This window comes from Dermacentor albipictus, chromosome 6 (assembly GCF_038994185.2).
Source record: "Dermacentor albipictus isolate Rhodes 1998 colony chromosome 6, USDA_Dalb.pri_finalv2, whole genome shotgun sequence".
In the NCBI taxonomy this organism is placed as follows: domain Eukaryota; kingdom Metazoa; phylum Arthropoda; class Arachnida; order Ixodida; family Ixodidae; genus Dermacentor; species Dermacentor albipictus.
Genome location: NC_091826.1, coordinates 87,702,318 through 87,826,051, shown reverse-complemented (window position 1 = coordinate 87,826,051; position 123,734 = coordinate 87,702,318). Strand labels below are relative to the sequence as shown.

The following is a 123,734-nucleotide window of genomic DNA, read 5'->3' as shown; positions in this document are numbered from 1 at the left end:
CAGTCTGGGAACGGCGCAACTTTCATCCGGTAAGAGTCATGCTCGTCTTCGAGCTGCGGCGAGGCGTAATTTTCCTGGTCACCGCTAGGCCCTGGACGGCAATCGCAACACTCTTCCTCGCCCACTCTACGGCGCTTGGAGGGTCCAGGTTCGCCGTCATCAAAATTAGCCAAGACGCCTTCTTGATACCCAGAGTTCTGCTTCGATGAATCTTTGTCCTCACCGTCGCAATCATCTCGCCCATGCTTCGCGCCTGAGGCAGGGACGACCGGTACAGGAGGCCCGCCGTCGCCATCATCGCTGTCTTCGTCGTCGCTAGAGCTGCTGCTGTCAGAGTCATCAAGCCAGGCCCATTTGTTCAGCAATTGCTCCAGCAACACGCGACGGTGCAGGCTTACCGACTTCTCGCCATTCTCGATTTCCCGGATCTTCTCCGTCGCCTGCGAGAGAAGAGCAGTGACGTTAAGCCATTTGTCGAAACTCATACTGCAACTTACAGCGGTACCTAGACGGTGTGGTCGCGGGCAGCGTGCTCGCCAGCGTCCGATCGGTAGCGACGTCAGCAGCCAACTGACCGCCTGCCTCATCTGAGAGAGGCGAGGGCTACCCTTCCAAACTTTCCCTCTCCACTCCCCTTTCTGCCTCGCCTCCGTCGAGGCGAAGGTGACGCGCTCAGGTCACTGACCTTGAAAGCGACATGCAATTCCACTGATTTGGGAAAAAAAGCCAGATATTTATATTCAATGGGATTATGTCAATAAGCCGGCATATTTCTTGTCAAATAGGCTCCCATTACTTTTATTCGACGGCAGCTAATACATTGCTTTAGTATACCACCACCTGTGGCGGCTCCTATCTCAAGTCTTCAACTGTGGATCGTCTGTACGGTGCAACGCTAACTCCAATTCCGTACTCTATAAAGTTCTACCAAATTTTATATTCAAGAAAAAAATTTCTAGACATCAATATATAAGGCTTTCTTTCATTCGCGTCCATTTTTTTTGTTCCTTCGGAATTTAAACAAAATATTACTTAAATCGTTTTTCCTTGTTCAGAGCTAAAAACCTATGCTCATCTTATCTCTCTCTCATTTATGTTCCTATGTTTAAGAGTATCCTTTATCAAAAGGCGTTCAAATGTTGTGAAGCCATCCTGCCTTTCATATTTTGTAGTGTCATGGCGATTGCCTTGAATATTCAGCCGTGAGTGCGATTTCTGCGCAGCGTTTCCTTTATGACTCGAGTCGCAACACAACAGATTTGCGCGTGGCCGTCGAAAAGATTATAGCCGCAGCCAACATTTTATAGAAAGCAGCCTAACAATGGCGTGAATGCCCACTATCGTGCAGAAGACTTGTCTAGAAACATCGCGCTGAACGAGGTACTTTCAGGTAAAAAGTGTTAAAATCGGGGGTGATAATTGCTGCGCGGAGATGGCGAACGCTCTACATGGAAACCCAAGTACGAACATGTGTGTGCCCTTCAGGGAAGACGGTAAAAATTGACCGTGCCTACACATTCTTTACAATGCAGCCTCACCGTCGCACGCTAACGACGTTAATTGATTTCTCTGCGATATTTAAAGTATTTACGCCTGCACTTCGCGGCGGTACCAATACGTGTCGCAGTTGGTCTGGAATCAAGCCTTGAATGCACGCCTTCCTAGGTAAAAGGCTTCGTCGGTTGCAATACCCTCTCACAACTTTCGCAAAGCCTATCGCATAAACGTAATCAACGTTCTACGCGCGATAGGTTTTCACCTAATTGTTTTTTAAAGCTGTGCTTTCCTTTCCTCTTCTTTTAAACTTCGCAGTCCTGTGGCTGCTGCTCCGTGGCACACCCTATTGGGAGGTGGTTCAAAGCGTGCCAATATGACAAGAGCCTGCCATACAATAAAGGCGACGCGAGAAACTCGTTTGCACCCAACGCATCGAATGTGCTCAATATCTTCAGGAGCTCCCTGGCCTCGTCAAATTGACCTTGTGACAGATGTAATTATCCGTGACCCCCCGCCCCCGCCGCAAATGTAAGCATTGCAGAACCTGCACCGCTTCCCTTGGCGCTAAGCTGCGAGACCAGAGGGGACGTCGATAGAACTGCCTAGAGGATGGCGGAGAAGAGGGACTTTACATGCGAGGAGGGGGGGTGACGTTTGAAGGCAAGGCTAACCTTACTAATATACCACAGCGGTTTCGGGGACACAGAATAAGCATAGGTACAAGGCACGGCTAAACACGGTATTGCTATTTACAAAAAATAAACAATACGCAGATATGTAAAGATGGCAAATTACGCAGGTCGTGCAGAAGCAGCCCTGCAATAAATGAAGCACACCGCAGACTACAAGGGACACTACTGAAGCGGTGGACCGCCAAATGAACGTTTCTCTGCCCACTGCGGTAGCATGGTGACTGTCGCCCTGTTAGAGGTCGCCGACTTCATCCCGAGCGCGGCAGCCGCATTACGACGGGGCGGAATCGAAAACGCACGTGCACCTATGTTTTGGGACACGTTTTAGAACATCATGGTGTCAAACATGAAACAGCATACGCTACTACAACCTGCTTCGTAATCCGACGGAGGTTTTTTTTTGGCACGCACAGCCACCTAATCGTATTTGCTTTTAATACTCCTGCCACGATACGATGTGCCATGTGAAGCAGTTGCAATACTGAAACTTCTCAAGTTGTGAAGTGCGGCGCAACAAAATGGATCGTACAAACACCCCTCCTTGTCTGTTCTCTGTATTACGCAGACACTAAGCAGTGGTGCACGCAAGGTAACATTTAACATCTCACCACGCTTTTGTTACATTAAACGTGCAAGCAAGCAGACTTTCGGTGTCAACACCACCGATCATCATCAGCCTCGTTAGGCCCAATGCAGGGCAAAGGCCTTTCCCATACTTCTCCAACTACGCTGGTCATGTACTAATTGTGGCCACCGATAACTATCATAGGAAAGCAACCAGCACAGAAGCTTCACCTAATATAGATCCTCACATTGCAACGGATCTCCAAAATTGTTTTGTTTCCCTATCATAATTTGCTGATTATGGGGCGCAACCTTTTTTTTTTGTACTAAATCTTCGGCATATAAAGCAACACCTTCAGATTTTAAGAAGTATTAAATGACCGCTTTATGTGTGATAGTAGCAGTTGTGGCTCCGACAAACATTAGATACACCTAATGGCAGCGTATCTTTCGTGCCTTTATTTTTTTTAGCTTTTTTGTGTGTCTGATCAACCGATTAGGTCAGGTGATTAACCCTAAGGAGGCCCTCAACTTTCGCCAAATATTTTGTTTTAGGTTCTTTGTAGTTCTTTGTGTAGCACTTTTGCTAGCTAATAAATAGAGAGCTTTAGTATAGGGGACGCCAGCGGCTTGCGTACGCAAGAACTAGGGGCGACGGCACTGCGCATGCGCAGATTGCTACGTCTACTTGCGTCCTTGGGTTGTTTGGCCGGCCGAAAACATCGCTGCCCCTAAGTGGTAACGTTACCCACGTGATCTTGCGGTGTAGGAGAACTTACGAGTAGCTAGCTGGTAGATAATCTAATAAATCTTTCGCCAAGTGTCGACAGGCGTCGTTTTTATAAGTATTAGTTAGGTTTAGCGTGTCTGGTATTTGGAGAAACGCAGTTGGGGCGGAGCCATAAACGGGGGCGGTCTGCATGGTGCATCTACCTGGCGGCGCAAAGCTCAAGTTGACAAAAGCAGCTAATATTGCTGTAACCAAGTCTATTCTACTTCGCTGCTGGTGTAAATTTTCGGCACTGGCGTAACTGTGTTACTGCCAAAAATTTATACCCGCAGCAAAGTAAAATACACTTGCTTACTGCAATATTAGCTGTTTTTGTCTGTTTCAGCTTTGCGCCACCAGGTGGCAACACCATGCAGGCCACTCTAGTTCATGGCTCCGCCCCAACCTGCTTTTACCCGATTACCGGACACTGTAAGCCTCTCTATTAACTGCTTTTAATAAGAATAGTTTTATGTGCTCTACTTCATATGCTTGATTTCATGTTTCAAAATATGGAAACGCAGCAAAGATCCGACGTTGATGGCGCTGCGAGCGCATGCGACCTCACTGCGGCGTGAGTTTGGGGCCGCTAACCTATAACGTGTTTCTGCTTGCGTATGCAAACGCACCCAAACACTAGGGGACCCAACACCTTGCGACCCCTACACTACAACTCTCTAATGTTATTTCGTGTTTTTGTTGCAATTCTGCGTTGAAATATATGATTTGTTTAGTGGAGTGTCGCCATCCGTCTGATTCGATTTTTATATACAGGCAGTTGTGAACACTTTCATGCAACATATTGTACGAAGAAAGAGAAATCTATACAGAGAACAAGATACACCAAAAGCGCTCTCACTATCAAAAAAGGACACCTACGATATTACCGACAATTCACTCACATTATTGTACACATACACGAAACATTTGCTGCTGGCAACGGTAAAATGTGTAACGCAGCGCTGTTTATTGATACACTATAAGCATGACAAGGGTGAATAATGCATAAGCAACACACTAAATATCAAGAAATGACAGATCCGGTTCCTGCACCGGCTCCTCACACACCCCGCCTTCACTGTCCAGCCAGTCTGGGAACGGGGCAACTTTCATCCGGTAAGAGTCATTCTCGTCTTCGAGCTGCGGCGAGGTGTAATTTTCCTGGTCACCGCTAGGCCCTGGACGGCAATCCCAACACTCTTCCTCGTCCACTCTCCGGCGCTTGGAGGGTCCAGGTTCTCCGTCATCAAAATTAGCCAAGACACCTTCTTGATCCCCAGAGTTCTGCTTCGATGAATCTTTGTTCTCACCGTCGCAATCATCTCGCCCATGCTTCACGCCTGAGGCAGGGACGACCGGTACAGGAGGCCCGCCGTCGCCATCATCGCTGTCTTCGTCGTCGCTAGAGCTGCTGCTGTCAGAGTCATCAAGCCAGGCCCATTTGTTCAGCAATTGCTCCAGCAACACGCGACGGTGCAGGCTTACCGACTTCTCGATTTCCCGGATCTTCTCCGTCGCCTGCGAGAGAAGAGCAGTGACGTTAAGGCATTTGCCGAAACTCATACTGCAACTTACAGCGGTACCTAGACGGTGTGGTCGCGGGAAGCGTGCTCGGCAGCGTCCGATCGGTAGCGACGTCAGCAGCCAACTGACCGCCTGCCTCATCTGAGAGAGGCGAGGGCTACCCTTCAAAATTTTCCCTCTCCACTCCCCTTTCTGCCTCGCCTCCGTCGAGGCGAAGGTGACGCGCTCAGGTCACTGACCTTGAAAGCGACATGCAATTCCACTGATTTGGGAAAAAAAGCCAGATATTTATATTCAAAGGGATTATGTCAATAAGCCGGCATATTTCTTGTCAAATAGGCTCCCATTACTTTTATTCGACGGCAGCTAATACATTGCTTTAGTATACCACCACCTGTGGCGGCTCCTATCTCAAGTCTTCAACTGTGGACCGTCTGTACGGTGCAACGCTAACTCCAATTCCGTACTCTATAAAGTTCTACCAAATTTTATATTCAAGAAAATAATGTCTAGAGATCAATATATAAGGCTTTCTTTCATTCGCGTCCATTTTTTTTGTTCCTTCGGAATTTAAACAACATATTACTTAAATCGTTTTTCCTTGTTCAGAGCTAAAAACCTATGCTCCTCTTATCTCGCTCTCATTTATGTTCATATCTTTAAGAGTATCCTTTATCAAAAGGCGTTAAAATGTTGTGAAGCCATCCTGCCTTTCATATTTTGTAGTGTCATGGCGATTGCCTTGAATATTCAGCCGCGAGTGCGATTTCTGCGCAGCGTTTCCATTATGACTCGAGTCGCAACACAACAGATTTGCACGTGGCCGTCGAAAAGATTATAGCCGCAGCCAACATTTTATAGAAAGCAGCTTAACAATGGCGTGAATGCCCACTATCGTGCAGAAGACTTGTCGAGAAACATCGCGCTGAACGAGGTAATTTCAGGTAAAATGTGTTAAAATCGGGGGTGATAATGGCTGCGCGGAGATGGCGAACGCTCTACATGGAAACCCAAGTACGAACACGTGTGTGCCCTTCAGGGAAGACGGTAAAAATTAACCGTGCCTTCACATTCTTTACAATGCAGCCTCACCGTCGTACGCTAACGACGTTAATTGATTTCTCTGCGATATTTAAAGTATTTACGCCTGCACTTCGCGGCGGTACCAATACGTGTCGCAGTTGGTCTGGAATCAAGCCTTGAATGCACGCCTTCCTAGGTAAAAGGCTTCGTCGGTTGCAGTACCCTCTCACAACTTTCGCAAAGCATATCACATAAACGTAATCAACGTTCTACGCGCGATAGGTTTTCACCTAATTGTTTTTAAAAGCTGTGCTTTCCTTTCCTCTTCTTTTAAACTTCGCCGTCCTGTGGCTGCTGCTCCCTGGCACACCGTATTGGGAGGTGGTTCAAAGCGTGCCAATATGACAAGAGCCTGCCATACAATAAAGGCGACGCGAGAAACTCGTTTGGACCCAACGCATCGAATGTGCTCAATATCTTCAGGAGCTCCCTGGCCTCGTCAAATTGACCTTGTGACAGATGTAATTATCCGTGACCCCCCCCCCCCCCCCCGCCGCAAATGTAAGCATTGCAGAACCTGCACCGCTTCCCTTGGCGCTAAGCTGCGAGGCCAGAGGGGACGTCGATAGAACTGCCTAGAGGATGGCGGAGAAGAGGGACTTTACATGCGAGGAGGGGGGGTGACGTTTGAAGGCAAGGCTAACCTTACTAATATACCACAGCGGTTTCGGGGACACAGAATAAGCATAGGTACAAGGCACGGCTAAAAACGCTATTGCTATTTACAAAAAATAAACAATACGCAGATATGTAAAGATGGCAAATTACGCAGGTCGTGCAGAAGCAGCCCTGCAATAATTAAAGCACACCGCAGACTACAGGGGACACTACTGAAGCGGTGGACCGCCAAATGAACGTTTCTCTGCCCACTGCGGTAGCATGGTGACTGTCGCCCTGTTAGAGGTCGCCGACTTCATCCCGAGCGCGGCATCCGCATTACGACGGGGCGGAATCGAAAACGCACGTACACTTATGTTTTGGGACACGTTTTAGAACATCATGGTGTCAAACATGAAACAGCATACGCTACTACAACCTGCTTCGTAATCCGACGGAGGTTTTTTTTTGGCACGCACAGCCACCTAATCATATTTGCTTTTAATACTCCTGCCACGATACGATGTGCCATGTGAAGCAGTTGCAATACTGAAACTTCTCAAGTTGTGAAATGTGGCGCAACAAAATGCATCGTACAAACACCCCTCCTTGTCTGTTCTCTGTATTACGCAGACACTAAGCAGTGGTGCACGCAAGGTAACATTTAACATCTCACCACGCTTTTGTTACATTAAACGTGCAAGCAAGCAGACTTTCGGTGTCAACACCACCGATCATCATCAGCCTCGTTACGCCCAATGCAGGGCAAAGGCCTTTCCCATACTCCTCCAACTACGCTGGTCATGTACTAATTGTGGCCACCGATAACTATCATAGGAAAGCAACCAGCACAGAAGCTTCACCTAATATAGATCCTCACATTGCAGCGGATCTCCAAAATTGTTTTGTTTCCCTATCATAATTTGCTGATTATGGGGCGCAACTTTTTTTTTCTGTACTAAATCTTCGGCATATAAAGCAACACCTTCAGATTTTAGGAAGTATTAAATGACCGCTTTATGTGTGATAGTAGCAGTTGTGGCTCCGACAAACATTAGATACACCTAATGGCAGCGTATCTTTCGTGCCTTTATTTTTTTAAGCTTTTTTGTGTGTCTGATCAACCGAATAAGTCAAGTGATTAACCCTAAGGAGGCCCTCAACTTTCGCCAAATATTTTGTTTTAGGTTGTTTGTAGTTCTTTGTGTAGCACTTTTGCTAGCTAATAAGTAGACAGCTTTAGTATAGGGGACGCCAGCGGCTTGCGTACGAGAGAACTAGGGGCGACGCCACTGCGCATGCGCAGACTGCTACGTCTACTTGTGCCCTTGGGTTGTTTGGCCGGCCGAAAACATCGCTGCCCCTAAGTGGTAACGTGACCCACGTGATCTTGCGGTGTAGGAGAACTTACGAGTAGCTAGCTGGTAGATAATCTAATAAATCTTTCGCCAAGTGTCGACAGGCGTCGTTTTTATAATTATTAGTTAGGTTTAGCGTGTCTGGTATTTCGAGAAACGCAGTTGGGGCGGAGCCATAAACGGGGGCGGTCTGCATGGTGCATCTACCTGGCGGCGCAAAGCTCAAGTTGACAAAAGCAGCTAATATTGCTGTAACCAAGTCTATTCTACTTCGCTGCTGGTGTATATTTTCGGCACTGGCGTAACTGTGTTACTGCCAAAAATTTATACCCGCAGCAAAGTAAAATACACTTGCTTACTGCAATATTAGCTGTTTTTGTCTGTTTCAGCTTTGCGCCACCAGGTGGCAACACCATGCAGGCCACTCTAGTTCATGGCTCCGCCCCAACCTGCTTTTACCCGATTACCGGACACTGTAAACCTCTCTATTAACTGCTTTTAATAAGAATAGTTTTATGTGCTTTACTTCATATGCTTGATTTCATGTTTCAAAATATGGAAACGCAGCAAAGATCCGACGTTGATGGCGCTGCGAGCGCATGCGACCTCACTGCGGCGTGAGTTTGGGGCCGATAACCTATAACGTGTTTCTGCTTGCGTATGCAAACGCACCCAAACACTAGGGGACCCAACACCTTGTGTCCCCTACACTAAAACTCTCTAATGTTATTTCGTGTTTTTGTTGCAATTCTGCGTTGAAATATATGATTTGTTTAGTGGAGTGTCGCCATCCGTCTGATTCGATTCTTATATACAGGCAGTTGTGAACACTTTCATGCAACATATTGTACGAAGAAAGAGAAATCTATACAGAGAACAAGATACACCAAAAGCGCTCTCACTATCAAAAAAGGACACCTACGATATTACCGACAATTCACTCACATTATTGTACACATACACGAAACATTTGCTGCTGGCAACGGTAAAATGTGTAACGCAGCGCTGTTTATTGATACACTATAAGCATGACAAGGGTGAATAATGCATAAGCAACACACTAAATATCAAGAAATGACAGATCCGGTTCCTGCACCGGCTCCTCACACACCCCGCCTTCACTGTCCAGCCAGTCTGGGAACGGGGCAACTTTCATCCGGTAAGAGTCATTCTCGTCTTCGAGCTGCGGCGAGGTGTAATTTTCCTGGTCACCGCTAGGCCCTGGACGGCAATCCCAACACTCTTCCTCGTCCACTCTCCGGCGCTTGGAGGGTCCAGGTTCTCCGTCATCAAAATTAGCCAAGACACCTTCTTGATCCCCAGAGTTCTGCTTCGATGAATCTTTGTTCTCACCGTCGCAATCATCTCGCCCATGCTTCACGCCTGAGGCAGGGACGACCGGTACAGGAGGCCCGCCGTCGCCATCATCGCTGTCTTCGTCGTCGCTAGAGCTGCTGCTGTCAGAGTCATCAAGCCAGGCCCATTTGTTCAGCAATTGCTCCAGCAACACGCGACGGTGCAGGCTTACCGACTTCTCGATTTCCCGGATCTTCTCCGTCGCCTGCGAGAGAAGAGCAGTGACGTTAAGGCATTTGTCGAAACTCATACTGCAACTTACAGCGGTACCTAGACGGTGTGGTCGCGGGAAGCGTGCTCGGCAGCGTCCGATCGGTAGCGACGTCAGCAGCCAACTGACCGCCTGCCTCATCTGAGAGAGGCGAGGGCTACCCTTCAAAATTTTCCCTCTCCACTCCCCTTTCTGCCTCGCCTCCGTCGAGGCGAAGGTGACGCGCTCAGGTCACTGACCTTGAAAGCGACATGCAATTCCACTGATTTGGGAAAAAAAGCCAGATATTTATATTCAAAGGGATTATGTCAATAAGCCGGCATATTTCTTGTCAAATAGGCTCCCATTACTTTTATTCGACGGCAGCTAATACATTGCTTTAGTATACCACCACCTGTGGCGGCTCCTATCTCAAGTCTTCAACTGTGGACCGTCTGTACGGTGCAACGCTAACTCCAATTCCGTACTCTATAAAGTTCTACCAAATTTTATATTCAAGAAAATAATTTCTAGAGATCAATATATAAGGCTTTCTTTCATTCGCGTCCATTTTTTTTGTTCCTTCGGAATTTAAACAACATATTACTTAAATCGTTTTTCCTTGTTCAGAGCTAAAAACCTATGCTCCTCTTATCTCGCTCTCATTTATGTTCATATCTTTAAGAGTATCCTTTATCAAAAGGCGTTAAAATGTTGTGAAGCCATCCTGCCTTTCATATTTTGTAGTGTCATGGCGATTGCCTTGAATATTCAGCCGCGAGTGCGATTTCTGCGCAGCGTTTCCATTATGACTCGAGTCGCAACACAACAGATTTGCACGTGGCCGTCGAAAAGATTATAGCCGCAGCCAACATTTTATAGAAAGCAGCTTAACAATGGCGTGAATGCCCACTATCGTGCAGAAGACTTGTCGAGAAACATCGCGCTGAACGAGGTAATTTCAGGTAAAATGTGTTAAAATCGGGGGTGATAATGGCTGCGCGGAGATGGCGAACGCTCTACATGGAAACCCAAGTACGAACACGTGTGTGCCCTTCAGGGAAGACGGTAAAAATTAACCGTGCCTTCACATTCTTTACAATGCAGCCTCACCGTCGTACGCTAACGACGTTAATTGATTTCTCTGCGATATTTAAAGTATTTACGCCTGCACTTCGCGGCGGTACCAATACGTGTCGCAGTTGGTCTGGAATCAAGCCTTGAATGCACGCCTTCCTAGGTAAAAGGCTTCGTCGGTTGCAGTACCCTCTCACAACTTTCGCAAAGCATATCACATAAACGTAATCAACGTTCTACGCGCGATAGGTTTTCACCTAATTGTTTTTTAAAGCTGTGCTTTCCTTTCCTCTTCTTTTAAACTTCGCCGTCCTGTGGCTGCTGCTCCCTGGCACACCGTATTGGGAGGTGGTTCAAAGCGTGCCAATATGACAAGAGCCTGCCATACAATAAAGGCGACGCGAGAAACTCGTTTGGACCCAACGCATCGAATGTGCTCAATATCTTCAGGAGCTCCCTGGCCTCGTCAAATTGACCTTGTGACAGATGTAATTATCCGTGACCCCCCCCCCCCCCCGCCGCAAATGTAAGCATTGCAGAACCTGCACCGCTTCCCTTGGCGCTAAGCTGCGAGGCCAGAGGGGACGTCGATAGAACTGCCTAGAGGATGGCGGAGAAGAGGGACTTTACATGCGAGGAGGGGGGGTGACGTTTGAAGGCAAGGCTAACCTTACTAATATACCACAGCGGTTTCGGGGACACAGAATAAGCATAGGTACAAGGCACGGCTAAAAACGCTATTGCTATTTACAAAAAATAAACAATACGCAGATATGTAAAGATGGCAAATTACGCAGGTCGTGCAGAAGCAGCCCTGCAATAATTAAAGCACACCGCAGACTACAGGGGACACTACTGAAGCGGTGGACCGCCAAATGAACGTTTCTCTGCCCACTGCGGTAGCATGGTGACTGTCGCCCTGTTAGAGGTCGCCGACTTCATCCCGAGCGCGGCATCCGCATTACGACGGGGCGGAATCGAAAACGCACGTACACTTAAGTTTTGGGACACGTTTTAGAACATCATGGTGTCAAACATGAAACAGCATACGCTACTACAACCTGCTTCGTAATCCGACGGAGGTTTTTTTTTGGCACGCACAGCCACCTAATGATATTTGCTTTTAATACTCCTGCCACGATACGATGTGCCATGTGAAGCAGTTGCAATACTGAAACTTCTCAAGTTGTGAAATGTGGCGCAACAAAATGCATCGTACAAACACCCCTCCTTGTCTGTTCTCTGTATTACGCAGACACTAAGCAGTGGTGCACGCAAGGTAACATTTAACATCTCACCACGCTTTTGTTACATTAAACGTGCAAGCAAGCAGACTTTCGGTGTCAACACCACCGATCATCATCAGCCTCGTTACGCCCAATGCAGGGCAAAGGCCTTTCCCATACTCCTCCAACTACGCTGGTCATGTACTAATTGTGGCCACCGATAACTATCATAGGAAAGCAACCAGCACAGAAGCTTCACCTAATATAGATCCTCACATTGCAGCGGATCTCCAAAATTGTTTTGTTTCCCTATCATAATTTGCTGATTATGGGGCGCAACTTTTTTTTTCTGTACTAAATCTTCGGCATATAAAGCAACACCTTCAGATTTTAGGAAGTATTAAATGACCGCTTTATGTGTGATAGTAGCAGTTGTGGCTCCGACAAACATTAGATACACCTAATGGCAGCGTATCTTTCGTGCCTTTATTTTTTTAAGCTTTTTTGTGTGTCTGATCAACCGATTAAGTCAGGTGATTAACCCTAAGGAGGCCCTCAACTTTCGCCAAATATTTTGTTTTAGGTTCTTTGTAGTTCTTTGTGTAGCACTTTTGCTAGCTAATAAATAGAGAGCTTTAGTATAGGGGACGCCAGCGGCATGCGTACGCAAGAACTAGGGGCGACGGCACTGCGCATGCGCAGATTGCTACGCCTACTTGCGTCCTTGGGTTGTTTGGCCGGCCGAAAACATCGCTGCCCCTAAGTGGTAACGTTACCCCCGTGATCTTGCGGTGTAGGAGAACTTACGAGTAGCTAGCTGGTAGATAATCTAATAAATCTTTCGCCAAGTGTTGACAGGCGTCGTTTTTATAAGTATTAGTTAGGTTTAGCGTGTCTGGTATTTGGAGAAACGCAGTTGGGGCGGAGCCATAAACGGGGGCGGTCTGCATGGTGCATCTACCTGGCGGCGCAAAGCTCAAGTTGACAAAAGCAGCTAATATTGCTGTAACCAAGTCTATTCTACTTCGCTGCTGGTGTAAATTTTCGGCACTGGCGTAACTGTGTTACTGCCAAAAATTTATACCCGCAGCAAAGTAAAATACACTTGCTTACTGCAATATTAGCTGTTTTTGTCTGTTTCAGCTTTGCGCCACCAGGTGGCAACACCATGCAGGCCACTCTAGTTCATGGCTCCGCCCCAACCTGCTTTTACCCGATTACCGGACACTGTAAACCTCTCTATTAACTGCTTTTAATAAGAATAGTTTTATGTGCTTTACTTCATACGCTTGATTTCATGTTTCAAAATATGGAAACGCAGCAAAGATCCGACGTTGATAGCGCTGCGAGCGCATGCGACCTCACTGCGGCGTGAGTTTGGGGCCGATAACCTATAACGTGTTTCTGCTTGCGTATGCAAACGCACCCAAACAATAGGGGACCCAACACCTTGCGACCCCTACACTACAACTCTCTAATGTTATTTCGTGTTTTTGTTGCAATTCTGCGTTGAAATATATGATTTGTTTAGTGGAGTGTCGCCATCCGTCTGATTCGATTTTTATATACAGGCAGTTGTGAACACTTTCATGCAACATATTGTACGAAGAAAGAGAAATCTATACAGACAACAAGATACACCAAAAGCGCTCTCACTATCAAAAAAGGACACCTACGATATTACCGACAATTCACTCACATTATTGTACACATACACGAAACATTTGCTGCTGGCAACGGTAAAATGTGTAACGCAGCGCTGTTTATTGATACACTATAAGCATGACAAGGGTGAATAATGCATAAGCAACACACTAAATATCAAGAAATGACAGATCCGGTTCCTGCACCGGCTCCTCACACACCCCGCCTTCACTGTCCAGCCAGTCTGGGAACGGGGCAACTTTCATCCGGTAAGAGTCATTCTCGTCTTCGAGCTGCGGCGAGGTGTAATTTTCCTGGTCACCGCTAGGCCCTGGACGGCAATCCCAACACTCTTCCTCGTCCACTCTCCGGCGCTTGGAGGGTCCAGGTTCTCCGTCATCAAAATTAGCCAAGACACCTTCTTGATACCCAGAGTTCTGCTTCGATGAATCTTTGTCCTCACCGTCGCAATCATCTCGCCCGTGCTTCACGCCTGAGGCAGGGCCGACAGGTACAGGAGGCCCACCGTCGCCATCATCGGTGTCTTCGTCTTCACTAGTGTTGCTGCTGTCAGAGTCATCAAGCCAGGCCCGTTTGTTCAGCAATTGCTCCAGCAACCCACGACGGTGCAGGCTTACTGACTTGTCACCGTTTTCGATTTCCTTGATCTTCTCTGTCGCCTGCGAGAGAAGAGCAGTGACGTTAAGGCATTTGTCGAAACTCATACTGCAACTTACAGCGTTACCAATACGGTGTCGTCGCGGACAACGTGCTCGGCAACGTGCGATCGGTAGCGACGTCAGCAGCCAACTGACTGCCTGCCTTATCTGAGAGAGGCGAGCACTACCCTTCCAAACACACCCTCTCCACTTCCCTTTATGCCTCCCCTCCGTCGAGGCCAGGACGACGCGCTCGGGTCACTGACCTTGAAACCGGCTTCCCATTCCATTGGTTCAGAAAAAAGACGGAGCCAGATATTTGTATTCAAAGTGATCATATTGACACGTGTACTTGTCTTTATCGGGCGACAAGTTTTGTCACCTAACAAATGTTATTGCACAGCGCGGGACGCGCCTGCATGTATCCGAAGTTTGTGGAAAGTTATCGATGCTTCTATCCGCTGTCTGTTGTCGCCGAACGTTGTGTTATCTGATTTCATCGCTTGACACGAATGGTGTAGAACATTTTAGAAGGCATGCGGGTCCCAACGTTTAATCTGGAACATTCAATGATTGCTGTATAAAAGCCGACGCGCTTGACCCGCTGATCAGATTTACGACGATCGCCGACTGTGTTCGCCGCTCTCGTTGTGCTTTAAGCGTAGCGTTTTTTCTGGGCACAGGTTCGCCCAATAAAAGCTAGTTTTTTCCTTTCACAGTATTTCTACTGTGTTCTGTGACGTCACGACCACGTGACAATATCCATGAGCCAGCAAATGTTTTTGTCAATTAGGCCTTCGTTACTTTAATTCCACGGCGCCTAATACATTGTATTACTTTAAAGCCACCTGTGGTGGTTCCTTATCTCAAGTATTCAACCGAGGTACTTCTGTAACCGTGCAACTCTATCCCCATTCCGTACTCTGGAAAGTTCTATCAAATTTTATGGGGGAGGAAATATATTTTTATGAGCAATATAATAGCTTTCTTTCATTCGCGTCTATTTTCTTTCGTTCCTTGGGAATTTAATCAAAATAATATTTAAAATTGTTTTCCTTCTTCAGAGATAAAAAGCTATGCTCCTCTTACGTCGCTCTCATTTATGTTGCTATTTTTAACACTCTAATTTACCAAAAGCCATTTAAATGTATTGAATTCATTGTGCCCTTTATATTTAGTAGTGTCGTGGTGATTGCCTTGAATATTCAACCATGAGTACGATTTCTTTGTAGCGTTTGCATTATCACTCGAGTCGCAACACAACATGTTTGCGATCGCCATCGCGAAGTTTATACCAGCAGCGAATATTTTATAGAAAGCAGGTAAACAATGACGTGAATTTCCACTACCGTGCTCAAGACTTGTCGAGTAGCATCGCGCAGAAGACAGTACTTTCTGTTGATAAGTGCTAAAATCGGGGGTGATAATTGCTGTGCGGAGATAGGGAACGACCTTCATGGAAATCCAAGTACGAACACGTGTTTGCAATGCGGGAAGACGAGAAAAATTGACCGTGCCTTCGCTTTCCGTGCAATGCAGCCTCACCATTAAACGCTAACGACGGTAATTGATTTGTGTGAATGATTTAAAAATATTTACGCCTCCATTTCGTGGCGGCGCCAATAGGTGTCACAGTGCTTCGAAAGGGAAGCCCGAATGCACGAATTCCGAGATGACAGGCTTCGCCGGTCGCAATGCCCCATCTCACAACTTTCGCAAAGCCTATCGCATAAACGTCAACGTTCTAGTTGAGATCGATTATCTCTGAATTTTTTAACGCGGAGCTTTCCTTGCCTCTTCCTTAGAACTTCACACCGTGGCGGCTGCTGTCTGGCACACCGTGCCGGCTGATGGTTCAAAGCGTGCATACATCAAAAGAGGGAGTCATACTGTCACGCGACGCGAGAAACTCGTTTGGACTCATCGAGCCTCCAGCCCCAAAAATAAGCATTACAAAAACTGCAGCCCTCCTCTTGGTGCTCAGGTGCAAGTCTAGAGGGCACGTCGATAGACCTGCACAGAGGAGGGCGGAGAAGAGGCACTTTTCATAGAATAGGGGGGGGGGGGGGGGGGGATGACGCTTCAAGGCAAGGATAACCTTACTACTATACCACAGTGGTGGCGGTCAAACTGAATAAGCTTAAGGGGGGAGGCTACCCTGGAGACCGAACTGTCTTATTTTCTAAGATATTCAGATGAAATTTTCAGGGTAGGTTCACACTACCGAACTATTAGGAACTGCAAAGTTTCATGAAGATATGTTTATTAGTTCCAGAGTTATTGAGGTCTAACTAGGTGATTCATGTATATGCCTGAGGAAAAGCCTGGAGAAACGCTAGGACATCGTAGGAAGCTGAAATTCACTGTGATGATCCCTTGATAGATATCCCAAGGGGCTAAAGGGCCCTTTTCTTTATTTTCGCCTCCAAAAAAATTTTAAGACAACTTTGATCTTGATGTAGCCATTAATGACCACATTCATCAATAATTAATTGCTTATTATAATTTAACTGCACCAGCTTTCAAAAAAGAAGCCTGTTACCCCCTGGCAAAGTCATCCAGGAACAGAATAAAAAAGAACTGGCTGTGGCTTAGCTAAGGTTAAGCCCAGGATGCGAAGCATACTAGCCTTTATTTTAACGCGGCAGCGTTAAGGAGCTCGTGTCGCAGAAAGGCCGGTGTCGTCGGCGTCGGCTCAGGCGTGCGGCTCTTGCTCAGGCGCACATTTCGTTGGCGCGCCGAACGCTGCGTTGATCGACGCTCACCGCGTCCGATGCGGGGCGCGTAGTCGCTGCGCCGTGGCAAAGCCACCTAGAAACAGTCTCTGTAGCACGCCGCAACCTTCGCTTCTCATTCCAACGAGCAGCTCCGTCTCTAGGAGGCATCTCACCTCGTGAGTGTCTAGCAGAAGCAAGCGCAGCTGCTTATATACCGCCGCGACGGCGCGAGTTGGAGCCGCGTTTCTGCTCTGTCGTGACGTCATGGTGTGACGTGGGCAGCCTTGAAAGGCCAAGATATAAGGGCAAGATATAGTCCGGCGTAACGCGCGCGCGCGGCCACGCGCGTCGCGGTTAAGCGACGTCGGTGAAAAACGCGCACTCTACAGTTCGGCGTCACGGCGTAGCCGGCGTGCCCAGGCGCGCTTGGCGAACTCAACGCCACCGGCGCGGAGATAGAGCGTGTTCTATTTCACGCGGCTGACGCTAGACCAGAATGCACTGCGCGCTGTAGCGGCAGCGAGCAGAGGGCAGAATGGCGGCCTGCGATGCGCGTACTGACAGTGCGCCTGTGGTTTTTTCAACATCTGTGTGTGATGACAGCGCGAGTGAGGACGCCTGCTTGAAGCGATTAGCAACCATCCATGTGTATACGATGTGAAACGCATGGACCACCGCGACACAGAGCGGAAGAACCACGCGTAGGAACTATACGAAAGCAGTGTGGTCTTGCCACAGGTATGCTGCATTTCGCAGCACCTGTACTAGCTGGTGGTAGTCGCCGAGTTGAGGGCGCTTGTCGAATAGCTTTCGCATGTACATACATGGTCCGCTTCCGTTTTTGACGTAGCCGAAGTACTAGCAATATGAGTGCGATGTTCTGGCTGTCAGGCATGGCGGCCGCATTTCGGTGGGGGCGAAATGCGAAAAACACCCGTTTGCTTAGTCTTAGGTACACGTTAAAGAACCCCAGGTCAGAAAGAAAGTGGTTTTCGCACGGAAAACCTTGTTTTTTTTTTCTGGCTGTCAGGACAAGTTAACGCCATCCCGCAAAAGTTTTCATTTTAGCGCACACACAGCGCGCGGAACGAGAAGCGCGCGCTACCCGAACGGGAAGGGTATATGCAAGACGCGCATGCGCCATGTACACAGCTGTTCGCCGCGGCGAAGTTGCGCTTCCGGACGCACAGATGGCGCCAGCCTCGAGCTGCGCGCGCGCGCCGAACTCTAGAGGAAGCAAATTTCTTGCACCCCTGGCGTCGCTAGCGCAGCGTATCCGACTTCGCCTGCCGCGGCCTGGCGCGCCGAGAACGCCGGACTATATCTTGGCCTATAGTCCGGCGTTCTCGGCGCGCCAGGCCGCGGCAGGCGATGTCGGATACGCTGCGCTAGCGACGCCAGGAGTGCAAGAAATTTGCTTCCTCTAGAGTTCGGCGTGCGCGCTCAGCTCGAGGCTGGCGCCATCTGTGCGTCCGGGAGCGCAACTTCACCGCCGCGGCGAACAGCTGTTTACATGGCGCATGCGCGTCTTGCATATACCCTCGCCGTTCGGGTACCGCGCGCGCTTCTCGTTCCGCGCTTTTTGTGCGCCTAAAACGAAAACTTTTGAAAAAAAGAACAAGGTTTTACGTGCGAAAACCACTTTCTGATTATGAGGCACACCGTAGAGGAGGACTCCGGAAATTTAGACCACCTGGGTTTCTTTACCGTGTACCTAAATCTAAGCACACGGGTGTTTTTCGCATTTCGCCCCCATCGAAATGCGGCCGCCGTGCCTGACAGCCAGAACATCGCACTCGTATTGCTTGTACTTCGGCTACGTCAAAAACGGAAGCGGACCATGTACATGCGAAAGCTATTCGACAAGCGCCCTCAACTCGGCGACCAGCACCAGCTAGTACAGGAGCTGCGAAATGCAGCTTACCTGTGGCGAGACCACACTGCTTTCGTATAGCTTCCCACGCGTTGTTCTTCCGCTCTGTGTCGCGGTAGTCCATGCGTTTCGCATCGTGTACACATGGATGGTTGCTAATCGCTTCAAACAGGCGTCTTCACTAGCGCTGTCATCACACACGGATGTTGAAAAAACCACAGCCGCACTGTCAGTACGCGCACCGCAGGCCGCCATTCTGCCTTCTGCTCACTGCCGCTACAGCGCGCATTGCATTCTGGTCTAGCGTCAGCCGCGTGTAATAGAACACGCTCTATCTCCGCGCCGGCGGCGTTGAGTTCGCCAAGCGCGCCTGGGCACGCCGGCTACGCCGTGACGCCGAACTGTAGAGTGCGCGTTTTTCACCGACGTCCCTTAACCGCCACGCGCGTGGCCGCGCGCGCGCGTTACGCCGGACTATATCTTGCCCTGAAGGCGACGCCGCGAGCGAGGGCGCGAGTTGGAGCCCCGTTTCTCCTCTGTCGTGACGTCATGGTGTCACGTGGTATTGAAGGCGACACCGCCGCGCCTGAGGAGCTGAGTTGAGCTCTAGTAATATGATTCGCATAAAAAACGGCATACAAATCTGAAGAGCGGTTCTTGAGATATCGCCTTCCCCAGCATCACAACTAGCGAAAAAATCCATTCCGACAAAACGGGCCTTAAAGTTGAACACGTGTTTTTTTTTTTATTAGAAAGCACTTGCGGAGCTTCTAATTAGTGCTTGCGGCTCCAGGCACACTCAGTGTGTCGGATTTTCGACTGGCGACAGCCGAAAGCACAGTTTCGCCGCTGAAAAGCGCCTCGCAGTCGGCACTCGCTGCGGAAGATCGAAGTTCGATGCTCGTACAAGACGCATATCACGCTCCCGTGTACCGAACATCTGCGGTGTCTTGGGCTTTGCCGGCATCGCGTGCAGCGAAGAACTAGCGAAAAAAAAAGAAAGCTGAGCAAATAATCTAAAAGATAGCGCATGGCGATGAGCAGCTCGCAAGCTCATGTTGAGGCGGACGGAGCAAGGGGCAAGAGCGAGAGCGCGTTATCAAAGGGAGCAGCCGCCGCCGCCCGCGCAGCAGCCAATGGCTGGCGCGCGTTAGCCCGCGGGATTTGAACACGCTGCTCCGGCCAATCAGCGCTCAGCATCACATCGCGGGAAAACGCCAATAGCGCCTCAACCACGCCGACGATGCCATTTTGCAGGCGGCAAAGTAGAGACAAAGAATTCACAGTCAAAACGACACCACTATGGCGCGGGCAGGCTGCAGGGGCCGGGAATGGCGCGCGCGCGAAGTTTGAATTTATTTCGGCATTTGCGCGTGATTTGTGGGCCGCGGTGGCCTCTAAAGTAGCGTCTTTTTTGGTACTTTACGGTGCTGAATTAGGTGCTGATAATTACAGAACTGGTAGTTTATGAGACATAACAACCAAAAATATGGTTTTTCAAAAATCGCCTTTTTCGCGATTTTTCGGTTTTCAAGGGCCGCGTCCCCCCTTAAGTTCAAGGTACGGATGAATACGCTATTACTGTTTCCAAAAAAGAAACACTACGCAGATATGTACAGAAGGCAAATTTTGCAAGTCATGCAAAGCAGACCTGCATTGTTTAATGTACACCGCAGAGTACAGGTGACACTACGGAAGCGGTCAATCGCCAAATGACCGTTTATGCTCCCACTGCGGTAACTTGGCGGCTGTGGCCTGGGTACAGGTAAGGGACGTCATCGCCAATGCGGCAGCAGCATTTCGACTGGGCAAAATATAAAACGCACGGGTACTTATGCTTTGGGACACGTTTCCGAACATCATTGTGTCAAAATTAATAGTGTCTGCCACTATGGCGCGCATTGTAATCCGATCGAGGTTTCGGCACGCCCAGCCACATAACCTAATGGACGTTTAATACTTCTGCCAGGATACGATGTCCCATCTGCGGCAGTAACATTACTGCACCTTCTCAGAAGTTATGAAGTGTGGTGAAACACAAGGCATCAAACACCTCTCCTTGTGTGTTCTATGTAATTCGCATACTCACAGCCGTGGTGCACGCAAGGCAACGTTTGACCTCAACTCGCCACTCTTGCGTTGCATTAAACGTTGAACCAAGTAGGCTTTCGGCATCAACACCAACGACAATTATCATCAAGGAAAGCAAGCAGCACGGCGTCTTCACTTATATTGATTCTCACATTTGAGGGGATCTCTAATTTTTTTCTTTCCCTGTAATTATTTGCAGAATATGGAGCGCATCTATATATTTTTTACTATCTCGGCATATAAATCTACGCCTTCGTATGTTAAGAAGTATTCAATGACAGCGTTACATGTGATATTAGTAGTGCTGGCAGTGACACACGTTAGATACACCTAATGGCTGCGTATCTTTCGTTTTTTTTCATTTTTGTGTGCGCGTCTGATCAACCCAATAGGTCAGGTGATTAACCTTAATTAGACCCTCCATTTTAGCCTAACAATTTTTTTTTAAGTTTCTTTGTCGTTCTTTGTCTAGCGCTTACGTTAACCAATAAATATGTGTTCGCGTGTTTTTGTTGCAATCATACGTTGAAATATAACATTTGTTTAGCGGAGTGTCGTCATCCGTTTTATTCGATTTTCCTATTCCTATGCACAGAGGAATGAACACTTTCATGCAACATTTGAAACGAAGAAAGAGGAATCTACACAGACAACCACCTGCACCTAAAGCAATATCACTATCAAGAAAAGACATCTACGGTATTGCCCAGAATTCACTCACCGTATTTACACGTACATGAAATATTTGTTGGTGGCGACGGTAAAATGTGTGACGCAGCTTTGTTTATTGATACACTAAAAGCATGAATAGGGGGGAAAATGCATAAACAACACACTAACTATCAAGAAAAGACAGATCCGGGTCCTGCACCGGCTCGTCACACACCCTGCCATCACTGTCCAGCCAGTCTGGGAATGGCGCCACTTTCAAAGGGTAGTCTCCATACTCGTCTTCGATCTGCGCGGTTTTGTAATTCTCCTCGTTACCGCTGGGGACTGGACGGCAATCCCAACACTCTTCCTCGTCCACTCTCCTGCGCTTGGAGGGTCCAGGTTTTCCGTCACCAAAATTAGGCAACACACCTTCTTGATCCCCAGAATTCTGCTTCGATGAATCTTTGTCCTCACCGTCGCAATCCTCTCGCCCACGCTTCACGCCTGAGGCAGGAACGACCGGTTCAGGAGGGCCGCCGTGGCCATCATCGCTGCTGCTGTCAGAGTCATCAAGCCAGGCCCATTCGTTCAGCAATTGCTCCAGCAACACGCGACGGTGCAGGCTTACCGACTGCTCGCCATTCTCGATTTCCTGGATCTTCTCCACCGCCTGCGAGAGAAGAGCAGCGATGTTAAGGCATTTGTCGAAACTCATGCTGCAACTTACAGTGTTACCAATACGGTGTCGTCGCGGGCAGCGTGCGATCGGCAGCGACGTCAGCGGCCAACTGACTGCCAGCCTTATCTGAGAGAGGCGAGCGCTACCCTTCCAAACACACCCTCTCCACTTCCCTTTATGCCTCCCCTCCGGCGAGGCCAGGGCGACGCGCTCAGGTCACTGACCTTGAAACCGGCTTCCCATTCCATTGGTTCAGAAAAAAGACGGAGCCAGATATTTATATTCAAAGTGATTATATCCATGAGCCAGCAAATGTTTTTGTCAATTAGGCCTTCATTACTTTAATTCCACGGCGCCTAATACATTGTATTACTTTGAAGGCCCCTCGCCTTCGCTCAGGGGTCCGCGAGCCGCGACCAGCACGACAAAGGACCAAAGGCGCAAGGAACAAAAACCGCTTTAATTTACGATAGGATGTAACACTCAAACTTACCGCAGCCTCGTGGTCAATAGCAGAAAAGAACAAGGCAAAGAAGCAAGCAGCAAAGAAACAAAGCAACAAAAAGCAAAGAAGCAAGCAGCAAAACAGCTAGGCAAAAAAATATACAAGCCAAAGAGAGCGACGAAAGAACGGCCGTTACAAACCAACAAACAACACCATCTTTCGGTCGATAACAGAATGCATAAAGCGCAGAAAGCAAGCAAGCACCGAACCAGGCGCGCAGACACCGTTCGAAAAGCGGACAAGAGCACTCTTTCATGCAGACACAACGCAAAGACGCCTTCCCCCCTGCTCTGCAGCACGCTCGGAAAGAAAACCCTGACGGGCCACGCCCCACCAGCGCCTCCCCAGGCCCGCGACCCGCCAAAAAAGCCCCGAGTGCCGTCTTCGCTGCCTTCTTATCGGGCAGCTCCCTTCCCGGCAGTCCCCGCGCGAGTTCTTACGATACGCGATCGGTGCGCATGCTCCATGCGACGAGTGCCGTTGTGGCGCGCGTTTCAAAGGCTTCCGCCGTGCGCGCTGCAGAGACGGCCCAAGGGCCCGACACTCCCCCCCGTACAAGACCGGACACCCGCCTGGGCGTGCGACAGCACTATGCAACGACACTATGCAACACTATGCAACAACACTATGTCCAACTGCACCATGCATCGTCCTAGTCGAGTATATCACGGCTGTTGCGAAGCAAAATGTTCGGGGTAGTTGGCACGCGATGGGCTGGAATGGTGCCTGGCGTCGTTCGGAGCTGCACGTGACGGCTCCAGTCGGCATGCGCTCAAGGCGTGCACTCTTTCAGAGACAATGCACTTTTCGCCCAACGCTAGCGCACATCGGTCGCCTGGGTGAGAGGCCGACGACGTAGGTGATGTTTGGATGGGCCGCCGTGGCAGCCAGGCTGGTCACGCCCGTTGGAATGGTAGCCTGGCATTCTGCGTAAGGCGAGGATATCCAAGGACAGCTTACGTAAAAACGTCGCGATTAACAGATACCGGATGTAGGCCACAACCGCGTTAACCGCTGAACTCGTATAATGACTGAAGCACGGTTAGCTGTCTGATGGGCGCTCGTAGTACGCTTTGAGGTCGTGCAAGCTTACGGGCCCTATTACTCTGCTGCCATGTTTTTCCCGCAGTAGGTACACCAAGCTAGAGATACGTTTCGTAATCACGTAAGGACCATCCCATCTAGGCGCGAGCGAAGCAGCAAACCCTTTTGCAGCATCGCTGAGTGGGTGCGTGCGCCGGAGCACTTCGTCGCCGACCGCGAACTCCAGCGGCCGCCTGCCTTTGTTGTATTGGTTCCTATGTTCCAGGAGGGCAAGGTCCAAGTTTTCCCTGGCCTTTTTCGGAGTGTGGGCCAGGCGGCTGGAAAGATTTTGCGTGAACGTGGAATAATTGCGAGTTGGTAATTCAGAGCCGTTGGTGAATGCATGCTCAATAGGAAAACGGAGGTCGCGACCGAGAACAATAGCCGCTGGCGTAAACCCTGTCGACCGGTTTACTGTGGTCCTTGTGGCGAAAGCCATCTCCTGGATACGAACGTCCCAGTCCTTGTGCCGCTCGGTGAAAGCCACCAGCATTGTCTTAAGGTTTCTGTTTACGCGCTCCGTGATGTTGGCTTGAGGGTGGTATGGTGTCATCCTTTTGTGCTGCACGCCAAGAGCTTTGCAAGTGTCAACGAATATCCTGCCGGTGAAATATGTGGCATTGTCTGTGATAAGCTGGGCTGGGAAACCGAAACGGGTGAATGCTTCCAACAGCCTATCCCAGATTATCTTGGAATCCAGCATGCGTAGCGTGTACAGCTCTACCCATTTGGAGAAATGGTCAGTGACCACTAACAAGTAACGATTCCCTTTAGCTGACCTGGGGTATAGGCCCATAACATCACATGCCACAATTTCCCATGGGTATCGGCTCTCAACTGGTTGCATGAAGCCTGGTGGCTTCCCTCCCCTCGGTTTCATGGTCTGGCAGGTAGGACATGTGCGAACGTATCTGAAGACATGCTTTCTCATGTGCGGCCATGTCCCGACGCGACACAACTTCTCAAATGTTTTCTTGCCGTCGCTATGACCGGCGAGCCGGGTGTCATGAAAGTACTCTAGAAAAGGCTTGCGCAGTTTGCTAGGCACAACGACACGGAATGGGGACTCACCGCAATCCGTATCGGCAGCAGGTATATACCGCAAGAGCAGGCCATCTTCTGCTTGCATGTAGCAGTCGTAGTTTCCGCTACCGGCAGGGCTGGCGCCGTCCAGTGCATTGCATATCAAGTTGCAGTGGTCGTCGTTTAGCTGGGCGTCGAGTAACTGCTGGCGGGAGATTAGTGTTCCCCAGGCATCCACAGGCACTGCCACAGCCAAGACTTCGGGTGCCGGCTCGCCATCTCCGGAGAGTGGTGCTCGGGACAGGGCGTCAGCTACCTTGTTGAAGGTGCCTTTCCTGTACTCTACTCTTCTGACGCGCGTAAGCTCACTGAAAGTTTTTATACTACCTCTCGCTCTCCGCGCCATCCTTCCTCCGCAGAACCCCTTGACCATTCCCTCGGACCGCTTTGCCCGTCCAGTTTGAACACCAAAGATGCACCGCCGGCATTTTAATGCGACTACGTTCACGTAAACTCAACAAGGGCGTGGTTGAAAATCGTACTCGCCAAACCACCAGTACGATGCCTGATAAAAAGGACCAGAGCGCGCCCGGACAAGATATGTCCAGCATTATTGCCCAGCTGACCGCGCTGCTCGAGCATCAGACAAACATAACTCCAGCAGCCAGCTTCCGTTTGCAGCTCGCTGTGCCTACATATGAAGGCCACACAGATAAGAAATTGGTGGCGGACTTCCTTCAGGCAATGAAAGATTACCGTGACGCGCAAGCCATTACGGATGACGTTCTTCTTCAGCGCGTTTTGCCCGTTGCCCTGACTGGGTCCGCCGCCCGCTGGCGTCGTCGCCAGTCATTCCAAAGTTGAACACACTTTGAGAAGCTACTGCGAGCAGAATTTCTCCCCCCAGACTACGTCGTCCGCATGAAAGACGAGCTTCGCGCCCGTAGTCAGGCGGAGGAGGAAAGCCTCCAAGAGTACATACGGTCTTTTCAGGAGCTTTACGAGCGCGCAGATCCTTCAGCACCTGAAACGGAAAGAGTCACACGGGCAATCCGGCAATCTCACCCACGCTTTCAGGCTTATCTAACGGGCCGTACCTTCTCTTCGCTTGACGATCTCGCTAAGGCGGCGTCCTATATTCAGGCGGCGATGTTAGCAGAGCTCACTTACCAGCCTCCACCCCCGCCTCAAGCCTCCCTCGAGCCGTCTTGCGTGTGGCACGGTTCTCAAATTGCAAGCCCGGGGAATATGGTACCGCCTCCAAGGGTGCTGCACCCATTCATTCACCGCACTTTGCCACCCAGGTACGGTTCCGGCCTCCTGTCCGGGAACCTGCAACAACGTTGCCAGGCACTCGGAGCCGCAGCAGGCCTGTAGCGGCTGCCGCCCAGTCAGGCGCAGAAGGTACACGCAGGAGCATTCCAGTCTGCTTCCAGTGCGGAGGACGAGGCCACTACAAGAGCCAGTGCCCGAGCCCCCCGGGCATCCTCCAGCAGGGAAACGACGAGGGCCGGCGTTGGTGAGCAGCTGCCAGTCGCCGGCCAATGACCTAGCGCGCCACGACGTCCCCTCGCAACAGGCAGGCTCCGGAACGACCTCTCCGGCAGCAGCCTACCCTCACGCGCTGTTGCTCGCAACATCGAAGCATCTTACAGCAGCTGCCGAGCACCGAGCGGGGGCAGGCGTTTCCAAGACTACGAAAAGCCGAGTGTTTTGGTCGTCTCACCATCCTGCTGTCACGGCGCTGAGCCGCGGACAACCTCGGCAGCGGAGAGGTGGAAAGAAACAGCTCCTCACACTCGAACCACCACCGGCATCAGCAGTAGTAGCTGTACCGGAAAGGTGTCAGCCCCCCCAGATCGAAGGCCCAGGATCTCGGATAAATGGTGAGGTCTTTGCCGTCCACGTTCAGTCTTCTTGACGACCACCTTGAGAAAACACCATTGGTAGCGGTCAGAATGGCCGGAATAGAAGTACCTGCTATTTTAGACACCGGCTCTGCTGTTTCCGTTTTCGGCGATCGTGTTAAAAGCGCCTGCGAGACGAAACGTCTACAGTTACGAAGTGTAAACACGACCCTTCGCATGGCATCCGCTCACGTTGCGTCCGCTACGTCAGCAGCCCGGTTAACGGTCACCATGAATGATAGAAAATTCCGGCAACGCTTCCTACACATTCCAGGACATTCTTGTCCTGTGATTTTGGGCCGTAACTTCATAGCCAAAGCAGGAATCGTTCTCGATCTCTCTAAAGGCACCTACCAGTACGGCATGCATGCACATCCACTCAAGTTCATGACTAAGCCAAGAGAACCACAGTCAAATCGGTTTACCGCTAATATCTCTGCGGTCTCCGAGACTGGTAGTGGTATTCTCACTGTTCTGAAGTCTTTCATAGGATCTCCGGCGGAGAAGACCAAAATCGAGACTGCGCTTAAACCATTTGCCGAAATGTTCACGGCAGCTCCTGGCAGCGTTAATGTGCTGACTCATAGGATAGACACCGGATGCGCCCGCCCAATTCGTTTCAACCCGCGGACCCCTGAGCCCGGCTAGCTCAGTCGGTAGAGCATGAGACTCTTAATCTCAGGGTCGTGGGTTCGAGCCCAACGTTGGGCGCCAGATGAAGGCCCCTCGCCTTCGCTCAGGGGTCCGCGAGCCGCGACCAGCACGACAAAGGACCAAAGGCGCAAGGAACAAAAACCGCTTTAATTTACGATAGAATGTAACACTCAAAATTACCGCAGCCTCGCGGCCAATAGCAGAAAAGAACAAGGCAAAGAAACCAGCAGCAAAGAAACAAAGCAACAAAAAGCAGCAAAAGCAAAGAAGCAAGCAGCAAAACAGCTAGGCAACAAAATATACAAGCCAAAGAGAGCGACGAAAGAACGGCCGTTACAAACCAACAAACAACACAATCTTTCGGTCGATAACAGAATGCATAAAGCGCAGAAAGCAAGCAAGCACCGAACCAGGCGCGCAGACACAGTTCGAAAAGCGGACAAGAGCACTCTTTCATGCAGACACAACGCAAAGACGCTTTCCCCCCTGCTCTGCAGCACGCTCGGAAAGAAAACCCTGACGGGCCACGCCCCACCAGCGCCTCCCCAGGCCCGCGCCCCGCCAAAAAAGCCCCGAGTGCCGTCTTCGCTGTCTTCGCTGCCTTCTTATCGGGCAGCTCCCTTCCCGGCAGTCCCCGCGCGAGTTCTTACGATACGCGATCGGTGCGCATGCTCCATGCGACGACTGCCGTTGTGGCGCGCGTTTCAAAGGCTTCCCCCGTGCGCGCTGCAGAGAGGGCCCAAGGGCCCGACAACTTTAAAGCCACCTGTGGTGGTTCCTTATCTGAAGTATTCAACCAAGGTACTTCTGTAACCGTGCAACCCTATCCCCATTCCGTACTCTGGAAAGTTCTATCAAATTTTATAGGGGAGAAAATTTATTTTTATGAGCAATATAATACCTTTCTTTCATTCGCGTCTATTTTCTTTCGTTCTTTGGGAATTTAATCAAAATAATATTTTAAACTTTTTCCTTCTTCAGAGCTAAAAAGCTATGCTCCTCTTACGTCGCTCTCATTTATGTTGCTATTTTTAACACTCTAATTTAGCAAAAGCCATTTAAATGTATTGAATTCATTGTGCCCTTTATATTTAGTAGTGTCATGGTGATTGCCTTGAATATTCAACCGTGAGTACAATTTCTTTGTAGCGTTTGCATTATCACTCGAGTCGCAACACAACATGTTTGCGATCGCCATCGCGAAATTTATACCAGCAGCGAATATTTTATATAAAGCAGGTAAACAATGGCGTGAATGTCCACTACCGTGCTCAAGACTTGTCGAGTAGCATCACGCAGAAGACAGTACTTTCTGTTGATAAGTGTTAAAATCGGGGGTGATAATTGCTGTGCTGAGATAGGGAACTACCTTCATGGAAATCCAAGTACGAACACGTGTTTGCACTGCGGGAAGACGGGAAACATTTAGCGTGCCTTCGCTTTCCGTGCAATGCAGCCTCACCATTAAACGCTAACGACGGTAATTGATTTGTGTGAATGACTTAAAAATATTTGCGCCTTCATTTCGTGGCAGCGCCAATAGGTGTCACAGTGCTTCGAAAGGGAAGCCCGAATGCACGAATTCCGAGATGACAGGCTCCGCCGGTGGCAATGCCCAGTGTCACAACTTTCGCTAAGTCTATCGCATAAACGTCAACGTTCTAGTTGAGAACGATTTTCTCTGAATTTTTTAACGCGGAGCTTTCGTTGCCTCTTCCTTTGAACTTCACACCGCGGCAGCTGCTGTTGCCTGGCACACCGTGCCGACTGATGGTTCAAAGCGTGCATATATCAAAAGAGGGAGTCATATTGACAGGCGACGCGAGAAACTCGTTCGGACTCATCGAGCCTCCAGCCCCAAATATGAGCTTTACAAAAACTGCAGCCCTCCTCTTGGTGCTAAGGTGCAAGTCTAGAGGGCACGTCGATAGACCTGCACAGAGGAGGGCTGAGAAGAGGCAATTTTCATAGAATAGGGGGGGGGGGGATGACGCTTCAAGGCAAGGATAACCTTACTACTATACCACAGTGGTGGCGGTCAAACTGAATGAGCTTAAGTTCAAGGTACGGCTGAATAAGCTATTTCTGTTTCCAAAAAATAAACACTACGCAGATATGTACAGAGGGCAAATTTCGCAAGTCATGCAAAGCAGACCTGCATTGTTTAAGGTACACCACAGAGTACAGTTGTCACTACGGAAGCGGTCAATCGCCAAATGAACGTTTATGTTCCCACTGCGGTAGCTTGGCGGCTGTGGCCTGGGTACAGGTAAGGGACGTCATCGCCAATGCGGCAGCAGCATTTCGACTGGGCAAAATATAAAACGCACGGGTACTTATGCTTTGGGACACGTTTCCGAACATCATTGTGTCAAAATTAATAGTGTCTGCCACTATGGCGCGCATTGTAATCCGATCGAGGTTTCGGCACGCCCAGCCACATAACCTAATGGACGTTTAATACTTCTGCCAGGATACGATGTCCCATCTGCGGCAGTAACATTACTGCACCTTCTCAGAAGTTATGAAGTGTGGTGAAACACAAGGCATCAAACACCTCTCCATCTGTGTTCTATGTAATACGCAGACTCACAGCCGTGGTGCACGCAAGGCAACGTTTGACCTCAACTCACCACTCTTGCGTTGCATTAAACGTTGAATCAAGTAGGCTTTCGGCATCAACACCAACGATAATTATCATCAAGGAAAGCAAGCAGCACGGCGTCTTCGCTTACATTGATTCTCCCATTTCAGGGGATTTCTAATTTTTTTTCTTTCTCTGTATTTATTTGCAGATTATGGAGCGCATCTATTTTTTATACTAAATCTGCATATAAATCTACGCCTTAATATGTTAAGAAGTATTCAATGACAGCGTTATGTGATATTAGTAGTTGTGGCAGCGACACACTGTAGATACATCTAATGGGGGCGTATCTTTCGTTTTTTTTTTTCATTTTTCGTGTGCGTGTCTGATCTTCCCAATAGGTGCCCTCAATTTTCGCCTAAATATTTCGATAAAATTTCTTTGTCGTTCTTTGTCTAGCACTTATGTTAACCAATAAATATGTCTTCTCGTGTTTTTATTGCACTTATGCTTTGAAATATAAAATTTCTTTAGTGGAGCGTCGCCATCCATTTTATTCGATTTGCCTATCCCTATGCAAATAATTATGAACGCTTTCATGCAACATTTGAAACGAAGAAAGAGGAATCAATACAGACAATCACATACACCAAAAGCAATATCACTATCAAGAAAAGACACCTACAATATTACCGACAATTCACTGACATTATTGTACACATACACGAAACATTTGCTGCTGGCGACGGTAAAATGTGTAACGCAGCGCTGTTTATTGATACACTAAAAGCATGACAAGGGTGAATAATGCATAAGCAACACACTAAATATCAAGAAATGACAGATCCGGTTCCTGCACCGGCTCCTCACACACCCCGCCATCACTGTCCAGCCAGTCTGGGAACGGGGCAACTTTCATCCGGTAAGAGTCATTCTCGCCTTCGAGCTGCGGTGAGGTGTAATTTTCCTGGTAACCGCTAGGCCCTGGACGGCAATCCCAACACTCTTGCTCGTCCACTCTCCGGCGCTTGGAGGGTCCAGGTTCTCCGTCATCAAAATTAGCCAAGACACCTTCTTGATACCCAGAGTTCTGCTTCGATGAATCTTTGTCCTCACCGTCGCAATCATCTCGCCCATGCTTCACGCCTGAGGCAGGGACGACCGGTACAGGAGGCCCGCCTACGCCATCATCGCTGTCTTCGTCGTCGCTAGAGCTGCTGCTGTCAGAGTCATCAAGCCAGGCCCATTTGTTCAGCAATTGCTCCAGCAACACGCGACGGTGCAGGCTTACCGACTTCTCGATTTCCCGGATCTTCTCCGTCGCCTGCGAGAGAAGAGCAGTGACGTTAAGGCATTTGTCGAAACTCATACTGCAACTTACAGCGGTACCAAGACGGTGTGGTCGCGGGCAGCGTGCTCGGCAGCGTCCGATCGGTAGCGACGTCAGCAGCGAACTGACCGCCTGCCTCATCTGAGAGAGGCGAGGGCTACCCTTCCAAACTTTCCCTCTCCACTCCCCTTTCTGCCTCGCCTCCGTCGAGGCGAAGGCGACGCGCTCAGGTCACTGACCTTGAAAGCGACATGCAATTCTATTTATTTGGGAAAAAAGCCAGATATTTATATTCAAAGGGATTATGTCAATAAGCCGGCATATTTCTTGTCAAATAGGCTCCCATTACTTTTATTCGACGGCGGCTAATACATTGCTTTAGTATACCACCACTTGTGGCGGCTCCTATCTCAAGTCTTCAACTGTGTATTCTCTGTACCGTGCAACCCTAACTCAAATTCCGTACTCTATAAAGTTCTACCAAATTTTATATTCAAGAAAACTAATTTCTGGTGAGCAATATATAAAGCTTTCTTTCATTCGCGTCCATTTTTTTGTTCCTTCGGAATTTAAACAAAATATTACTTAAATCGTTTTTCCTTGTTCAGAGCTAAAAACCTATGCTCCTCTTATCTCGCTCTCATTTAAGTTGCTATCCTTTATCAAAAGGCGTTAAAATGTTGTGAAGCCATCCTGCCTTTCAAATTTTGTAGTGTCATGGCGATTGCCTTGAATATTCAGCCGTGAGGGTGATTTCTGCGCCGCGTTTCCATTATGACTCGAGTCGCAACACAACAGATTTGCACGTGGCCGTCGAAAAGATTATAGCCGCAGCCAACATTTTATAGAAAGCAGCCTAACACTGGCGTGAATGCCCACTATCGTGCAGAAGACTTGTCGAGAAACATCGCGCTGAACGAGGTACGTTCAGGTAAAAAGTGTTAAAATCGGGGGCGATAATTGCTGCGCGGAGATGGCGAACGCTCTACATGGAAAGCCAAGTACGAACACGTGTGTTCCCTGCAGGGAAGACGGTAAAAATTGACCGTGACTTCACATTCTTTACAATGCAGCCTCACCGTCGAACGCTAACGACGTTAATTGATTTCTCTGCGATATTTTAAAGTGTTCACGCCTGCACTTCGCGGCTGTGCCAATACGTGTCGCCGTTGGTCTGGAGTCAAGCCTTGAATGCACGCCTTCCTAAGTAAAAGGCTTCGTCGGTTGCAATTGCCTCTCACAACTTTCGCAAAGCCTATCGCATAAACGTAATCAACGTTCTACGCGCGATAGGTTTTCACCTAATTGTTTTTTAAAGCTGTGCTTTCCTTTCCTCTTCTTTTAAACTTCGCAGTCCTGTGGCTGCTGCTCCCTGGCACACCCTATTGGGAGGTGGTTCAAAGCGTGCCAATATGACAAGAGCCTGCCATACAATAAAGGCGACGCGAGAAACTCGTTTGGACCCAACGCATCGAATGTGCTCAATATCTTCAGGAGCTCCCTGGCCGCGTCAAATTGACCTTGTGACAGCTGTAATTATCCGTGACCCCCCAGCTGCAAATATAAGCATTGCAGAACCTGCACCGCTTCATTTGGCGCTAAGCTGCGAGACCAGAGGGGACGTCGATAGAACTGCCTACAGGAGGGCGGAGAAGAGGTACTTTACATGCAAGGAGGGGCGGTGACGTTTGAAGGCAAGGCTAACCTTACTAATATACCACAGCGGTTTCGGGGACACAGAATAAGCATAGATACAAGGCACGGCTCAATACGGTATTGCTATTTACAAAAAATAAACAATACGCAGATATGTAAAGATGGCAAATTACGCAGGTCGTGCAGAACAGCCCTGCAATAATTAAAGCGCACCGCTGAGTACAGGGGACACTACTGAAGCGGTGGACCGCCAAATGAACGTTTCTCTGCCCACTGCGGTAGCATGGTGACTGTCGCCTTGTTAGAGGTCGCCGACTTCATCCCGAGCGCGGCAGCCACATTACGACTGGGCGGAATCGAAAACGCACGTGCACTTATGTTTTGGGACACGTTTTAGAACATCATGGTGTCAAACATGAAACAGCATACGCTACTACAACGTGCTTCGAAATCCGACGGAGGTTTTTTTTTGGCACGCACGGCCACCTAATCGTATTTGCTTTTAATACTCCTGCCACGATACGATATGCCATGTGAAGCTGTTGCATTACTGAAACTTCTCAAGTTGTGAAGTGTAGCGCAACAAAATGCATCGTCCAAACACCTCTCCTTGTGCGTTCTCTGTATTACGCAGGCACTAAGCAGTGGTGCACGCAAGGTAACGTTTAACATCTCACCACGCTTGTGTTACATTAAACGTTGAAGCAAGCAGACTTTCGGTGTCAACACCACCGATCATCAGCCTCGTTACGCCCAATGCAGGGCAAAGGCCTTTCCCATACATCTCCAAATACCCCGGTCATGTAATAATTGTGGCCACCGATAACTATCATAGGAAAGGAACCAGCACAGAAACCACTTAACATAGATCCTCAAATTGCAGCGGATCTCCAAATTTTTTATGCGAAGCATATTACAAGGGCTCAACCCAGCTCCTCAGGCGCGGCGGTGTCACCTTAAATACCACGTGACACCGTGACGTCACGACAGAGGAGGAGTGGCTTTGGCTCAACTCTCGCAAGATGGGCTGGGTGGGAATCGAACCAGGGTCTCCGGAGTGTGAAACGGAGACGCTACCACAGAGCCACGAGTACGATGCTTCGAAGCGGTACAAAAACGCCTCTAGTGAATGTGGTGTTGCCTTAGAAACGAGCTGTTTCTAAGGCTCAGGGGTGCGTCGCTTGCTCAGGCGCATATTTCGTTACCGCGCAGAACGCTGCGTTGCTCGACGCTCACCGCGTCCAATGCGGGGCGTCCAAGGCGAAGCAGAGTAACGCATGAGTTGTTTCTTCGTCTAGCCGAACCAAATATAGCCAAGCAACAGCAGTTCACCAAGCTAAACAGTGGTTCAACAATTAAAATAAAGGCTAGTATGCTTCGCATCCTGGGCTTAACCTTTCCTAAGCCACAGCCATTTTTTTTTGTTTCCCTGTGATAATTTGCAGATTATGGAACCAATCTTTTTTTTTCTTTACTAAATCTTCGACATATAAAGCAACACCTTCAGATTTTAAGAAGTATTCAATGACCGCTTTATGTGTGATAGTAGTTGTGGCTCCGACAAACATTATATACACCTAATGGCAGCCTATCTATCGTTTTTTTTTTGCTTTTTTGTGTGTATGTGTGTCAGATCAACCGATTAAGTCAGGTGATTAACCCTACGGAGGCCCTCAACTTTGGACAACATATTTTGTTTAAGTTTCTTTGTAGTTCTTTGTCTAGCACTTTTGCTAACGATTAAATGTTATTTCGTGTTTTTGTTGCAGTTGTGCGTTGAAATCTAAGATTTGTTTAGTGGAGTGTCGCCATCCGTCTGATTCGATTTTTATATGCAGGCAGTTGTGAATGCTTTCATGCAACATATTGTACGAAGAAAGAGAAATCTATACAGACAACAAGATACACCAAAAGCGCTCTCACTATCAAAAAAGGACACCTACGATATTACCGACAATTCACTGACATTATTGTACACATACACGAAACATTTGCTGCTGGCGACGGTAAAATGTGTAACGCAGCGCTGTTTATTGATACACTAAAAGCATGACAAGGGTGAATAATGCATAAGCAACACACTAAATATCAAGAAATGACAGATCCGGTTCCTGCACCGGCTCCTCACACACCCCGCCTTCACTGTCCAGCCAGTCTGGGAACGGGGCAACTTTCATCCGGTAAGAGTCATTCTCGTCTTCGAGCTGCGGCGAGGTGTAATTTTCCTGGTAACCGCTAGGCCCTGGACGGCAATCCCAACACTCTTCCTCGTCCACTCTCCGGCGCTTGGAGGGTCCAGGTTCTCCGTCATCAAAATTAGCCAAGACACCTTCTTGATACCCAGAGTTCTGCTTCGATGAATCTTTGTCCTCACCGTCGCAATCATCTCGCCCACGCTTCACGCCTGAGCCAGGAACGACCGGCACAGGAGGCCCGCCGTCGCCATCATCGCTGTCTTCGTCGTCGCTAGAGCTGCTGCTGTCAGAGTCATCAAGCCAGGCCCATTTGTTCAACAATTGCTCCAGCAACACGCGACGGTGCAGGCTTACCGACTTCTCGCCATTCTCGATTTCCCGGATCTTCTCCGTCGCCTGCGAGAGAAGAGCAGTGACGTTAAGGCATTTGTCAAAAGTCATACTGCAACTTACAGCGGTACCTAGACGGTGTGGTCTCGGGCAGCGTGCTCGGCAGCGTCCGATCGGTAGCGACGTCAGCAGCCAACTGACCGCCTGCCTCATCTGAGAGAGGCGAGGGCTACACTTCAAAGCTTTCCCTCTCCACTCCCCTTTCTGCCTCGCCTCCGTCGAGGCTAAGGCGACGCGCTCAGGTCACTGACCTTGAAGCCACATGCAATTCCATTGATTTGGGAAAAAAAGCCAGATATTTATATTCAAAGGGATTATGTCAATAAGCCGGCATATTTCTTGTCAAATACGCTCCCATTACTTTTATTCGACGGCAGCTAATACATTGCTTTAGTATACCACCATTTGCGGCGGCTCCTATCTCAAGTCTTCAACTGTGGATCGTCTGTACGGTGCAACCCTAACTCCAATTCCGTACTCTATAAAGTTCTTCCAAATTTTATATTCAAGAAAACTAATTTCTGGAGAGCAATATATAAGGCTTTCTTTCATTCGCGTCCAATTTTCTTGGTCCTTCGGAATTTAAACAAAATAATACCTTAATCGTTTTTCCTTTTTCAGAGCTAAAAACCTATGCTCCTCTTATCTCGCTCTCATTTATGTTGCTATCTTTAAGACTATCCTTTATCAAAAGGCGTTAAAATGTTGTGAAGCCATCCTGCCTTTCATATTTTGTAGTGTCATGGCGATTGCCTTGAATATTCAGCCGTGAGTGCGATTTCTGCGCCGCGTTTCCATTATGACTCGAGTCGCAACGCAACAGATTTGCACGTGGCCGTCGAAAAGATTATAGCCGCAGCCAACATTTTATAGAAAGCAGCCTAACAATGGCGTGAATTCCCACTATCGTGCAGAAGACTTGTCGAGAAACATCGCGCTGAACGAGGTACTTTCAGGTAAAAAGTGGTAAAATCGGGGGCGATAATTGCTGCGCGGAGATGGCGAACGCTCTACATGGAAACCCAAGTACGAACACGTGTGTGCCCTGCAGGGAAGACGTTAAAAATTGACCGTGCCTTCACATTCTTTACAATGCAGCCTCACCGTCGAACGCTAACGACGGTAATTGATTTCTCTGCGATATTTTAAAGTATTCAGGCCTGAACTTCGCGGCTGTGCCAATACGTGTCGCAGTTGGTCTGGAGTCAAGCCTTGAATGCACGCCTTCCTAAGTAAAAGGCTTCGTCGGTTGCAATTCCCTCTCACAACTTTCGCAAAGCCTATCGCATATCGAGAAGAAGAAGACGACGAACCTGCTGCTAGCTTGTCTGAGTAGCTCTGCCTACATTTATCGTTATTTTCGTTATTTTCTGGGAATATTACTCGTCAGAACGGTTCAAGACGTCTGTCTACTCGAAAAGGTACCTTCCGTATCGGAGACCGACGGGTGCTGCCCCACCCGCCGCCTCACAAGGTGCTAGAAGGAACCAAGCTGGCACCGACGAGCACCCCGCCATGACCTCCCAAGGGCTGACACCGGGTCAGAAACGCCAGCTGGTTTGTACAAGCCAGCCTGACTGCAAGCGACAAGACACTGGTGAATCTGAAGACGAGTCAACTGTCATCGACGACGACAACGTGGCAAACCCTTCAGACCTGGAAATGGACGAGGGTGGTTTCCGAATTGTGCGCCATCGTAAAGACAGGGCGGAGGGCATTCCAGTGTTAATCACTGCAGCATTCGAAAGAGATGATTTAAGGCAAGTAAACCCTATTGTCCTGCATTCTGAGCTTGAAAGGATTCTCGGTGGAGCACCAGTGAAGAGCCACTTCACAGCACAGGGAGCATTGCTCTTAGATGTAGAGACAGAAGGACAAGCCAACGTCCTTCTAGAGACCAAGAATATCGGCGGCATAGTCATATCTGCCCGTGTCCCACACAGTTATATGAAAAATACGTGCATTGTTAGAGGAGTCCCTAAATGGTACTCGGATGAAGAGCTACTCACCTACCTGAGACCTCAGGGAGTGTTCCATGCAAGAAGAATCATCCGTCGGGTCCAAACCTCGTCATCTGAGTGGGAGTCAAGGCGCACTAACACGGTGGTTCTCACTTTTGCTCCAAATTCTGAACGCCTGGAGAAGATCAACCTTGGTTTCACCAGACACGAGCTTGTCGACTACGTGGAGACACCACCACGCTGTTTTAAGTGTCAGCGCTTCGGACATATCGCTAAGTACTGTCGTGGGGAACAGAGGTGCAAGCGCTGTGGGGGACCTCATGACTTTAAGACGTGTGCAAGTAAAGACAACTTTGTGTGTGCAAATTGCGGCGGTGACCATCCTGCTAGCTACGGTCGATGCCCTGCGCGGACAGCTGCTCAGCGAAGAAATAAGTTGTTTGTTCTGGGTCCAAAGAGTGCAAGCGCACCATCGAACACGAAGAAGACATCCAGAGCGCCACAACTAACTGGTTTGGAAACAGAATACGCATCCCACTTCCCGCGTCTCACACCGATAAATGAAGTTACTGAGCCAACGCAAACGGTCTCAGCGGCTGAGAAACCTGTTCGAAAAGAGCCCGAAAAACGCACCTATGCGGCCGCAGTAAACCGACCTCAAGTACCCTTTGGCAACAGTCAGCAGGAAAACTGCCAGCATGTGATACGCGCTTTGTTCACGGCACTACGTTCCCACGTCGCGAAGATGCCTGCTAGTTCGACGAAGGATATGCTGGAAGCAGTGCTGGCTCTTGAGTCAGTAATACTCTGCTCTACTTCCACATACACTCAGTAGCATAATGGCAATGTCTCGCCCACTTGGTCCATTCCGTCGTCCAAAAGTGCCCTTAATAATGCAATGGAACTGCGCCGGTATTCTACAGCGTCTTTCGGAACTCAGCCTTTTCCTTCGAGACATACCTATACCAATTCTAGCCCTCTCGGAGGCCGGTCTCCCAAATGGAAGGACGATCCTAGGGTACATCAGACATGGAAATCCGAGTATACCATCATTTGCAAATGGAAGTGCGATGATATACATCCGGCGAGAAATACCTCACGTCACCTTACTAGTGCAAGACCTTTGTTCTACCTTCTTGGAAGTCGCCGCTGTGCAAGTGTGCCTAGGAAAACGAAAACTCAGTGTGATGTCGGTGTATATAAGTCCGCGCAGGAAGGTCTCCATGGAGGCGTTCATAAAAGACCTTTGCATTCGTTGCCCCTCTCCTATAATAATCTGTGGCGACTTTAACGCACATCATTCGCTTTGGGGAGATAAGACTGCAGATTCCCGAGGCAAGGAACTTGTCACAGCCGCGGATGCTGCTGACTTATGTATCGCGAACGATGGCAAACCGACTTTCTTCAGACCACCAGATTCATGGAGTGCCATAGACATCGTGATCCATTCTACAGACCTTGTCGTATCGTCAACAACGGCCCCAGACAGGATGGGCAGTGACCACTTTCCGATCTTCACGAACATCACCGGATTTCACACTGCTGGGCGACAATTCTGTGCTGTGACCCGCTGGGACACATACAGAGAAGCGTTGGACGAATCCCCTGGTGAGCTGTTCGCAGATATGCTGCGGAGCAAAAGAGTGGCTACCTCAATGTTGAAGCTGCCAGATCATTTCCCTACTCCTGATTTGAAATTAAAGAACCTCTGGGCAGCGCGTAGGAGAGCGGAGCGAAAATTAATGAGAAAAACGGGCAATCCATCTGCGAAAACTGAATATAACAGGATAAACGCTGTCATCCGTCGTCACACAAAAAGGTTAAGACGAGTTCAATGGGCTGCTTTCTGTGAAAGTTTATCGGCGTTTACTCCCATGACAAGGATATGGGGAGTAATGAAGAGCCTATCCGGAAAGATTCGCCTGCACAGGCCATTCGAAGCACTTGCTTTAAAGCAAGGAAAAGATTTGCAAACCCTTGCAGAAGATTTTGCAGATGTATACAGATCTGTCAGATCAGCAGGAGTATCGAACCCTCTGTTGTCTGAAGCATCACATACCATGGATACGCCGTTCACCTTTCGTGAGTTGGATTTGGCGCTTAGCAAATTAAGAAGACGCTGTGCTGTGGGTCCCGATTCGATCAGCAATCAGATGCTGACAAATCTGACATATGACCGAAAACGAGCACTTCTGGACATATTTAATCACGTCTGGAGCACAGGAGAGATCCCAGAAGCGTGGAAGACAGCATGGGTGGTGCCAGTGCTCAAGTCGGGAAAGGATCCTGCAAACCTCACCCCATACCGGCCAGTATCGCTAACATCATGCGCATCAAAGTTGATGGAAAGACTAATATGTACGAGGTTAACATGGTATCTCGAGCAAGAAAATAGACTGCCATCGTGTATGACCGGATTTCGTCCACGGTTGAGTGCCCAGGACAGTGTCTTGGATCTACTAAGCCATATCGAGCACCATTGCGCAGACGGCCTTTCCACACTCGCCATCTTTATGGACGTTGCCAAGGCATACGACTGTGTGCTTCATACAGGCATCATCAACGGACTCCGAGCCATGGGCGTCTCGGGAAATGCTCTTCGATTCGTCCATGAATTTCTCAGTGATCGATTTGTCCAAGTTAAGCTCGGAAGTATAATGAGTGACAAGCGACGTATTTCGCTCGGCGTCCCACAAGGAAGTGTCCTATCGCCCTTGCTTTTTGACGTTGCCATGGCCAGCCTTCCAGATGTCCTGAAAGTAGGTCGGACGGCAGTTAAAATGTCCGTCTACGCAGATGACATCTGCATTTGGATCTCGGGGTACCAGCACAAACGTTTGGCCCGAATAGCCCAGGCCGCAATCTCCACTATCGATCGCCACTTAGCGACGCTTGGCCTATCTTTATCAGCAGGAAAATCGGCCTTCATGCTTTTCCCGGGAGTGAGACGCAAATCAACACGTCTGACGCTGAATATCAGAGGGCATTCAATTCTTCGTGCAACTCATGTTCGATTCCTGGGCGTCACCATCGACAACAAGCTGCTATGGCGTGGTGCAGTCGAAAGTGTTGTGGCTGCATCAGTGGAAAGAATCAACGCACTTCGTCGATTGGCAGGCATACGTTGGGGAAACAATCCTATATCCATGCTTAAACTGAACGCTGCACTGATAACAAGCCGCATTCTCTATCAGCTCCCTCTGATATCACCGTCATCGAGTCAATTCGAGCGCTTGGAGGCAGTGCACAGAAAGGGAGTTCACTTGGCGATGGGAGTTCCAACGGCGGCTTCAAACAAGAAAGTCACTAATGAGGCAGAGTCTCTTCCACTCCGCCTCTTGGCATCTCAGGCCTTGCTGACGCACCTATTAAGGCTGGGCGAGTCACGCGCAGGCACGGCGCTTCTCCGGCGGCTAAGAGCAAGAACTCGCTCACATTTCCATGCGGCGCTGAACACCTTCCGATATTTAGGATTGGAATGGCCTAAGCGAAGTCGCCTTGACCTGCCATGGTCTTTTCCGGACGTTACCTGCAGCCTCAATGTATGCCACCTACCGACGAAACGCACCATTTCAACTGCCGAAGCCAAGTTCATTGTGCTGGACCACTTAAGCACTGTGTTTCAAAGCCATCTACAAGTGTACACAGACGGTTCGGTGTGCGCACAAACAGATAGCTGTGCAGCGGCATTCTGCATACCATCCCTTGATGTGTCATGGTCTGGCCGTCTGGATCGCGTAGTTTCCTCTACAACAGTAGAAATCGCCGCAATCACCAGGCTTTGCGGAAACTACGGGCCTTTTCTGCACGAGATGTCGTGGTGCTGACGGATTCCAAGTCAGCATTACAGAGATTACATCGGGGCCTACCTCTAGAGAAGTTTACAAGGCAGTCTCTGGCAATGATCGACGACGTCACGAGCAAAGGATTTAACATAAGGTTTCAGTGGATTCCATCACACGTAGGAATTGATGGAAACGAGGAAGCTGACGCCCTTGCACGCCGAGCGCTGACATGTGTCCCAAAAGTGAAAGCTCCAAAAGCTTTTCGAAACCCTAAAGGTGCAATCCGCCTTCACTTTAGAGAGATGTTCAAGAATCCACACGAATCCTGTGTGACTCATGGATTTACACATGAACAAGCGACGCTTTTATACCGCATCAGGACCGACTCCGCGTACATCCCAGCTTGGTTATTCAAGACTGGGCTTCGCGCTTCCCCACTCTGTGTTTTCTGTGGTGACATTGGCGACATCGAACATTTCATTTGGCTATGCCCTCAGTTTGACACAGAGAGAAAAGTAATGGTGGACAGCCTACAAAAAAGCGGTCTCACGCACAGGACCTTTGAAGACGTTGTTTTCCCCGGAGGGCCCACGGCATTCAGGAAGAGAGCGCAACGACTGCTGATAGCCTTCCTGCAAGACACGGGGCTCATCGACACCTGGTGACACACCACTGATCTCAACTGGAAGGAGGATCAGGCGGAACAATTGCCGGCTATGTATGCCAGGCTAACCCCACCTGCTTCAACATCATCACCACCACCACCACCACTACCACCTATCGCATAAAGGTAATCAACGTTCTACGTGGGATGGGTTTTCACATAATTGTTTTTTAAAGCTGTGCTTTCCTTTCCTCTTCTTTTAAACTTCGCACTCCTGTGGCTGCTGCTCCCTGGCACACCGTGTTGGGAGGTGGTTCAAAGCGTGCCAATATGACAAGAGCCTGTCATACAAAAAAGGCGACGCGAGAAACTCGTTTGGAACCAACGCATCGAATGTGCTCAATATCTTGAATGAATGTGTATTGTTTAGTGGCGCAAGGGCCAGGGATGGCCAAAGAGCGCCATGACTAATTATGTGTTGCTAAGCGCTGCTTTGTGAGTTTCGATGGTGGGATGTAACATGGCTGTAAAGTGGCCTAAAATCAATGCGTATCATAAAAGCGTAAAATGATATATAGTATAAAATTATGATAGTGAGCAATGTAGTTGTCTATGGGTATGGTACGCTTGATAAGTGATCATGACGCTAAAATGCAAGAACATGGAAATAGCTCCTATGCCTCCGCAAGGCCTTTGAGCCCAAAGGCTGGGAGGCAGGCGCTTTCTATTAATGCAGTTACCGCAGCAGAAACCTCAGTTAAGAGGCTGTGCTATGGATTTCCTGGTGATATAACATGAAAACTACGTACATCTTTTAAAAATTCGAACAACGACTGATATTTAAAAAGAGGTTCTATACCTATGAACATTTGAGGATGAAGCGGAATTCGCTGCCGATGTGGGAATGGAAAATGCTTTTTCCTATTTGTGTCTAATTCCCTGCATTGTATCAGGATGTGAAGCACGGTAAGTGGCTCACCACATTTATCACACGTGGGTGGATCGTCACTGGACAAAAGGTATGCGTGTGTGCTGTATGTGTGTCCTATCCTGAGTCTGCAAAGTGTTACTTCTGTGTGACGGTTCTTTGATACCGGTGGCCAGTTGCCAAGATATGGCTTGATAACATGTAATTTATTTGCTGTTTCTTTATCCCACAAGCGCTGCCAGAAATCTCTTTAGTTTTTTTCTTATTGAGGGCTTGAGGTCCATTACAGGGATAGTCGTGGAAGTGTCTGCAGCGTTCGCGTTCACGGATGTGGCTAGCTGGTCCGCTAACACGTTTCCCTCTATCTCTCGGTGCCCCGGCACCCAGCATAGGACGATATGCTGCTTAGACGCATAGATTTTTAGCAATGCTGAGTAGAGAGAAATAATTACAGGGTTTTTATATTTCTTTACAGTTTTCAAAGCATTTACGACGCTCAAGGAGTGTGTGTATATAACAGCCTTTGGGATATTAAATTCTTTAATGTGTTTAACAGCGGCCAATATCGCGTAGGCCTCTGCTGTGAAAATACTTGTGTTAGGGTGCAGAACACCAGCATCCGAAAAGGATGGACCGACCGCTGCGTAAGATACGCCAGAATTACACTTCGATGCGTCTGTAAAGAATTCAGGAGAGGAGTATTTGTGCTGTAATTCGAGGAAATACGTTCGTATATGCGCGACAGGCGCGTGCTTTGTAACAGTTACGAAAGATATATCACAGTCTATTGGTTGCCACTGCCACGGCGGGGGCCGTATAGCAGGGGACATAGGGTGGTATTCAAGCAGTGGAACCCTTGTTTCTTCAGCCATGTCTCTGACACGCAGTGAGAAAGGCTTTGCCACTGTGGGCCGGTTGCGATAAAGTTGACAACTGGACAAATCGTTTATGGTGGAGAACGCGGGCTGCTCACTGTTTGCGTTCACTCTCAGAAAATACATGAAAGAGGAGTATGTTCTCTGCAGATTAAGTGACCACTCATCCGATTCAACGTAAAGGCTTTCCACTGGGCTTGTTCTAAAGGCGCCTGTGGACAAGCGAATGCCTAAGTGGTGGACAGGGTCTAGCATCTTCAGAGCAGTTGGAGTAGCCGACTGGTAAACTATGGCTCCATAGTCTAGTCGAGTGCGTATGAGGCTTTTATACAAGTTCATGAGACATTTTCTATCACTGCCCCAGGTTGTGCGTGAGAGCACCTTTAAGATATTCATTGTTTTCATGCACTTGTCTTTAAGATATTTTATGTGCTGCACAAAGGTTAGCTTCGCGTCTAAAATTATGCCTAAGAATTTATGTTCCCTGTTTACGGGCAGACGCTCACCATGCAACACAATTTCAGGATCAGGGTGCAGGCCTCTTTTTCTGGAGAAACTGACACAGGTACTTTTTTGTGGGTTCAATCTGAACCCGTTCTCATCAGCCCATTTGGAGACCCTGTTAAGTCCAAGCTGGACCTGTCGCTCACAGATTGCAAGAGAGCTTGACTGAAATCCTATCTGCACGTCGTCAACATACGTTGAATAGAAGATGTTATGTGGTACGTGTAGACGAAGAGAATTCATTTTTACTATAAAGAGTGTGCAGCTGAGCACCCCGCCCTGCGGCACTCCAGTTTCCTGTACAAACTTCTGTGACAGAACACTGCCCACTCGAACACGGAATGTCCGATTGGACAGATAACTTTCTATAACATTGAACATATTTCCGTGTATACCTAACTGTGAGAGGTCTTTCAATATCCCGAACCGCCACGTTGTATCATAGGCTTTCTCCATATCTAAGAATACTGCTAAGAAAAACTGCTTATGGACAAAAGCTTCACGGATACGTGCCTCGATACGTATGAGATGGTCAGTGGTGGATCGACCCTCCCGAAACCCGCACTGGAATGTGTCTAGCAATTTGTTTGATTCTAGGAAGTGTAGTAGGCGACAGTTAATCATTTTTTCGAATACTTTGCAGAGGCAACTTGTTAATGCTATAGGTCTATAACTTGATACAGAGGAAGGATCCTTTCCGTGCTTCAGTATTGGAATTATAATAGCCTCCTTCCAAGCAGAGGGGATCTCGCCGGAAGACCATATAACGTTGTAAAGGGAAAGGAGGGTTTTCTGTGTTTCGGATGGTAGTTGTTTTAACATCTCATATATTATGCGGTCTGAACCTGGGGCGGATGTATTACAGCAGTTCAGTGCTGCCTGCAGTTCTGCTATGCAGAATGGTTCATTGTACGGCGCACTTTTTGCACATTTCCTTTCTAGCTTTTGGTTCTCTATTCGTGTTCTGTACTTTAGGAATGTTTCGGTGTAGTGTGAGGAGCTGGATATGTGTTCAAAGTGTGTGCCAAGAAAGTTGGCTTGATCTTCCAGGCTTTCTCCGTGACTATTTACTAAAGGCAGCGAATACGTTTGTTGTCCATTAACCTTTTTCACTCTATTCCATACCTTTGTCTCATCTGTGTACGAGTTGATGCTTGATATAAACTTCGCCCAACTCTCTCGTCTTGCTTGCCGGCGCGTTCTCCTTGCCTGGGATTTGACATGTTTAAAGTTTTCCAGGTTTTCAGCTGTAGGAGAATCGCGAAATATCGCCCACGCTTTGTTCTGGTTCCTCCGTGCTTGCCTGCATGCATCGTTCCACCAGGGAACACGCCGCTTGGAACCCATGCCGCTCGTTTGTGGAATACATTTACAGGCGGCATCCAGTATAAAAGCTGTAAAATATGCAACAGCATCATTTATGGTTATACCAGACAACTCAGTCCGCGTCATGTAAGTAAGAGTTCGGTACCGTTCCCAATCGGCTGAGTCAATCTTCCACCGAGGGACCAGCGGGGGAAGTTGATCTTGTTTCGGCGTAGTTAGGATTATTGGGAAGTGGTCACTCCCATACGGGTTGTTAAGCACATTCCATTTAAAATAGGGTAAAAGCGTCGGCGATAAAATGCTAAGATCTATGGCAGAGTATGACTTGTTGGACAGGTTAAAATATGTGGGCTCCTTCGTGTTCAAGAGACATGTTCCGGAGGAAAAAAGCACCTGTTCAATGACGCGACCTCGCGCATCACAGCGTGAATCGCCCCACAAAGTACTGTGTGCATTAAAATCACCAAGAATAAAATAGGGGTCCGGGAGCTCATCTATTAATGACTCTAAGTGGCGTCTGTGAAGGTGATGATGTGGTGGTATATACAGAGAACAGATTGTGATGAGTTTATTTAAAAGTACGGCTCGAACGGCCACGGCCTCAAGGGTCGTTTGGAGCTTTAGATGCTGACACGCTACACTTTTGTCAGCAATAATAGCTACACCGCCAGATGCTGCGACAGCATCCTCGCGGTCTTTGCGAAACGTAACGTGCTTTCGGAGAAAGTTTGTGTGTGTGGATTTTAAGTGTGTCTCCTGTAAACACAGCACTTTTGGATTGTGTTTATGGATAAGTTCTTGAACATCATCAAGATTCCTAAGTAGACCTCTGACATTCCATTGAATGATTTGTGTATCCATATTTTAAATTTAATTGGTGCTGTGTTTACGGAAACGGAAGGGATGTCTTAGATTACAGAGCCCTTTCGAGGCCCTGTAACCGGGGTTTTGCTCTTTTTGAAGCGTTCGAGGGAACCTCGCCGCTCCTTAGGCGCCTGGGGCGCCTTGAGGATAGTTGTAGTGTCCATTGCCTCTTGTGAGGCGCCGGACACATGCTCTTGCGAGCGAGAAGTTACCAGGGAAGGTCCCGCCTTGGAGGGCGAGACCCCTGCGCCCACCAGCCCGGAGGTCGATGGGGTTCCCTGGGGGATTTGGCTGCGCTGGCCATTGCCAGCACTGGAAGGGACCTGGGAGGTTGAGGCAGCCTCGGCTGCGCCCACCTTCGGGGTCGATGGCCCCTTTTCCTCGGTTGGTGGAGCAGCGCTAGCTGCAACCACCGTGGGGGCAGATGGCGTAACTGCCGACTCACTGCGTGTGGGTCGGACAGTCGCCGGAGGCCGTTGTGACGCTGCCCCCTGACGCGCCACTTCGGCAAAGCTTTTCTTTGGCAGGTATGCAACCCGCCTGCGTGCCTCCTTGAATGATATATTCTCTTTTACTTTTATAGTTACTATTTCTTTTTCCTTCTTCCAGAAGGGGCACGACCGCGAGTACGCGGCGTGATCCCCGTCACAGTTCACACAGTGGAGAGAGTTATTACATGCTTCAGTGGCGTGTTCAAGGGCACTACATTTCGCACATCTCTGGCGGCCTCGGCAGCTCTGCGAGCTGTGGCCGAAACGCTGGCATTTGAAACATCTCAAGGGATTTGGCACGTACGGTCTTACACGAAGCTTGATATACCCGGCCTCGACTGACTCGGGCAGGACACTTGAATTGAAGGTGAGTATTATGTGTTTGGTCGCAATTTCTTTACCGTCTCGCCTCATCTTGATTCTTTTGACGTTTATGACATTTTCTTCACTGAAGCCCTCCAACAGTTCAGCCTCAGTGAGCTCTAGCAAATCATCATCGGAGACAACGCCACGGGAGGTATTCATCGTGCGGTGCGGGGTCACTACTACTTGGGTCTCCCCAAATGATACAAGTTTAGGCAGTTTCTCAAATTGTTTTAGGTCGCGGAGCTCCAAGAGGAGGTCACCGCTAGCCATCCTTGACACCTTATATCCTGGGCCAAAAACTTTGGTAAGAGACTTAGATACAAGGAACGGGGAGATTGTTCGCACTTGCTTAGCTGGTTTTTCTGCGTGGATCACATGAAAACGGGGAAAATTGTGGACTTGGCGTCCGAAAAACTGAAAAACTTCTTCGGTGCGCCCTCGTTTCTGAGGGCGATCAGGTAGTTTAGGAAAAGCATGTTCCATAAGTAATGTTGGGTTTTCGGCCGCGATGCCGACCACCCACCATGGAGCCCAACAGGGGGACGTGACAGAAGTTCATGCTAGAGAAACCCTGCCAACGCCAGCCGTACATCGCTGCTATAACCAAATACAGCATAACCAAGGCTGGCTAGCTACACAAGGTTAACCCTTGCCGCCGGGAAACTAGGAAGTGAGGAGAAGTGATGAGAAGACAGGAAAGATGAAAAAGGCGAGAGAGAAAGACGAAGATTGGAGAGGAGGACAGGAAAAGGCGACTGCCGATTTCCCCCGGGTGGGTCAGTCCGGGGGTGCCGTCTACGTGAAGCCGAGGCCAAGGGGGTGTGTTGCCGCCGCCGAGGGGCCGTAAAGGTCCAAACACCCGGCATTGGCTCAACCCCCAGGATCCCCTTTTCCCCGGACACGGCTAAGCCGCGCACGGCTACACGCGGGAGGGTCCAACCCTCGTGTGCTCGGGTACGTGGTGTCGCAACACACCAAGCGCCTGCTTACGCAGACGCCCCTGCGGGGTGCTCAATATCTTCAGGAGCTCCCTGGCCTCGTCAAATTGACCTTGTGACAGCTGTAATTATCCGTGACCCCCCAGCTGCAAATATAAGCATTGCAGAACCTGCACCGCTTCATTGGGCGCTAAGCTGCGAGACCAGAGGGGACGTCGATAGAACTGCCTAGAGGAGGGCGGAGAAGAGGGACTTTACATGCGAGGAGGGGCGGTGACGTTTGAATGCAAGGCTAACCTTACTAATATACCACAGCGCTTTCGGGGACACAGAATAAGCATAGGTACAAGGCACGGCTCAATACGGTATTGCTATTTACAAAAAATAAACAATACGCAGATAAGTAAAGATGGCAAATTACGCAGGTCGTGCAGAAGCAGCCCTGCAATAATTAAAGCACACCGCAGAGTACAGGGACACTACTGAAGCGGTGGACCGTCAAATGAACGTTTCTCTGCCCACTGCGGTAGCATGGTGACTGTCGCCTTGTTAGAGGTCGCCGACTTTATCCCGAGCGCGGCAGCCGCATTACGACAGGGCAGAATCGAAAACGCACGTGCACCTATGTTTTGGACACGTTTAAGAACATCATGGTGTCAAACATGAAACAGCATACGCTACTACAACGTGCTTCGTAATCCGACGGAGGTTTTTTTTTTTTTGGCACGCACGGCCACCTAATCGTATTTGCTTTTAATTCTCCTGCCAGGATACGATGTGCCATGTGAATCCAGGAGAGCACGTTGTTGGGCGAGTCGGTCGTACATACTTAAAGAAGGGAATTGCGCTAAAAAAGACACGGACGAGTTAGGACATGGACGGGCGCAATCCATGTCCTTACTCGTCCGTGTCTTTTGTAGCCAATCGCTACGTGTGCCGGTGGTATTTTCTGCCCCGCGCAAGTTGGCCTCTTTGTGCCCCCGGATTGTCTCCGGCGAGGAATGCGTGCGAGACCGCACCAAACGTCACGCCACCCAGTTTGTCAGGTGTTCGGTCGGGGTTGTGTATGAAATTCCCCTGACATGTGGAAAAGTTTACATTGGCCAGACGGGCCGTTGTATAAATGAACGACTAAGGGAACACAAGCTCTCTATGGTTAACGAAAAAGGGTCAAATTTGCCCTTACATTGCGGAGCATGCCCTCTGGCTACGCCTGATAAAGCATGCCAGCCTTTGCTGGCTAGAACCAAAATCTTAAGGCGCAGTCGTAACCAGGTAGCACGTGAACTCGCAGAAGCTTTTTACATTGATAGGTCAGGTGATGATTGCGTAAGCGATTCCAGTATAAATTTGTATAAGAAAGAAAAAACGTTCTTGACATGTGCGCTTAGGCAATGATTAGGCAATAAGAGTCTAGGTATATATATTTGTGTTCCTTATGAATAAAATCAGTCGCGAGATTGCGCCCGTCCATGTAAAAAAAAAAATTGCGCCCGTCCATGTCCTTACTCGTCCGTGTCTTTTTTAGCGCAATTCCCTTCTTTAAGGGTGCCATGTGAAGCTGTTGCAATACTGAAACTTCTCAAGTTGTGACGTGTGGCGCAACAAAATGCATCGTACAAACACCTCTCCTTGTGTGTTCTCTGTATTACGCAGACACTAAGCAGTGGTGCACGCAAGGTAACGTTTAACATCTCACCATGCTTGTGTTACTTTAAACGTTGAAGCAAGCAGACTTTCGGTGTCAACACCACCGATCATCATCATCAGCCTCGTTATGCCCAATGCAGGGCAAAGGGCTTTCCCATACTTCTCCAACTACCCCGGTCATGTAATAATTGTGGCCACCGATAACTATCATAGGAAAGGAACCAGCACAGAAACCACTTAACATAGATCCTCAAATTGCAGCGGATCTCCAAATTTTTTTTTGTTTCCCTGTGATAATTTGCAGAATATGGAACCAATCTTTTTTTTTCTGTACTAAATCTTAGACATATAAAGCAACACCTTCAGATTTTAAGAAGTATTCAATGACCGCTTTATGTGTGATAGTAGTTGTGGCTCCAACCAACATTATATACACCTAATGGCAGCCTATCTACAGTTTTTTTTTGCTTTTTTGTGTGTCAGATCAACCGATTCAGTCAGGTGATTAACCCTACGGAGGCCCTCAACTTTGGCCAAAATATTTTGTTTAAGTTTCTTTGTAGTTCTTTGTCTAGCACTTTTGCTAACGATTAAATGTTATTTCGTGTTTTTGTTGCAGTTGTGCGTTGAAATCTAAGATTTGTTTAGTGGAGTGTCGCCATCCGTCTGATTCGATTTTTATATGCAGGCAGTTGTGAATGCTTTCATGCAACATATTGTACGAAGAAAGAGAAATCTATACAGACAACAAGATACACCAAAAGCGCTCTCACTATCAAAAAAGGACACCTACAATATTACCGACAATTCACTGACATTATTGTACACATACACGAAACATTTGCTGCTGGCGACGGTAAAATGTGTAACGCAGCGCTGTTTATTGATACACTAAAAGCATGACAAGGGTGAATAATGCATAAGCAACACACTAAATATCAAGAAATGACAGATCCGGTTCCTGCACCGGCTCCTCACACACCCCGCCATCACTGTCTAGCCAGTCTGGGAACGGCGCAACTTTCATCCGGTAAGAGTCATTCTCGTCTTCGAGCTGCGGCGAGGTGTAATTTTCCTGGTCACCGCTAGGCCCTGGACGGCAATCCCAACACTCTTCCTCGTCCACTCTCCGGCGCTTGCAGGGTCCAGGCTCTCCGTCATCAAAATTAGCCAAGACACCTTCTTGATCCCCAGAGTTCTGCTTCGATGAATCTTTGTCCTCACCGTCGCAATCATCTCGCCCACGCTTCACGCCTGAGCCAGGAACGACCGGTACAGGAGGCCCGCCGTCGCCATCATCGCTGTCTCCGTCGTCGCTAGAGCTGCTGCTGTCAGAGTCATCAAGCCAGGCCCATTTGTTCAGCAATTGCTCCAGCAACACGCGACGGTGCAGGTTTACCGACTTCTCGCCATTCTCGATTTCCCGGATCTTCTCCGTCGCCTGCGAGAGAAGAGCAGTGACGTTAAGCCATTTGTCGAAACTCATACTGCAACTTACAGCGGTACCTAGACGGTGTGGTCGCGGGCAGCGTACTCAGCAGCGTCCGATCGGTAGCGACGTAAGCAGCCAACTGACCGCCTGCCTCATCTGAGAGAGGCGAGGGCTACACTTCAAAACTTTCCCTCTCCACTCCCCTTTCTGCCTCGCCTCAGCCGAGGCGACGCGCTCAGGTCACTGACCTTCAAGGCGACATGCAATTCCACTGATTTGGGAAAAAAAGCCAGATATTTATATTCAAAGGGATTATGTCAATAAGCCGGCATATTTCTTGTCAAATAGGCTCCCATTACTTTTATTCGCCGGCAGCTAATACATTGCTTTAGTATACCACCACCTGTGGCGGCTCCTATCTCAAGTCTTCAACTGTGGATCGTCTGTACGGTGCAACGCTAACTCCAATTCCGTACTCTATAAAGTTCTACCAAATTTTATATTAAAGAAATCTAATTTCTGGAGATCAATATGTAAGGCTTTCTTTCATTCGCGTCCATTTTTTTTGTTCCTTCGGAATTTAAACAAAATATTACTTAAATCGTTTTTCTTGTTCAGAGCTAAAAACCTATGCTCCTCTTATCTCGCTCTCATTTATGTTGCTATCTTTAAGACTATCCTTTATCAAAAGGCGTTAAAATGTTGTGAAGCATCCTGCCTTTCATATTTTATAGTGTCATGGCGATTGCCTTGAATATTCAGCCGTGAGTGCGATTTCTGCGCCGCGTTTCCATTATGACTCGAGTCGCAACACAACAGATTTACACGTGGCCGTCGAAAAGATCATAGCCGCAGCCAACATTTTATAGAAAGTAGCCTAACAATGGCGTGAATGCCCACTATCGTGCAGAAGACTTGTCGAGAAACATCGCGCTGACCGAGGTACTTTCAGGTAAAAAAGTGTTAAAATCGGGGGTGATAATTGCTGCGCGGAGATGGCGAACGCTCTACATGGAAACCCAAGTACGAACACGTGTGTGCCCTGCAGGGAAGACGGTAAAAATTGACCGTGCCTTCACATTCTTTACAATGCCTCCTCACCGTCGAACGCTAACGACGTTAATTGATTTCTCTGCGATATTTAAAAGTAGTTACGCCTGCACTTCGCGGCTGTGCCAATACGTGTCGCAGTTGGTCTGGAGTCAAGCCTTGAATGCACGCCTTCCTAGGTAAAAGGCTTCGTCGGTTGCAATTCCCTCTCATAACTTTCGCAAAGCCTATCGCATAAACGTAATCAACGTTGTACGTGGGATAGGTTTTCACATAATTGTTTTTAAAGCTGTGCTTTCCTTTCCTCTTCTTTTAAACTTCGCAGTCCTGTGGCTGCTGCTCCCTGGCACACCCTATTGGGAGGTGGTTCAAAGCGTGCCAAAACGACAAGAGCCTGTCATACAATAAAGGCGACGCGAGAAACTCGTTTGGACCCAGCGCATCGAATGTGCTCAATATCTTCAGGAGCTCCCTGGCTTCGTCAAATTGACCTTGTGACAGCTGTAATTATCCGTGACCCCCCAGCTGCAAATATAAGCATTGCAGAACCTGCACCGCTTCCCTTGGCGCTAAGCTGCGAGACCAGAGGGGACCTCGATAGAACTGCCTAGAGGAGGGCGGAGAAGAGGGATTTTACATGCGAGGAGGGGGGGTGACGTTTCAAGGCAAGGCTAACCTTACTAATATACCACAGCGGTTTCGGGGACACAGAATAAGCATAGGTACAAGGCACGGCTCAGTACGGTATTGCTATTTACAAAAAATAAACAATAGGCAGATATGTAAAGATGGCAAATTACGCAGGTCGTGCAGAAGCAGCCCTGTAATAATTAAAGCACACCGCAGAGTACAGGGGACTCTACTGAAGCGGTGGACCGCCAAATGAACGTTTCTCATTCCACTGCGGTAGCATGGCGACTGTCGCCTTGTTAGAGGTCGCCCAATCCATCCCGACTGCGGCAGCCGCATTTCGATGGGGCGGAATCGAAAACGCACGTGCACTTATGTTTGGGACACGTTTTAGAAGATCATGGTGTCAAACATCAAACAGCGTACGCTACTACAAAGTGCTTCGTTATCCGACGGAGGTTTTGGCACTCGCAGCCACCTAATCAAATTTGCGTTAATTACTTGTGCCACGATACGATGTGCTTGTGAGGCAATGTCAATACTGAAACTTCTAAAGTTGTGAAGTGTGGCACCACAATATGCATCGTACAAACACATCTCTTTGTGTGTTCTCTGTACTACGCAGACACCAAGCAGTGGTGCACGCAAGGTAACGTTTAACATCTCACCACGCTTGTGTTACATTAAAGGCCAATATATAGTCCGGCGTTCTCGGCGCTCCAGGCCGCGGCAGGCGAAGTCGGGTACGCTGCGCTAGCGATCGACGCCAGGGGTGCAAGAAATTTGCTTCCTCTAGAGTTCGGCGTGCGCGCGCAGCTCGAGGCTGGCGCCATCTGTGCGTCCGGGAGTGCAACTTCACCGCCGCGGCGAACAGCTGTTTACATGGCGCATGCGCGTCTTGCATATACCCTCGCCGTTCGGGTAGCGCGCGCGCTTCTCGTTCCGCGCGCTGTTTGTGCGTCCAAAACGAAAACTTTTGCGGGATGGCGTTAACTTGTCCTGACAGCCAGAAAAAAAAAAAACGGTTTTGAGTGCGAAAACCACTTTCTGATTATGAGGCACACCGTAGTGGAGGACGCCGGAGATTTAGACCACGTGGGGTTCTTTAACGTGTACCTAAATCTAAGCACACGGGTGTTTTTCGCATTTCGGCCCCTTCGAAATGCGGCCGCCGTGCCTGACAGCCAGAACATCGCACTCATATTTCTGGTACTTCGGCTGTCAAAAAAGGAAGCGGACCGTGTATGTACATGCGAAAGCTATTCGACAAGCGCCCTCAACTCGGCGACTACCACCAGCTAGTACAGGAGCTGCGAAATGCAGCTTACCTCTGGCGAGACCACACTGCTTTCGTATAGCTTCCCACGCGTTGTTCTTCCGCTCTGTGTCGCGGTAGTCCATGCGTTTCACATCGTATACACATGGAAGGTTGCAAATCGCTTCAAGCAGGCGTCCTCACTCACGCTGTCATCCCACACGGATATTGAAAAAAACCACAGCCGCACTGTCAGTACGCGCACCACAGGCCGCCATTCTGCATTCTGCTCGCTGCCGCTGCAGCGCGCAGTGCATTCTGGTCTAGCAGCAGCCGCGTGAAATAGAACACGCTCTATGTCCGCGCCGGCGGCGTTGTGCTCGCCAAGCACGCCTGGGCACGCCGGCTACGCCGTGACTGTAGACTGCGCGCTTTTCACCGGATGGATGGATGGATGTTATGAGCGTCCCCTTTGGAACGGGGCGGTGGCTTGCGCCACCAAGCTCTTGCTGCTATGCTGTCTAATATCCTACCTAGGTTAACCAATGAAAAAAAAACACTATGAACTACCATCTCCAAATTTTCTGATACCCTATTGCGAACTGTGCTTTTGTACGTCTCCGTCCTTTGTCGTTTCCCTACTTTTCTTCCACCAATCCTCCAATCGCCTCTTACTGATGTCTATTGCGGACCTGTTTGCTTTACCACTGCTCCCGCTGAACCCAAGGGCTTCTTTTCCATTGCCGCCACCCATGAGATTAATTCAGCTTCTGACTTTCCGCTTGACCTTCTTTGTTGCTGTGTTGCCCACCCCACAGGCCGCATACTTGCTGGTAAGCTTCCTAGTTCCTTTCCTCCACTGTGAATCAATGTTTTGCCTGTACAGATACCTGAACACTCTCCCAGCCCATTTACTTTCCTCCATATTCCTCAGCCGTTCTTCATACTCAATTTTACTGCGAGCTTCCCTCACTTCAAAACTAGTCCAGCCCATGTCCCCTTGCACAGCTTCATTTGTAGTCTTCCCGTGAGCGCCCAATGCGAGGCGATCCACTGACCTTTGGTTCCCGTCGAGTCCTGATTGTGCCCCTGATTTAAAGCAAACAACCGCATTTCCAAAAGTAAGTCCTGGAACCATTACCCCTTTCCACATACCTCGGAGGACCTCGAACCTATTGTATCCCCATAGCGCTCTGTGCTTCATTATGGCTGCATTTCTCTTCCCCTTGACTGTTATGGTTTTTTCCTGTGTTTCCATATATCCGTTGCCTTCGTTTATCCATATACCCAGGTATTTATATTCTGTTACCCGAGGTATTTCTTGGCCCTGTATCTCCACTGTCTGTTCACTGTTTTCATTGAATACAATAACACCTGATTTTCTAACACTAAATTTCAAACCTAAATTGTTGCCTTCCTCTCCACAGATATTAGCCAGACGTTGCAAATCACTTTGCCTGTTTGCGAGCAACAAAATGTCGTCCGCACAAAATAAACCTGGGAGTTGCTGCTCTATTACTGTACCTGCCTGTTTGTATGAGAGATTAAACCCGATATTACTTCCTTCTAGCGCCTTCTCCATCCTCACCATGTACATCATAAACAGCAGCGGGGATAAAGGGCACCCCTGCCTCAGTCCCTTGTTGATATGAACTTTCTCCGCGCTCCTCATGCCTTCCCATTCAACGCAAACAGTATTTTCTAGGTAAATCTCTCTCAAAAGCTGTATAGAATCGTTACCTAAGCCTTCCCCTTCCACAATATCCCACAAGATGCTGCGGTCTAAGTTGTCGTATGCTCCTGTAATGTCCAAAAAGGCCACATACGACGGTCTGCTTTCTGCTTTTGATATTTCAATACACTGAGTAAGAACAAACAAGTTATCATTCAAACGCCTACTCATTCTAAAGCCATTCTGAAGCTCTCCCAAAATGCCATTATTTTCTGCCCATGCTTGAAGCTTTAATTTGATTGCCTGCATTGCTAGCCTGTATATTACCGATGTAATGGTCAACGGTCTATACGAGTGAATTCTGCCTTTCTCCCCCTTAACTTTATAAATTAAATTCATTCTACTTTGTCGCCAACTGTCTGGTATTCGTCTATCTTTTAAAGTTTTTTCAACTGCTTTCACGAGAGCTTCCTTACTTTTTGGTCCCAGTTCATTTATCAGCCTAACGGGAACCTCGTCTAGCCCTGTGGCTGTGCGCTTAGGAATCGTCTCTTCCGCTTTCTTCCAGTGTAAATTTGTAAGCACTAGCTACTTTCCCCCTTGGGTCTCTTTCATGCTCTTTTTTTCTTCAAATACAACCTCGTCCTTGCCTTGGAAAGATTCGGCTGCTACTTTTTGGATGTAATTTATTGCTGCTTCTCCTTCCAGTCTGTTTTCATCTTCGTCTAGGATATGTTGTTGTATTGTTGTTGACTTCCTGTCTAATAATTTTATGTGATTTCAAAATATTCTAGGTGCGGCCTTCTTTTTCTCACGTATTTCTGACATCTAACTTTCACTTTCACCTTTTAATTTTGCTTGCACCAGTATTTGAACCATAGACTTTTTCTCCCGGTATATTTCCCATTTACTGGTTACTTCATCCTGTGGCAACTGCGCCTTCTTTGCCTGCATGTGCTCTCGAGATGCTTTCTGTCGTTCGGCGATCGCTTCTCGTATCTCCTTGTTCCACCAGCTTTTCCGTTTCTTTTTTCCTTTCCAATGAACATGTTGTTTCTCTTTCCGTATTTCTGTCGTTACTACACTTAGAAGTTCACCATACTCCCACCCTTTACTTGGCGACTTGCCAATTTCTTCCTCGTCTCTAGTGACTATATTTGCTATTTGTTCAGCGTTCAAATTTGGACTGGCCATTTTGCTTTCTTTGCTCTCTTTCCCAACTACACATTCCATTTTCAAAATGATGCGTTTATGGTCACTCCCTATGCTGCTAAACCCTTCCTCATCGATGACCATTTCTCTCAACTTATCATGAATTCCTTCTGTCATCAGACAGTAATCAATGGTCGATTGCCGGTTTCCCACTTCCCACGTGATCTGTCCTTCACACTTAGGCCCTGTATTCACGATCACGAGGTTATGTTGCTCGAAAAGGTCTAGCATTGACTTCCCGTTATTGTCGGTATAGCCATCTAAATCCTGTATGTGGGCATTCATGTCACCTAATAGGACTATCTCAGCACAATTCCCGAAACCCCTAATATCAGCGTTTATGCATTCCACTAACTCTTTATTCTTCTCTGTGCAATTTACTCCGGTCCACAAATACGTAACTCCAAGCCAAGTTTCTTTAACACTCATTGTACCTGATAACCAAAGTTGCTCTTGACATTGTGAATTTACTCTTTTCCATTTGGCTCCCTGATGGATGAGCATTCCGACTCCCCCTCCCTTTCTTTCCGACTTAGTTCTGTTGCACCCTTCCCATACATGTTTCTCAATAACTGGCGGCTCTTCTGAGTCTCTAAGGTGCGTTTCTGTAACCGCATACACCCCTATTTGTTCTCTGTGTAACTGCTCCTCAATCTCTGCCCACTTTTCCTTTCTTCTGCCACCCTGCATGTTTAAGTAGCCTATTGCATGGCGAGCTCTTGTTCTTGGTTTCCTCCTTTTTCTCTTATCGACGGCGATGCTCTTCTGCTCTTCCCCTAGGGGACCTTCTTTATTACTACCTACTCTGACCTCCTGAGCGCCCGCGGGCCCCCTAAAAAAGCAACAGCGCGACCCCCAAGTCGCCAGCCCACTTCTCGTGCTAGCCTGTAATTGAAGTGGATCCCATCTCGTTTAAAACCACCACAACTTCTCACTTCCCTGTTTACTGCGCGGCCACCGACGTCGCTGAACAGCGCCGCGCGTGGCCGCGCGCGCGCGTTACGCCGGTCTGTATTTTGCGCTTAAGCGTTGAAGCAAGCAGACTTTCGGCTTCAACACCACCGATCATCATCATGAGCCTCGTTACGCCCAATGCAGGGCAAACGCCTTTCAAATACTTCAACTACCCCGGTCATGTACTAACTGTGGCCACCGATAAGTATCATAGGAAAGCAACCAGCACAGAAACTTCACTTAACATACATCCTCACATTGCAGCGGATCTCCAAAACGTTTTGTTTCCCTGTTAAATTTGCAGATTATGGAGCGCACCTATTTTTTCTCTGTACTAAATCTTCGGCATATAAAGCAACAGCTTCACATTGTAAGAAGTATTCAATGACCGCTTTATGTGTGATAGTACCAGTTGTGGCTCCGACAAACATTAGATACACCTAATGGCAGCGTATCTTTCGTTTCTTTTTTTTTTGCTCTTTTGTGTGTCTGATCAACCGATTAAGTGAGGAGATTAACCCCAAAGAGGCCCTCAACATTTGCCAAAATATTTTGTTTTAGGTTTCTTTGTTGTTCTTTGTCTAGCACTTTTGCTAACTAATAAATGTTATTTTATGTTTTTGTTGCAATTGTGCGTTGAAATATAAAATTTGTTTAGTAGATTGTCGCCATCCGTCTGATTCGATTTCTGTATACAGGCAGTTGTGAACACTTTCATGCAACATATTGTCCGAAGAAAGAGAAATCTACACAGACAACAACATACACCAAAAGCGCTTTCACTATCAAGAAAAGACAGCGACCATATTACCGACAATTCACTCACATTATTCTACACATACATGAAACATCTGCTGCTAGTGACGGTAAAATGTCTAACGCAGCGCTGTTTATTGATACAATAAAAGCATGACAAGGGGGTAAAATGCATAAATAACACACTAAATATCAAGAAATGACAGATCCGGGTCCTGCACCGGCTCCTCACACACCCCGCCATCACTGTCCAGCCAGTCTGGGAACGGCGCAACTTTCATTCGGTAAGAGTCGTGCTCGTCTTCGAGCTGCGGTGAGGTGTAATTTTCCTGGTCACCGCTAGGCCCTGGACTGCAATCACAGCACTCTTCCTCGTCCACTCTAGGGTGCTTGGAGGGTCCAGGGTCTTCGTCACCAAAATTACGCAATACACCTTCTTCATCCCTAGAATTCTCCTTCGATGAATTTTTGTCCTGACTGTCGCAATCGTCTCTGCCACGCTTCCCGCCGCAGGCAAGGACGACAAGTACAGGAGGCCCGCCGTCACCACCATCGCTGTCCTCGTCGTCGCTGGAGCTGCTGCTGTCAGAGTCGTCTAGCCAGGCCCATTTGTTGAGCAGTTGCTCAAGCAACACGCGACGGTGCAGGCTTACTGACTTGTCAACATTTTCGATTTCCCGGATCTTCTCGGTCGCCTGCGAGAGAAGAGCAGTGACGTTAAGGCATTTGTCCAAACTCATACTGCAACTTACAGCGTTACCAATGCGGTGTGGTCGCGGACAACGTGCTGGGCAGCGTCCGATCGGTAGCGACGTCAGCAGCGAACTGACCGCCTGCCTCGTCTGAGAGAGGCGAGGGCTACCCTTCCAAACTTTCCCTCTCCACTCCCCTTTCCATCTCGCCTCCGTCGAGGCGAAGGCGACGCGCTCAGGTCACTGACCTTGAAAGCGACATGCTATTCCATTGATTTGCAAAAAAAAAGCCAGATATTTATATTCAAAGCGATTATGTCAATAAGCCGGCATATTTCTTGTCAAATAAGCTCCCATTACTTTTATTCGACGGCAGCTAATACATGGCTTTAGTATACTGCCACCTGAGGCGGCTCCCTATCTCAAGTCTTCAACTGTGGCTCGTCTGTACCCTGCAACACTAACTCCAATTCCGTACTCTATAAAGTTCTATCAAATTTTATATTCAAGAAAACTGATTTCTGGGGAGCAATATATAAGGCTTTCTTTCATTCGCGTCCATTCTTTTGGTTTCTTCCGAATTTACCCAAAATAGTACTTGAATCGTTTTTCCTTGTTCAGAGCTAAAAACCTATGCTCCACTTATTTCGCTCCCATTTATGTTGCTATGTTTAAGACCATCCTTTATCAAAAGCCGTTAAAATGTTCTGAACCCATCCTGCCTTTCATATTTTGTAGTGTCATGGCGATTGCCTTGAATATTTAGCCGTGAGTGCGATTTCTGCACAGCGTTTCCATTGTGACTCGAGTCGCAACACATCAGATTTGCACGTGGCCGTCGAAAAGATTATAGCAGTAGCCAACATTTTATAGAAAGCAGCTTAACAATGGCATGAATGTCCACTATCGTGCTGAAGACTTGTCGAGAATCATCGCGATGAACGAGGTACTTTCAGGTAAAAAGTGTTAAAATCGGGGGTGATAATTGCTGCGAGGAGATGGCGAACGCTCTACATGGAAACCCAAGTACGAACACGTGTGTGCCCTGCAGGGAAGACGGAAAAAATTTACCGTGCCTTCACTTTCTTTACAATGCAGGCTCACCATCGAACGCTAACGACGTTAATTGATTTCTTTGCGATATTTCAAAGAATTTACGCCTGCACTTCGCGGCGGTGCCAATACGTGTCGCAGTGGGTCTGGAGTCAAGCCTTGAATGCACGCCTTCCTAGGTAAAAGGCTTCGTCGGTTGTAATTCCCTCTCACAACTTTCGCAAAGCTCATCGCATAAACGTAATCAACGTTCTACGTGCGATAGGTTTTCACATAATTGTTTTTTAAAGCTGTGCTTTCCTTCCCTCTTCTTTTTAACTTCGCACTCCTGCGGCTGCTGCTCTCTGGCGCACCGTGTTGGGGGGCGGTTCAAAGCGTGCAAATATGACAAGAGCGTGTCATAGAGTAAAGGCGACGCGAGAAACTCGTTTGGACCCAAAGCATCGAATGTGCTCACTGACTTCTGGAGCTCCTTGGCCGCGTCAAATTTACCTTGTGACAGCTGTAATTATCCGTGACCCCTTAGCCCCAAATATAAGCATTGCAGAAACTGCACCGCTTTCCTTGGCGCTAAGGTGCGAGACCAGAGGGGACGTCGACACAACTGCCTAGAGGAGGGCGGAGAAGAGGGACCTTACATGCGAGGAAGGGGGGTGACGTTTGAAGGCAAGGCTAACCTTACTAATATACCACAGCGGTTTCTGGGACACAGAATAAGCATAAGTTCATGGTAAGGCTCAATACGGCATTCCTGTTTACAAAAAATAAAAAATACGCAGTTATGTAAAGATGGCAAATTACGCAGGTCGTGCAGAAGCAGCCCTGCAATAATTAAAGCTCACCGCAGAGTACAGGGGTCTCTACTGAAGCGGTCGACCGCAAATTGCATGTTTCTCTGCCCACTGCGGTAGCATGGTGACTGTCGCCTCGTTAAAGGTCGCCGACTTCATCCCGACTGCGGCAGCCGCATTACGACGGGGCGGAATTGAAAACGCACGTGCACTTGTGTTTCGGAACACGTTTTAGAACATCATGGTGTCAAACATCAAACAGCGTACGCGACTACAACGTGCTTCGTAATGTGACGGAGGGTTGGGCACGCACAGCCACCTAATAAAATTTGCGTCTAATACTTGTGCCACGATACGATGTGCCATGTGAGGCAGTTGCAATACTGAAACTTCTCAAGTTGTGAAGTGTGGCGCCACAATATGCATCGTACAAACACCTCTCCTTGTGTGTTCTCTGTACTACGCAGACACCAAGTAGTGGTGCACGCAAGGTAACGTTTAACATCTCACCACGCTTGTGTTACATTAAAGGCCAATATATAGTCCGGCGTTCTCGGCGCGCCAGGCGGCGGCAGGCGAAGTCGGATACGCTGCGCTAGCGATCGACGCCAGGGGTGCAAGAAATTTGCTTCCTCTAGAGTTCGGCGTGCGCGCGCAGCTCGAGGCTGGCGCCATCTGTGCGTCCGGGAGCGCAACTTTACCGCCGCGGCGAACAGCTGTTTACATGGCGCATGCGCGTCTTGCATATACCCTCGCCGTTCGGGTAGCGCGCGCGCTTCTCGTTCCGCGCGCTGTTTGTGCGCCTAAAACGAAAACTTTTGCAGGATGGCGTTAACTTGTCCTGACAGCCAGAAAACAAAAACGGTTTTGCGTGCGAAAACCACTTTCTGATTATGAGGCACACCGTAGTGGAGGACTCCGGAGATTTAGACCACCTGGGGTTCTTTAACGTGTACCTAAATCTAAGCACACGGGTGTTTTTCGCATTTCGCACCCATCGAAATGCGGCCGCCGTGCCTGACAGCCACAACATCGCACTGATATTGCTAGTACTTCGGCTATGTCAAAAACGGAAGTGGACCATGTATGTACATGCGAAAGCTATTCGACAAGCGCCCTCAACTCGGCGACTACCATCAGCTAGTACAGGAGCTGCGAAATGCAGCTTACCTGTGGCGAGACCACACTGCTTTCGTATAGCTTCCCACGCGTTGTTCTTCCGCTCTGTGTCGCGGTAGTCCATGCGTTTCACATCGTATACACATGGAAGGTTGCAAATCGCTTCAAGCAGGCGTCCTCACTCGCGCTGCCATCCCACACGGATATTGAAAAAACCTCAGCCGCACTGTCAGTACGTGCACCGCAGGCCGCCATTCTGCCTTCTGCTCGCTGCCGCTGCGGCGCGCAGTTCATTCGGGTCTAGCAGCAGCCGCGTGAAATAGAACACGCTCTATATCCGCGCCGTCGGCGTTGTGCTCGCCAAGCGCGCCGGCTACGCCGTGAAGGGCAAGATATAGTCCGGCGTAACGCGCGCGCGCGGCCACGCGCGGCGCGGTTAAGCGACGTCGGTGAAAAGCGCGCACTCTACAGTCCGGCGTCCCAGCGCTTGGCGAGCACAACGCAGCCGGCGCGGACATAGAGCGTGTTCTATTTCACGCGGCTGCCGCTAGACCAGAATGCACTGCGCGCTGCAGCGGCAGCGAGCAGAAGGCAGAATGGCGGCCTGCGGTGCGCGTACTGACAGTGCGGCTGTGGTTTTTTGAACATCCGTGTGGGATGACAGCGCTTGTGAGGACGCCTGCTTGAAGCGATTTGCAACCTACCATGTGTATACGATGTGAAACGCATGGACCACCGCGACACAGAGCGCAAGAACAACGCGTGGGAAGCTATACGAAAGCAGTGTGGTCTCACCACAGGTAAGCTGCATTTCGCAGCTCTGTACTAGCTGGTGGTAGTCGCCGAGTTGAGGGCGCTTGTCGAATAGCTTTCGCATGTACATACATGGTCCGCTTCCGTTTTTGACGTAGCCGAAGTACTAGCAATATGAGTGCGATGTTCTGGCTGTCAGGCACGGCGGCCGCATTTCGATGGGGGCGAAATGCGAAAAACACCCGTGTGCTTAGATTTAGGTACACATTAAAGAAGCCCAGGTCAGAAAGAAAGTGGTTTTCGCACGTAAAACCTTATGTTTTTTTTTCTGGCTGTCAGGACAAGTTAACGCCTTCCCGCAAAAGTTTTCATTTTAGCGCACAAACAGCGCGCGGAACGAGAAGCGCGCGCGCTACCCGAACGACGCGCATGCGCCATGTAAACAGCTGTTCGCCCCGGCGAAGTTGCGCTCCCGGACGCACAGATGGCGCCAGCCTCGAGCTGCGCGCGCACGCCGAACTCTAGAGGAAGCAAATTTCTTGCACCCCTGGCGTCGCTAGCGCAGCGTATCCGACTTCGCCTGCCGCGGCCTGGCGCGCCGAGAACGCCGGACTATATCTTGGCATTGACTGTAGACTGCGCGCTTTTCACCGACGTCGCTTCACAGCGCTGCGCGTGGCCGCGCGCTCGTTTTACGCCGGACTATATCTTGCGCTTAAACGTTGAAGCCAGCAGACTTTCGGCTTCAACACCACCGATCATCATCATGAGCCTCGTTACGCCCAATGCAGGGCAAACGCCTTTCAAATACTTCAGCTACCCCGGTCATGTACTAACTGTGGCCACCGATAACTATCATAGGAAAGCAACCAGCACAGAAACTTCACTTAACATACATCCTCACATTGCAGCGGATCTCCAAATTTTCTTTGTTTTCCTGTTAAATTTGCAGATTATGGAGCGCACCTATTTTTTCTCTGTACTAAATCTTCGGCATATAAAGCAACAGCTTCACGTTGTAAGGAGTATTCAATGACCGCTTTATGTGTGATAGTAGCAGTTGTGGCGCCGATAAACATTAGATACACCTAATGGCAGTGTATCTTTTGTTTGTTTTTTTTTTGCTTTTTTTGTGTGTATGTGTGTCTGATCAACTGATTAAGTCAGGTGATTAACCCTAAGGAGGCCCTCAACTTTCGCCAAAATATCTTGTTTAAGTTTCTTTGTAGTTCTTTGTCTAGCACTTTTGCTAAATAATAAATATCATTTCGTGTTCGTGTTGCAATTGTGCGTTGAAACATAAGATTTGTTTAGTGGAGTGTCGCCATCTGTCTGATTGGATTTATATATGCAGGCAGTTGTGAACACTTTCATGCAACATATTGTCCGAAGAAAGAAAAATCTACACAGACAAGAACATACACCAAAAGCGCTTCAACTATCAAGAAAAGACACCGACGATATTACCGACAATTCACTCACATTATTCTACACATACACGAAACATTTGCTGCAGGTGACGGTAAAATGTGTAACGCAGCGCTGTTTATTGATACACTAAAAGCATGACAAGGGGGTAAAATGCATAAATAACACACTAAATATCAAGAAATGACAGATCCGGGTCCTGCACTGGCTCCTCACACACCCCGCCATCACTGTCCAGCCAGTCTGGGAACGGCGCAACTTTCATTCGGTAAGAGTCATGCTCGTCTTCGAGCTGCGATAAGGTGTAACTTTCCTGGTCACCGCTAGGCCCTAGATTGCAATCGCAGCACTCTTCCTCGTCCATTCTCGGGCGCTTGGAGGGTCCAGGCTCTCCATCTGCAAAATTGGGCAATACACCTTCTTCATTCCTAGAATTGTCCTTCGATGAATGTTTGTCCTGACTGTCGCAATCGTTTCGGCCATGCTTCCCGCCACAGGCAAGGACGACAAGTACAGGATGCCCGCCGTCACCACCATCGCTGTCCTCGTCGTCGCTGGAGCTGCTGCTGTCAGAGTCGTCTAGCCAGGCCCATTTGTTGAGCAGTTGCTCAAGCAACACGCGACGGTGCAGGCTTACTGACTTGTCAACATTTTCGATTTCCCGGATCTTCTCTGTCGCCTGCGAAAGAAGAGCAGTGACGTTAAGGCATTTGTCGAAACTCATTCTGCAACTTACAGCGTTACCAATACGGTGTCGTCGCGGGCAGCGTGCTCGGCAGCGTCCGATCGGTAGCGAAGTCAGCAGCCAACTGACCGCCTGCCTCATCTGAGAGAGGCAAGGGCTACCCTTCCAAACTTTCCCTCTCCACTCCCCTTTCTGCCTCGCCTCCGTCGAGGCGAACGCGACGCGCTCAGGTCACTGACCTTGAAAGTGACATGCAATTCCATTGATTTGGAAAAAAAAGCCAGATATTTATATTCAAAGCGATTATGTCAATAAGCCGGCATATTTCTCGTCAAATAGGCTCCCATTACTTTTATTCGACAGCACCGAATACATTGTATTATTTTACCGCCACCTCTGGTGCTTCCTTATCTCAAGCCTTCAACTAATGTACTTCTGTAACCGTGCAACCCTAACTCCAATTCCGTGCTCTGTAAAGTTTTATCAGATTTGGTAAACGAGAAAAGTAATTTTTGGTGAGCTTTATATTAGGCTCTTTCTTTCGCGTCTATTTTTGTCATTCTTTGGGAATTTAATGAATACACTTTTGAAATCGTTTTTCATTCTTCAGAGCTAGAAAACTATGCTGCTTTTATCTTTCTCTCATTTATATTCTATCTTTCTGCTATCTCTATCTATTCTATCTTTCTGTTATCTTTATGACTATTCTTATCCAAAAGCCGTTAAGAAGTACAGTGTAAAAATTGTGTTTATACGGAGGATTCCCGTCATTATAAAGAGGATTGCAGGTAAATATACGGAAGGTATGTCATATTTCAAAAATACGGCAAAAGTTCCCGTTAAAATACGGAAAGTGCTCTCCGTTTTAAGCTTTACGGACATTTCACTGTAATCATACAGTGGCTATACACTGTTTTGCACGAAACAGCTAGAATTCGGTATTTTTATTATGCGAACATCCGTATTATTGGGAGAAAACTTAAGCTGTTTGAATGAGCGCTCGTACTCACAAAGTTTCAGCTAACAATATTTCATTGAACATGCAAACTGTACGCATTATGAAGATACCTACAAAATGTGAGAGCTAGCCTTCTACCAAAAGCTGCAATAACAGAACGTGTAAATACGTGTACGAATCCCCTATTCTGGTGCCAGTGTGCCGCGCATACTGGCGTTGTAACGCTGATGATATGCGCAAATATAGGCGTGTTTTTACAATGTTTTCAAATTGGGCACTATATAGTTAATAATACAGCATATATGTTTAAGTGAACGAAGAGGAGTGGGCATACGTGCATATGCAAAAAAACTTGCGGCACTCAGGTGCTGTTTCACTGGGAATGACTTTGGTGATCTACGCAAAAATTGTGCGCACTATAAATCAGTACCGAAACGCAGGCAGTAGTATAATGACCATACCTGCGTTTACATTTAGCAACAAATGGTCTTGAAGGAAACTGGCGGCCCATAGATCCAAGTACAACGGTCGGATGAAATTTTCGATTGCAGGAAGCAATTATCCCAAGTGTGAAAGGGCTTTGCTGAACTGCAATTTAGTTCGTTAAACTCATTCGCATAATATTTCCAAAATATCTCGTCACTGTCAATAACTGCCCATTCATTGAGACACATCGATTGCGCATAATCTTCCCGGTTCATGTGGTTATTCTTGCGGTAAGAGGCAATCGCAAATATTTGGCGCTTCATCCTGAAACAAGACCGGTAAGCACGCTCGTCGTTGTACGGCAGAATAAAAAACGCGAACATGCACCGACATGTGTGCGAAATACTGCAAGGTGACTGAAGATGAAGGACCTAGTACAGTGCAAGTACTGTGTGTACTGTCAAAAAGAAGAAAAAATTACACGTAAAGAAAGAACGCCCAGTGCCGAGATGTAACGAGTCAAGCTTTATTTCTTTTTCATCCAGAATGCAACACCATTAGTTCCGTGTGCTTTATCCATGGGTAAATGTTATGATGCAACTCATTATTTACGCGTTCATTACATGCACCGACCAGCCCAAATTACCACTATACTAGAGCTTATTGACGCATCGCAGTGCACTGCTTTGCACTTCGTTGCAGCACAGGGGTTTGCTATCCTTAGTATCGAACGGCTTGTTTGACCTCCCTGCCTTTCTGCATCTTAAATTTTCTCTCTCTTTGTATAAAACGCACTAACTTGGGAGAGAGAAAGCGTTCTCTTCTTTTAGAATTCAGTTATTTGTGAAGCAATGATTTTGCTAATACAGTAACTAGAGCACATATGCGAACGCGAAACCGATTCTGTTCTGTTCTCTACGCTCACAGAGTGCGGCACCAGAGAGCAGCACGCGCTGCGCTTCCGTAAAGTCCCTTAGGGGCTTTACGCTTCCGTTAGGAGTGGTAGACGATGCTGCGCACGTGTAGTCAGCCGGCACTTATTGTTTCGTGTTGTAAAAATTGTTAATTTGCCGTAAATAACTCTTGATTTGTACTCAAAAGTGGAGCAAGGCCCGAAGGAAGAGATACTGACGCATCGGTAGCGAAGAACATATGCGATGGATGATTACGCTGCTTGGGTCTCGGCACGTTCGAATTGGCAAAGTTTCAAATTTGTCGCTCGCTTGTGCGCTCGTCATTTGCCGTCATCGCACGGGGATATTTGCGCTGAATGTCTTTCACTTCGTGTACAAAACTCTGCACGCTGCGGCATCGAAGACGTTGTCCTGTGCTTGGGGGCGCGTATTCGCGTAGACACGCGATAGCCTGCTTGCTGTCAACGGGTGTTCAACAGCCTACGCGCGCTCGTAACTTGCTCATGGGGTAAGCCCATTTTAACGTTATTTGGCTTGCATAACGTAGGGGTTAAAATGATGTGTGGTAAGCCAGTGTCGCGAACAGAAATCTTGTTTCAAAAGACCACTATGCAACGTCTTAAGGCAAAAATTACGCATTAATGGGGAGGAGGATCAGTGTATCTTTTCAGATTGATTTCAGTTGTAGCGCGATTGGCCCGATCGCAGTTTCCGTGTGGCACTTCAACCTCTTGCTCACTCGCGTTAAAAGCGTAGCATAAAACTGCGTTCAGGGGCGCTATTCTGGACATTCCGCCATTTTCTTCGGTGCGTGACGTAGGCGCGACGCAAACAAAATGGCGCTGGTGGCCCAGTTTTGCTTACGTAACGTGACGCCCACTTGACGTTTTGCCTAAGAAACTGAAATGAAGACACTGAATGTAGCGTTATCGGTAACGCAAAACAGTTTTCCTCCGCAGTAAAAATAAAGCAGCTATCTCAAAGCGTATGATTGTTCCGTCGAAAACGCTTCGCGCTTCCGTCGTCTGCTGCGTACAAGCCGTCGTCTGCTTCAATAGCTAGGATGCGTGTCCCTGGAAAATGGAATGAGTCATCGCATGTTCGTGCCAACGCGCTTGTTTTCTTTCTTGAGACAACATAAGCGAACTACCAGTGGTGATGCGCGCACGTTCTAGGCCACGTTATCGCTATTTCGTGAAACGCAAGTGACTCAGCCCGACTCGGCTGGCTTAGAAACGGCCGAATATCACCGATAGCGTTGCGCGCGCCAGAGATATCCACTAGAGCGACGCAAGCGCCGGCGCTGCCATCTCTTGTTCATTTCGCTGGTTACTCGCACCGCGGGAGGAAACTTCAAGGCGCCGCCTTGCGTACATTTCTTTTTGTAAGTTAGAAAAAGGCCGTTGTCATAACTTTTGATTGTGCGAAAAGGCATTAATCTCGATTACAATACAAATGCAGCAGTGAAAAGTGGACAACATTGCTGAAAGTTTGCTATATTCAACGAATATTATTTCGTATTTACGCGTTCTTTTAAAAAACGATGGCCCAAAACACAAATGCCAACACCACCCGAGAGCGATGCAAATACTATGAGCACGCGTTATGAACAAAAGATTTTCGTGGCGCCAAACGACGGGGAAAATGTGGCGATACGCATTCCTCTCGGCTGCCATTGCATATGGCTGCCCATTAGCATAATTCGCGCGGCTCGTCGCAGCAAAAATTATGGCGGAAAATCTCAGCAATGGCGGCCCTGCGCAACGTCACGCATCGTCAAAATGACGTTTACGAAACAGCCCTTCCTGTGACGCTCCTCATGAGATATTCCTTCAGCCAATCAGCAAGCTGGCATGGCGCATATCTTGAATCGCCACCACATATTTGCGCAATTGCAGATACATTGCACTGGCTTCTGCACGCTACCGCTCACATTCTTTTTGAAGCGCTAACATCACAATATATCTGCCAAGGACCAAAAAAATGTATTAGTCCATAACATTTGCAGCTCCACGTCACGTTTCGTCATCTTGATGAAAACGCAAAATTGCATTTTCCAATACTTCCGCTTCCCGGCACAAATTTCAAAACACGTGACCTTTCGACAGCCAATCAGAGAGTAAACATGGCGGATAATGGCGGCCGTGCAGCCGCCATGCGTGTCCAGAATAGAACCCCAGTTGCGTACTTGTATTGACGCTTGTATTGGCTTGAGAGCATACTGTATCCGATGCAAGAACTTCTGTTAGAATACGGAAATAAACATTCGAGGCAATATCAGTGGCTCACTACGTGTGATCCTTACTTTCGTGCTTGGGTGCACGTTTTAATTGTAGTGACCAAAAAAAGTTCTTCGCTCTGTGGTTGCGCTGCTGTGTTTCCTTGGTGCCACTTTTTGTGGCGCAGCAAGACGTGTTGCTTCGAATGATGTCTGGGCAGTCAAGGCATTCGTGTGAGTAAGCAAGCAGTAAACGGTGTATCAGTGCAAAAAAATTTGGACATACACTCTAAGAAAAATCTCGGGGAAAACGGGAGTAACTGGGCCGTTAGTCCTAAAAAGGGCGCTTTCGTCCCTCAAAAGACTAACTGCATGAATGTGCGTGCCGTGTGCAAATTTCGGAGACTAAATGTCTAGTCCCTGGTCTGAAAGAGAGCAACGGGAGGACGAACGACAACAGTTACTCCCACTGCACGTCCATGTTTCCCTCCACATCATTGAGTGAAGTGACGCGGAAACGCAAACCTAAATAATTTGAAGTATATATGCCTGGTATGTTGAACTACATTCACTGGAAGCACTATATATAGGCCTATTCGAGACAAAATTCCGCGAAATTAATAGGCGGAATATATATGACAAGCCATGTGTTGAAATAAATGAACGATATCCATTAAACGCGCAAGTAATTACTCGACTGGCAGAATACTTTGTCCGTGGTGCCTAAGACAACGCTGGAGTACCATCATGTACCATCATGTACAGCAAAGCTTGCAAACACAAACCCACTCACCCTGTAAATTGCTTCTCAGGAAAAAAGAAAAAAAACTCCGATTGCATTTGTAGGCACAACGCATGCTGTGCTCTATCTGGTGCTCCATTCTGGGGATGTCAGTGACGTACGCTGACACACACACACACACACGTGCGGTATACGGCGTGTCGCCGTACAGAGGATGGGATCGGGACCCATTTGTGCAGCAGCCGTAGAGCAACGTGGCCAATCAGTTTTCGAGCCACTATGACAACGCCGGCGCTGATCGGCGGTGCCGATATCGTGGCTAAGCCTTCTCCGGTTCACTTCAAAGCCAATGACGGCGCTTCTACGCTCACAGGCCGCAATATTTTGCTGCCGTTATTTGCTGCCGTATGTCGCAATATTTTGCTGCCGTTATTGTCGCTCCTCAAAATACGCTGTAGCGGCGCCGTCGGCTGCGATGAGAGCACAGCCGATCCGGTTGTTCGCCGTCGGTATAGACGCGTGCACTGCAGCTGAGCTCGACAACTATCGGAGCTTTCGCTTGTGTTGTTCTTTTTTTCTCTTTAAGACATATTATGACGCTCCCTTTATGGCGCCGATCTACATGCACCAGATGTAAGCCAGCACCTTTGCTGTGCAGGGACATACGCTAAGTACGTATGCTGATTGCACGCACGTAAATTCCAACGCAAAGCAACATACAGACAGTGAGAAATAAAAAAAATGGCACTGAAAATTAACGGACTCCGTCTCGTCTCGTGTGGCGTAGCCAAGACGTACTGCGGGAGGCGCGGTGGGGATAGTGTACACGCACACCCGACCCATGTCTCCTCCCCCCTTTCCGAAATTTTTGTATACCAGCACACCTGGCATAAAACGGCCTGCCGCAACACCCACCTCCGCGCTCTACTCTACCGTTGAAAGCACACCCCTTCCCCCCCGCACCCCACTTTTTTCTTAAAAAGATATTCCTTGCGATGCCACTGACTCTGCATGGTTTCACGCCGTTGTCACTGCTCCTGAGCAGTGGAGACCTGTGGTGGCGTGAGCTGGTGGAGCTCCACATTTTGGTATAGCGAGGAAGCGCGAGGAGCGGACAATATTTGTTTGTGTGCCTGAAACGACTGTCATATAGCACATCTATGTTAACCTGTACATCTAAATTATTAAATAGAGCAAAGAGGAAAACAATAAATGGACATGTATCAATCACCACACAACAATTTAATAGATTCACAACCAGGGCTGGGTGAAGGTACTTTGCATTTGCATCATAATACGATACAAGATACTCGGGCCACAAGTATTTAAACATAGATACAAAATACTACTGCAATTATTGTATCTTACAATACTTCAATACATTTGCAAATTTCTTATTATAGATCGATATAATTTAGCAGCAAACATGTATGCTCATCAATGTTTGCTTGGAAATTTCTTAACTTCGACAAACCTTGTTTCATTGGAACGAAATGTCTGTTAGTATGTCAAAATTTTTGTCTTTCTTGCTCAAAGTATAATATCTTCATTCCGAAACAGTTTGTTGGGGTGGCTTTAGCTGCTTAACATGAAAGCTCTTATACGCTGCGCTCTCAGGTTTTGGTTGTTGCTTTTGTGATGCTTGCCGACCAGCTTGCGGGTCACCATCTAATTAAAAGAATGTTGATAAGAAACCTATCCAATTGTTTTTTTTAACTGGGTCTGCACGATGGCACAAATACCGCTGTGGTGTTTTACCTTGTCCGTAAACATATTACTGTTACCGTTTTACGCAATACCGGATCATCGGACAGGTGTACAGCAGCAACAGCGCTAGATGCCAGGCAACACCATTCTTGCATTCTTCAGACTTCATAACAAAACATCATGCAAGAGAAACTTTGATAACGACACTATAGAGGCATAACAATTTGTGTGAGAGATGCTGCATGCATTGGCGTAGGCAGCACCGTACGGTGGCTACAAGCCAATGTCATAGCACCGCCCCAACTAAAAACCAGAAACCAAGAAAACAAAAAGTAGGCTGTTCGCTTGTTTTTGTTGCGACGGCACGAGCGCCGCCACATGTCTGCTCCACAAATAGGGACATGCAGACCTCATTGCCGGCCTTTACTGGAGAGCCCTGGCGGAAAGATAAAAGAATGTCACTGCCTTACCCAAACTGACTGACTGACTTACCCAAATAATGCACATGATAAAGCGCATTACAAACCACCAACAAGGACTGAAAGAAAAAGACGTACTCCGAATTGTACCAGCCCTCATAATTTGCCGATTAACCTACCACCTCCCCTATCATAATCTGACTCAGACTGAGATGCACCAGATGGACACCCTCCTCCGTACGGCACTAAAGGCAGTGCTGGGACTACCCCAACATGTGTCTACGCAGCTCCTACTACGACTGGGGGTGCACAACTCCATCCGCGAACTAGTTAAAGGTAATCTTAACAGCCAATTGTAACGTCTGCAACGAACAATGCAAGAGTGCCACATTATATCCCGACTAGGATACCAAGCACCAAGAAAACCACAACAGAAAAACCGCACACTTCTTCCACTTAGTATTCGCAACAAAACTCACGTGGCCCCTATTCCCTGGAATATGCACCCTGACCGTCATAAAGGTCAAAGAAAGGCAAGAGCACAAGCCTGGGCTCGACTCTTTGGCGATGACACATGAAACACACCAGTCTTATACACCGATGTGGCCCGCTACCCACAGAAACGTGCCCTATGTCTAGTTGTACTAGATAGTGCAGACATTCTGAGGGCTTCAGCCACGCTCAACACTGTGGACAGTGGCACGGCGGAAGAGGCTGCTATCACCCTAGCTATCGTACACGCTTCAGCCATGCCGGCACCGGATGGACCTATCACAGTGGTCACTGATTCTCAGACCGCCTGCAGGACTTTGGCACAAGGGAGGGTGACACCCTACACACACCGCATCCTTACATCATTACACCCCACAGCGTTACACAGGGTGCATATCGTCTGGACACCTGGACACGCCTCTCTCCATGGTAATGAACGCGCTAATGTGGTAGCCCGAAAGCTCGCTAACCGAGCTGTCCAACCCAGACCGATGCACCGACAGAACCACTGAACTACACCGAAACTCTACAATATTACAGAGATACCAGGAGACACTTCCCTCCCCCACATAATTCCCTTAATCGAGAAGATGCTGTCGCATGGCGACAGCTTCAAACTAATTCATTTCCGTGCCTCTTTTATCTTCACCTCTTCCACCCCACACAATATCCCTCATGCTATATCTATTGTGGAACAAAGCGCACAGTATATCATTGCACCTGGGAGTGCACCCTCCGGGCTACTCCCCTATTCCTTTACCTTCACCTTCCTCCTGGCAGACTGTGCTGACCAGCTCAGACCCGCAAGAGCAGCGATGGCTGATTCGGCAGGCATGCAGAGTGGCGCGAGCCAATGGGGCCCTGAGCTAAGGGCTCCACCCTGCGAGGAAGTCGCTCAATCTCATGACAAATAAATGTTCTCTCTCTCTCTTTCTCTCTCTCTCTCTTCAGTTTTATTCAGGTGACTCAGTGGGAGCAGCATCAGTTTGAGAAGTGGAATTAAGCCAACGTTTATAGTTTCACGCAGTGATGTTGCGATAGCCAGTATCTTGTATTTTAAGATACACAATACATTCTTTCGTGTATTGGAAACACAAATATACATATCGGCACTTTTCCACATCTTTATGCAGTGTGTCACACTGTGAACATCGCCACCATGTTCTTGTTTCTTGTTTTTAGTTGTGTCGGTTCCATGACATTTGCTCGTACCCACCATACGGTGCTGCCTATGTCAATGCGTGCAGCACTCTCGCACAAATTCTTTTGCCTCTATAGGGTCGTTATCGAACTTTCTCTTGCATGGTCTCATCTACAGTTTCGATCGCTTGGATGTTAAGCAAGCATTCCTGCATAATACATTGTAAGGGTCTGCAACCACCGTTAATCTACCTGCAGCCAAAATTGCGGGTAGAGATAGAAGGCATGAAGAAAAAATGCAGCATTCTTTCCTTGGTCTAGCCTGTTCTGCTTCAACATCACTAGAAGATTTCAGGCAGAAAAAAGATATTCACACATGGGGCCTATATGTGGTATTTCTCAGTGTGCCCCCATGTAATTCCAGCCTTGGATGAACGGCATCTACTTAGACTATTCTCGCTTGACGTCCAATACAGCAGATCTATGTGTCACACTAGAAGCAGCAAAGTTCATTGCCAGAAGTGATGCACCTGAAAACTGGATGGTCTTCTTGTACTCAAAGCTGGCATTGGAGCTCCTATATATGTATAACATCCATGCGAAATCATCATACAATGAGATTACTGTTTCAGCTATGGAACATACACATAGCCCAGCATGTTGTGGACATGCATAGTGCTACATTTAAGTGAGTGCCCAGTCACACTGGATTAATCCAGGAATGACCAGACAGGCAAAATGGGCCCGTGAATATGGTGACACATGTATTGTTGCGCTCTTCAGCTTTGGCATAGAAGACGCATTGTGAACAGCGCTTCCATAGAATGGCCTTTGACAACATGGTTCGGCAATACAGTGAAAAGATCTGTTCTGTATGCTGTAAACTCTGAAGTTCACTTTCTGGAAACTGTTGCAACTTTGCTAGGTGTGGCCTTTACCAACTGCCTTCCACATGAAATAGGCTGTGCTGAATAATCATAATGTGCCTCGTGGTAAACCAGATACTTCGCATGTGCTGTTAACTTGTCCATTAAAATAAGGTAAGGCTAAGCAAGATGGTATTTTATAACGAATTGGCAGCGAATTACAGTGAATGTGATATTTGTCACTACATTCCTTGTCTCTTGATTGGATCGTCATGATGCTGATTCTTTGTAAGTTGCCTGTATTGTGCCGAGCAGAGGTGAGAACTGTGTATCAAGCTTAGAGGAACAAGGGAACAGACATTCTCTGTAGCGATTCCTCTCAAACTGTGGCCTTCTCCAGTTATTGTGCGAAGGACATTATGTGCTACGCAGTTTTTCGTTTTGTGGAACCTAGCCTAAAATTACCGACAGCGTGCATTTCTTAAAGCTATTCTATTTTCAACCTTGTGCTTAAGTATAATATAATGTTCCCCACTATTTATTATTTATTCTTTTACCAATATTTACATGTCAATCAGCATTTCTTTTTAATGTAATTTTGGTCCCTTTTTTTTCTTTATAGCACCTTCGCCAAAGCAATATTTAGTCAAAAGTCTGTCTTTATGCCAACGACTGCGTCCTACACCAGGTAATTTCTTCTCCTAGTGATTACACCTTACTTCACGGTTCCTTCAACCTGTTTTGGACCTAGTGTATGGACTAGCAGATGCCCATTAACTTTCAAAAAACCGTAGTAGTGTCACTTACAAACAGCCATGTTCCTTCACAGCGTGCGAACGCTTTCAATAACACAATAGTTCCCCAGGCACAGGTGTACAAATACCTTGAAGTTATCGTGATGCATAACATGAAGTGGTCCCAGCATATTGATCACATTACATCTATAGCACGAAGAAAATTAGGTTACTTGAGACGAAAACTACGTAAATTGCCAAAGCACACTAAATTACTAATGTATAATACTGTGGTATAAACTTTTTTAAAACAGGGTTGAAGTGCCTCAGACAGGCTGGCCAACGTTTCGATAGGTGGACCTATCTTCGTCAAAGGCGGCCTCGTCATCCTCGGCGTGTTAGTTTTAAAGGGTTAGTGCAGTGACGTCACGTGCGGGTGTTGTCGCTGGCGGCTGGTTTTAAAGAGAGAGATTACAAGAGGGAACAGGCGTTGTCGTCCGACGTCTGTGAGCCTCATTCTCAAGACGAAGGGACAAGAGCGTGAGAGTGGGCACGCGGGGAGGAAAGAAAAGAAATAGAAGCAGAAAAAAGGGGAAAAAAAGGAAAAAAAAAGCAGGGGGGAGCCAGGGCCGTACCACGACACAACAAAGGGGGGGGGGGTGAAAGAAAAAGAAAGAGAAAAATGAAATCTTTAAGAAATACGGGGGCTTGGGAGCGTGTTGGGGATGCGAAAGGTTAGGAGGTATTCAGGGGAGTCGTTGGCGGCATGTTTTTGAGGCATTAGAACGGCCGGTCAAGCAATAGGTCGAGTAATTTTGAAATAGTTAAGGTGGCGGCGAGGAGTCTGCGGTGCAATGTGTGGGGTGACTGAAAGGCAGCGGCATGGTCTTTCAAGGGGCACTGCCCCACGCACTTAACGTAGGTGTCGTTACGGCGGCATCCAGAAGGCGATACTCCGGGTTGAGGCGCCGAAAAAGGCATATTGACTTCGGAATGTGTTGTCGAGGGGGTTTCAGAAAAAAAAGAAAAAAGAAAAAAAGACTGAAAAAGGGGGCAGGGGGAAGGGGGGGGGGCGAAATCGGTATAGCAAACAGGAGGGTGACGCGTGCAGAAGCGGGCGCGGGCAAGTGTACATGGAAGAAGGGGATCGTACACTTGGTGTAGACGTAAAATCCCGAAAGAGTACATTAAATTGAGTAGTAGGCAGGAAATTTTTTTTTCCTTCCCCCTTCCCTTTTCCTTTTCCCCTTCTCCCCCTCTCCCCTCCTTTCCTCCGAAATGAAAGAGTAGGTGAGGTTAAGAATTAAAGTTGGCTGGTGGCCTAATGTGTTTTGTGTATTGGTTGATGATATGAGAGTTTCAGATTTAAGTTACAGCTTTTAAAGATTCTAAGTTGCCGCGTGCCAAATTAATTCCTGTCGGGTGTAGGCAATTAAACTTGTGTATGAGGTATGATTCCGTGTACTTCCTTTCGTGAGGGGAACGGAAATTTGTTTGTAGTATATAGAGCCTTGCTTTGTCAAACATATGTCCATGTTCATTAAAGTGGCTGGCTACTGCTTTGGGTAAATTGTGTTTTGTGTCCGCGCGGTGACCATTGAGTCTTGTATTGATTTGTTGTCCGGTCTCACCTATGTATTGTTTGCTACAAGCGGCGCATTCTAGACAGTAGACTACATTGCTTGATGTGCAGGTGAAAGCCGAAGTTACCTTGTGTGTGTAATTCGACGCTGTACTTTTTACTGTAGTAGTGGATTGAATGTGTTTGCATGTGTTTGCATGGCCAGCCTGTCTGAGGCACTTCAACCCTGTTTTAAAAAAGTTTATACCACAGTGTGCCATTCCATCTGCCAGCCCCTTTCTTGTTAATGTATAATACACTCATTCGTCCTGTATTAGAGTACGCTTCATGTGTCTGGAACCTGTATAAAGTGTGCGACATAAACAAAGTTGAATCTGTACAAAGGAAGGCTGTTCATTTCATTTGCCATCGCTATGATCGTGATTTGTCGCCCTTATCCACAATGAATTCCTTGATTTTATCTCCTCTATGCACGAGGTGGCAGATAGATTCCATGAAGCTATCACATTCAATTATTCACTCATGTTGTTGACTATCCGCTGCTGATTACATAGTGTATGCCAGTGCTCTTCCAACTAGGCGTTGTCACACCCTGAACCTAAAGCCTTTCTTTGCATGCACTAACATGTTCAAACACACTTATTTCCTGAGAGCTGCTGATTGCTGGAACGAGTTACCCGGTTCTGTGCGTGAATTGGAACTGTCTGATTTTCTTGAAGCACTAGTGTGATAAGACTGCTGTCCTTTCTTTTATTTATCTATTATGTTCAACTGCCGTTCTTTCTGTTTCTTGTGTTTGTTGTACCTGCACTCCTGCAATAGCCCTGAAAAGGGCTGCAGTATTTGAAAATAAAAAATAAATAGATGAGTGGAATAGAGTAGTTGTAATCTCAGAATGAAGCAGCAATCTCTCCACTTAATCCGTCATCTATATTCAATCTAGTCTAAGAACATTACGAGATATTTTTGGGCTTTCATCCAAAACTTTATACCATTCTCCAGCTCATCCCACAATCACAACTTTTATCCGTGTCGTGTCACTGTATTCTTTTCTCCAGAACCATACAGGAATCACTGCTTAAATGTGTTAATGTGTGTGTGCATGTTCATGCACACAATGACACGAATCCTGATGTGTACATATATATGCACATCACTACAGGTGCTGAGGATCAGAACTCCTCTCATATATATCTCATATACTTAACACCTCATTTTATGTATTGCCCTGGGAGGCACCTTTCAGGGCACCACAAATAATGCCATGATTGACTTGACAGGCCATATTTGCACCACAGCTTTGTCTCCATCGCCCCCGAGTCTGTCATGCCTTCATTATCCATCATGCTCAGATCCTTGTGTTGATAACTGCTGCTCAATATATGTCACTGAACACTGGTATGGTCCCCCATCTGCCTTGTGTCTAGTGTGCACCCCCCTGCCTACATTTGGCGATAATCTAACCTAAATATCAAGCTTTTTCGTTATATTATATAGTGACCTAAGAATGAAAAGAAAAACTCATTGTATCAGCCTGCACACATGCCCTTACCAAAGTGAGTCTGTGTACAGCTTCATGAAGAAGAAAATAAAGTGAGCCTTGCACTGAGCTCCATTATTCACCATGCAGACATTGCAACTTTCACTGCATTGTAAATTTTTCGACGTTTGTAAGTTACCGAAGATGATTGTTCTCATTCAGTCAATCCTTATGATTGAAAGGGCAACACGTGTCAGTGACTGATATCATTTACGCACACCTTATTCTCTGTTCTCAGAAGTTAAGGCAACTAAAATGCCATAAGTAATTTTGGGGATAGCATAATGATTTAGACTTTCACCAGCATATGTTGAAATGGGGTTGATTACTAATTGGACAGCAGAAAGCTTTTTTGCAGCATGCAAATGGAAGAAAGGGTATGAAAGGACATGACAGAGTGCTAACCAACTGCCAGCTGAAATTTATCACTTAGAATAACAATATGGAGAGACAAGAAAGTAAAATGCTGCATAATTAAATTATTGCAGGATAACAGAAAGGGGCTTTCATAGCATTTTTTGATCAGCATTTATCAGCCCCTTTATCATATCTAGGTAAAATCTTGCATTTTCAAACATACATGTCCATGTGCATTGGTATTCATCAGCACTTTGTTCTATCCATTGTTTAGACACAGTGAAAAATTCCCCTACCTTCAGTGTTTAGTTATCCTCTGTAAAGTCTGCAGGCCAAGGCTGGCATTGTGTAAATAAATTTTGGACTGCCCGCAAAGTTAGATACAAGCTCTTTCTCTCTCCCTCTTGGTATGTGTGTGCGTGCCCTCAATGTTACACAGCATTACAGAGGAAGGAGGCAATACACAACATCATATTAGATGTACAAAGAATACAGTGCTTGAGTCCTAATTGCTGTTATGCAACAAAACTGTTTCTAATTATGCAATATATGCTACAATATGCTTAGAAATTTCACCTACATAAAAACAAAGTAATGCGCTACATGTGCACCGATTATCTACTTTGGCTGCACTTGCTACTAAAAGTAGAAGACTATGTAGACATTCTGTGATGTTGCTGCTAGGCCAACAGAATTGCAAAAATGGGTTTCTATTTGAGGCCTTTGCTGCTGGTTAAGCTTATGTGCAAAAGCAAAACAAACTTGTTTTAATTATGTGACATCATGTCATGACAATTTTAAATCTGGCTCTCAAAGTCATCAGGTACACCTGCTTTAAAATTTTTGTCTAAGCGCAATTCAGCCGCATATTAAAGCTGATTGGATAAGAATATGGCTCTGATAGTAAGATTGCTATCTGAATGTAGGTTGACTTTTATTTCTGTAGTACTGGACTTGAATTTCAACAAGAGGAATTGTGCATGTTTCTTCATCCCATCACCAAATCTGAGACCATGGGCTTAAACACGATGCAATAGTTTAAAGCTGTAGTAAGCTTAACATATTTGAAGTTATATTATGCAGCATCAATAAGCAAACACCATTTATTAGTCAAACAGCTATTAAAGTAAGGAATTCACCAGAGGTGCGTAAGACAGTTTGCATGCCAGTGACTTCTCAACTCCCTTCTTTGTCGGCAGTGGGGACAAGGTCAAGAAGACGCACAGCATCTTGCTATTTATAGATTACCTGCTTGTCCTAAAGCATTACAGCATATTTATAGCTTCATTGCATTTTGTCAGTCGATGCTTAGCTCTCATAATCAGAGATGTGATCATATTTAAGTATGTGCTGCATGCTAATAGCATGCGATATTGAGGCCAGTTGGTGTAGAAAAACCCTGATCAAACATGTGAAATGCAAACTTGCAACAATCGCTTTATTTATTTTATTCTTCTGCCTTACCTTCGTTAACAGTTGGTTTCTGCTTAAAGAGCATTGCACTTAGCCACATGCTGTGCCATATGGCACATTGTGTGTTACGTTCTTACATGACCTTCGACATACAGCAACCACAAATATGAGATTAAAGAAAGAATATGGCTGTGCACGTGCCACATTTTTTGTCTGTCTCATCCTTGTGTGCACTGTACATGAAGATTAGGGACCACCAACTCATCCAAGCCTCCACCTAAGCAAGCTAGGCCTTATGCGATAGCCTGGTATCCTGTAGTCAGGAGATTTCGTGTTAAATCGTCCAGGGAAATGCTCTTGCTTATGTTTACCTGCTTTCCCCAGATGAAATGCTAGCTTGTGTTTCTTTGCTAAGAGCTGTTGTTTTCATTTTCCACTTGGAGTTATGTCAATGCATATGTGAGAGGAATCACCCTAGATGTCTAAAAAATACTTTCATACAAGCCATACAAACATTTCATGTTTGAAGGAAGGTTACAGATGCATTAATGACATAACTTCCTGTTAGGTGTGTCAAAACATTTATTTCATATAGGAACAGCAACTGTGCATTGTCTTCCATGGACAGCAGTGAGGCTATCAAGATCTCCTACAAATGATTTTAGGAGTTGTTTGCTGTATGTACAATGAACCTGACACGCTGGAGTTTTGAACATGCCATGCTGCAACATGGTGATGAGCAACAAGATAGGCTTGGCAGTAGAAGTCACAGTTCTCTGCATTGGGTTGCGCTGTCACCGGACTGTACAGCCGCTCTCGCTTGCTTTGTTTGCGTGTTCAGGCTGCATTTCTTGGTTTATTCGGAAGTTCAGCTACCAGAAAAGGCACCTGCATTCCCTCAGAGTTGCCTTTGTCTCATCTTGTGAAGAGTGCACCCCATTCTTGGCTTACCCATGCAAAAAGCTGGTGCAAAAATGTAGTCAAGCCTCTAAAACTGCAGGTGTTGTCTTAATTTAAAAGCTGCCATGCACAGAAATTTACAAGATTTCAGGGGACTTCTGATGGCAAAATGGCCCACATAAGTAAGCGAAAGTTCGTAGAGTGGTAGAAACTAATGCAGAACACATTGCAGAGAGGAGAGGCAAAAAAAAATCAGTCAGCTGATGTGGTAGAGACAGCCACTTATAGCATGAAGCTAGGGAACTGTAGATAAAAAATGGTGTTTAAACATACATTTTCACATTTTGCATTGCTGTAAACAAGTTATTCCCAACAAATGAAATTACTGCTGGCAAATCGTTACTTCTATAAAAGCAAAATTACTGCGCATCAATGCAAAGGCTCCAGGGACTCAGTCACGCTATTTACCGATAGTCATGTCAGGAAATGCACTTTTGCTGCATAATAATCTTGGTGGGCACTCTCACTGTAAACACGTACCAGAACTGCTGAAGCTCAGCCATAATTCTAATGCCATCAGCTCATTTACTCTTTTATTTGTTTGATTAGTTGATTACATTGTTGTTCTGAGGCCATGCTTCAGAGTGGATGCCTCCCTATTGAAAATCCCAGCATTGCCCATCATGAATTTTATGCTGGGCATGATGGAAAATGTGCTGGGCACGATGGAAAACATGGTGGTTATGGTGGAATTCATCGTGGGTATAATGGGTGGATGATGGGTACAGTGGTAGATGGTGGGATGTATTGGTGGGATACATACTGGGTGACTTGTCTCAATGGTGGGCGGGCTGGGTGAATGGTGGGTGTAGTGGGTGGACGGTGGGATGACTACTGGGTGACCTGTGTAAATGGTGGGTGAATGCTGGGCGTGCTGGGAGGATGGTGGGTACATACTGGGTGAACTGTGGCAATGGTGGGTGAATGATGGATGTGCTGGGTGAATACTGCATGTACGTACTGGGTGAAATGTAAATGGTGTGCATGCTGGGTGAATGGTGGGTGTACTCGGTGGTTCGTGAAGCACATAGTGAAGAAAAATTTTGCTTTATAGTACGATTTCTACAGCTTGATTGCTATGATATTTCAACCACACTAGAGGCATTTTACTGTCAAGCAGGAACAGGGCACTTATTGAAGAAGGCAAAGAAGACAAAATTAGTCACAATGTGACGTCATGTCCCACTTTGAAAACACAGCCTGATGAATATTTTATTAAAAATTGAGAAACCTCTTTAAGAAAATGTAAATTTCTTAGTAAAAAAAAAGTATAAAAAAATATTTCCTCAACCGGGATTCGAACTTGGGACCTTAGGATTACGAGCCCAGCATCTTACCACTGCACCACGACTGTGATAAGAAGCCTAGCCGCTTACCACTGCACCAGGATGCTGTTACGTTTTAGCGTGCATTTTGGCTATGTCAACAGTAAAAACCGCTGTCTGCGTTTCTGTTTACATTTGTATTTTAAAAGCCAAGATGCGGGTTCCCTCCACAGCGCCAGCTGCCGCATCTCTAGAAGAGCACAAGTGTTGTTACCATCGACAGGTAGTACATCGTGGAGTGATAGAACATCGCTTTTGCTGTACGATATGCATATTGAATAAGAAATTCGGAAATAGACAACGGTGACCGGGGACATAGTTAGGGTTGTTACTGCTAATTTCGACAGTTGTCTCTCGCTCTTTACACTTTTGAGCGCGCACATAATTCGTGTGCTCAACGCAAAATAGCTACATAAACACTCGTGGATGAGTCTTCATTCTGACAGCATACTGGCTTCTCACGGCAGCGCTGTACCAGATTAATGAGACTCGAGCGAGACAGGTTTTCACGCAACTTTGTGGAACAACCGAAAACTTCTTTTCCGCTTCGCATAAGCTTGTGCAATAATTCTGGGAAATTAACTAATGTGACAGTGTAACCGCACATATAAGTCCACAGGCTTGTGTGCCACATCTTACCAAATAAAACAAAACGGATACGCAGCCATTCCCGCAGACGGTATGATTTTGATCAGCGGCCGATTTTGAGGAGGCGGGTAGGTGCCGCGTCGTCACGGCACAATTATAACAATTGGCCACGTCGACTTTAATACCGGTGTCGGTGCTATCAGCATTGCCGGCTTGAGAGAAGCACGGTTGAATACCGCGCAAGAGAAAAGTCCAGTGCACACCACCGATGCGAAACTGACAAACAATTTTAAAGGGCAGCGACGCAAAGCGCTTCTGTTGCGACTTCAGGACTCTTGGCCGTCGCGACCGGATGTTTCTGTTGCGACGTCAGAATTGCTGTCGTAATGTCAGAGTCGCTGTCATGATAGAAAGCTGTTGTTCCGACTTCAGAACTCTTGTTGTCGCGACAGAACGTTTCTGTTGCGACTTCAGAGATCTTGGTCTTCGCGACAGAATGCTTCTGTTGCGACATCAGACTTTCTGTCGTAACGTCAGGAATGTCTGTCAACTACGGAAACGTGAGGAACTTCTGTCGTACAACAGAAATTTCTCTAGTTGCGACATGAATTCCTGTTGTCTTTTTCAACTGGTACCTTGTGGATTCTATCGCAGACGCAAGTAAATCACAAAGCTAATGAAGAAACACTCAATAAAACCGTGCATAAGCAGCCGCGTCTATTCGCTGGAATGCACGGTAGCACTTGGCTGCGAACATATTGTACACCGCTGCACATTTCTGGCACCCACCACATAGGACACATTCACGCGGCAGAGACATGCGGTTTTTTCCAGGAATATTCGTGGGCCGCACGACAAATACAGAAGGCATGGACGACAGGAGCGCAATACGCACACATTCACCACACCAACACGAAAGCAATGCGGGTGACACGGGTGTAACCCGCGCCAACCGAGTGCTAATCCTCGTAGATTTGATGCTTTCTGACTGAATAAGTTACAACGCGCACGGAAACATCGCACACTGGACGTGTACCTCCGAGATCATGTCAACAATTTCTAATGCTACAGTAGAGGGTGACGAAAGCAACAAGTCGTTTAAAACGAAGTGACGGCGCAGGTAGCACGGGTCAATGCACGGGCAGCAGCGCAAGGCGTCGTGGGTGGGCATGGATGGGCTTCAAAACAGCTGAAAGTAGGCGGCAAACTTTCCGGAAGGGAGCAATGGGAGACTTGGCTCGCCAGCCTCGACCAGGCACGGCGGACCGCACAAGCCAGTGAAGTTCTGGGCTAGGGGCTCCACCCCCTCGCTTTCCACACCGTTTTTTTTTTTCTTTTTTACTAAACCTTTTTATACATATTTCTTCAAATTACAGCCCAGAGAAGGCTTCCTAAGAATGGCATACGCGAATCTCGAAGGCCATTTTTTTACTGCCCGCATGCGGCGGAAGCTCCTGGAAATCGAAAATACGTCATAGGATTTCTTTTTGCGCTAAAGTATAGCGGATAATATAAGCTGTGCGACGGTTGTTTATGTATTGCAACATTTATATGCAGTTCGGTGCAACAAGGCACAAAGTGAGTGTGTGCTGGTTATTATTTTAGTCATCGCGGAGGCCAACCAAACTCCCAAGTTCACAGGTGGCGCGACCCACCACCCTATTTCAAAGTTGTTGCTCATAGTATCCGTCCACCAGTCTTGTTCCCTTGTTTACATGTGCTGTCGGTCGTGCGAGTTGCTACGATGTGTTTGTTTGATCGTGTTTTTGCGTTTGGTGTAATGAATTGTGACTTAGTTCGCGTGCACAAAAGTGCCAGAAGATAGCTTGTGTCTCGCTGCATACTCGCGGTATGCGTGGTGCGCCAGGCAAACGTGGACCAACGATTTTCATGCCATGGAGTGCGTTCCCTTTGTCCGTGGTGGTTGTGGAGAGTTCGGTGGACGCCGCAAAGAAATTATGCGCATTATTAGCGTTCCCCAGGTCGTCCACTACGCAACTGCACGTATGCGGGAATAACTTTGCAGCTCCGGCAACTTGGAGGCCGCTTTTCGACCGCATCGTACCATTTAAAAGGTGAGTACAGGCATGCTGTGCTTGCTTCTCGTGTGTGCCTAGAGTGCCTTGCGGGCGCAAGAAATCGAACTCCCACGACGACATTGACTGTGCCGATGCTTGCTGAGCGTTGGTTGACATAATTTGATTGCGCAAGTTTATTGGCTTAATGCTAAATTTAAAGTCTTGGTGAGTGCTTCCTTCCGATGAGAGGGATTAGGTTCGGCAACAGTCCTCATTTGCGCGAGCTGCCACTTTTCTGCTGAAGTTGGATAATAAAGACTCATCTGCCTCTTTACCTATTCTTACTGCAATGACGTTTCCTCTCTTACTTATGCTTCGAGGTTGTAAATGTCTGTCTAAGTGGTTGTTGGTTTGTGAGCAGTTATTGGGAAAAAGTATAAACACCATGCAAGTGATATTTCGCGCGACAGCGACGCGATGTAGATGGCTGTCGCGCTCGCTCGTTCCCTACAAGTCGTACCCCATGCGAGCGGTCTTGCGCGCGACAGAGACGCGATGTAGATGGCTGTCGCGCTCGCTCGTTCCCTACAAGTCGTACCCCATGCGAGCGGTCTTGCGCGCGACAGAGACGCGATGTAGATGGCTGTCACGCTCGCTCGTTCCCTACAAGTCGTACCCCATGCGAGCGGTCTTGCGCGCGACAGAAACGCGATGTAGATGGCTGTCACGCTCGCTCGTTCCCTACAAGTCGTACCCCATGCGAGCGGTCTTGCGCGCGACAGAAACGCGATGTAGATGGCTGTCGCGCTCGCTCGTTCCCTACAAGTCGTACCTCATGCGAGCGGTCTTGCGCGCGACAGAGACGCGATGTAGATGGCTGTCACGCTCGCTCGTTCCCTACAAGTCGTACCCCATGCGAGCGGTCTTGCGCGCGACAGAAACGCGATGTAGATGGCTGTCACGCTCGCTCGTTCCCTACAAGTCGTACCCCATGCGAGCGGTCTTGCGCGCGACAGAAACGCGATGTAGATGGCTGTCGCGCTCGCTCGTTCCCTACAAGTCGTACCCCATGCGAGCGGTCTTGCGCGCGACAGAGACGCGATGTAGATGGCTGTCGCGCTAGCTCGTTCCCTACAAGTCGTACCCTATGCGAGCGACGACATTGAGAGCCGTCTCCCCGGTGTTGCCGGTATGAGGGCAGCAAATACGCGCCAAAAGTGTGCATTATTAGTTTAGTTTGCTGTGTTTTACTCAAAGGAGCAGCGTAAAACATTTCTTTAAAGTCTTGCAGTAGGTTCTTAACCTTGCACGTATGAAAATAGTCGTTTGCTTGTTCCGTGCAACAAGCGGTAGTACTCGACTGATGTAGTACATCCAGTTCCGGCTTCGCGCTATTGTCTGTTCGCTCATAGCACTTCTGGGCGACGAGCGACGAATTCTAGATTTCCAGAACCAGGCGACAAAGAACGAGCGATATGTTCGCGCGACGGCCCGTTTTCTCGCTCAAAGCCGTCGCGCGTCGCCGTTGCGCACAAAATCTCCCTCATAGGGTTCGGGCAAAAAAATTTAAGCAATTGCGGCTTGCTACTACTACAGCTTACGTTTTGAGACAAGGTGTTTTGACATAACTAGAGATGACAAGGGAAAGTTGCTTAACCGATAGGAAAAAATGAATTGTTACGTAAACAAACATTTGTTTGTAATGTGCTGTAGCTGTAGGTCTTAAAGTTTTATTGTCATGAAGAGGTCCCTATTATCACAACATTCATCAGTAACTTTGACCTTGTGCTTTGTTCCCACCCTGCAGTGGTGCAAACATTGTTTTTGTGACTTTTTCTGGGCTCCTTGCATGTGTTCACAATGACTTCTTTAAAGTGCCACTGCTATAAGTTAACACAGAACCTATCTTGCAGTGGCAAGGCCGTGATCAACAACAGTGTCCACGTCAGGGAGGAGCTATGGCTGCAGCAGCACTGTGTGTAATCGGATGGTCTGGTCAGGTATGACTGAAGTGTATCTGTTTGCAAAAGTAGGATCTCGGTATCATTCGTCAATAAGTTTATGGACATATTACTCAGCAGTGCTTACTAAATAGGCTAAATATCTGCTCAACTTTATTCAACTTGCTGCTTATTTGTGTTTGTATACATTATGTACACATTACCTTGTTCACTTTAAAGCTATATCTAACATGTCTTGAGGTATATTTTTTCTTGCATCAATCACTTCGCTGCGGGTTACATTTTATTTTGCTTAGTACACATTATATCTACCTCTTGTTATTTTGTTTTATTGATTTGAAACTTTCCTGTGTTATACTTTTTATATCCACTTTTTTTTTCGTTTAGGCTACACGCTTGTGCAGTTTCTGCACACGTAAGCATTAAAAGTGTAATGGGCCAAATATGTCACAGGTCTAAGTATGCAGCATGCTTACCATTGTTTAACATTTGTATTACAATTATTGTGAGGGTTACTTGCACGAACAAGACTAATTGAAAAAAGTTGCACAAGACAGTGCACTAGACTTCAACTTACAAGCTTTATTCAGAAAACACGCAATGAGGCCCCACCTTATGCTCAAAAATATCTGCAGACAGATGCATAAAGAAATGTGCCACATGGGAGGAAACCAAATGCACAACAAAGCCAATACCGCCCACCACAACAAGCCATTACAAAGCATTCAGCAGGTTCTTCTCAAGGTACAACAAACACTCCTTTATCAGTGAGTTCCAGTGAAGGAGTGCTTTCACATTCATCAACAGCCTTTGAAATGCCAAACACCAAATATTTCCTTATCTAACTGCCTGCCAAACCATCTGAACACTTGCTTGTTTTGAAAACACAGGTAGCATTTACGAGCACATCTTCGGCAGTGGTCAGCCAAACGGGCAGTGCCTGCTAGAGCGTTTACAGCGTTCCGGTGCTCCCTAAGCCTCTCATTCAAGAACCTGCCCTTTTGTCCAATACAGCACTTTCTACAGGGAAGTGAAATCCTGTTAACCACCCCCACATTGCAGTTAAAAAAGTGGATGACATGCTCCTTAGTGCATGTACCCCGATTCCCGGCGTTGCTTACCAACCTGCACATTCTTGCGAGCTCTAGTGGTGCTGAAGAAAACACCTACACTGCACTGGTTTGCCACGTTGTTTAGGTGGTGGGACACCCCATGTACAGATGGCACAGCCACAGGGCGCCCACTGGGACGTGCGTTATTGCACCGAGCAGCTGCCAGATCTGTTTTTACCTCTTTAATGAGGCTCCCACTAATTGACACCAAGGTGTTATCGAGATACCCGGCCCTACATAAATGGCTCGCTTGTTGCTGAGCGCTGCAGGAAACCTGGTGCACAAGATTTAACCAGAACAGCTCTCGGGCAGCTAGGAGCTATGCATCCTTTAACATGGAGTATGCCAAACGGTAGTCGAGCAAGGGCTTCTTTTTCCTAAGAGAGTATATATAATAAAGGAAAGTATGATTTAAAATTATACGAATATCGAATGATTGCAGGCGATCATCTTCTGGCAACTCATGTGTGAACTTGAGTCCTACTGAACACTGTTCGAAAACACCCACAATGTTTTTAACAGCAAAGCCAGCACAACAAGAAAGTCATTGGCACTACCACATTGCCCACTGGATGTGCAGTAACGCATGTCCCAGTGGTAGCCGTGCAGCGCTGCCATACGTACACAGGGTGTCTCACCGCCTAGAAGAAAGGTGGCGAACAAGTTTGGTGTAGGCATTTTTTCAGCACCGCTAACGCTCACAAGAATATGCAAGTTGGTAAACATTGCCGGGCGTCAAGGTACATGCACTAAGGAGCATGTCACCTGCTTCGTTAACTGAAATGTAGTGGTGGTATACTACATTTCACTTCCCTGTGGAAAGTGGTATATTGAACAAACAGGTGCCTGAATGAGTGGCTTGGGGAGTACCGGAACGCTGTAAATGCTCTCACAGGCGCTGGCTACTTGGCTGATCACTGTTAAAGTACCCATAAATGCTCCCCATGTTTTCATAACACACCAGTGCTCAGTCAGTTTGCCAGGCAGTTATATAGGGAAATGTTTGGGGTGTTTTGCCTTTCGAAAGCTGCTGATGAATGCATAAGCACTCCATCACTGGTACCAGCTGATGAATAAGTGTTGTGTCTTCAGAAAAATCTGGTGAATGCTTTGTAATGGCTTCTTGTGGATGCTTATCAGCTTCTATGTGCATTTCGTTATCCCCCTATGTGGCACATTCGTTTATGCATCTGTCTCCACATTAACTGAGCATGCGGTGGCCTGTTTGTGTGTTTCTTCTGAATAAAGCTTGTCAGTTGAAGTCTACCGCTTTGGCTAGTCCGACCTTTATTCCATACACCTTGTTTGTGCTAGTAACTATGTCACAGGAGCTGTGTCAACGCCAACTAGCCCAACCTTCTCCATTAATTTCACAATTATTTCTCAAGTTCCCAGAACAATGGACACGAGCTTGAATTTCTTTAAATGGTACATGTAGGCCAGTATTCACTGTGCTGTAAGTACTACAGCAGTGAAGAGTTTTCTAGTAAGCTTGCTTTCTTTCTCTACATTTTTTTATATTCTTCTTAAGCTATACCCATTCATGCAAGTAGGCATTGTGGCAGAGTCTGTGTCCAGTTGCATCGTTTTCGACTTTGTCTATACTGCATAGACCACAGAGTTGGTACATAGTTCAGTCTATTGATGCACTATCATTAAATAAGCATGCAGTTTTGCACATGCAAGATTGCCTGCTCGCTATTGCTAAAGCATTTGCTGGTTATTGCTATGTTGCTCATCAAGTGAACTTGATTTCAACAGCACCACACAGAACATCTGCTTGGCAGTGGTGTAATTTTAATAGTGATTATCAGCCAACAAGCTCTAAGTCTACAGCTGTCCAGAAATAATTCTATTAGTTTGGGTCTCTCCACATATTTCGTTAGCACAGTGGGCTGTTTTCTATTTATTCTGCTTGGTGCTGTTCAGGTGAGAATATTTTCAACTAGCAAGTACAAAGTGTAATGCTGTCAAACGCCTTTGATTACTGGGCAGATGAATTGAAAGCATTGTTTGTAATCCAAAAAGTATTTTTCACAAAATACTAGTGTCATGAACAAGCATCATATGCACTGCAACTCATGGTTTTATGTTGGTATGCAGGTATTTCAAGTTAAGGGTGCTTGTGCATGTATTTTCCACATATTAGCTAATGCTTTAGCTATATGAAACTGCCTATGTTCTGGCTGCTGAAGTCAAACTTGTGGTTGTTGAACCTGCTTGTTTTTGCTGTGCACTTACATTTCTGTTGTTTCTTAAGGGTTGTAGCCATGTGACAACTGATGTATTGCAGCAATGTCAAAGGTAGCTTCCACCCATTATTGCTACAGTGTGCCAACAGACACCTGTCGCCGTATTTGTGCATTTTCTGAGAACCAGCCGTATCCTCTAGGTGAAATTTGTAGTGTCGTTTTGAGTTTGCCAGTGAGTTCATAGAACTCTTGAGGACAAAATTTACACAGTGAAGGAAGGGAGACCATACAACATGACCAGTGATGACTGAATTTGATAGAAGGAATAAAATTAACACTGAATGTGTGCTTATATTGTGCACAAGTTCCTTCAGAAGGAAAATGTGAGTTGTAATACAAAGGTGAAAAATCACTATAAACAGTATTTGCGTAAAAAAAGGTGAATAGTCAGACTAATTTCTATCCCTTGTCATCTAGAAAGGACGCCTTTTTTCATGCATTCATAATGGGGGCTTGCTCACACGTCTTGTGGTATGCCTCTCTGATTTCTCTTGTCAATTTTTCACCGTGGGTGGAAATAGATAAACTAATTTAATCTGGCCTCAAGCCCTATCGCGGCAATGCACGGCCAAGTCAGACGAGCATGCCGGTCTTCTCAGTAAAATGTGGTGATTTCTTTGGTACATATTTAGTTCCTAACATTATAATGCAGTACACTGCCCCTAACACGCACTAGACATATTTCGTGGTATGTTTAACCAAGCGTACCTCGCTTGCCTGCTCGCTTTTCTCAGTTCACTTGTGGATTGTGCTGCATACCTACCTACTTTATTTTTTCGCTCGAAATATGTGTGCATAGCATTCCACAAGCGCATTGAGAAAGGCATCCAGACAAGGGAGATTTGTATAAATTACCACTAAATGTCTTGTGTCCGTCATTAGTAGTGTAGTCTATGCCTCTGTTCATGTGTATGTTTGGTCAAATGTACAGGGTCGTCAACTCTTGGCATGAACACGACTCAGCGTGACCACGCCCCGCGGAGTGCCAGCGTGCATGGCGCAGGGGGGATGTGGAGCTTCGTGTCATCTGCTAAAGTGCGGGAGCATGCCATGCTTTAGCGGATGACACACGACATGAAGTCCCACCTCTAAGCCCCTGTGCGCCTGCACCGCTTAGCTCCGTTGCACAGCCATGCCATGCGCGCTGGCAATCCGCGGAATTCGGCCACTCTGCACCATCTTCGTACTAAGAATGGACGGTCTTGTACATGGGGCAGACTGGCCGGTGTATAAGCATGTGCCCAGGAGAGCACCATTATTCACTCAAGGGACAAGCATGCTCATCCCACTTGACAATGCATTAGCACAACTGGTGATGTACGCCAGATTTAGATTGTTCATCTCTTTTGTTTACTTAAGGCAACCGATTGATCAACAATATCACTGAGGCATACCATTTAAAAAAGAGGGACATCTGTCAGCCAGTGTTCATTATGAATGCATTACAAAGAGGAATACTCTCTAAATGACACAGAATAGTGATAACTCTGTGCTTATTTGTTCTATTTTTATGCAAGCACTGTTTATCATGATTTTATACATTTGTATTGCAACTTGTGCCCTTTGTTTTAAAAGATCGCTTGTGCAGTGCAAGGGCACACGCAGTATAAATATTATCTTTAATTTTTGCATCAAAATTAATGTTGAATTGGTAGTTTTCGTGTTTTGTTGTCTTCTTTCTGTCCCTTGTGTCACTCCAAAGGTAAACATTAACGTACACCAACTTTCTTAATTACTTGCCCGTCAGTGTTGATAAACATGAAATGTTGTTTTCAGCCAGAATATTCTTACCATTTCTCATTTCCGGTCAGCATAGTGCTAATCCTTTGGCTTTTTATAAAGCGTGCTAATATGTACTTCTGATTAATGCAAAACTTAGTTCTAGTTGGTGGTAGCTGAACTTGGACATCATGACAAGTGCAAGGGCACACACACACACAAAGAGACACAGTCTGAACGGGCGCTAGACATCAACTGAAGGGCTTAATGACAAAAAGCAGCAACGCACATATTGCGCAAAAACCTACAAAAAGATGTAGAAGGTGCAATTGTCCCTAAACAGAATTCCGCTGCCGCTGTACTAGCGCTGTACTGTTACAACAAACATTTCAAACCTGGTTGCAGTAAAAGGAGCGTGCACACCGAGTTCTGAAGTTTGAAGTTGTGACGGGACTTGGCGCATTCATCGCTGCGGTTTAGTCATGACGAAAATATAACTGCTGAGATCAGTGAGTGGTGCGAGTGGTTTTCAGAGCCCACAAAAGAATTCACTTGTTTTCAACCATGCAAGGGTAATCATACTTTCAAGGCATGTCTCCAGTGTTCTTTAGAACAAGGCCATGTAGTGTGTGATGGTGGTGGATTTTGGAGACTGGCGCGCGTAGGTCTCTAGGTAACATGTGCTGCACTGTTCTCCGTGTGACACTGCAATCTTGGAGGCCTTGACGTCACTCGTTCTTGCACTGTTCTCTGCATGGCGGTGCGCCTATTTGAATCAATTGTTTGGCTTTCTCTGTTAATTTCATTATTGCAAGGTTAGACTGTACGAAATATGAGTGTTTGCTGCCCTTAAAATGGAAAAATTTTATTAGTTTATACCTTTACACAAAAATGAATTTCTTGGTGAGGTTGGGTTTAACCCCAGTTTCTTTTAAAACTTTTTCGAGGGGCAGAAATTGGAAATTATAGAGTTGCATCAGAAATTGACGGACCTAATTAACCTATATCATATTGTTTTATACAAGTGCGTTTTAGTGTTAAGAATACTGCTCAGGAAAAAAACACTTCATATCTATTGCAGGTACAGATTGGTGTGGGATTTGTGATGCCACTCAACAAGTGGCATTACATGTTCAAGTCTGCTTCCGACGGAAAGTGCCCATTAGAGGTGGCATGGCACCTGTGGACACCAGTGCAAGCAGGTGAAAGCAGCCTGACTGGACAGGCCTGCCGAACAATGTGCCGCGCATCTGGGAAGCTTCCGGCAACACCGGAGAAAGTGGCTGCTTTGAAAAGTAATTCAACAGTCACCACATTTAAGAAACATAACTGCATATCTGCAAGTTATCTGAATGAGTTAGCATTACATGATGTATACAGAGCGACAAGAAATGCCAAAGCAAGAATGAGGCAAGTGCCTATATATTATATCTTTTTCTTCTGCGGTATATGCACTGTGTCTCGACACACAATTTAAATGTCTCTGTGCGTATGAAAAGCAGCACACGATAATTTCGGGATATGGGTTTCCTGCGAAAACCGCCCACAAAGCTTCCCGCATAATCAGTTTCAATTAAAAACAATCAAGAAAGTCGGGTGGCTACACGAGCGGTTAATTTTGACAGGACCTTAACAGCTTGCATTCACCTGCTGCTCATTGTCTTAACAGAAGTGAACATTTAAGCACCTCATTGTCTTTGAAATTTCTAATGTAGACTTGGCATGCGTTATTGTAGCTTTTCACGCTTCAGCTTTCATTTCACTTTTTTGAAATAATGCTTCTCAAGAAAATTGGGTTCCGAGACAGCTTGGCAAATTGTATGGTCTAAAAGAAGCTTTTTAAACCACTGCCTTCTTAAGTGTTGACTGTGGTCACCTGATGTGCTGCTTTACAATCTGCAGCGTTCACAGCCATGCAATTTCAAAACACTATTCTCATTATTGGGATGTAAAGTTATAAACAGGGATAAAGTGCCTCAGAAAGGGTAGCCAACGTTTCGTTAGGAAGACCTATCTTCTCAAAGGCTGCCTCGTCATCCTCGGCATGTTAGTTTTAAAGTGTTAGTGGAGTGACGTCACATGCAGTTGTCGGGAGTGGCTGGTTGTAAAGGGAGAGACTTGAAGGAGAATGAGCGCAGTCACTTGATGTCTGTAAGCATGATTCCTAAGACGTAGGAACAATAGTGGGAGTGGGAAGGCGGGAGAAAAGGAGAAAAAGACACCAAGAGGGAAAGAAAGAACAAGAAAAGAAAATGAAGGGCAAAGGAAGGTGTTGGGGAAGCAAGAGGTTAGGGAGCATTCAGGGGTGTCTTTGGCAGCATGTTCTTCTGGCTTTAAAGGAGCCGGTGAGGCGGTCAGTGCTCGAGTAACAAAAACAACCCGAAAAGACATTAGTTGAAAGAATGACTTGAGTAGCATAGCAGCAATGCGTCGGATAATTTAGAAGGAGTTAAGATGGCAGCAAGGAGTCCGGAATGCAGTGCATAGGGCAGCTGGAAGGCAGCGGCATGGTCTTTCTAGGGACGTTAGTCCCAGTAGCTCAACGTACGTGTCGTCACAGCGGTACACAGAAGTGGCGATACCCTGTGTGGCTGAGGCACCGAAAAAGGTATCCTGGCGCCTGGGACTTTGGAGTGTGTTGGTGAGGGTGTTTCGAAAAAATATAATAAAGAACAGACAAATATGGCGATGAACTGAAACTGGAATAACAAATAAGAGGGTGGCATGAACAAAAGCGGGCGGAAGCAGATGTACATGGGAAAACATATTTATGCGAACATATTTATGGGGATTCTACAGACTTCCTATTGCGCTGCACTGACAGGCCCCACACATACCTACGATACATTGACGACATATTCATAATATGGTGACATGGTCAAGACAGCCTAGATAAATATGTAGGATTTCTAAATTCTTTTCACCCAACAATAAAATTCACATCAAAATCTTCAATGGAGCGCATAAACATTCTGGACACAACAATATACATTGACACTGGGACACTAAAGACAATGCTGTATGGAAACCTTTGACAAACAACAGTGCCTAGAATAAACAAGCCACCATCAAGCCACATTGCAAAGAAGGCATCTTTAAAGGCCAAGCACATGGCTACGTCACATGTGTGTTGAAAACCAAGAATACATAGATAGACTTGATCACCTTAAAGAAACCCTATCAAACGGGAACCACCCAAAGAGTCCCCTTCAGAAAGCCTGCACCAATGCAACCAAACCTGACTGAGCCGAGGTGCTCAAGCCCCACCCTAGGATCACAAAGAACAGCGCCTCTTCTTACTACTAAATTCTCAAACACACTGCCAAACATGAACAACATCCTCAATAAATACTACCCAATTCTCGCCAGCAACCAGAAACAAGATTTTTCCCGCCCTGCCCAGAGTAGTCTTGAGATGCAACACTATAATATTAAGGATATTCTTGTACGTGCCAAACTAAAAACAACAACGAAGTTGGGAACCAGTCCCTGTGGCTGCCCGGGTGCTCTACATGCAAACACATTTAATCTACTACTACAGTAATAAGTACAGCATCAAATTACTCAAACAAGGTAATTTCGAGTTTCATCTGCACATCAAGCAATGTAGTCTACTGTCTAGAATGTGCCACTTGTAGCAAATAATACATAGGTGAGACAGGACAAAAAATTCATAAAAGACTGAACGGTCATTGCGCAGATACAAAACAATTTACCTAAAGCAGTAGCCAGCCACTTCAATGAACATGTCATATGTGACAAAGCAAGGCTCTATAGACTACAAATTTCCGCTCACCTCGCTAGAGGAAATATATGGAATCATACCTCATACACAAGTTTAAATGCCTACATCCAATGGAAATCAATTTAACACACAGCAACTTAGAATCTTTAAAAACTTTAAAGCTGTAACTTAAATCGGAAAGCCTCATGTCATCAACCAAGCCACAAAACACATTGTGCCACCACCTAAACTTAATTCTTAACCTCACCTATTCCACCGTTTCTAATTTTTACCTGCTTACTACTCAATTTATTATATTCTTTCATGTTTTAATGTTTATATCAACTGTATGACCCCTTTTCCCATGTACACCTGCCTCCGCCCGCTTTTGCTCATGTAACCCTCCTATTTGTTATTCCACTTTCAGTTCCCCCCTTTTGTCTGTTTTCTATCATATTTTTTTAACACCCTCACCACCACAATCCAAAATCCCAGATGCCAGGATACCTTTTTCTGCGCATCAGTCACACAGGGTATCACCAGCTCTATATACCACTGTGACGACACCTGCGTTGAGCTACTGAGGCTGACATCCCTAAAACACCATGCTTCTTCCTGCCAGCTACCACATGCATTGCATCCCAGACTCCTTGTCGCCATCTTAATTTCTTCAACATTACCCGACGCGTTGCTGCTACGCTACTCAAGTCATTCTTTCAACTGATGTCTTTTGGGGTGTTTTTTGTTACTCGCACACTGACCGCCTGACCAGTTCTAAAACGGCAGAAACATGCCGCCAATGACACTCCTGAATGCTCCCTAACCCCTCACTTCCTTAACACGCTCCCATGCCCGTCTTTTTCTTGTCTTTCTTTTTTTGCCTCTTGGCATGTCTTTTTTTTTTCTCCTTTTCTTTCGTTTCTTTTCTCGCCGCCTTCCTATCCTCACGGTCTTGTGCCCTCGTCTTAGGAACCATGCTTACAGACGTCAGACGACAGCGCTCATTCTCTTTAATGTCTCTCCCTTTACAACCAGCTGCCACTGACAACAACTGCACGTGACGTCACCCTACTAGTCCTTTAAAACTAACATGCCAAGGCTGACCAGGCCACTTTTGACGAAGATAGCTCCTATCGAAACGTTGGCCAGCCTTTCTGAGGCACCTCATCCGTGTTTATAACCTTCATACCACAGTGTGCTATTCCATCTGTCAGCCGCTTTCTTGATTTTAGATGTTCTGATTATTGAAGTTTGTAAGACATGGCCTATCAGCACTTTCGACATACTTTCAGTGATCTCATTTTATTTAAGCATAAGAATGAGGAAAGAACTGCTACACAAAGAAAGCACCTCGTACATTATTCGCATGTTCGCTCTGATCTGCATAGCTGATCTTGTTCTACGCAAAGCATCCTAAAATTTTCATGCCTCTCTTCGGTGCCAAGAAAAGCAAGGTGCTGGGCATCATGCGGAATTCCAGCGATTTCCGCCAGCCTGGATTAGAAAGGACTGTATAGTGTGGCTGTAACTGGCATTCTTCTGCCAAGATTCAATTGTTTTATGGATCAAAGTACCAGGTACTCTTGTAGTCGCATCAACACTCTGCCGAAGATTTCATTTCCTACAGAAATATGCTTTTTTTTTAAACAGACGAGCATGAAAGATTGCTCTGTATTACGTTAAGATGCTTCTTTAGGCTTTTTTACATTGAAGATGTAGGTTATGGATGGATGGATGTGTGTTGTTTAGTGGCGCAAGGGCCAGGTATGGCCAAAGAGCGCCATGACTGATAATGTTGTGTTAAGCACTGATTTGTGAGTGGCGATGGTGGGATGTAACATGGCTGTAAAGTGGCCTAAAATCGATCAGTGTCATGAAAGCGTAAAATAGTATAAAGCATAAAATTATGGTAGTGATACATGTAGTGGTCTGTGGATATAGTACGCGTGATAACTGGACATGGAGCTAAAATGCAAGAATATTTAACTAGCACTTATGCCTCCGGTGGGCCTTTGAGCCTAAAGGCTGGGAGGCAGGTGCTTTCTTTATTGCACCTACCGCAGCAGAAACCTCTGTTAGAGGCTGTGCTACGGATTTCCTGGGGCTATAATATGAAAACTATGTACATCTTTTAAAAATCGAAACAGGCATTCATGTTTAAAGAGAGGTTCTATACCTATAATCATTTGAGGATGGAATGGAATTAGCTGCCGATGTGGTAATGGAAAATGCTTTCTCCTATTAGCATCTAATTGAGTGCATTGCAGCAGGATGTGAAGCACGGTTAGTGGCTCACCACATTTATCACACGTGGGTGGATCGCCACCGGACAAGAGGTATGCGTGTGTGCTGTATGTGTGTCCTATCCTGAGTCTGCAAAGTGTTACTTCTGTGTGGCGATTCTTTGATATCGGCGGCCAGTTGCCTAGATACGGCTTGATAACATGTAATTTATTTTCTGTCTCTTTATCCCACAAGCGCTGCCAGAAAGCCCTTAGCATTTTTCTTATTGACGGCTTGAGGTCCATTACAGGGACAGTCGTGCAAGTGTTGGAAGCGTTTGCGTGGATGGATGTGGCTAGCTGGTCAGCCAACACGTTTCCCTCTATCTCTCGGTGCCCCGGCACCCAACATACGACGATATGCTGCTTGGACTCATAGGTTGTGCATAATGCTGTGTAAAGAGATATAATTACAGGGTTTTGATATTTCCTGACAGTTTTCAAAGTATTTACGACACTCAAAGAGTCAGTGTATATAACTGCCTTTGGGATATTAAATTCATTTATGTGTTTAACGGCAGCAAATATCGCGTAGGCCTCTGCTGTGAAAATACTTGTGTTAGGGTGCAGAACACCGGCATCTGAAAAGGATGGACCGACCGCTGCGTAGGATACGCCAGAATCACACTTCGATGCGTCTGTAAAGAACTCAGGAGAGGAGTATTTGTGCTGTAACTCGAGGAAGTGCATTCGTATATGCGCGACAGGCGCATGCTTTGTAACAGCTACGAAAGATGTATCACAGTCTATTGGTTGCCACTGCCACGGCGGGGGCCGTATAGCAGGGGACATAAGGTGGTATTCAAGCAGTGGAACCCTTGTTTCTTCAGCCATATCTCTAACACGCATGGAGAAAGGCTGTGCCACTGTGGGTCGGTTGCGGAAAAGTTGACAACTGGACAAATCGTTTATGGTGTAATACGCGGGATGCTGACTGTTTCCGTTCACTCTAAGAAAATACATGAAGGACGAATATGTTCTCTGCAGATGCAGTGACCACTCATCCGATTCAACGTACAGGCTTTCCACTGGGCTTGTTCTAAAGGCGCCTGTGGACAGGCGAATTCCTAAGTGGTGGACAGGGTCTAGCATCTTTAGAGCAGTTGGAGTAGCCGACTGGTAAACTATGGCTCCGTAGTCTAGTCGTGTGCGTATGAGGCTTTTGTATAAGTTCATGAGACATTTTCTATCACTGCCCCAGGTTGTGCGTGAGAGAACCTTTAGGATATTCATTGTTTTCATACATTTGTTTTTAAGATACTTTATGTGCTGTATAAAAGTTAATTTGGCGTCTAAAATTATCCCTAGAAATTTATGTTCCCTGTTTACAGGCAGACGCTCATCATGCAACACAATTTCAGGATCAGGATGTAGGCCTCTTTTTCTAGAGAAAACAACACAGGTGCTTTTTTGTGGGTTCAGTCTGAACCCGTTCTCATCAGCCCATTTGGAGACCTTGTTAAGACCAAGCTGGACCTGTCGCTCACAGATTGCGAGAGAACTTGATTGAAATCCTATCTGGACATCGTCAACATATGTTGAATAAAAGATGTTATGTGGTATGTGTAGACGGAGAGAATTCATTTTTACTATAAAGAGCGTGCAGCTGAGCACCCCGCCCTGCGGCACTCCAGTCTCCTGTACAAATTTCCGTGACAAAACATTGCCAACTCGAACACGGAATGTCCGATTTGACAGATAACTTTCGATAACATTGAACATATTTCCGTGTATACCTAAGTGTGAGAGGTCTCTCAATATCCCGAACCGCCACGTAGTATCATAAGCTTTCTCCATATCAAGGAATACAGATAAGAAAAACTGCTTATGGACAAAAGCTTCACGGATACGTGCCTCTATGCGTATAAGATGGTCACTGGTGGATCGACCCTCCCGAAACCCGCACTGGTATGGATCGAGCGAATTGTTTGATTCGAGGAAGTGTATTAGGCGACAGTTAATCATTTTTTCGAAAACTTTGCAGAGGCAACTTGTTAGTGCTATGGGTCTGTAGCTTGATACAGAGGAAGGATCCTTTCCTTGCTTTAGAATTGGGATTACAATAGCCTCCTTCCAAGCAGAGGGGATCTCGCCGGAAAACCATATAATGTTGTAAAGGCAAAGGAGGGTTTTTTGTGTTTCGGGCGGTAGTTGTTTCAACATCTCATATATTATGCGGTCTGAACCTGGGGCGGATGTATTACAACAGTTCAGTGCTGCCTGCAGTTCTGCTATGGAGAATGGTTCGTTGTACGCCACACCTTTAGCACATTTCCTTTGTAACTTTTTCTGTTCTATTCGCGTTTTGTTCTTTAGGAAGGTTTCGGAGTAGTGCGAGGAGCTCGATATGTATTCAAAATGTGCACCAAGAGAGTTGGCTTGATCTTCCAGGCTTTCTCCGTGGCTGTTTACTAACGGTAGGGAATACGTTTGTTGCCCGTTAACTTTCTTCACTCTATTCCAAACTTTTCTCTCATCTGTGTAAGAGTTAATACTTGAGATAAATTTTGCCCAACTCTCTCGTCTTGCTTGTCGGCGCGTTCTCCTCGCCTGTGATTTAACATGCTTAAAGTTTTCCAAGTTTTCTGCTGTTGGTGAATCGCGAAGCAGCGCCCATGCTTTGTTCTGGTTCCTCCGCGCTCGCCTACATGCATCGTTCCACCAGGGAACACGCCGCTTAGAACCAGTGCCGCTCACTTGGGTAATACACTTAGAGGCGGCATCTAGTATAAAAGCTGTAAAATATGTGACAGCATCATCTATGGCTATACCGGACATCTCAGTCCACGTCATATGAGTAAGATCTCGGTACCGTTCCCAATCGGCTGATTCAACCTTCCACCGGGGGACCTGCGGGAGAAGTTGATCTTGCTCCGTCGTACTTAAGATTATTGGAAAGTGGTCACTGCCATACGGGTTATTAAGCACATTCCATTTAAAATAAGGTAAAAGTGTCGGCGATAAAATGCTAAGATCTATGGCAGAATATGACTTGTTAGCTAGGTTAAAATACGTAGGCTCCTTTGTATTCAAGAGACATGCTCCAGAAGAAAAAAGCAGCTCTTCAATGACGCGGCCTCGCGCATCACAGCGTGAATCGCCCCACAAACTGCTATGTGCATTAAAATCCCCAAGAATCAGATAGGGCTCCGGGAGCTCATCTATTAGTGATTCTATGTCTCGTCTGTGAAGGTGATATTGTGGTGATATATACAAGGAGCAAATGGTTATGAGTTTATTTGAAAGTACGGCTCGAACGGCCACTGCCTCAAGGGCCGTTTGGAGCTTTAAATGCTGACACGCTACAGTTCTGTCAGCAATAATCGCTACACCGCCAGATGATGCCACAGCATCCTCGCGGTCTTTGCGAAACGTAACATACTTTCGGAGAAAGTTTGTGTGTATAGATTTTAAGTGTGTTTCCTGTAAACACAGCACTTTTGGATTGTGTTTGTGGATCAGTTCTTGCACATCATCAAGGTTTCTGAGAAGACCTCTGACGTTCCATTGGATTATTTGTGTATCCATATTGGAAGTTATTAAGTGCTGTGTGTAAAGAAACAAGTAGTGATTATGGAGATTTCAGAGATTACATTACAGAGCCCTTTCGAGGCCCTGTAACGGGAGTTCTGCCCTTTCTGGAGCGTTCGAGGGAGCCTCGCCGCTCCTTAGGCGGTTGGTGCGCCTTGAGGGCAGGTGTAGTGTCCATTGCCTCTTGTGAGGCGCCGGACACGTGCTCTTGCGAGCGAGAGGTTACAAGAGAGGGTCCTGCCTTGGAGGGCAAGACCCCTGCGCCCACCAGCCCAGAGCTCGGTGGGGCACCCTGCGGGATTTGGCTGCGCCGGCTGTTGCCAGCGCTGGAAGGGGCCGGGGAGGTTGGGGCAGCCTCGGCTGCGCCCACCTTCGGGGTCGATGGTCCCCTCTCCTCGGTTGACGGAGCAGCACTAGCTGCAACCGCCGCGGGGGCAGATGGCGTAACTGCCGACTCACTGACTGTGGGTCGGACAGCCACTGGAAGCCTTTGTGTCGCTGCCCCCTGACGCGTCACATCGGCAAAGCTTTTCTTGGGCAGGTATGAAACCCGCCTGCGTGCCTCTTTGAAAGTGATATTTTCTTTTACTTTTATGGTCACAATTTCTTTTTCTTTTTTCCAGGACGGGCAGGACCGCGAGTATGCGGCATGCTCGCCATCACAGTTGACACAATGCGGAGTGTTCTGGCATGTTTCGGAGGAGTGTTCTTTGTCACTGCACTTGGCACAAGTCAGCCGGCCTCGACAGTTCTGTGAACTGTGGCCGAACCTTTGGCACTTAAAGCATCTAAGAGGGTTGGGCACGTATGGCCTAACATGAAGTTTGATATAACCAGCCTCGATGGAGTCGGGAAGGACACTTGAGCCGAATGTGAGAATCAGGTGTTTCGTTTTGATCTCTTTTCCATCTCGCCTCATCTTAATTCGTTTAACATTAATAACATTCTGGTTACTGAAGCCCTCCAAGAGTTCAGCCTCAGTGAGCTCCATCAAGTCATCGTCAGAGACAACACCACGGGTGGTGTTCATCGTGCGGTGCGGGGTTATAATTATTTGGGTTTCCCCAAATGAAACTAGTGTTGACAATTTTTCATATTGTTTTTGATCGCGGAGCTCCAAGAGGAGATCCCCGCTTGCCATCCTCGACGCCTTATATCCAGGACCAAAAACTTCAGTCAATGACTTGGAAACAAGGAAGGGTGAGATAGTTCTTACTGGTTTATCTGGTATTTCAGAGTGGATCACGTGAAAACGAGGGAAAGACTCTTCTTGCCGTCCAAAAAACTGGAATACTTCATCGGTGCGCCCTCTTTTCTGGGGGCGATCAGGAAGCGAAGGGAAGGATGTTGCCATAGAGGAATGAAATTTTCGGCAATAACGGCAGCCACCCACCATGGAGTCCTACAAGGGGACGCTACAGGGACTGTAAGAACAGGTCCTGTAAACGCCAGCTGTACGTCATCACTATAACCAAATATGAAATAACCTAGATTGGCTAATCACACAAGGTTAACCCTTGCTGCCTGGAAAATTTGGAAGTAAGCGGAAGGAAGGAGAAGACAGGAAAGATGAAAAGTGAGAGAAAGACGAAGGCTGGAGGGAGAGAGAGACAGGAAAAGGCAACTACCGATTTCCCCCGGGTGGGTCAGTCCGGGGGTGCCGTCTATGTGAAGCAGAGGCCAAAGGGGTGTGTTGCCTCCGCCGGGGGGCCTTAAAGGTCCAGACACCCAGCATTGGCTCAACCCCCAGGATCCCCCTTTCCCCAGACACGGCTAAGCCGCGCACGGCTACACGCGGGAGGGGCCAACCCTCGTGTGCTAGGGTCCGTGGTGTCGCAACGCACCAAACGCCTGCTGACGCAGACGCCCCTGCGGGGAAGATGTAGGTTAGCTTAGCAAAGTAGCAATATGGAGATTGAAAAGTAGAAAAAAAATGGCAGATCCCATGCCCTGTGAGAATCGATGTACACGAAGCACACATTGTTTGCATTGATTGACAATAATTAACGGTGATGTTAGTAGCAAGTTTGTAATTTTTTCAGCGTTTAGTCCAATACGAAAGTGGCGAGTTGATGTTAAGCTTTACCTTGCATGCACCACTTCTGTTTGTCTGCATAGTCCGGAGAACACACAGAGAGATGTGTTTGCTTGAGGTGTTGTTGCGAGTCATTGTTCATAATCTCTGAGAGGGAATTGAGCGTTGTCATTGCCTCACATGGCGCAGCGCATCATGGCAGAAATATTAAACTTTAATTGAATTATGAGGCTGTGCATACTTCAATTAGGTATTGTAATTGTATGTATACATAAGTTCGCGGTCTGCACTACATTTCACTGCATAGCGAAGACGCTCCTGTTCTGTGTGACACTTCTTTAAAGTCTGGGTGTCTTCGACGTCGAGTGCACGCCTTGCTGGCGCGTGTTAATGGGCTCCTTCTACATACATGGCCAACACACTGTTGAGATTCCAGCTCAAAGCGCTCTCTTCAGACTAAGGACGATTCTAATGTTTACACTATCACAGCCCAGCATCTGCATTTTTCTCGCATAGAAATTCAAACCAGCACAGTACGTGCAATACACCCTAACGGTGAAATGCTGGGGCAGCAGCGCCGGTCAGGATGTGCAGAGGTGAGCGCCATCTGGTAATGTTGCAAGAAATCCAACGGCATGCATGACAAGACCATAGCAGCTGCAGCGCCCGTAATGTTGGGAGAAGAGGCAAAAAAAGCTTCACTTTAAAACATTAGTTGCCATCATTTGCAGCTAAATAAAGCTTGCAAGCCAGCCATTATACAGCTTTTACATGAAATCTTTTATGCCTATATGGCAAATGCTAAAGTTACGACTTCCTCACCAACCGCATGAGCAACAAGTAAAGCTAACAAATGATAGAATGGACAAACCAGACAGCTTGCACCTTGCAGCTCTCCTGCATGCGTTAGAGACAGTGTAGCCAAATTGTGGTTCTCCGAATTTGACAGGAATTTGGGTGGTCGAAGAGCAGACAAATTATGCAAAATCAGAAGCCAAATATCCACCCCATGAGGCTTTGAGTACAGCTCCCATGTGTCTAAATTTTGCAGTTAAGCCAACCTCCAGATGAGAAGAGGCGTGGCTTTGGCAAAAAACATACAAAAATTCCATGTAAATCTGCAAAACAATGTGATGCATGTGTATGCATTCTCACTGCAAATAAACCTGTGCCTGCTTGCGCCCTGGGTAGCATGTTTGTGTGTGACATTTGCTGCATTTTGTTATCTGAAACTTTTTTTGAAGTGATAAGAGCATATTTTCTTCATTCCCTTATTGCTGGAAATCATTGGAAAAACAATTTACTTATATATTTATTGCACTCTCCTTTTAGACTGCCTGGAGAAATACATAAGTGACCATCCAATGATGCCACCTACACCACATCCGGAGAACCACCTTGCTTCCCTGCGAAAGCACCTTTGGAGCTTTCTTTTACACAAGCAGGACGCCAGGGCAAGCGAGTGGAAAAGTAAATACAGTACAAGTCCAGTGATGCTTTTTCAATAAAGTGTGATGATATGCTACGTAGTATGGTGCTTTACAGATTGATTCGTTATGGCATGAAAATAGCCGCATCTTGGCAACATGTATATACAGACTGTACACTTCATAAGACTCAACATCACATATAAAGATAGCCCGTCATGAGCTTCCGTATAGCAATGGCTGCTCCTTCAATTCATCACACAACTTGCCTTTGACGTGCTGCGCCCACGATGATATCCAACCAAGTGCCCACCGTGCCACCCATCACCCACTGTGCCACCCATCACCCACCGTGCCGCCCAGCACCCGCTGTGCCCAGCAACCAGCATGCTGCCCAGCACCCACCATGCCACCCGTCACCCACCATGTCACCCAGCACCCACCGTGCCACCCGTCACCCGGCATGCCACCCAGCACCCACCGTGCCACCCGTCACCCGGCATGCCACCCATCACCATAATCCACCATGATGATGGATGATGGATTCCACTATGCCCAGCATCGGGCAAATTTTCAATAGGGCTGTTAAGCGAGTAGACACACAGTGCAACACCCTACCGTAGCAGCTCAACATTGTGCAACTTCAGTACATATAGACGAAAGCAGCAGTGCAGTAAAACTGTCTACAACTTCTGGCATGCAGTGTATGCATATGGCACAGCACTTTGCTTCCTTGGCGAAGGAAGGCATGCTATGTAGAAAGCCTCGCATGCACAAAATTATGCACAGTTCCCGTCAAGGCATAGCTCAGACGAGCAGATACTTTTGTACACCAGTAGAGCATCGCGTTTCGTACTGCCCAAAATCAATAAGCACAGCATGGAAAGCTTTACTGATGGCATTTCTGTAGCGTCGCCTCGGCTGTGCATCACACCCATGATTCAGTACTTCTCAGCTATGAGGCATTTTTCTTTTTTCAATTTCGCCTGGGTTGCCATGTGCATGCCTACCACGTTTCCCACTTTGTGACTTCTTCAGCCACTTCAATGCAAGTCCAGCACATAATGTTAAAACAGATTTTGCTAGTTGTCTGACTTGCAGACACAGAAGCAATAGCTATGCCAGTCAAAGTACTCTACCACCAATGATAAAGAATTTCAGAATCTCTATGGTACTTGGCACAGTAGCAAGAGTGTAATCTTTATGTTTGCTGCACAGTTGTGATTCCTTCATAGTTTCAACTCGCCCATTTTTATTTGTATATTTGTTAACATTCCTTACCAGAAAAAATTGGTTGCGAGTGGAGCACATGTCTTGCCCTCACTTTCATCAGTCCTTGTTCGAGTAGCGCTATTGTTATACAATGAAATTTTGAGCCTTCACTAACCCTCCCATCAGCCCCCCGGTCAACTTGCATCACGGCAAGTATTATGCAGGACAATCCACCGTAAGCACATGCTTTGTTATGCAACATTGAGCACTTGTCTTGTCGATATTTTATTTGTGCACATGTTCGCACAAACTAGCATTTCCTATAGTTTCCATTGAAATCACATTATTTCAACACCACTGATGTTTAGGACCGACAGTTAGCAAAATTACATTGCCTTCTTTTTGGCATTGACTTTGAACATTTCTATATTGGGTTATGTTGTGGAAGAGCATGCCATAGCTATGAATAATGTGATATAGTCACACAAACATTCTTTTTTGTGTGTGGGAGAAGCAAATAAGGCAGGACAAGCAAATTTATTAGACATATTGGCGGCACTGTCTTAAGTTGTAAGCATTAAAAATACAAAGCATTTAGAATATTAAAACAATGCAAAACAGGAACACTTCCTCTGCACAACACTCATAGGTAATACAAATACGCATTGTTGCATATGCATTTCACCAAGTTTCCCACCGAGGAACTAGTCTAGAAACTTGATGCAAGTCCAGCAGGTAATGTTCGAACTTGTCATCTGGCTGGCATATCTTCTGATCACTTGATCTCTTGACACAATAGGAATACTCGTGACGGTCAAAGCATTCCACTAGTAAAGTTCTTGTGAGGAGGTAGAGCCTTCCACTTGCTACAAGTAACGACTCAATCATGTGAAACTCAGGGCCTTCCTCCGAAGTCGCAACAAGAACACTCCCACACCTGTATGAGCGTTGATCAAGCGTTGCACTGTTTACTTCATACACTCTCAGTGGCAAGACTTCCTTGGCACAGCCTGGAAGTGTGTTTCAATCGACTGTGTGCCAACTATGTGCCCACTATTACATATGAAGGTGATCTGTTTGAAATATCATTTTCTGTGTGCCTCGAAGGGCTCAAAATTGAAGAAGCAAGTTTGCTGGCTGCAGTAGCCACGCTGCTGGCTCTATACTGGGCTTTTAATATTGTGTTTGTAAAGAAAGGCCAGAAGACACTAGATTTACTGTGCCGCCTAATTCAAGTGGATAGTGGTGTCCCTGCGACACCACTCGTCCGTGTATCGCACAGTCTTTTGATGCAATAAATACTTCCAGTGAAACGCTTGTGGTTTTGTACAACCCCATAAAGGCGCTAACAGATGCACTGCCATGGCCGAGTTGTCCCAAGTCTGTTGAAATCCTGTCAAAAGTGAGCCTAAAGGGACAAGTGGAGCAACGGTTAATCTCCTGGATGAAACACTGTTGGATGAGCAATTGTGGCAAGTGGAGAACTTGTGGGGTTCAAAAGTTAGCCTTTGTGGCAGCATTGGATGTAGAATCCGTTAGTCTCTTCTGGAGTACCTGAAAAGATTAATAGTTAGTCCTTTTGGGAGCATCTGTTAGTCCCTTTGGAAGTAGCATGAAGGATAAACTATTAGTCCCTTTAGGTCCATTCATTGGTCCCTTCGGGAGTATCTGAAAAGATTAAATGTTAGTCCTTTTGGTCCCCTTGGGAGTAGCAAAGGATGAACTGGTAGTCTCTTTAGGTGTATCCGTTAGTCTCTCTGGGAGTAACTGCTAGGATGAACTGTTGGTCCCTTCGAGTGCATCCTTTCGTCCCTTTCGGAGTAACTGAAAGGTTGAATTGTTGGTCTCTTCGGGTGCATCCTTTAGTCCATTTGGGGCTAACTGAAAGGATGAACTGTTGGTCGCTTCGGGTGCATCCTTTAGTCCCTTTGGGACTAACTGAAAGGATGAACTGTTGGTCCCTTCGGGTGCATCCTTTAGTCCCTTTGGGACTAACTGAAAGGATGAACTGTTGGTCTCTTCGGGTACATCCTTTACTCCCTTTGGGACTAACTGAAAGGATGAACTGTTGGTCCCTTCGGGTGCATCCTTCAGTCCCTTTGGGACTAACTGAAAGGATGAACTGTTGGTCTCTTCGGGAGTAACTGGAAGGATAAACTGTTAGTCCCATGAAGAATAAATGCAAGGGGACTAACAGTTCATCCCATGCCCGTTAGTCCCCAAAAGGACTAATGGTTGTGGCAAATCAGTTAGTCCCCAAAAGGACTAACCTCTCTACCCCTTTTAGTCCTTTTTTTCTTAGAGTGTACAACAAAAGTGAGTAGTACCATCATAGACTCTATTTTACGAATAATTCAGTTGTATTACTGAAGCGGAGAGTGGATATGCATGAAATTCCGATTGTATTGATACTCAGAACGAACAAGTTAACTTATCATTACTAACTAATCCTTTCTTTTACTGTAAGGCAAGTTGCTGCTGTTCTGCTGGAGCCGAGTAGAGGTCTGCTACCTGCAATGGGGCCATTTCTCTCAAGTTATTGCAGTATTGAAGCTCTCAAAATGAGTATTTTTTTCTCTTAGCTATTTGCTACCTGAATCATGACCATCTACTTTGCTGTGTAGGTGATCGCGGTTAGTGACATTAGAGTGCTGGTGCACAAGCACTCCTTCATTACTGCAACACATATGACAGAGTGCAGCTGTGGCAGTATGCGAAAAAGCGGACAGTTTTTCTAGAGGGCAAATTAAGGAAAGCTCTCTCCTCCCCCTTCCCCTCTTTCATGTTGTGCATCTAGAAGTTCTTGTAACCCTCTCTGTACTTTGGCCGAACTCAAAGGTGCAAAAAAGCACATGGTAATCTTGTGGGGTTCTCCGTAGTTGTTATATGTGACATTCTTCTCAGATGGGCATAGCACAGCATTGGTAAAATGTAGCCAGAAGTTGTCTAGTAAGCATATATATAAATTCTTTTACGGCAGATACTGTAGTTGACCAATAGCAGCCGGTCACTTTCAAGGCATGTCACCTTGGAGTGTATACTGAGGTAGACAGCAGTTTGGCGACATGCACTGACAAGAAGACGACGAAACGTGCTCGTTTAATTTTTACTCTTTTGAATGTGTACATCAAAAGTAATCTCGTTTTTAAAGTAAATATTACAACACCTCATAGAGTATGGTTTCCTTTAACAAAAGAAAACACAGAGAGAGCGTAGTGGATCACAAACCACGTGCTTGGTTAGTGGGTTGGTATATCTTTTGATATATATATATCAGTGTTTTCTTCCTCTTCCCGTTTGTTTTATTGTACACACAAGGAGTTCAGACGAATACTGCTCCCACCGCAGTGAAACAAACATTATATAGTAGGCCAAGAGTGCCGTACCCTAACTATTTAAAGAGATGATTAAGGAAGTCTTGTTTTTAATTCCGGTTGCTAAATTTTCCTTAAGGTATTCTTCACGTATCTCGGTTATTGTGCCTAAAAACGAGACTTTGGACATATGTCCCAGGTGATTTTTTACTATTCTCTGCACTGAAACAAGAAAACTGGGGTGTAGGTCATTTTGTATTTTACGTGTCCCTAAACGGGAAGCATATTCAGAAGCTAATAAAATACCAACGTGCTATGTATTCATAGAAAATGTATAGTATGATAGTTCTGCTTTTCCGAGAACCGTGCCTTTTACAATTGGAAGTGACCCTTATACGCCGGCCCTGCAATCCGGCCATTAGTGATGTCAGAGCAATTTAATGTTGAATTCCAATGGCGGAGTAGCAGCAGCCGACGGACTCCGCGAGTGAGCACTCGACTCAGGCGTAGAGCAACGCCTCCAAATCCGCAAGTAGAACAAAACCTGCGCCGCCGGAGCAAGGCGGAAACGGAACTTTTATTGCCGAGTTACCCAGGATAACTTGCGTGTTGTCATTTCCTTCCGCTGTTTGCTCCCAGCACCACCGCACCGGTCACTTGTCTCTTCAGCGCGTTCACCTGTTTTTTCTTTCTTTTACCCGTGCGGAATGGATATCTCGCCAAGCGCGCAGCTGTTTTTGATTCACATGGTGAGCATACAGGATGTGGACAAACATGGTAGGTGTCTTCGCAACTTTGAACACTGTGCTGTAAGTTCAATGCAACGCACGCGTTGCGTGGAGCAATTTTCTGTTGACGATATGTTTCAATTGCGTGGTTGCTTTACTGCTGATCCGTTCGTTTCACTCAACCGCATTGCTCCGTCATTGTATTGTGCATTTTCCTGTGTGTCCGTCGTGGTGCAGAAGTAGTTGTATAGCTTTATTTGTCGCGAAGAAGCAATGCAGCAGTGTCACGTGCCTGAGAGTTTGCCTCCCACGAAAGTTTAGCAGAGGTATCAGTGTGAGTGCATATTCTGCTGCCGAATGGAGTGGTGCTGTTATGTAGGTCAGGACGGTAAGCGCATCCAATTTTCGAATAAGTATCAGGGCCAGAGAAATCTACAAATTGCTTTTCCTGAAGCGTCACTGTCCATTTCAGGCCAGAAGGACCGTAATGTAATTTTGATTAACAGCCACCTGATCAGGAACGTTGCATCATGCTAAGATTGTGTAATGTAATCAAGAATGTGCACCACGTGTTGAGCAAATATTGAACTTGCCATATGAAGTTATTCGCAATTTCGTGTTGAAATGAGGTGGCGCAGCAAACATTCAATTATTGTTTTGTTAAGCTGTGTTAGGAAATCTGACATGGCTTAAATTATTGCTTACGTAGTTGCCTAATACTGGTGGTTCAATGTACTGCAACATGTCAGAGAGCACAACTTCTTAATGGTTATGTCGCTTCATATATGCCACCTTTATGAATCCAGTGCAATCAATAATGTTGTATTTGGTTTTTCCATCAACAGTGCCGCAACAGAGCCGACAGAAGGAGCAGCGCAGTGAGTCCATTTATGATGACATAATATTTATTTATTTATTGATGCTGTTAGCCCAAAGGCCGATTCAGAATGGAGAAATCATAAAATAAGCTTCAAAAGATCGCTGCAAGCACGAGCACTACACAAATCCAACACTAAAATACAACCGCTTAATGCAGCTGTAACACTTATAAAACTACTTCATGCACTTTTTGTTTGCAGGTACAGGCTGTGAATGGACAGCCAGGGAAGCAAAGCTGCTATTTGATTATTATGAGCAGTACTTTCCCGAGATTGGACCACTGAAAAAATTCAAAAATAAAAAGCTAATGTTCAGCCGAATTGCAGCCAATGTTACAGAGGCACTCGGAATTCCAAAAACCGGTGAGCAGTGCTGCAGCTGCTATATAACTGTAATGCGTAGAAAAAGAAGTGCTACAGCACACAATAACAAATCCGGGAATTCCCCGTGTGAAGTGCCTTTTGAAGATGAAGTAGCCAGAATAAGCTGGCTAGACGACAGCCTCGAGCCCGAAGAGCTGAGGGACAGCTCTGGCGTTGTTGCTGCCAAGAGGCCAGTCAGCCAGGCGTCGGCCAGCCAAGTATCACAGCCCAGCATCGACCAGCCAAGCATCAGACAGCCAGGGGTATGTAAGCCTAGCGCCAAGCCAAGCATAGGCAAAGACTATATGCCCAAAAAGCCTAAGCCCTCAGGTTCCAGAATGGTGGAGATGGTTTTCTTCGATGAAATGAGAAAATTCAAGAAAAAAAAACAAGCTGTACGGGAACAGGAAAGAGAAAGGCGCCATCCAAAAAGGCAAGAATACAAGGAACGCATTCGGCAAGAGAAAGCGCAACAACAGTAGAAAAAGAAATTAGGCTTCTAAACCGTGCTCTTGGCTTTGAGGACGAATAAAAATATTCCAGTGTCTAAGAATATCGGCATGTTCAAATAAAAGTGTGCAGTGCCAAACATGTGTTTGTGTATTTAAAGGGGGCCGCAGTTTCTCGACACCAGACAAATTCTTGTGAAAGAAAAGTTCGGTTTCGTGAGAGGAAGTCAACTGAAATGGCACTACTTAGTACAAAGGAAAAGACTTTCTAATATTGATGAGAAACGATTCACAGTCGGACTTTTCTTAGATTTCAAAAATGTATTTGATTATATTAAACATGATATTTTATTTTATAAGCTACCGTTGTATGGCATTCGAGGAGCTGCCTTAAATCTGATTCGTAGTTATCTTTCCGGTCGCGTGCAGTATACACGTTTGAATGGCCATCACTCACAAATGAGGAGAACTACCACACTGGTGAGTTTTAGCGTGTTTGACATTCCCGTAAACGAGGCTGGACTGGGCGTCTTGCCAGACAGGTGGAGGCGCGAACGTGAGCGGCCTGTACTTTGCAGGGAACTGGTGGCACAGAGCTCAATTAGAGAGGGGGTAACGGCGCGCTGCCCCTAGTTTGGCATGTACAAATAACTCCTTAGGTGCATGGTGAAAGCAAACTATGGCTGTGGTTCTTTTAAAGAATAAAACAAAGAATCGCATCCCCATGTGCTCGTCCTCAAGAAAGCTGACTGAAGCTGACAAGTCCCGTACTTTCTTCGTAAACCAGTGACCTTTCCGAGGGACTGGTGATTACTGCGTTTCGAGGCACTGTACACTATACATGTTAGTTTAGCATGGTCATTATGTGCAGGTAAAGCACGTTCGATCAAATTACCGTGGCAACGCCATTTTGATGAACACGTCAAGGCCTGTTCCATGAAACTGCGTTGAATAAAATGACATTCCATGAAACGTGAATAGTACCACTGGTTCATGACTCCTTTCAGTATGTTTCGTTTCCGGAATATCCAATGTGTCTGTACCCGTAATTCAGCGCAAGAATAAAAAATAATAATGAGAAGTACACCTTATCCTGAAGCTATACAGTTTTACATGAGACCATGACAGTTACGTGGTCACTTCAGCGCTCTTATCGAATTGCCCTTCTCGGGTTGAATTTACGGAAAGATATATACAAAACCCGTCGCATTTGGCCTTACATATTCAACATTTCACAGTCCCCTTGATCTTAGGACGTGTACGCACTTCTCTTCATGTTTATTTTAGATACCAACACACTTTGTGGGCAAGTAAACTGAAGAAGGCTTGCTGAATGACTTTTTCATCAAAGCAACCCTGCTTTATGCAATGAGGTAGACAGAAAGTTCAGATACCTTTTGCAATGAGGTCTGTTAGGCCCACAGAGTTCAACGGCCAATGCCAGCAGAAATTCTTGGAATTACAACTGTGATACAAGCTGCCCTTGAAAACAGTCAAAAGACCACGAGTCGAATAAGGCACTGGCCTACGGCGAAAGTAGTGCGTAAAAAGGTAAAAAACATTTGTCTGCGATTTCAATACCTATTTATTGCATAAAAGACTTGAAGAACGTCACCTGTCTCTCTCATTACTTATCAGGTAAGTACAAGTGTGCGAAACTGAAAGGCAGTTTGGAAACGGGTTTTCGAAAAATCCCTATAACTGGAGGAGGATGCATGGCCACGCTAGGCATTCGTTAGTGTGCAAGATTCGTTTGGACCAAAAAATACGTTACGGGCCACTGAATACGCGCCCAGCGTTTCATTTCCATTCACAGCACAACAATGGCACGTTCATCCCAGGGAGGGTTTCCATGGTGTAGTCACCCGGTTATGATCATGACGTATAAGCAGCATACCGTGCGAATAAGCACAAGTTAGTTATGGCTTCCTCGCATTCAAGAAAACCTGGCTTGGATATCGGCGAAACCAACAATGGGTCAAACAAATTCCATGTTCAGCTTCAAATGTATTCTAGCTTCCGAGAATTTCTAGGCAGCTCTCAGGGATGGTAGCGGTGTGTAATCCTTTGTTCGTCAGACGTAAAGCACTTTTGACAGCAGGCCGAAAATTGAACCGTGACCATGGTTTTCACGCATGTGATGACAAATTACATCCTTCTGTGACCGTTTCCACTGGCGTTGATTTCACCAAGTGGTTTGCTTGTAAACCAAGCACCGAACACCTGCCCTCAGGCTTATACTAATCCCCCACATCTAGGGAATAATCCCCATCCCCATCCTAATCCCCATCTAGGGAATAAAACGAGGCACACTGTTTATATTTCCGGAAAATGTTATTGATGATGCTCATAAAAATTTCAAAATGTCTGCGCGAACTATTTTTTTTAGTAACCTACTAATATAAGCGATCCAGAGAGTAACTGCGGCTTTATGAGGAACATGTAATTTACCTGCCGGAAATGGAAGGCGCTTTTCACAAACACTCATATCAAATTCGCTGTTATGTAATAAAGTCATTTGTCGAGTTTTCGAAGTACACCATCATAACATATTCAAACGTGTCGTTTATTTGCACTCATCTGCAGCTCTTGATGAAACTGTTCAAAACAGCAGGTCCGCTGAAAATTAAGCTGTTATTTTGGTTAAGGCCACACAATACCGATCTCTTCTTTTTTGAAGTGACCCGCCGTGGTTGCTTAGTGGCTATGGTGTTGGGCTGCTAAGCACGAGGTCGCGGGATTGAATCCCGACCACGGCGGCCGCATTTCGATGGGGGCGAAATGCGAAAACACCCGTGTAATTCTGTTGAATTCCAATGGCGGAGTCGGAGCAAGTTTTTCTGCTTGTTTCGGAGCAATTTTGTTCCAATGACAGAGTGAGAGCAGGAGTAAGGTGTTCCAATGGGAGAGTCGGAGTTGATTCAGAGCGGGAGTCACTCCGTGGATCAGAAAAAGATGCTCCGCCAAAATCGGCGGAGTGGACCGGAACTCAGCGTGACGTATTTCCTTTACCACGTTTGTCTACTGGGAGGCGCCACCGGTCACGACTCGCGAGTTGTGTTGGTAATGGCGGACGACATGAACGGCTGGGCTGGTTTGGCAAAGCGTGCAGCATTGCTTCTGCTACTCGATAATGACAGCTCTGAGTAGGAAAACTCAAGTTCCGACACGAGCGATTGCTCGGATAGTGACAGCGACGCGGAAACTGCCGCTTACGAGCGGGAATTCGACATGATGTTCCGCATTCCCGCAAAGAGGCCTAAAGTAGTCGGCTTCATCTAGGACGTCGTGCGGCAGTACTCGGACGATGAGGTAAGGAAAGAAAAAGAAAAGCAGTATACTCAAGGTTTAACACGTTGTGGTGCTTTCGTTTCTGTTTCTTTTTTTTTTGTGCTGTTCCCAAGACACTTCAGGCTAACTCGACCTGTGGTGGAAAAGTTGATCGCCGACTTTGCCGCGTCGTCAATGTGCCCTTCGGGCACACATGGAGGGGTTTCAGCGAAATCTGCAGAAACGCATATCTTGTCTTTTATCTGGTTAGTTCTTGCCGTTTTTTCTATGCACCTGCCAAATTAACAACGATAAGTGAAACACGAAAGAGTCGGATGCCTGTATAAAAACGCATTTGACTACGAGCTCGTTGCTTGCAGTGCACTGTAGTCTGAAGCTGCTTTTTCGGATGCGTGTAATCCCACTGCACAGGTACGCGGCCAACAAAACCTGCATGAGAAACGTGGCCAGCCGGTTCGACTTGTCAGAAAGCTCTGTTTACCGAATCCTTCATAGTAGCCGACTTCCTCCTGACTCTGGGACAGTCGTTGATAAAATTTCCTGCTGACCTGGAAAACCTCACTAGAAGTTTTGGGAAGGTTTGTTTTGATTTTCTTTACCTATAAGAAGCACCGAATATCGGCCAGCCAAGTTTTATTGATATTGCAACATCACTGTGCACCTTTTGTTTGCTATTTCAAGCTCTATAACGCTGGACCTTCATGAAACCGTGATAGCTTGTGATGATAACACTCAGAATTTATACCAGTGGTGGTCGAAACATTTAACCTAAAGGTATCTCTTGGGATCACAGCCAATTCCTTGCTTAGGAATGATGATCCATGCTTTGTCATCACCCACAATAGTAGATGTCTGTTCAGATTTCCGGGCATACGATGCGATATAGACCATGTCAGCTTAGGCAAGCAAATTCTCATTACGTGCTTCAAATCGATTAAGGGAAGATACACGGGGTTTGTTTTATTTTCTCTCCCATTTTGATATAGTAAAAAGAGAAGTGGATAGTAAAAAAAAACATGTAATATGTTGTTTGCACGGCAGTGTATGCTGCCCTCAGTACTTCTCAAAGTTGCATTTGGTTTGTATTTTGTTTCTTTAACTTAAAATAAATGGTATGCTGTTCACGTGAGTTAATGGGTATGAGCACCAGTATTTTCCCTTAAAACTCCTTGCAAATGCTCATTTTATGTTCAGACATGGATGATGTCACTCAATACAAGTGTATGACTTGCTTGCAGATCTCTGGAATGCCTGATGTTGTTGGCTGCATCGATGCGTCGTACATCAAGATAGAAGCCCCGTTTACATGAATGCGACAGTGGCGCATCGCATTTCCGAGCGCATTTTGGGAAGGCGATGCGACGCCGTTTACATGTAGCGCATTACCTCTCGCGAGAACGTAGCGCCACAGGGTGTCGTATAAGGGAAGTTCAGCCGACTTCCGGTGCAGCTGGTTTCCGGTAGTGAGCCGAGCGCGCGTTGCTGGCTGCTGACTGAACGGGACACCGCGAGCCTGACACTTGTGCAAAATGCTTGGTAATGCAGCGTTGCGTCTCCACCTTATGCTACTTTTGTCGGCATGGGCTAACTTTCACGTCATCCTGTACGCTGTCGCCTGCATGCAGCATCAGCAGCGACGTCGTCGGATACGGTCGGCCTACATGAAAGCACTTTTGCGCGCAAGAGGGTTGGCGACGTGCTCTGCCGTCAACGATTTGGTTGTCATGCAAGGTGAGAACATCTTTAAAGGATCATTTTAGACAGGCACTGTACTATACTTGTTAATGAGAGCATGTAAGCCCGCTAGTAGTCCCAAAACGAAGCAGCGTACGAAGGCGAGTGGCGTTTGTTACGAAGTACTTTCGATAGCAGTCGAGTCGTGATCGGCAACAATTGCCGCCACACGGTCCAGAAATTATGATCGAGTGAGTGAGCTTTAGCGCAAATTCGCGATCGTAAACATCCATGTGACGCCGGGGATCAGTTCGCCCCACCGAGTACCAAAACTAGATGCAGCAGAGAGAAACGCCTGTCAAAGCTCCATGCAGCTGCGGCGAGTGTCGGCGACGCGACAAGCCTCTAGTCGGGAGTTCCGGCGGCAGGAGAATTCGCTGTAGACGCCGGATTCCCCAATGTGGAAGCGCTTTCTTTCGCTGCCGGCGCTGTGGCTAGTACGCACAGGATGAAGCCTTTGAAGCGCTATAACCAAAACAAGACAAAAGTGATTGCTTTGCTTTGCATCTAGTGCGAAAAGTAACACATGCTTTCTTACGCGGCGCACCATCACGATGTTCGCATTTGTGTGGCCTGTACATGTATTCGAACTGACCAAAATAAATGCGTCCACTCTGGAATTTAGCGGTTAACATCAAGATTTCTTTATTCATATCACAACAGCTTCTGCAGTGGGAGCAGCATGTTTTTCAGGCTTCAAACGTTCTTAATTTCACTGCTATCTCACATCGTCCCACAGCACACACATTACCCAATGCTGTTGCACTACTCTTCCAAGCAACATCTGGCACTTCATGTGACGTTTGTGTACATTTTAATAATTATATTGTTTATGTGCTGCTTTGCATTAGCAGCTATTTTCGAAATATTTCATGGTTTCTCTCCTCTATTATAGGGTCTTTGCTGGGAAAAAAACGGAACCAGAGATGATGATGATGATGATATGTGGTGTTTAATGGCGCAAGGGCCAGGTTTGGCCAAAGAGCGCCATGACAAGTGGTGATGTTGACGATGTATTATGGAGATGTGACTTGGCTGTAAAGTGGCCTAAAAAATTGTCGCTGTAAAGTGCGTAAAATCTACGTGCTATAAAATTATGGCGATGACTAATGACGAATACTCTAAACACTAAAATCCATCGTAGAATAATGATGCAAAATCTAAAATATATAAGTTGGTAAAATTACTTCGAGCACTGCTGCCTCACCTGAGCCCTTGAACCACAAGGGCCTAGAGGCATGTGCTATTCAAAATATTGATCACAGCGGCATCCTCTGAAGAGAGGAAGCGCTACGAATGTGTGGGGTTAATAACATGCAATACAACATCTTTCAAAAAGCCTAGGACGGCATTGGTGTCAAAGAGTGGTTCTGGACCAAGTAACATAACAGGATGAAGGGGGATGTGCTGTCGGTATGCTAAGGGAAAATGTTTCTTTCTTTCATATTCGGCTTCCCGACACTCCAGCAGGACGTGGAGGACGGTCAGCCTCTCCCCGCATCTACCGCAGGTTGGAGGCTCGTTTCCCGTGAGTAAAAAGTTATGTGTGCCAAAAGTGTGTCCTATTCTTAGACGACAGAATAGGACATCTGTCCGGCGGGATTTTGTTACAGGAGGCCAGAAACCTAATTGTGGCTTTATTACATGCAGTTTATTATTTATTTCTTCGTCCCACATGCGTTGCCAGTGGCTTCGTAGTTTCCTTCTTAGAAAAGGCTTCAGGTCTGTGACAGGGACCGAAGCAGTAGGATTAGCTGCATGCAATGAGATTGATGTGGCCATCTGGTCGGCTAGAACGTTTCCCTCGATGCCCCTATGTCCAGGCACCCAGCATATGATCACATGTTGGTTAGACATATATGATTTGCACAGTGCGGAGTAGAGTTCATTAAATACTGGATTTTTGTGATTGCAGAAAGACATCAAGGCCTTCACAACACTGAGGGAGTCCGTATATATAACTGATTTCTGGAGTTTTGATTTATTTATATGCTTTACGGCCGACAGCAGTGCGTAGGCCTCAGCCGTAAAGATACTAATTTCCGGGTGCAGTACGTCGGATTCCGAGAAGGATGGACCGACAGCTGCATGGGACACCCCGTCGCGTGACTTCGATGCGTCTGTGTAGAACTCCGTGCAGGAGTATTTGTGTTGGAGTTCCCGGAAATGCATCTTGATTTCAATCTCTGGAGCATGCTTTGTGACTTCCACGAAAGATATATCACATTGTATGAGCTGCCACTCCCAAGGAGGTAGCAGCTTGGCTGGATGCATTAGGCGAAGCTCGAGGAGTGGAACGTGCATTTCTTCGCTAAGCTCCCTCACACGCAGCGAGAAAGGCTGTCTTACAGACGGACGATTGCGAAAGAGTGTAGCATATGTCATGTCATTGATGGTATTATAACAGGGATGTTGGGGGTTTGAGTGGACTTTCAGAAAATATGTATGGCTAATGTATGTTCTCTGCAGATTTAGTGACCACTCATTTGATTCTACATATAAGCTTTGTATGGGACTCGTTCTGAAAGCGCCTGTGGCCAGTCGGATTCCTAGATGGTGCACCGGATCTAGCATCTTTAGCGCGCTCGGGGCTGCAGAATGATAGATCACGGCACCATAGTCTAGTCGTGATCGAATGAGGCTTTTATAGATATTCATTAAGCACTTCCTGTCACTACCCCACGCAGTCTGGGATAGAAGTTTGATTATGTTCATTGTTTTTAGACACTTTTCTTTGAGATGTTTAATGTGGGGGACGAAGGTGAGTCTGTAGTCAAGTATGACACCTAGAAATTTGTGTTCTTTGTTTACAGGTATCTGTTGTCCACGCAGTTCTATGCAAGGATCTGGGATAAGTCCTCTCTTTCTTGTAAAAAGAACACAAGAGCTTTTGTTAGGATTGATCTTAAACCCATTCTTGTCTGCCCACATTGACACTTTGTTCAGGCCATGCTGTACCTGAATCTCGCAGACTGCGAGGTTACAAGATTTGAAAGCTATTTGAATGTCGTCCACGTAGACAGAGTAAAAAATGGCGGGTGGTAGTGAAGCACGAAGCGTATTCATTTTCACGATAAATAGCGTGCAGCTGAGCACGCCTCCTTGGGGTACACCCGTTTCTTGCGTAAAAGGACGTGAGAGTGCATTGCCGACTTTTACCCGGAAGGTACGATTTGACAGATAGCTTTTTATTATATTAAACATATTTCCGTGGATGCCCATTTCTGACAAGTCTCTTAAGATTCCGTAACGCCACGTCGTATCGTGCGCCTTCTCCATATCGAGGAATATGGATAAGAAGAATTGTTTGTGTACAAATGCGTCCCAGATATTTGCTTCTACACGTACAAGGTGGTCAGTTGTGGAGCGTCCTTCTCGGAAGCCGCACTGATAAGGATCAAGAATTTTGCTCTGTTCAAGGAAAAAGATGAGTCGCCGATTTATCATTTTTTCGAACACCTTACAAAGGCAACTTGTGAGGGCTATCGGGCGGTAACTTGCCACTGAGGAAGGGTCTTTGCCTTGTTTCAAAACAGGGACTACAATGGCTTCCTTCCACGCGGTTGGAAGGTACCCTGCATCCCAGATGGTGTTGAAAAGTGTGAGTAGTGTAAGTTGGGTGTCTTTATGTAAGTTTTTGATCATTTCATAGATGATTCTGTCAGAGCCCGGGGCAGAGCTCTTGCATGCGCTCAAGGCAGCTCTCAACTCGGCAATGCTAAAAGGACAATTGTATGGTTCATTCTGTTGACATTTTCTCACGAGTGGCTTACATTCTTCTATTTGTTTATATTTCAGAAAGGATTGCGAGTAATGGTTGGCACTTGACACGCTCTCAAAGTGCTCCCCAAGTGAGTCCGCCTGATCTTGTAGGGTATCGCCTTCTGTGTTTACCAAAGGGAGTGCATGTGCTTGTCGCCCTCTTATCCTATTGACCCTGTTCCAGGCTTTCGCCTCATCTCTGAACGAGTTAATACTTGATAGATACTTCTGCCAACTTTCTCGTCTGGCCTGTCGGCGGGTTCGCCTGCCTTCGGATTTTACTTTTTTAGAGTTGACTAGATTTTCTGCAGTGGGAGAAGCGCGTAGCAACCCCCACGCCCTGTTCTGTTTTTTACGAGCGATCCTACAATCGTCGTTCCACCATGGGACACGCCGTTTGCAGGCAAAGCCTTTTACTTCTGATATGCATTTATATGCGACATCTATTACGAATGCTGTAAATGCTCGACTGCAGCGTCAATTCCTAACGAAGACAGCTCAGCCCGTGAGATACTAGTTAGAGATCGAAATTTCTCCCAATCAGCTGTCTCAATCTTCCACCTAGGAGCGTATGGTGGATATTCGTTTTCTTTATATGATCTTAGCAGTATAGGGAAGTGGTCGCTACCGTAAGGGTTGTCGGTAACTTCCCATTCAAGTTCAGGCAGTACAGACGGGGAGACTATACTGAGATCTATTGACGAAAAGGATCGGTTTGCAAGAGAGTAATATGTGGGCTCTTTTTTATTGAGAAGGCACGCTCCAGAAGAGAAAAGGAACTGTTCAACAAGGCGACCTCGCGCATCTATACGAGAGTCGCCCCACAGGGAGCTGTGCGCATTGAAATCGCCAAGAACAGCATAAGGTTCTGGCAATTGATCGATCAAGGAGTGAAATTCATGTTTGTTCAGTTGGTAATGCGGGGGTATGTAAAGGGAGCAAATGGTGATGAGTTTGTTTAGTAGGACAACTCGAACCGCCACTGCTTCAAGGGGCGTTTGTAGCTGTAAAGGTTGACATGCAATACTTCTATGAGTAAGAATCGCAACACCACCCGATGATGCGATGGCATCCTCGCGATCTTTGCGAAACGTAAGATACGTACGGAGAAAGTTTGTGTGTTTAGATTTTAAGTGAGTTTCCTGTAAACACAGCACTTTTGGATTATGTTTGTGAATGAGTTCTTGCAAATCATCAAGGTTTCTAAGGAGACCTCTGATGTTCCATTGGATGATTTGTGTATCCATGTTTAAGGTGAATTGGTGCTGTGTTTACGGAGACGGAGTGGATGCCTTATATTACAGAGCTCTTTCGAGGCCCTGTAATAGGTGTTTTGTTCTTTCTGAAGCGTTCGAGCGATTCTCGACGCTCCTTAGGCGTTTGGTGCGCCTTGGGGTCAGGTGTAGTGTCCATTGCCTCGTGTGAGGCGCCGGACAAGCGCTCTTGCGAGCGAGAGGTTTTCAGAGGGAGTCCCGCCTTGGAGGGCAAGACCCCTGCGCCCACCAGCCCGGAGGTCGATGGGGTTCCCTGAGGGATTTGGCTGCGCTGGACGTTGCCAGCGCTGGAAGGGGCCTCGGAGGTTGGGGCAGCCTCGGCTGCACCCACCTTTGGGGTGGATGGTCCCTTCTCCTCGGTTGACGGAGCAGCGCTAGCTGCAACCGTCGCGGGGGCAGATGGCGTAACTGCCGACTCACTGCCTGTGGGTCTGACAGCCGCCGGAGGCCGTTGCGACGCTGCCCCCTTACGCGCCACATCGGCAAAGCTGCTCTTAGACAGGTATGACAACCGCCTACGTGCCTCCTTGAAAGATATATTTTCTTTGACTTTGATTGTCACAATCTCTTTTTCTCTTTTCCAGGACGGGCAGGCGCGCGAGTATGCGGCGTGCTCGCCATCACAATTGACACAATGTGGAGTCTTCTGGCATGTTTCGGAGGAATGTTCAGTGTCACTACACTTGGCACATGTCAGGCGGCCTCGACAGTTCTGTGAACTGTGGCCGAACCTTTGGCACTTAAAGCATCTGAGAGGATTTGGCACGTATGGCCTAACACGAAGTTTGATATAACCGGCCTCGATGGACTCGGGGAGGACACTTGAACCGAAAGTGAGTATCAGGTGTTTCGTGTTGATCTCTTTACCGTCTCGCCTGATCTTAATTCGCTTAAAATTTATTACATTCTGTTCACTGAAGCCCTCCAAGAGTT

General features: G+C 46.8%; 1 protein-coding gene, 2 long non-coding RNA genes, 1 other non-coding gene and 1 pseudogene across 4 annotated transcripts; 4 read left to right on the top strand and 1 right to left on the bottom strand.

Moving 5' to 3' along the window:
* The first annotated feature begins 25,422 nt into the window (after positions 1-25,422).
* Positions 25,423-26,238, top strand: LOC139047060 (uncharacterized; annotated as a pseudogene).
* A 1,168-nt stretch (positions 26,239-27,406) lies between these two features.
* On the top strand, positions 27,407-27,479 carry TRNAK-CUU (transfer RNA lysine (anticodon CUU)). The gene has a single exon. It is a non-coding gene; the product is annotated as a tRNA-Lys (tRNA).
* A 3,353-nt stretch (positions 27,480-30,832) lies between these two features.
* Positions 30,833-82,717, bottom strand: LOC139047059 (dentin sialophosphoprotein-like). The gene is made up of 6 exons (XM_070521010.1): positions 82,586-82,717; positions 64,890-65,348; positions 59,070-59,528; positions 50,855-51,313; positions 35,128-35,586; positions 30,833-31,333 (listed from the first exon to the last, which is right to left on the bottom strand). Exons 1-6 carry the CDS (start codon positions 82,715-82,717, stop codon positions 30,833-30,835), a joined length of 2,469 nt encoding a protein of 822 aa, XP_070377111.1.
* A 4,967-nt stretch (positions 82,718-87,684) lies between these two features.
* Positions 87,685-105,898, top strand: LOC139046964 (uncharacterized). Its single transcript, XR_011507009.1, has 3 exons — positions 87,685-87,753; positions 93,879-94,092; positions 105,702-105,898. It is a non-coding gene; the product is annotated as an uncharacterized lncRNA (long non-coding RNA).
* An 11,849-nt stretch (positions 105,899-117,747) lies between these two features.
* On the top strand, positions 117,748-123,015 carry LOC139046963 (uncharacterized). Its single transcript, XR_011507008.1, has 4 exons — positions 117,748-117,762; positions 119,233-119,293; positions 121,564-121,616; positions 122,992-123,015. It is a non-coding gene; the product is annotated as an uncharacterized lncRNA (long non-coding RNA).
* The last annotated feature ends 719 nt before the right edge of the window (positions 123,016-123,734 follow it).

Excerpts from the sequence above, each read along its gene's own strand:
- LOC139047059 (XM_070521010.1), bottom strand. The coding sequence starts at position 82,717 with ATGTACCCACCATCCTCCCAGCACGCCCAGCATTCACCCACCATTTAC. Across the intron at positions 51,314-59,069 it reads GGCTGGACAGTGATGGCGGG|GCGACGGAGAAGATCCGGGA; the intron begins GTGTGTGAGGAG and ends CTTCTCTCGCAG. Across the intron at positions 31,334-35,127 it reads GGCTGGACAGTGAAGGCGGG|GCGACGGAGAAGATCCGGGA; the intron begins GTGTGTGAGGAG and ends CTTCTCTCGCAG.